The sequence below is a fragment of the Ambystoma mexicanum genome, chromosome 9, assembly GCF_040938575.1.
Source record: "Ambystoma mexicanum isolate Mex_15411 chromosome 9, UKY_AmexF1_1, whole genome shotgun sequence".
NCBI lineage: Eukaryota > Metazoa > Chordata > Amphibia > Caudata > Ambystomatidae > Ambystoma > Ambystoma mexicanum.
Window position 1 is genome coordinate 1,515,824,079 of NC_090931.1, and position 144,179 is coordinate 1,515,968,257.

Consider the following 144,179-nt stretch of genomic DNA (forward strand, 5'->3'; position numbering starts at 1 on the left):
TGAATGGTAGCATGTGCCACACTTAGATTGAATTGTGAATGGTAGCATGTGCCACACTTAGTTGGAATTGTGAATGGTAGCATGTCCCACTCTTAGATTGAATTGTGAATGGTAGCATGTGCCACACTTAGTTGGAATTGTGAATGGTAGCATGTGACACACTTAGTTGGAATTGTGAATGGTAGCATGTGCCACACTTAGTTGGAATTGTGAATGGAAGCATGTGCCACACTTAGATGGAATTGTGAATGGTAGCATGTCCCACACTTAGATTGAATTGTGAATGGTAGCATGTGCCACACTTAGTTGGAATTGTGAATGGTAGCATGTGCCACACTTAGTTGGAATTGTGAATGGTAGCATGTGCCACACTTAGTTGGAATTGTGAATGGTAGCATGTGCCACACTTAGATTGAATTGTGAATGGAAGCATGTGCCACACTTAGATTGAATTGTGAATGGTAGCATGTGCCACACTTAGTTGGAATTGTGAATGGTAGCATGTGCCACACTTAGTTGGAATTGTGAATGGAAGCATGTGCCACACTTGGAATTGTGAATGGTAGCATGTGCCACACTTAGTTGGAATTGTGAATGGAAGCATGTGCCACACTTAGTTGGAATTGTGAATGGAAGCATGTGCCACACTTAGTTGGAATTGTGAATGGTAGCATGTCCCACACTTAGATTGAATTGTGAATGGTAGCATGTGCCACACTTAGTTGGAATTGTGAATGGTAGCATGTGCCACACTTAGTTGGAATTGTGAATGGTAGCATGTGCCACACTTAGTTGGAATTGTGAATGGTAGCATGTGCCACACTTAGATTGAATTGTGAATGGAAGCATGTGCCACACTTAGATGGAATTGTGAATGGTAGCATGTCCCACACTTAGATTGAATTGTGAATGGTAGCATGTGCCATACTTAGTTGGATTTGTGAATGGTAGCATGTGCCACACTTAGTTGGAATTATGAATGGTAGCATGTGCCACACTTAGTTGGAATTGTGAATGGTAGCATGTGCCACACTTAGATTGAATTGTGAATGGAAGCATGTGCCACACTTAGATTGAATTGTGAATGGTAGCATGTGCCACACTTAGTTGGAATTGTGAATGGTAGCATGTGCCACACTTAGTTGGAATTGTGAATGGAAGCATGTGCCACACTTGGAATTGTGAATGGTAGCATGTGCCACACTTAGTTGGAATTGTGAATGGAAGCATGTTCCACACATAGTTGGAATTGTGAATGGTAGCATGTGCCACACTTAGTTGGAATTGTGAATGGTAGCATGTGCCACACTTAGTTGGAATTGTGAATGGTAGCATGTGCCACACTTAGTTGGAATTGTGAATGGAAGCATGTGCCACACTAAGTTGGAATTGTGAATGGTAGCATGTGCCACACTTAGATTGAATTGTGAATGGTAGCATGTGCCACACTTAGATGGAATTGTGAATGGTAACATGACCCACACTTAGATGGAATTGTGAATGGTAACATGACCCACACTTAGATTGAATTGTGAATGGTAACATGACCCACACTTAGATTGAATTGTGAATGGTAACATGACCCACACTTAGATGGAATTGTGAATGGTAGCATGTGCCACACTTAGTTGGAATTGTGAATGGTAGCATGTCCCACACTTAGATTGAATTGTGAACGGTAGCGTGTCCCACACTTAGATGGAATTGTGAATGGTAGCATGTGCCACACTTAGATGGAATTGTGAATGGTAACATGACCCACACTTAGATGGAATTGTGAATGGTAGCATGTGCCATACTTAGTTGGAATTGTGAATGGAAGCATGTGCCACACTTAGTTGGAATTGTGAATGGTAGCATGTGCCACACTTAGTTGGAATTGTGAATGGTAGCATGTCCCACACTTAGATTGAATTGTGAATGGTAACATGACCCACACTTAGATGGAATTGTGAATGGTAACATGACCCACACTTAGATGGAATTGTGAATGGTAGCATGTGCCACACTTAGATGGAATTGTGAATGGTAGCATGTGCCACACTTAGTTGGAATTGTGAATGGTAGCATGTCCCACACTTAGATGTAATTGTGAATGGTAGCATGTGCCACACTTAGATGGAATTGTGAATGGTAACATGACCCACACTTAGATGGAATTGTGAATGGTAGCATGTGCCATACTTAGTTGGAATTGTGAATGGAAGCATGTGCCATACTTAGTTGGAATTGTGAATGGAAGCATGTGCCACACTTAGTTGGAATTGTGAATGGTAGCATGTCCCACACTTAGATTGAATTGTGAATGGTAACATGACCCACACTTAGATGGAATTGTGAATGGTAACATGACCCACACTTAGATGGAATTGTGAATGGTAGCATGTGCCACACTTAGTTGGAATTGTGAATGGTAGCATGTCCCACACTTAGATTGAATTGTGAATGGTAACATGACCCACACTTAGATGGAATTGTGAATGGTAACATGACCCACACTTAGATGGAATTGTGAATGGTAACATGACCCACACTTAGATGGAATTGTGAATGGTATCATGTGCCACACTTAGTTGGAATTGTGAATGGTAGCATGTCCCACACTTAGATTGAATTGTGAATGGTAACATGACCCACACTTAGATGGAATTGTGAATGGTAACATGACCCACACTTAGATGGAATTGTGAATGGTTGCATGTGCCACACTTACTTGGAATTGTGAATGGTAGCATGTGCCACACTTAGATTGAATTGTGAATGGTAGCATGTGCCACACTTAGTTGGAATTGTGAATGGTAGCATGTCCCACACTTAGATTGAATTGTGAATGGTAGCATGTGCCACACTTAGAGGGAATTGTGAATGGTAGCATGCCCCACACTTAGATTGAATTGAGAATGGTAGCATGTGCCACAGTTAGTTGGAATTGTGAATGGAAGCATGTGCCACACTTAGTTGGAATTGTGAATGGTAGCATGTGCCACACTTAGTTGGAATTGTGAATGGTAGCATGTCCCACACTTAGATTGAATTGTGAATGGTAACATGACCCACACTTAGATGGAATTGTGAATGGTAACATGACCCACACTTAGATTGAATTGTGAATGGTAACATGACCCACACTTAGATTGAATTGTGAATGGTAACATGACCCACACTTAGATGGAATTGTGAATGGTAGCATGTGCCACACTTAGATTGAATTGTGAATGGTAGCATGTCCCACACTTAGATTGAATTGTGAATGGTAGCATGTGCCACACTTAGAGGGAATTGTGAATGGTAGCATGCCCCACACTTAGATTGAATTGAGAATGGTAGCATGTGCCACAGTTAGTTGGAATTGTGAATGGAAGCATGTGCCACACTTAGTTGGAATTGTGAATGGTAGCATGTGCCACACTTAGTTGGAATTGTGAATGGTAGCATGTCCCACACTTAGATTGAATTGTGAATGGTAACATGACCCACACTTAGATGGAATTGTGAATGGTAACATGACCCACACTTAGATTGAATTGTGAATGGTAACATGACCCACACTTAGATTGAATTGTGAATGGTAACATGACCCACACTTAGATGGAATTGTGAATGGTAGCATGTGCCACACTTAGATTGAATTGTGAATGGTAGCATGTGCCACACTTAGTTGGAATTGTGAATGGTAGCATGTCCCACACTTAGATTGAATTGTGAACGGTAGCCTGTCCCACACTTAGATGGAATTGTGAATGGTAGCATGTGCCACACTTAGATGGAATTGTGAATGGTAACATGACCCACACTTAGATGGAATTGTGAATGGTAGCATGTGCCATACTTAGTTGGAATTGTGAATGGAAGCATGTGCCACACTTAGTTGGAATTGTGAATGGTAGCATGTGCCACTCTTAGTTGGAATTGTGAATGGTAGCATGTCCCACACTTAGATTGAATTGTGAATGGTAACATGACCCACACTTAGATGGAATTGTGAATGGTAACATGACCCACACTTAGATGGAATTGTGAATGGTAGCATGTGCCACACTTAGATTGAATTGTGAATGGTAGCATGTGCCACACTTAGTTGGAATTGTGAATGGTAGCATGTGCCACACTTAGATTGAATTGTGAACGGTAGCGTGTCCCACACTTAGATGGAATTGTGAATGGTAGCATGTGCCACACTTAGATGGAATTGTGAATGGTAACATGACCCACACTTAGATTGAATTGTGAATGGTAGCATGTGCCACACTTAGTTGGAATTGTGAATGGTAGCATGTTCCACACTTAGATGAAAGCATGACCGTTAGCCCAAGTTGCATCTTGATATAAATGTGAACTTTAGCATGTCACACACTTAGTTTGAATTTCTATTGGTAGCATTTGCCACACCTAGATTGAATTGTGAATGGTAGCATGTCCCACACTTAGATTGAATTGAGAATGGTAGCATGTGCCACAGTTAGTTGGAATTGTGAATGGAAGCATGTGCCACACTTAGTTGGAATTGTGAATGGTAGCATGTGCCGCACTTAGTTGGAATTGTGAATGGTAGCAAGTCCCACACTTAGATTGAATTGTGAATGGTAACATGACCCACACTTAGATGGAATTGTGAATGGTAACATGACCCACACTTAGATTGAATTGTGAATGGTAACATGACCCACACTTAGATTGAATTGTGAATGGTAACATGTGCCACACTTAGATTGAATTGTGAATGGTAGCATGTGCCACACTTAGATTGAATTGTGAATGGTAACATGACCCACACTTAGATGGAATTGTGAATGGTAGCATGTGCCACACTTAGTTGGAATTGTGAATGGTAGCATGTCCCACACTTAGATTGAATTGTGAACGGTAGCGTGTCCCACACTTAGATGGAATTGAGAATGGTAGCATGTGCCACAGTTAGTTGGAATTGTGAATGGAAGCATGTGCCACACTTAGTTGGAATTGTGAATGGTAGCATGTGCCACACTTAGTTGGAATTGTGAATGGTAGCATGTCCCACACTTAGATTGAATTGTGAATGGTAACATGACCCACACTTAGATGGAATTGTGAATGGTAACATGACCCACACTTAGATTGAATTGTGAATGGTAACATGACCCACACTTAGATTGAATTGTGAATGGTAACATGACCCACACTTAGATGGAATTGTGAATGGTAGCATGTGCCACACTTAGATTGAATTGTGAATGGTAGCATGTGCCACACTTAGTTGGAATTGTGAATGGTAGCATGTCCCACACTTAGATTGAATTGTGAACGGTAGCGTGTCCCACACTTAGATGGAATTGTGAATGGTAGCATGTGCCACACTTAGATGGAATTGTGAATGGTAGCATGTGCCACACTTAGATGGAATTGTGAATGGTAGCATGTGCCACACTTAGATGGAATTGTGAATGGTAACATGACCCACACTTAGTTGGAATTGTGAATGGAAGCATGTGCCACACTTAGTTGGAATTGTGAATGGTAGCATGTGCCACACTTAGTTGGAATTGTGAATGGTAGCATGTCCCACACTTAGATTGAATTGTGAATGGTAACATGACCCACACTTAGATGGAATTGTGAATGGTAACATGACCCACACTTAGATGGAATTGTGAATGGTAGCATGTGCCACACTTAGATTGAATTGTGAATGGTAGCATGTGCCACACTTAGTTGGAATTGTGAATGGTAGCATGTTCCACACTTAGATGAAAGCATGACCGTTAGCCCAAGTTGCATCTTGATATAAATGTGAACTTTAGCATGTCACACACTTAGTTTGAATTTCTATTGGTAGCATTTGCCACGCCTAGATTGAATTGTGAATGGTAGCTTGTCCACTTAGATTGAATTGTGAATGGTAGCATGTCCCACACTTAGATTGAATTGTGAATGGTAGCATGTCCCACACTTAGATTGAATTGAGAATGGTAGCATGTGCCACAGTTAGTTGGAATTGTGAATGGAAGCATGTGCCACACTTAGTTGGAATTGTGAATGGTAGCATGTGCCACACTTAGTTGGAATTGTGAATGGTAGCATGTCCCACACTTAGATTGAATTGTGAATGGTAACATGACCCACACTTAGATGGAATTGTGAATGGTAACATGACCCACACTTAGATTGAATTGTGAATGGTAACATGACCCACACTTAGATTGAATTGTGAATGGTAACATGACCCACACTTAGATGGAATTGTGAATGGTAGCATGTGCCACACTTAGATTGAATTGTGAATGGTAGCATGTGCCACACTTAGTTGGAATTGTGAATGGTAGCATGTCCCACACTTAGATTGAATTGTGAACGGTAGCGTGTCCCACACTTAGATGGAATTGTGAATGGTAGCATGTGCCACACTTAGATGGAATTGTGAATGGTAACATGACCCACACTTAGATGGAATTGTGAACGGTAGCATGTGCCACACTTAGTTGGAATTGTGAATGGTAGCATGTCCCACACTTAGATTGAATTGTGAATGGTAACATGACCCACACTTAGATGGAATTGTGAATGGTAACATGACCCACACTTAGATTGAATTGTGAATGGTAACATGACCCACACTTAGATTGAATTGTGAATGGTAACATGACCCACACTTAGATGGAATTGTGAATGGTAGCATGTGCCACACTTAGATTGAATTGTGAATGGTAGCATGTGCCACACTTAGTTGGAATTGTGAATGGTAGCATGTCCCACACTTAGATTGAATTGTGAACGGTAGCGTGTCCCACACTTAGATGGAATTGTGAATGGTAGCATGTGCCACACTTAGATGGAATTGTGAATGGTAACATGACCCACACTTAGATGGAATTGTGAACGGTAGCATGTGCCACACTTAGTTGGAATTGTGAATGGAAGCATGTGCCACACTTAGTTGGAATTGTGAATGGTAGCATGTGCCACACTTAGTTGGAATTGTGAATGGTAGCATGTCCCACACTTAGATTGAATTGTGAATGGTAACATGACCCACACTTAGATGGAATTGTGAATGGTAACATGACCCACACTTAGATGGAATTGTGAATGGTAGCATGTGCCACACTTAGTTGGAATTGTGAATGGTAGCATGTCCCACACTTAGATTGAATTGTGAATGGTAACATGACCCACACTTAGATGGAATTGTGAATGGTAACATGACCCACACTTAGATGGAATTGTGAATGGTAGCATGTGCCACACTTAGTTGGAATTGTGAATGGTAGCATGTCCCACACTTAGATTGAATTGTGAATGGTAACATGACCCACACTTAGATGGAATTGTGAATGGTAACATGACCCACACTTAGATGGAATTGTGAATGGTTGCATGTGCCACACTTAGTTGGAATTGTGAATGGTAGCATGTGCCACACTTAGATTGAATTGTGAATGGTAGCATGTGCCACACTTAGTTGGAATTGTGAATGGTAGCATGTCCCACACTTAGATTGAATTGTGAATGGTAGCATGTGCCACACTTAGTTGGAATTGTGAATGGTAGCATGTGCCACACTTAGTTGGAATTGTGAATGGTAGCATGTCCCACACTTAGATTGAATTGTGAATGGTAGCATGTGCCACACTTAGAGGGAATTGTGAATGGTAGCATGCCCCACACTTAGATTGAATTGAGAATGGTAGCATGTGCCACAGTTAGTTGGAATTGTGAATGGAAGCATGCGCCACACTTAGTTGGAATTGTGAATGGTAGCATGTCCCACACTTAGATTGAATTGTGAATGGTAACATGACCCACACTTAGATGGAATTGTGAATGGTAACATGACCCACACTTAGTTGGAATTGTGAATGGTAGCATGTCCCACACTTAGATTGAATTGTGAATGGTAGCATGTGCCACACTTAGTTGGAATTGTGAATGGTAGCATGTGCCACACTTAGTTGGAATTGTGAATGGTAGCATGTGCCACACTTAGTTGGAATTGTGAATGGTAGCATGTGCCACACTTAGTTGGAATTGTGAATGGTAGCATGTCCCACACTTAGATTGAATTGTGAATGGTAACATGACCCACACTTAGATGGAATTGTGAATGGTAACATGACCCACACTTAGATGGAATTGTGAATGGTAGCATGTGCCACACTTAGTTGGAATTGTGAATGGTAGCATGTCCCACACTTAGATTGAATTGTGAATGGTAGCATGACCCACACTTAGATGGAATTGTGAATGGTAACATGACCCACACTTAGATGGAATTGTGAATGGTAGCATGTGCCACACTTAGATTGAATTGTGAATGGTAGCATGTCCCACACTTAGATTGAATTGTGAATGGTAGCATGTGCCACACTTAGTTGGAATTGTGAATGGTAGCATGTGCCACACTTAGTTGGAATTGTGAATGGTAGCATGTCCCACACTTAGATTGAATTGTGAATGGTAGCATGTGCCACACTTAGAGGGAATTGTGAATGGTAGCATGTCCCACACTTAGATTGAATTGAGAATGGTAGCATGTGCCACAGTTAGTTGGAATTGTGAATGGAAGCATGTGCCACACTTAGTTGGAATTGTGAATGGTAGCATGTGCCACACTTAGTTGGAATTGTGAATGGTAGCATGTCCCACACTTAGATTGAATTGTGAATGGTAACATGACCCACACTTAGATGGAATTGTGAATGGTAACATCACCCACACTTAGATTGAATTGTGAATGGTAGCATGTGCCACACTTAGATTGAATTGTGAATGGTAGCATGTGCCACACTTAGTTGGAATTGTGAATGGTAGCATGTCCCACACTTAGATTGAATTGTGAACGGTAGCGTGTCCCACACTTAGATGGAATTGTGAATGGTAGCATGTGCCACACTTAGATGGAATTGTGAACGGTAACATGACCCACACTTAGATGGAATTGTGAATGGTAGCATGTGCCACACTTAGTTGGAATTGTGAATGGAAGCATGTGCCACACTTAGTTGGAATTGTGAATGGTTGCATGTGCCACACTTAGTTGGAATTGTGAATGGTAGCATGTGCCACACTTAGATTGAATTGTGAATGGTAGCATGTGCCACACTTAGTTGGAATTGTGAATGGTAGCATGTCCCACACTTAGATTGAATTGTGAATGGTAGCATGTGCCACACTTAGTTGGAATTGTGAATGGTAGCATGTGCCACACTTAGTTGGAATTGTGAATGGTAGCATGTGCCACACTTAGTTGGAATTGTGAATGGTAGCATGTGCCACACTTAGATTGAATTGTGAATGGTAGCATGTGCCACACTTAGTTGGAATTGTGAATGGTAGCATGTCCCACTCTTAGATTGAATTGTGAATGGTAGCATGTGCCACACTTAGTTGGAATTGTGAATGGTAGCATGTGACACACTTAGTTGGAATTGTGAATGGTAGCATGTGCCACACTTAGTTGGAATTGTGAATGGAAGCATGTGCCACACTTAGATGGAATTGTGAATGGTAGCATGTCCCACACTTAGATTGAATTGTGAATGGTAGCATGTGCCACACTTAGTTGGAATTGTGAATGGTAGCATGTGCCACACTTAGTTGGAATTGTGAATGGTAGCATGTGCCACACTTAGTTGGAATTGTGAATGGTAGCATGTGCCACACTTAGATTGAATTGTGAATGGAAGCATGTGCCACACTTAGATTGAATTGTGAATGGTAGCATGTGCCACACTTAGTTGGAATTGTGAATGGTAGCATGTGCCACACTTAGTTGGAATTGTGAATGGAAGCATGTGCCACACTTGGAATTGTGAATGGTAGCATGTGCCACACTTAGTTGGAATTGTGAATGGAAGCATGTGCCACACTTAGTTGGAATTGTGAATGGAAGCATGTGCCACACTTAGTTGGAATTGTGAATGGTAGCATGTCCCACACTTAGATTGAATTGTGAATGGTAGCATGTGCCACACTTAGTTGGAATTGTGAATGGTAGCATGTGCCACACTTAGTTGGAATTGTGAATGGTAGCATGTGCCACACTTAGTTGGAATTGTGAATGGTAGCATGTGCCACACTTAGATTGAATTGTGAATGGAAGCATGTGCCACACTTAGATGGAATTGTGAATGGTAGCATGTCCCACACTTAGATTGAATTGTGAATGGTAGCATGTGCCATACTTAGTTGGATTTGTGAATGGTAGCATGTGCCACACTTAGTTGGAATTATGAATGGTAGCATGTGCCACACTTAGTTGGAATTGTGAATGGTAGCATGTGCCACACTTAGATTGAATTGTGAATGGAAGCATGTGCCACACTTAGATTGAATTGTGAATGGTAGCATGTGCCACACTTAGTTGGAATTGTGAATGGTAGCATGTGCCACACTTAGTTGGAATTGTGAATGGAAGCATGTGCCACACTTGGAATTGTGAATGGTAGCATGTGCCACACTTAGTTGGAATTGTGAATGGAAGCATGTTCCACACATAGTTGGAATTGTGAATGGTAGCATGTGCCACACTTAGTTGGAATTGTGAATGGTAGCATGTGCCACACTTAGTTGGAATTGTGAATGGTAGCATGTGCCACACTTAGTTGGAATTGTGAATGGAAGCATGTGCCACACTAAGTTGGAATTGTGAATGGTAGCATGTGCCACACTTAGATTGAATTGTGAATGGTAGCATGTGCCACACTTAGTTGGAATTGTGAATGGTAGCATGTGCCACACTTAGTTGGAATTGTGAATGGAAGCATGTGCCACACTTAGATGGAATTGTGAATGGTAGCATGTGCCACACTTAGTTGGAATTGTGAATGGTAGCATGTGCCACACTTAGTTGGAATTGTGAATGGAAGCATGTGCCACACTTAGATTGAATTGTGAATGGTAGCATGTGCCACACTTAGATTGAATTGTGAATGGTAGCATGTGCCACAGTTGGAGATGAAATCGTGAACATTCATTATATATTATGTCATCAAGATCAATACTGAAAACGGAACTGTGAATGTCGGCATGTCCCACAACTGGATGGAATTGTGAATAACGGCATGTGCAACACCTAGATGAAATGCAAACATTAGCCAAAGTCGTTTCTAGATAGAAATGCCCATCAGATTTGGTTCACGATGGAAGTGCGAATGTTAGCATGTCCCACACTTGGGCTGAGTTGTGAACATTAACCTGAATCGCATCTAGATAGAAATGCAAATGTATATGTTATCATGCCCTACATATGCATCACTGTGTCCCCTGATTTCCTGTTCCCCAGGCTGTTGCTATATATTCTGTCGCTGTAAACCCAGCCCCCTGTCTCTGTGTGTTGCTGTGTTCCCTGCCATCCTGTTCACGTCCCTGGTCTCGGGCGTTTTAAAATAACTATCATATCACATCACTATGCTTACTCTCTACTATACACCATCATACAACTAGAACACAGCTACACCCATGATTAATTTGGCCTAGCTGTTCACATACGATTACGACCCCATGAGCACCTCATCAACCTAATAAAACGCAGCTAGCCGAGCACATTCCGGCTTGGTTGCTCACATATGCGTCCTTCAGGCCTAACGCAGCCAGAACCCATTCTGGGTGTCCACCCACCAGACTGCACACATCCAACTGATATCTCCAGCACCACACCTAATGCTAGGATGCAGCTACCATCTGGCAATTACATCAGCTGCACGCATAACTGGTGCACCCATGCACCCTACGACAATCTCTCTCTCTACTGACTAGAACTACAGTCCCATAGGGCGTTCAACCTACCAGCGCTTTGAGGTCATGCCAATGATATATATAGAGCGCTATATAAATGCCAAGTAACATAACATAACTCTAGCTCTGGAGCTTTTATTTATGTACAGTTTATGTCTTCATTTTTTTTGGCCTTTGAAGTCCCTTTCCCACTCATGTCAACAAAAGTTCTATTTTACTTGTTCTGTTCTTTTCAGCATAGGACTCCGAAAGCATTCCCATTTTCTTTCCACCCGCTCACTCTGTAGTGTGGCTTTCTCCTTACGTTGGTGCATCTCCTCGTACCAATACTCAGGATCAAGTCACGTTGTGGTGTTGAATGCTCTCTTCTCTGTGCATCACTAGCTTGATATATCTGCAGGTTTTTGCTAGGTGCCCTGTTTTGCTACATTTGAAACATGTTCTTTACCACAGCAGCCATTCAGTGTCCCTTGTCCTGTATCCTTGACTGGTTCACCTGTGGCCCACCATGTTATCACACGTTGGCTTCTTCCTCCTGCTTCTCTAATGTTGTTCTATCCTGCTGTGCCCTTCACTGATTGTCTGTGGTCTGGGTTCTTTATTTCCTTCCCTCTCTGTACTCTTGCGCTGTCCCTTTTCTTCTGCTCCGTCTGCTATGTCATGGCTTCATCCGGGTTAGGATCTTACTTCTGGATAAGCTCCTCTCTGATTCCGTTGCTTCTCCGCATAGGCTTGCCGCCTAGTAATGCTTGGTTATGACTGCCTAGGGCGGGTATCAGGGATCTCCTTGCCAGTGGCGCATGATCCAATTCCAAGTACTCCAAGTACACCTTAAATGTTCATGCTCCCCCGGCCCCACAGGATTATTGGCAAGCCTGGACTGGACTTCTTGCTCTACATGGAAGTGGAGTCTCCCTGTTCTTCTGCTTCCCTCTCGGCCTCACTCTCCTTGACCTGCCGGGCAAGAGAGAGACACAGGGATGGAGAGATCCCTGGACAAAATGAAATACCTTTCTTCAGCCATGGCTGAGCAAGGGTAGGGCTAGGGCTTAGCATAATGTAAGCATTTGCTAAGCCCTACCCAGACAAGCCTGGGGCACAAAATAAAGTAACTTAGATAATGCTTAAATGCTGATTTAAAAACGTCATGTACATGCAAAGCTGCTTATTAACTGCGTATTAGCAAGTCCTATGCAAGGAATCATTTAATAAGACCGTATGGTTTTAGAATGTAATAAACATTTTGTAACTGTTCATTACATGCTAACGAATAAACAGTCAGGCAACATTGTTTAAGCAGCTTACTCATGATTAAAGAGTACATTAACTGCTTCTAGGAGGAAAATGCTTTCATCTGCTTGGGAACTGTTATTAAAACATTCCAACTGCCTGAGGAGTTACTGAGACATGTTAAGCAGCATTTCTCTTTCTGCAGGAGAGAGAGAGAATATTCCAAGTCTGCCCCAGATGCTCCAGCGCATTAAAGATGACATTTAAGAAGGGAAGGTAGACACATGTGCCCCGGATGAGCTGACCAATAGCCGGCCTGTAAAAGCAGCATTTAACCTATATCTGGCCAATGAGATTACTCTCACTCTTTCTCGGAGTGGTTCCTGAGGGGCTACAGGGGTTTGGGGTGCTTTGGGGCCGTTAACATGGGCTTGATGGACTTCAGTAGTGACAATCCCTGCGCATGCTCAGGAGAGTAGCGTCTTTTGGACTTGTGATTCGTGTCTCTTGTTCTTGGTGATTAGTGTCTCTTGTTCTGCGCAGCCTCAGTGCAGCCCTGGGACCCTCCACATCACCCAGTCTCCCAGGACGCTCCTCTCTTCCTTAGTGGGTTTGCTCTGAATCCTGCAAGAGGTCACTGCAGAATAAACCATTCAGGATCTCTAGGAAGGAATCCAACCAATATCACTGGAGAGGAATCCACCCAAGATCACTGGAGAGGAATCCACCCACGATCACTGGGGAGAAATCGATCCAAGATCACTGGAGAGGAATCCATCCAAGATCACTGGAGAGGAATCCACCCAAGATCACCAGAGAGGACACCATCCCAGATTACCGGGGAGAAATGGATGGGAAAGAGCCAGATGAGGTGAGATGCCTCCTCGTTTTTCATGTGTTATTTATGCCATGACATCGCTATGAAGACAGGAGTCATTGCTGCACACTGGACTCATGTCATGGGTCTGAAATTCAACCATCCCATGCCTTTTAGCCAACAATGCTTTGGATTCTGGGAGTTGTAGTTTCACGTGTGCCACTAAGTATGGTCCTTTAAGTATGGTGTTGCCTGAAAAAAAACAGGACTGGCTAAAGCTGTACTTTATGGCCTTCATGAAATTGGGCCTTTTCCAGGTGTGCAGAACTTATAATTGTATTTATGCGAGAGAAAGCTGAGTGCTTGTATCAGAAACAATGCGCATAAGTTATAAGGTTGGTGAGTGGACCAATGGCCTAACAGGGCACTTTACAATGGCAGTGAATAGTGAGCAGGAAATGATGGAGGTGGCAGAGGAGGAAAATACAAGTGAAAAACCTGGGCAAGGGACATTATAGATTGCCAGTACACCGTACACATTATTTATACCTATAATCCCCGGTATCAGGTAATAAAATCGTGGCAAAAATGTCGCTGGTAAAAAAAAGAAAACCGCAAGAATGCCGTGGTTTGACCCGGTAAAGGTATACCCCATGATACCATTTAAGGGGAGCAGGGGTTGTGGGGAGCTGGGGTTGCGGGGGTGTCTCCCGCTCCTCTTAGATGGTATAATGGGTCTGCGGGTTGCAGGGGTGTCCCCCGCATCCATCACATGATTGTGGCGGCAAAACCACATCATTTCTGCTGTAATATTTTGTATACACGCCCATTTTTGCCACGATTTTAAGACATGGAACCTAATTCCCTGTAAAGGAAGGTGAAGCTGGGGATTAATATGGAGGGATGATGGTACTATAGCAAACCTACAAGTCTCCTGCATCTAAGGCGAGTCTCCAGGAAAAGAACTCTGTCTCCCAGCCTCTGCTATTGGCTTTAATAATGAGAATAAATGCACTGGGGGTCATTACAACCCAGGCGCTAATTGCGCCAACTTTACCACCATGGTGTAAACTATGTTTACACCATGGTGGATGGCGGATTTACTGCCCCATTCCAAGGTGAGTGGGGCGGTAAATCCCCATTTCCCATTTTCCCTTCCCCATTCCCATTTTTGCCCCATAGGGCATAATGGGAGTGGGGAAGGCGCTAATTACGCCACCGTAAATTACGGTGGCGTAATTAGCATCATGGCAGGTTAGCGCCATGGATTTTAACGGCTGCTAAACGGCTGCTAGATGCCACCGCCAGTTACTATCAAAGCCAAACTCTGAGGCTGTCTGATTGAGAGGATATGGCTCATGGCTGCAAACCCCTAAATGCATGGGTGAGCATTTTGAAGAATTAAATAAGCACCATAATAATGTGCCTTATGTGCTTAGTGATTCAAGCATACAGCCCATCTATCACAAAGATAAAGCTCTGTAGTGCTTCGTGTTTTCTCGAAATGCTAATTTTATTTAATGCAGTAAAAAGACCTCATTAGTACTAATTATCCCATTACCCATTCTACGATGAGTATTTAGACTACAATAGAAGTGTACAGGATTGTGCTTCTTAGAGTAACAGTCTCATGTCAGAACATATTTTTTTACTGTGTTTTGGTTTGTCTCAAACCGTACACAAATTTCAAAAAGAAAGTTGACATACGATATACATAATTCACTGCAATCCATTAAAAAAAATATATAATTACTATTGATTTAGAAATATCTATCATTATAATTAAGAACCGTATTCAGAATATATTTCATGCATCTAATATCAGAAGATAACATATATGGTTATTCTAGGCTTTAAAAATGTACTTTACTTTGTAAGGTAAGTGTAACATTCGTATTATGGTTACAATATTTTCTGGAAGCAACCATAATACATGAATATTTTGAACTGCTTTTTAAAATGTAATAATGGTAGCACAATCAATGTAATTATTTTTTAATATCAACTTTTACAAACAATACACACCATTTTGTCTTTCAAAATGTCCTTACCTCCGGGAATGGGATGTGATCTGGTTAAAATCAATGATCTGCTTCTTCTGTGAGCCCCAAGGCAATGCTTCATTTTGCGTGCGGGCGACTGGTTGCTAGTGCTGCTAAACCAGCACCTTTATTACAGTCTGCAAAGACACTAAAAATTAACAAAGAATGGAACATACAAGCACATTTCCAGAGCCAGCAGCCTGGTCCTGCTTACGTGGTCTTTTAGAATCCCAGCACATCCTCTGCGGGTGCAGCATAGCCACGTCCCCTTCAAATCCTCCGTACGAACAATGCATCCTCAGTGTGATGCCAGGGATCTGTCATCCAGGTGGCCAGGACATGCCCATCTCTATTGGATCCAGTTCCTGGGGGTGGACCAGTGTGGCAGGATCACCTGGATGGGGGATCTTTGGGGGAGTGGGAGTGGGACACCGGATGGTGAGACCCGGTATCCGCTTCCCTGTAACACCTTTTCCCCATCCTACCAGGTAGGATACTTAGGAACTCAACACCTGCCCCTTTCCGACACAAACACTTTCTCACAGACAGCTCACTGTGAGTGAAAACGGACTAACACCAGAGCTGTATATCGGACATGGCCCAATACAATGGTCAGGCAAGGTCAGTCCATTACTGATCATTACACACACCTGACTTCATCACACTTCCCCACACGGATAAAAGGCGGTACACAAAAGCACACTCTGAGCATGGCAAAGCACACGAGGAAATACCAGTTCCAAGATGTTAGTTTAATACCAGGAGAAAGACGGCGAGACATGAAATGTTTGCAAGGAGGGAATAGCCCTTGACCTTTTCAGACCGTTACTTTTGTAAGAAACCTAAGTCCTGGGGCTAAAGCTGAAGAAAGTTTGGAATGCCTCACTATCTGCGCTCACAACCTGGATCAATGTGAATGATATGTAACAGAGCTAATAGTAATTCCAGGTAATGCAATTGAGTATGAACTTTAACAACTTGAGAATTACCAAATTGGTAAACATACAGTAACATAAATTGAGACTATCATACATCCAAAGGAGGTTCTAGATGAGATTATTGGAAATACACTTAGTCTACTCAGATATTCCAAGAAGTTGTTTTTAATGTTCCATAAGCTTATTCAGCAAAAACGCCAAACTTAATCATCAAAAACGCCAACACGTGTTTCAACCCTAAACTGGGCCGTCTTCAGGGCGTAAGGAATGTATCGCTACCAACAGAAATAACAGTTTGTACATGTTTCAACACATAAATCATCAACATAATTGTAGGTCAAAAACAACGGTTATGGAATTCCAATGAAGATATAAAGGCATGAATACAAAAGCGGGGTAGGGGAAAGGGAAGGGAAAACAAAAGCAAAAGAAATAGTCAGCAAAAAAAGTGCAGTCAAAAGTAGTAGGTGAGCATAACCACATCACAAAGAGAATAACAGTCTAAACAAGAGGGTTACCTGATAAATAGAGCACGTGGTGCTAGCGTGTGCCAAGAGTGCTGTGCGGTTAGGTAATTTTGTCATCTAATCTCTGCGAGAATTCCATGCATTATATTGGATCTGTAAAAGCAGACACGGCCTGCTGTTATAATACTGAGTCAGTAGTCCCGTTTTCCAATGCTAAATAGGAATGAATAGCGATCTGCAGTTTACCTGTAAGTCACAGGATTTATATGATAAATGACACAAAGTCATTGCAATGCAGCTAGATGTCCTATTTTAAACTTGCCAAATCATGTTGTGCGGTCTAGTTGCCAACTCGTATTCTAAATAATAGAATAAGACAAAGAGAGAAAGAGAGAAGACCATAGGTTGTGTAAGCCCGTATATCTTAAACATCAGGCAGGAAACGCCATGTAAAATGCGGTTTGGAGACAACGCTTCGGAAGCTTACCCATTAACTGCTTGAATGCGTACGTGACTGATGATTACTGCCATCTGGCCGGTAGCAGCCTTGTGGAATGTGGGTGTTGTCTGGGCTGTCCTTTCTTTCTTTCTTTAAATTAGAGTAGGCGTGGACGGACCCACGCAGGCGCTTCCCCATCCAATTGGATGATGTGCACCTATCCACCATTCAGCATTCAACCCACGTAAAACTCACAATTCCTCCCACCGCCCTGTCTGCCTCACAAAATCCAACATCACACTACTACTCCTTCTGCCACTCACCCCATCACCTCCCAACAAAGCCTTCCCACTCATCTCAGCCACACCCTGCGCAGTCAATCGAACCCTCATCAATTCTCTCTCTACAGCATGTCTCTCACACCTAAACAGAAAATGTTCCACAGTCTCAGGTACTCCACACACCGCACAATTCCTCGATTCTCGCTTCCCTACTCTAAACAGATATTCATTCAGTCCCACATGCCCTATTCTCAATCGATTCAGCATCACCTCTTCCCCCCTCCTCCATTCTAGACTTCCCGAATTCACCTTTACTGACACTTTCTCACGAATACCAAACATCCACCTACCTTTCACCCCACTCACCCACCTCTCCTGCCACTCATCCATGACCCGCCTCACCATCACTGCCTTCGTCTCATCCACACTCAAAGGTAATCTTACATCAACCGCTTCCCTTCTCATACCCTCTCCCGCCGCCAGATCCACTAACTCATTTCCCAGAATGCCGCTATGACTGGGGACCCACGCCAACTCCAGATCCATCCCTCCACGAACACACCGATCAATCTTTCTCCTGATATCCAAAATCACATCCTTCCTATCACCATCCCCTGCCACAATCGCCTGTAACCCACTCAATGAATCTGAAAATATCACTACTTTCTCAAACCTCAACTCGCATACCCTTTCAATCGCCATTGCTATCGCCATCAACTCAGCCGTACAAATTGACACATCATCCGTCAGACGCCCCACTTTATATTCCCCCGTGCTTGTCTGGGCTGTCCTATAACAGCTCAGCGAGTAGATATGGTCACTGGTCATGTGACCTGGTTGAGCACTGGTTGCCTAGCAACCCTGTGCTGTGCTCCCACATAACACCCTTTCAGAACTTCACTCGTCTGTTTGATGATTAACAAAGGAAGTTTTGCTGCCCCAAAGCATATAATTGTCCTGAAGTACAGAGCATTTTCACACACGTCTGTTTCCAAGTCGCATGGGTCGTAAAGCTGAAGTAATATGCAAAGTCGAGCTGTGGTTTCAAAACTCTGTAATATGTTTGGTAAATGCCTGAACTGTCGTTTGGCCGAACAATGTGCATAAACGAGCTGTAACCTGACGCCACTTAGCTATGTTGGGTTACCGCCAAAAATGTTATTAAGCGAGCAGGCAGTGAATTAATAGTTCAGCTGTAACCCGCGCTCGGATCGTGTGACTGGGTGCTGTTCTGATCGCAGCATACCCTCAGCAGTGTAACACATGTGCGTGTTAATAAGTGAATTCAAGTTAAAAGTGGTCCCCAATGTGCACAACTGTACTGATATTGTTAGAGAAGTATAATATCAGACGGAAACAAATATCCAATGAAAGTGTAATGGTTACACGCGCACCAACGCATATAGCTAGTATCCCTTATTTATGCATAGTTCATAATTCGTGTCATGAGGTGCCTGGAGATATATCAAAGTATGTGTGCCAGTAATAATTAGGCACTGAGTTAATATGCTCATATGAGAGGTATACAATGGTAATGGAGGTAATAAAGAAGGGCAGAGGTTGAAGTTTCATTAGAAGTTGGTCACTATCCAAAGCAAGGGGCTAACCTGCTATGGTGCACTAGGTGGTGGGAGTTACACACGGTCATTGGCCACATTACTAAGTCAGGTTAGTTCAAGTCCCCTTTCTTAGCTGCTCTGTCTATTGCGATCTGGTAGCATCACCAAGCCTCATAATTGCAAAATTATTCTTAAGTGAGCATTATCCAGTTTGATCATAGAAATACATTCAGTTCATGTTCTTGGTTTAGACCAAGCTGGACACATTGTAACCTACAAATCATACGTGCTTCTGCTTGTCGTAATTTCAATTGTCTGTCACCACCTCTTGTGTGTGGCTTGATGTGTTGTAAACCTACAAATCTTATGTCGCTTCGATGTGCCATTTCATGTTCCTTTGGCCAATGTGATGCGAAAGTTAGTTTGGCATCTTGACTATTTAAGTTGGCCAGATGTTTTCTTATCCTTATTCTCAGCTCCCGGATGGTACTGCCAATATCCACTTTCTTGCACACACATATTATTCCATATATAATGTATTTGGAGCGACAATTAATGAAGTCTGTGATATTAACTTTCAAATTTCCATGACAAGTGAATACTTTGGTGGGTGACAAGGCAAACTGGCAGAAATTGCATGTCCCACACTTATGAAAGCCAATAGGTTTGACGTTCGGAGTTAACCAGTTTTCCTGTCTGTTGGAATCAGATTTCAAGAAAGAGGGACAGAGTATGTTTCTAAGGGTCGGTGCTTTGGAAAATATTATCCTTGGTTTCTCTGTAATATAGGGTACCAAGTCTGGATCTAGTAGTAAAAGGTTCCAATGTTTGTTTAAGATGTGGTAAATGAATTTAGACTCTGTGGAAAATTTTGTGATAAAGTTCACAAATTTTGGAAGGTCATTAGAGCTTTTCGCTTGCGCACCCGAGGTCTGTGACAGGAGAGAGAGTTGCGGCATTGTTTTCACATCTGGTAATGCTTTGTTAATAATTGGAATAGTATAGCCTCTCTCTTTGAATCTTGTTCCTATTGACTTACATTCTGCTTCAAAGTGCTCATCTTCACTACAATTTCTCCTGGCTCTCAAGAATTCTCCACGCGGTATATTGTTAATAAAACATTTTCTATGACTGCTTTTTGCATGCAAGATGGAATTCACAGCAGTTTCTTTGCAAAACGTACAGGTTTGTATGGTATTGTCAATTATATAGATTTTTAGATCTAAAAAAATGATTTCTGTAGCATCAATATGCCCTGTAAATTCAATCCCAAATTGATTATGGTTCAGAAATTGCATGAATTAATTGAATTGAGTATGTGTGCCTGCCCAAATTGCAAAAACACTGTCAATGTATCTCCTCCAAATGGGAATAAACTTGCTGTAAGGGTTATTATGAAAGATATGGAGATCTTCAAAGTATGCCATAAATAGATTGGCTAAGGCTGGGGCATATTTAGCACCCATCGCAATTCCCTTGGTTTGGGTGTAGTATTTGTCATCAAATATAAACTGATTGTGGTTAAGAGTGAATTCCACAAAGTTTTTCAGCATTTGAACGTGTAATGTGTGGGATGCTGAGTGGGATCTAAATGAGTGATCTATTGTTTTGAGTGCGAGTGTATGTTCGATAGATGTATAAAGTGCAGTAACATCTAGGGTAACCAGATAGTAGTGCGATTGCCATGTGATTTTGTTAAGGATTTGTAAGGTATGAGTTGTATTTTTCAAGTACGCCGGTATTGTGGGTACTAGATCCTTGATACAAGAGTCAATATAGGTTGCAAGATTCTCAGTGGCTCCTCCTTGGCCACTCATAATGGGTCTCACAGATGGTAGGTTAGTAAAGGGTTTATGTACCTTGGGTAGTAAGTATAGAGTGTGCATAAGGGGTCTAGTATTGGTCAAAAAGTGTTTTTCATCGTCAGTCAGCATGCCTCATTGGTACCAATCTTGGATTAGTGTCTGGAGTTCATGTACAGTCTCTGTCGTGGGATTAGGAGTGAGTATTTGATAGCAGCCTGGTGTTGCTAGGTGTTCTCGGGCCATGCTGATGTAGTCAGATTTGTTCAGGATAACAATGTTTCCTCCTTTATCAGCCTCCTTTATAACAAGCGTATTATCCACAGCAAGTTCTTGGAGTGCCAGTTGTTCAGATTTAGATACATTTGGGTTCTTGCTAGTATAACCCCTATGTTGCCCATCCATATATTGATGGATTTCCCTGGTAATTGCTCTATAGAAGATTTCTATTGCATTATCTCCAATATTAGGCAGAGTGAATTTGGATCTATTTTTATGTTCCAAAATGTCCATACTGCGTTGGTGTACTCCTAGATCTCTTTGAATCTCAGATAAGGATTGGCTATTTTCCCCTGCAAGGTTTGCAAGGAGGTGTATATTTTCAATTTCCTGTATGCTTCTAGAACTTATCGGTGGTAGCATTGTATGCAGTTGGTAATATATAGATTTATTGTGAAAATATTTCTTCCGTTTCAGTTTTCTCGTAAATTTGTAGAGATCTATTTGGACCTCCGTCATATCGGATGTTACACTAGGTGCGAAGGAGAGGTCATAGTTGAGAACAGATATTTGTTGTGGTGATAGTTGTTTGCCTGAAAGATTTATAACTAAGTTTTGAGAATAGGCTTCGGCTTGGGTTGTGTAAGACTTGATCTCGTGAATCTTTTCCTTGTATCTCCAATTCCCTCTTCTCTTTGCCCCTCTTCCTCTTCTTCCTCTGAGGTTGTGGAAGTTGTTGGAGTATTTTGGCCTAAAGGGAATGTTTTTTGAAAGCGTACTTGCTTATAATTTGGGTTGAGGTTTGATATGTTGCCCTTTTTGTACCTCTTGATTTCCGCCAGGAAACCCCTACTTGTAAGTCATTTTTCCTCCATGATCGGTGCCCGATCTGTGTCATCTGTACCATCTTTACTCGTTGTCCCTGGTTCTGATTCAGAGTCTATATCCAATGTAACTGGTGATATGTTAGGGGTTTTGATATGGTTTTGGTCTCCATCAAATTTAGCCTGAAACGTGTACACTCTGTCATTAATATAATCTTTTTCATCTCTGTAAAACTTCCTAAACTTCCTTAATTTAATGTCATCCTGATATTCTTCTAGAATAGCATGCATTTTGTCATAGTTTTTATCTTTGGTTGTAGATGGGTTAGGCATTTCTGAGATTTCCTTCTGAATCTGGTCTATTTCTAAAGAAACTCTAGTATGTTCTCGCTCTGCATGTTTCACTAAAATTGTCATCATATTTTCAGAGCTAATAGTTAAATTTGCTTCCCAATCTGAAGCTAGATCTTGATCATCCTGATGGGTAAGATACGGAAATATTAATATTCTTAAACCTCTAGGAATGATATTTTGTTTGAGATCGTTCTTAAGTGAGACTTGTTCCCAGTATTTATTGATTTCCTTTTTACTGAGCCGTACTAGTTTAATGAATTTTTGTGCCAGTGTCTCGGTTTTGTGTAAGCGATTTTTGAATGGATTACTGTCAGTGCCCCGAGGAGCAAAAGCAAAAAGAGCAGCACTATCGTCATCTCGGTTTTGCAAATATTTGGCCATATTCAATTGCCGTTATCTTGCGGAAAGGGTATTGTGCAGCACTCCCGTAGGAAAAGCATACAATTGAGGTGTCTGAGAAATTGTCTGGTTGTTATGAATGTAAATGGAGTAAGAGTCACTAAACGAGAGGTATGCGTCAGTAGTGGGGGCCAGAAGAGTAATCTCTCAAAACCCCTTCATACAAATAGAAGTAAGAAGTTTGGAATGCCTCACTATCTGCCCTGCCAACCTGGATCAATGTGAATGATATGTAACAGAGCTAATAGTAATTCCAGGTAATAAAAATGGAGTATGAACTTTAACAACTTGAGAATTACCAAATTGGTAAACATGCAGTAACATAAATTAAGACTATCATACATCCAAAGGAGGTTCCAGATGAGATTATTGGAAATACACTTAGTCTACTCAGATATTCCAAGAAGTTGTTTTTAATGTTCCATAAGCTTATTCAGCACAAACGCCAAACTTAATCATCAAAAACGCCAACACATGTTTCAACCCTAAACTGGGCTGTCTTCAGGGCATAGGGAATGTATCGCTATCAACAGAAATAACAGTTTGTACATGTTTCAACACATAAATCGTCAACATCACCTCGGGTGCACAAGCAAAAAGATCTACTAACCTTCCAAAATTTGTGAACGTTATCACAAAATTTTCCACAGATTCTAAATTCATTTACCACATCTTAAACAAACATTGGAACCTTTTACTATTAGATCCAGACTTGGTACCCTATATTACAGAGAAACCAAGGATAATATTTTCCAAAGCACCGACCCTTAGAAACATACTCTGTCCCTCTTTCTTGAAATCTGATTCCAACAGACAGGAAAACTGGTTAACTCCGAACGTCAAACCTATTGGCTTTCATGAGTGTGGGACATGCAATTTCTGCCAGTTTGCCTTGTCACCCACCAAAGTATTCACTTGTCATGGAAATTTGAAAGTTAATATCACGGACTTCATTAATTGTCGCTCCAAATACATTATATATGGAATAATATGTGTGTGCAAGAAAGTGGATATTGGCAGTACCATCCGGGAGCTGAGAATAAGGATAAGAAAACATCTGGCCAACTTAAATAGTCAAGATGCCAAACTAACTTTCGCATCACATTGGCCAAAGGAACATGAAATGGCACATCGAAGCGACATAAGATTTGTAGGTTTACAACACATCAAGCCACACACAAGAGGTGGTGACAGACAATTGAAATTACGACAAGCAGAAGCACGTATGATTTGTAGGTTACAATGTGTCCAGCTTGGTCTAAACCAAGAACATGAACTGAATGTATTTCTATGATCAAACTGGATAATGCTCACTTAAGAATAATTTTGCAATTATGAGGCTTGGTGATGCTACCAGATCGCAATAGACAGAGCAGCTAAGAAAGGGGACTTGAACTAACCTGACTTAGTAATGTGGCCAATGACCGTGTGTAACTCCCACCACCTAGTGCACCATAGCAGGTTAGCCCCTTGCTTTGGATAGTGACCAACTTCTAATGAAACTTCAACCTCTGCCCTTCTTTATTACCTCCATTACCCTTGTATACCTCTCATATGAGCATATTAACTCAGTGCCTAATTATTACTGGCACACATACTTTGATATATCTCCAGGCACCTCATGACACGAATTATGAACTATGCATAAATAAGGGATACTAGCTATATGCGTTGGTGCGCATGTAACCATTACACTTTCATTGGATATTTGTTTCCGTCTGATATTATACTTCTCTAACAATATAAGTACAGTTGTGCACATTGGGGACCACTTTTAACTTGAATTCACTTATTAACACGCACATGTGTTACACTGCTGAGGGTATGCTGCGATCAGAACAGCACCCAGTCACACGATCCGAGCGCGGGTTACAGCTGAACTATTAATTCACTGCCTGCTCGCTTAATAACATTTTTGGCGGTAACCCAACATAGCTAAGTGGCGTCAGGGTACAGCTCGTTTATGCACATTGTTCGGCCAAACGACAGTTCAGGCATTTACCAAACATATTACAGAGTTTTGAAACCACAGCTCGACTTTGCATATTACTTCAGCTTTACGACCCATGCGACTTGGAAACAGACGTGTGTGAAAATGCTCTGTACTTCAGGACAATTATATGCTTTGGGGCAGCAAAACTTCCTTTGTTAATCATCAAACAGACGAGTGAAGTTCTGAAAGGGTGTTATGTGGGAGCACAGCACAGGGTTGCTAGGCAACCAGTGCTCAACCAGGTCACATGACCAGTGACCATATCTACTCGCTGAGCTGTTATAGGACAGCCCAGACAACACCCACATTCCACAAGGCTGCTACCGGCCAGATGGCAGTAATCATCAGTCACGTACGCATTCAAGCAGTTAATGGGTAAGCTTCCGAAGCGTTGTCTCCAAACCGCATTTTACATGGCGTTTCCTGCCTGATGTTTAAGATATACGGGCTTACACAACCTATGGTCTTCTCTCTTTCTCTCTTTGTCTTATTCTATTATTTAGAATACGAGTTGGCAACTAGACCGCACAACATGATTTGGCAAGTTTAAAATAGGACATCTAGCTGCATTGCAATGACTTTGTGTCATTTATCATATAAATCCTGTGACTTACAGGTAAACTGCAGATCGCTATTCATTCCTATTTAGCATTGGAAAACGGGACTACTGACTCAGTATTATAACAGCAGGCCGTGTCTGCTTTTACAGATCCAATATACCGCATGGAAGTCTTGCAGAGATTAGATGACAAAATTACCTAACCGCACAGCACTCTTGGCACACGCTAGCACCACGTGCTCTATTTATCAGGTACCCCTCTTGTTTAGACTGTTATTCTCTTTGTGATGTGGTTGTGCTCACCTACTACTTTTGACTGCACTTTTTTCGCTGACTATTTCTTTTGCTTTTGTTTTCCCTTCCCTTTCCCCTACCCCGCTTTTGTATTCATGCCTCTATATCTTCATTGGAATTCCATAACCGTTGTTTTTGACCTACAATTATGTTGAGGATTTATGTGTTGAAACATGTACAAACTGTTATTTCGGTTGGTAGTGATACATTCCTTACGCCCTGAAGATGGCCCAGTTTAGGGTTGAAACACGTGTTGGCGTTTTTGATGATTAGGTTTGGCGTTTTTGCTGAATAAGCTTATCGAACATAAAAACAACCTCTTGGAATATCTGAGTAGACTAAGTGTATTTCCAATAATCTCATCTGGAACCTCCTTTGGATGTATGATAGTCTCAATTTATGTTACTGTATGGTTACCAATTTGGTAATTCTCAAGTTGTTAAAGGTCATACTCAATTGCATTACCTGGAATTACTATTAGCTCTGTAACATAACGTTCACATTGATCCAGGTTGGCAGTGCAGATAGTATGAAGGGGTTTTGAGAGATTACCCGTCTGGCCCCTATACTGATGCATACCTCCGTCTGAACTCAGCTCAAACCTGCATCTGGGCCACTCTCAGCAACCTCGGTCCAGGGCCCAGCCACTCTCCACCTGCACTGCCTCCCCGGCTCCCCCTGCACTGTGGGACTGTCACTGTATCCCTACAGCCCCTTTCCCAGCACTTGCTCTGCACTTACCTCGCACTTGCCACCAGCTGGCCCTTTCTATTTATTATTTATTATTATTTTATTCTATTTTTTTTTTTTTTTACGCTACTTACCTTGTACTGCACTTCCCCCCCCACCTCCTCCCCCCTGCACTTCCTCCTTTTCCCCTTACCTCTGCACTTGCGCGATCTGAATGACACCTGGCCTAGTAGGATCGTTTGTCTGTTTTCCCCTTGTTTCCCTCCCTCCCTGCCTCGTCGCGCCTTGAAACACTTGTGTATAGGCGCGTTACAAATACCATATCATATCATATCATATCATACCTCTCGTTTAGTGACTCTTACTACATTTACATTCATAACAACCAGACTTACCCTTAGTGTTTGTGCGCAACTCCCCATCCAGGACAATTTCTCAGACACCTAAAGCTGAAGAAACCTGCATTGTGTGTCAGAGGTACCCGGGGCTCTCCCACATCGATGACCCAGGCGGGGAGCAGCATTTGCCGTTGTGATACTGTCCTTGGCTCCTACAACAAAGCAGCACCAGTAAAGACAGCACAGCCAGTGAGTCAGTCAGAGAGACTGATACCAGACCAGCCTGTGTTAAGAGCAAGGGTGCAAGCAGCAACAATGTATGAAGAAATCTAAAGAGAGCAGTGTATGAAAACGTATGTGATGAGCGACACAAATATAATTGAATACCAGAGGAGTGACTGATTTTTGGAGGCCAAGAAAGATACTGTAAACAGAGTGGTCCGGCACCACATGGGTGCTCATTCGAAAAAGTCTCTGTTAGGTATCCAACTGGTTGGCAACTGTGAAAAGGTAATTTTGAGATCAAAGTGGTCCTGCAACGCGTCAGTTAAACCCTGTGCACATTTGAAAGTCTTTGATAGTTCAAAGATGATACGTAATTACCTGTAGTTAGGTAAGTATCAGCTCAGACATTAAAAGTACTCATATTACTTCAAAAGGCTCGAATATGATTGATATCCACTGAATCACTTATCTTACATAGTGACATATTTGATCTAGGGGTCTCACACGATTTCTTTTGCTTTGTTTAGAAGCTGTAATTAGCAATCACAACAAACTGACTAATAGGGATTATCAAACCAGATTCTGAAAGTGTACCTACATGGTGGCAAGTTTAGGAATAAAGGTAATTTTTAACTACTAAGTATACTAAACCTGAATTCTACAAACTGGCAATGGGCATATCTTTTACATAAGCTTATTGTAGGTTCATAATGCTTCAGAAATGTTATATTGTGACTAGTCCATAGGTGAGGACTGGAACAGGTTGCTCATTGGGCAAGTAAGCCTTTGTAAGAGCTAGTATATCTGAATACAGTACAATAACAATGACCAGTATGGTTAGTAGAGCGTAGGATGTCCCTACTCTCTGGATGTGTGATGGTGGGGATGGCCTGGGGTATTTGTCCAAACCCAGATCCTTATGAACTAATGACAGTCTAAAGGTAGATCCTTTGCAGCAATATGCTTAATGATGCATCTTAATTTTTTGGCTTCTCCCACCCACACCCCTTTTCCATGTTCCTCCTTCTTCTCGCAGATCAGATACATGTCTGGATTATGCACTCAAATGCTAACATGAAATTGACTGTATAATAAGAAATGAGTGTTGTTAAACACCTAGACAAAGCCGGGAGGGCGAAACATTGGCATGTGCTGTCCAAAGAGTTATTGTTGGGTTTGCTTTACTAAGATAAATTTAATCTGTGGGTTTGCTTTATTCGCCACAAATGGCTTTGTGATCGTGTTGATTGGATTAATGTACATCCTAATCAGTCTTACTACAAGATTGTTGTACTGTAAGTGTATTTTATGAACACATCACCCAATAATTTATCAAAATAATGCACAGCGCATAAGAGACTGGGTTTTCTTTTGCTTAGTGATTTATACACAGGGTGGATTTAGTGTTCCAGCCTCCAGACCATTGCAGCTTTAGTGGAAAGTTTTTTTCTGAAATAGCCTTATATAAGGTACAAGATAATTAGGTTTAGGAGAGCGCAGTGTCCCATTTGTCTAAACACTTGCAAATTTCTGGTGGCTCATCTCAGCCACCAAAGGTGTCTCTTGAAGAGTACCTCAGCCCTGTGATCATCGTGTACCTCAGCCCTGTGATCATCGTGTACCTCAGCCCTGTGATCATCGTGTACCTCAGCCCTGTGATCATCGTGTACCTCAGCCCGGTGATCATCGTGTACCTCAGCCCGGTGATCATCGTGTACCTCAGCCCTGTGATCATCGTGTACCTCAGCCCTGTGATCAACATGTACGTCAGCCCCATGATCAAGCGAATTCTGTAAGAGGTTGCCATATCCTTGGCAAGGATTCCAGAGATTGGCAAAGCACATGAACTAATCGAAGAGAGAGGGTTGCGCTTGAACAAAACTCTCAAATCCATCAAACTGGAGGAAGTCTCTGTAATTAGAAAGGGGAAAGGAAAAGTGACAGGAGGAAGCCCTATGCCTGATGGCCTAACAACCCAATCAGATGGATGCTGCTATTATGGTGACACATGGCCTCATGCAGGGGCCTGTCCAGGAACATGTCACACATGTGGAAGATGCGTAGAGTGAATCACTTTCTGAGAGTGTTTCGCTTGCAATTCCCACAACTTCCTAGAATGCGACCGAACCCAAAGAAAGGAAAGGCAAATGTTGCACTTGTAGACATGTCACAGTAACCTCCTGAAGAAGAGGGTCACGAAGAGGAAGAGGAAGGGGATGTCTTCTTCATATCAAGTGTCCTAGGACCAGAAAGGAAACTTTGAAGACAGCCCCGCTGCACGGTGAACATTCAAGAAAAAGAGACAGAAGTTCAAATGGACCAAGGAGCTTCCATGAAGATTATGGCTCTGTCACATTTCTGCCAGCTAAGCAAAATAAAGACACTATAACTCACCATGGTGAGAATCTACATATTTAGAGGCTCTAAACCTATCCCTTTGTAAGGTACCTTTGTAGCCTGTGTGAAGCATGCACTGCCGCAAATAAAGACGAGATTCTATGTTACTAGAGTGAGTGAAGACCCGATGCTGGGATGCGACCCAGCCATTGCAGTGCAAGTGGTGAACTGTGCCTACGGGGTGTATCTCGAAGAGGTTTCGAGTCTGCTGGACCGGTACAAAACCCACTCCCAAGGAGATGGGTGTCTAAAACGAACACCCATGCCGCTACACATAGATGACACGTTCACTTGGAGGTACAAAGACAACATGAAGTCAGTGTAAGCAATCATCAGTCTCTGCAGGGATCTGGGGGTCCTGGCCAAAACCACACAGTCATCTGCTTATGATAAGACCCGGACTCCCTTACCCTCAAATATCAGAACATCTGCATTCAACCACTGAAGTTGGAGTGCCAAACCATATATATTACATGGACGCGGTAGCGTCCATGTAGTTATGGTTAAGTTGGTGTTTCCATAGGAAGAGCATTTTTTGGGTGGCTTATAACTTCGCTCCCTCTGGACGAATCCTCACCAAACTTTGCAAAAAAAGTGCTTGGCCCACTCTGAATTTTTTTTGCAAAGTTTGGAGTGGTTTGGTCCAGGGGGGGCAAAGTTATAGGGGGGGTCCCAAAACTTTTGTTTTTTCCTATAGACATAATGGGAAAAAACTTTGCGCACGGCTACAGCCCGAACCGCTGGACGGATTTATGCCAAATTTGCAGCAGGAGCGGCGGTCTGGTCCCAAAAGCGTGCTTTTGTAAATTTGGTGTAAATCCGTCCAGTAGTTTTTTTTAAAATGACCAAAACATAAGGAAAAAAAATTAGTGATATCTGTGTTCACTTCGCGGACAGACTTCCCTGTTCGCTTCGCGGACAGCACCCTGATTGGCCCAGCGGCTTGCGACATGCGACGTGTTCGCTGATTGGGCGGCGTGGTGCGTGATGCGTGTCAGATTTTCTGTCGCGCCCGCCATCTTGCATTCGCGGACGTCCACAGACAGCGCGGTAAATGTTTGTTCAAAATGTGTATTTAGTAGAGTGTGTTGGTGTGTAGAAGTCTTTGGGGAGGATTGGGGAGTATGACATAGGTTCAAAGTTGTATTTTTTTATGTGCAAGATGCTTTTGTTGTGTTCGATTTGTCTGCGGACAACACGGCTGTTCTGGAATGTTCGTAAATAAACAGAATGGATTGGGTGTGAAGTTGAAAGTGTTCAAAGAACACTCGTGGAGTCTTGGAATGTTAGCAGGGGGTGTCCTGGAGACGTTGTGTGTATTGGTCGTTGGCAAGCTGAAAGTGTTCTAAGAACAATCGCGGTGTCCTGAAAGGTTTGTACATAAAGAAAATGGGGGTGTCTTGAGGACGCTGTCCTTATTGTTCTCTGGCAAGTTGAATGTGTTCTAGGACCTTTCTTGTGTCCGTGGACATTAAAATGGTTGCAATGCTTGAATGTATGTGTGTAATATGCAGCGGTGGTTGTGGCCAGGTCATAGAGTGTTGGGTACATGGCCATTTGCCATGTCCCCAACACTCTATGGCCTGGCCACAACCACCGCTGCATATCACAGTCATATGCCATGCACCCAAGAGTCTATGCTCTGGCCACAAGTATAGCAGCATATCACACTCATAGTAGCTAAGAACACTCGTGGGGTGTTGGAATGTTTGCAAGGGGTGTCCTGGAGACGTTGTCTGTATTGTTCATTGGCAAGCTGAAAGTTTTCTAAGAACAGTCGCGGTGTCCTGAAATGTTCGTACACAAATAAAATGGGGGTGTCTTGAGGACGCTGTCCTTATTGTTCTCTGGCAAGTTGAATGTGTTCTAGGACCTTCTTTGTGTTCGCGGACATTAAAATGGTTGCACTGCATGAATCTATGGGTGTGACATAGTCATATGCCATGCAACCAAGAGTCTATGCCGTGGCCAGAAGCTATGCAGCATATCACAGTCATATGCCATGCACCCAAGAGTGTATGCCCTGGCCAGAAGCACCGCAGCATATCACATTCAGAGTGTCTTATAACTTTGGGTGAAAAACAAATTTATAAGGAACAATGTTATAAGCCAGTATGGGTGTGTTATGCTGCAATGGTTGTATTTATGATGTTATACTTACTATTTGGTTTAGTAACGGGAGTCCATGTTTTTCTTGTTCATTTCTGTGATAAAAGAAAATAGCATGTTAGTATTAGTATTTTATAAAGAGTTATTACATTGTACAATCAACATTTTTTCTTTTTTTTGTTACCCTCATATTTAGTCGATGACAAACGAGAGTACTGTGCAATTTGCTCAGTTTCTGTGTTTGTTGCTAAAATCATTGGGTCTGTGGGAGAAAAAAAATCCATGTTGGATTAAAAAAAAACCTTTTTCTGTTATGCTACAGTTTATTTGTTTGTTTGTTTTCAGTGTTTACTTGTTGTTTCTGGCTAATGCTTTATACATTGGGTTGTTCCAGTTTTTGGGAGCAGTAAGATATTAGGTATTTGTTTGGATTTTGTACAGTTTTGGAGCAGTTAGATACCAGTAGGCGTATTCTAACTGTTTATTTTTTGATAAAATTTCGTGTATTGATTTATCTGTTTGCATATTTGTCAATTTTGGGACAGTTAGATACCAATTGGCGTATTCTATTTGTCTATTTTTTGCTCTATTTGAGTGGTATTTATTTATCTGATTAGTTGTTGTAGAATCTTTGGGCAGTTAGATAGCTTTTGGAATTTTGTGACAGTTTATGTTTTTTTACTACAAGTGTACTTAAGGTGTAAGTACAGTTCAGTTATCAAATTTTGGTTTTAAGAACATTAAATACGCGTTTGTAAGATTTGCTGGTAATCTCTGCTTTAGAGTAACGGTACTATCATTACATTCAAACCATCCACATTTCTTTTGTATATATGCAGTGTAGTGCCCTGAGTTGGTTGTGGCTCCTGCGTGGTAGATTATACCTATTGTTGTGAAGGTTTTCCTACCAAGTGATATTTGACCATGTGTGAATCCAGTCAGCTTGCAGTTGTTTTTGGGACTATGTGCATTGTAACGTTGAAGCATTAGTATTACGTATTTACTATGTGTTTGTATTAGTAATGTGGAGCGATTATCCGAATTGCAGGTAGAACATAATCTACCGTGGTTTGCATTTTGTACAAGTTGCTGAAATGGAACGGATTCACAATTAGGTATTGATATATAGACAAAGCGCTCATTGGGGATTTGTTCTTGTGTCACATTGTTGCAGAGAGTGCATGTATATTTCCACATGTATGAAATCTGGAAGATTTCATTTATAGGTATGTTTTTGTTTTCCAGTACTAATAGTATGTACATTAGAAATTCTTGTGGATCTTCCTGTGAGTTTATAGTGAATTTCACCATTCCAGCACAGTAGTCCACTTCTTGTCTTATTCCATGAACAGTATAGGGGTGTCAGGATTGTTTTTTGCGTTTCTATGAAGTACTAACATTTGCATACACAATGGGTCTCTAAAGTGTAAGTAAATGTTGTCAACAATTGCTGGTATTTGAAATAGAATATTGATTGCTACATTTGCTTAGCAACTTACACCAATTTCATTTGTAAGTTTAAATGGACCAGGTAGTTCTGTATCTGAGTGATTTTTTTTTTAGTTTGTTTTCCTTCTTTGACGAAGTACTTGGTTTACTTTCCCTAATTGGTTCTTTTTTGATTGTGGTCCTTGATGAAGTTTTAGTTTCTTTTACTCTCTTTGGAGGATTTGCAGTGACATCCTGTTGCATTTCTGTTTGATTTAGTTTTCTTTTAGAACATTTTCCTTTTTGTGGAACAGGATATGTTTGTAGATGGGGTGTATAGTGAACAAAGTCTATTGTATTCTAAAATGCAAGGAATATCAGCGTTTACTTTACTTGCATCAAAGTTGATTAGAAATAGACCGTCAATTGTACGTAGGCGTGACAGTGCTATGTAGCTCATGCCTTCTTTAAAGACTGTGTTACCAATGTCTATCATTGCTTTGTCTAGAGTAAGACCTTGTGATTTATGAATGGTGACTGCGTGTGCAAGAGTTAGAGAAAATTGTTCTCTGCGTACATACATGTCTTTGAAGAGAAGGAATCGAGCTGTTGAGCGTCCTAATCTTTTTACTTCTGAAAGTTTGTCAAAGAGAATATTGACAAACTGAATTTTGTTGTCACGTGGGTATGTTTGAAAGCCAACAACTGTACCCAGTGCTCCATTAACTAGTCCTTGGTCCACGTCAAGGTTACGTTTAAGCATTACTCTGCAATTTAAGGATAATTTTAATATCTTTTCCAAGCCTGCTGTGTTTAAGATTAATTTTTCTAAACTATTTAGTCTTGTTGTGGCTTGGTCACACATGGGTAGTGTCATTCCATGTACATCTAATTTCTGTGGCGCTAATTTCCATGATTGGTTGCATTTCTTTGCTTAACATTATTTCATTAAATTTGAAACAGCTTGCAAGAGTTGGCATTAAGGCCATACAATTGACATTTTTGTGGGCTAATTGTTCCATAACATCTGTAGCACATGCATTATCACCATAAAGTGCATGAATGTGCCGGGTTTTCAATATTGCTTCTGCTCCTCTAGAAAGTATTCCAACTCTGATACTTTTTAAGATGTTGGCATAAGTGAGATCTGCAGATTGGTGCATGTTTTCTGTTAATTCTCTGTATTGGAAATGTTGCCAAAGGTTGACATTTCCAATGCTGCCAACAGTTTTACGGCAGAGTTTGTGTCCTAATGTTTTAAAAATAGGCTCACCTTTTACAGGTGTCAATTGAAGAAGATCTCCGAAAACAATGATGTATTTTCCTGCAAAGAGCTCTTCATAGTTTGTTTTGAGTACTTCTTGTAATCTGAGGTGAATCAAAGCCAACATTAGGTTGGACACCATGCTCACTTCATCTATTAGTAGCAATTTTCATTTGTTTCAATACTCTGCGTAGTTCCATTGCAGATTCTGCAGAAAGTTTGTAATAATCTAACTTGTTTTGGTGTTCTACTGGCAGGAGTAGTAATCGGTGTAAAGTCACACCACCTATGTTGTAGGCAGCTAAACCTGTGGGGGCAGTGACACCAGCTGACAGTTTGTTGTTTGTCAATTGTTGAAGGAACTTACTGATGATTTTGATTAGGAATGTTTTGCCAGAACTAGCTTCACCACTGACATACAATAGTATAGGTTTGTAATTTTGGCAGGTGCATTCTTTGTTTTCATGCTGTACACCATGTGCAATTTCTTTTGTTATTTCTTGAAAAATGTTACGTTGCTCTTTGTTTAGTTTTGATTGTAGTGTAGTTAAGTCTTCTTTATCTTCATAGTGACACATGCAGGCTAATTCATAGAATCCAGCGCACAAGTAGCGCACGCGGCTGGCGCACAGCGTGCGCCTGCGATAGTCTGCGCCAGGCACGTGCGCTAAAACAGATTTCCGCGCACAGCGTATTCATGGATTTCAAGCTCCCAAAACAGCCGTGGCGCAGAGAATCGCAGCGAGCCTGCAGCAGCGCCAGTAACGCCCCCAAGAACGCCCTCGCGCACGGAAAAGCCATCAAAAGCGCTAAATCATCGCTAAGGGCTGCGCTAACCCCGGACCACTTCACAGGGCAGGCAAACAAGGAAAGCAAAGCGGGCAATCTCCAATTCAGGAGTACGCGGGAAGTACTACACGCGACTAGGCAGGGAACGTGAATCACAGGGGTACGCGGGAATCATCACACGCGAACAGCCAGGGTGCGTGTATTACAGGGGTAGCGGGAAGTTCAACACGCGATGGGCCAGGGAACGTGTATTACAGGGGGACGCGTGAAGTAGAACACGCGATAGGCCAGGGAACGTGCATCACAGGGGTACGCGGGAATTATCACACGCGAACAGCCAGGGTGCGTGTATTACAGGGGTAGCGGGAAGTTCAACACGCGATGGGCCAGGGAACGTGTATCACAGGAGGACGCGTGAAGTAGAACACGCGATAGGCCAGGGAACGTGTATTACAGGGGTCCGCGGGAATCATCACACGCGAACAGGCAGGGTGCGTGTATTACAGGGGTAGCGGGAAGTTCAACACGCGATGGGCCAGGGAACGTGTATTACAGGGGGACGCGTGAAGTAGAACACGCGATAGGCCAGGGAACGTGCATCACAGGGGTACGCGGGAATTATCACACGCGAACAGCCAGGGTGCGTGTATTACAGGGGTAGCGGGAAGTTCAACACGCGATGGGCCAGGGAACGTGTATTACAGGAGGACGCGTGAAGTAGAACACGCGATAGGCCAGGGTACGTGTATCACAGGGGTGCGTGGGAATTATCACATGCGAATAGGCTGGGTGGGCCCCCACAGGTGTACCCTGTACACCCTCCCCGGCCCCTGCAGGCAGCCCACAAAACAGTGGACTACCCTGCACACCTGATCATGTCCCCCTGCACCCCCATCCACCAGGGGCACCCTCCACCAGGCCCCCACCCATGTCTCCCACCACCCCCACCCCCCAGCAGTGCAGGGGCACCTGCCATCAGGCCCCCATCCATGTCTCCCACCACCCCCAACCCCCATCCACCAGGGGCACCCTCCACCAGGCCCCCACCACCCCCACCCACCAGCACTGTGGGGCACGTGGCCAGCAGGCAGTCAGGCAGCAGCCGATGGCAGGTGGGAGCGTGCTCAGGGTTCTTGGGGACTTAAATTTGGCCTCCTGGCCAGGAGCGTGGTCTTTCGTGTTAGAACGCGTGGACAGCCTGATAGGGAGTGAATGTGCACCTGAAAACCCCCCACTCATCGCGCGAAAACCCGTCACCAGCATATGTGCGTCACGTGCAGTGTCAAAGCGTGTGATTGGTGAAAAGTGAGGGACACGCAGGAGTGTCGAAGCGCGTGATTGGTGAAAAAGGATCCACATGCAGGATTGACAAAGCGTGTGATTGGTGAAAAGTGAGCTACACGCTGGAGTGTCGAAGCGCGTGATTGGTGAAAAAGGATCCACATGCAGGAGTGACAAAGCGTGTGATTGGTGAAAAGATACCTACACGCAGGAGTGCCAAAGCGTGTGATTGGTGAAAATGGGCCAAGCACGTACACGCCGTAAGTGACGATGTACGTGTGGGCCTGTATAAAAGGTAGTGTTGAACACTATTTCCTTGTACGTGCTTTTCGTGGAGAGCGAGTGGGTGAATTCGGTACTTCTTGTCGTTTCACACGCGATTTACTTCACGGCGTTTCCAGTTCGTACTCCCTGTTACCTCTGACAGCTCTTTTCTCTTTTTCCTCTTGTACTGGTTTTCCTGGGCCTGTTCCCTCAAACAGTGTCCCCTTCTACAGTTGTCCTGTCTCCTCAGACAGCGTACACCTCTTCTTTTGGCGGGGGTGTTGCCAACCAAAAGTGCTATTTTTTCACGCTCTTTTACCTGGCAGACGGTGAGTCACGCACGTATCTAACATCTGTGCTTGCCCCGTGTGTAGCCTACCCCTTCAGAGGTCAATCTAGGCCGCGTGTGACACGCATACGTTCATTGTGTTACTGGATGCCACAGCGTAGTGCAGGGTTTTCCATCAGCACACGTGGTCTAGGAGGGGTATTGTGCACTTTCCTTAACTTTTCTGGGGTGCCTGTGCGTTGCGTGACCCGTCATCTTTCCCCAGGGGTGTCATATAGCCTTGCCACTGCACTAGGGTACGAATACCATCTGGTACCCAACCCCTTTGACACCCAATTGCCCAGGACAATTGTGCACACCCACTCCCATACGCACAATACCATCAGTGCCATGGTTGGGAGGCGTGCAAGCCGTAAGGGTGGCAAAGGTGGCCGAGCCACACGTGGTGGCCGTGGAGGATCCAACAGGGGACGTGGTTGTGACTTGCAGGGCGCCCCTGTTCCCCCCAGTCTGGAGGAACAGTCAGGGACACCCATGCCCCCCCCCCCCCCCCCCCCCCCGTTGAGAGTCATGTGGCTGATACCAACCCTGATCAGCCCATGTCGGACCAGGCCATTGTGGCACCAGACCTGTCCGAGGGTGATTCCATCGCTGACATCCAGGTCAGCAGGTCCACTGTACGTGCACCGGTGCACATTGGTGTCATCAGGGCACGCGCATCTATGCCAGATAGGTCATCTGCTGGCCCCCGTAGCCAGGGTGTGGCTCAATCCACCCCACCTCTCATACACCCTGCCAAGACTGTGTCGGTCCTAGTTCATGCACCTCAGATCAGGCCTGACCCCATCCCACTACCCCCAATGCCTGCACCTACTCCCATGCTGAGTGGGCAATCACACACACCCAGTACAGAGTCCACCACGGCTCCTGCCCCTAGTGTCCACAGCGGCGTAGGACACTCTGGATCCCCACCCCCTTCCAAGCGCAAGAGGAAGAGTGCACGTCCGGCACAGGCTGATGCCCCAGACACGGCTGCACAGTCCGGCCCATCAAGGAAGCCAAGCTTCACAGACGCCGAACTTAATGCACTTGTTCAGTATGTGTCAGATCATGATAGGGAAATGGTCATCGTTGCAGGGTCCAAGACCACACATGCCAGACGCCAGGCACACTGGCAGACCATTGCTGACAGAATAAGTGCCCTTGGAGTAGTGAGGCGCACAGCTAGTGATTGCCAGAAGCGCTGGAATGACCTTAAGCGCAGGGCAAAGGATAAGCTGGCCTCAAGTCATGCCGCAACCTTGGTGACTGGAGGTGGGTCCCCAGCACAGGAAATAGAACTCACACCACACGAGTCCGTAGCTGGATCCTACGTCACCGAGGGACAACTCCAAGGTGTGGGAGACCTCCCTGATTACGAGGCATCATCCGGTGAGTGCACATGCATGTGTGTATCATCCCTGTGCATGTTGTGTGTGTGAAGCATTCATGTTGGGTGCCTGTCAAGGGGGTGTGTGGCAGAGTTGATAGTGGCACCCATGTGCCTCATCCAGTATGTTCAGTGCAACACCATCTGGCCACAGCACTATCCCTACTGGCAACAGTGCACATATGGGCCAACACCATGGAAGTTGCCCTTGATTAGTAATTTTGTCACTACATTGTTGCTCATACTCCCCTGTCTATTCATCTGATGTCTTACATACCATTCCTCTCCTTTCCCCCAGCCATTCAAGTTTCATCTTCACATGCCTGACATGCAATGATACCACATGCTAATGCGTCCTCTGTATATAAATGCCTACCAACATGCAGTCATAATGTGGATGTAGCCTTGAGATCCACCTCCTTCCTGGGTCCTTTGGTACCGTCTGGTTTCGAGCCCCATTCCCTCACACTCCATGCTGCTCTTCATGGTCTATCTTCCATGACTTCTACAGTTCAGACCATCGTGCCCTACGCACGACACCTGCTTGCCAAAAGTCAAATGAGGGCAGCCTGCCCTCCAATGCGACCCACCCTATTGCTGACCAGTGCATCTGAGCCTACTCTAAGCTAACTCTCACTGACATCTGCTCATACATGCCTTTGCCTGTCCCATAGACCCTTCACATGGTCCCTGTCCTCTCTCCTTGCTCCTCTTCCACCATCATAGGTGGGACCCGTTGGGGTGTACTCCTGGCCTCCTTCCAATCCTCAGATACCACTAATGATGTGCATGGTAATGGGAGCGTCTCAGTCCAAGGCCCTTAGGCCAACCTCAATCTCCTTGAGAAATGCTACCCACATCTCATCAACTTCCTTACCTCTCCTGCTGTCCCCCCTCCTCTCTCCTCATCAATCCTGCACTGCCTCCCTGCACCCTCCCATGAACCTTCTCCGCCTCCCACTCCAACTCCTACACATGCGGCACCTCTGATCTCTAGCACTCCCCGTAAGTCCTACAAGGCTGTCAACCTCCTCCACAATTACACTCCTTTCACTGCGGCTGCATCAGGCATTCCTCCGATAACTGTCACTTACATGAGGTTATGCACCTTGACATCCTTGGTCTCATGGAAACATGTCAGACGGCCAGCTCTGTCTGCATCCTTGACCCTCTCCTTGGCCCGCCACCACTGTGCAGGGGGGGTGTGCCCCCGGCTTCCCTGAGGGTATTCCTGCCACTGTCACACCTACTTAGACCTACTCCACTCTGGAATGGCTTGTGTGAGGTTACTGTCCACCACACCTTGACATTCCAAACAGTGCGTACTGTGTCTGGGAAAACTGGTCAAATGTACTACTTCCTTTCTGAGTGTCCTCACCTCTCCTCCTCACTCATGTCCCCAGACACAGAATTCCTCATCCTTGGTGCGGTACGCATCCACCTGCATGCCTGTTGACGCCCCCACCTGACCTTTCTGTGACCTCAGCAACTCCCTCTCACCCTCTAGACTCCCGTCTGTCCCTACTCATTCTGCAGGGCACACTCTTGATGCTCTGATCTCATCTGACTTTCCCCTCTCCGTCCATCTCTGCACTCCTCTCTCCTGGAGTGATCACATTCTCCTCTCCTCCCAGCTCACCCTCAACACCCCACAGGCAAAGCCACCCTCACCACTGTCACACACCTTCTTTGTATTCCGACCCATGAAGTGTGTGTCAGTCGAGGCTCATGCTGCCAAAATGTCCCCCCCATCCAGCTCCCCCTTAGGCTCACTCCCATCCTGACAGGGCCCACTCCATGCTCCACTCCATGTCAGGTACACTGGATGTCTTAGCCACGGTCATGACCACCTGTCAGAAGCCCCATGCCAATGCAGAGTCCTGGCATGACTCGGATCTTGGGAACCCAAACCACAGGTGCCGGGTGGCAGAGAGGGAATGTCCTGCATCATGGCCATCCTCTGGCAAACTGGCCTGCCACATGCTCCAAAGGCAATAGCGCCTCACCCTTCTCACCAAGATGAGATCCCCAATCCAAGGGCACATATCTGCGGCATGTGACAACTCTGCAGGACACATAGAAATCTGAAAGGACCTTGCCGAGCCAGAGGCAGTGTGTACCTCCCCTGTCCCCTCCGAGCCCACAGCACAGCATGATTGTCTCTGTACCCCTATAGGCCACCCCCCCCAGCACTTGTCTGCGCCTAACACCATCTGCCCTTGACGTCAAGTCCTACTTACCTTGTACAGCACTTCCAGCCGCCACTCCCCCTTGCACTTCATTGTGCCACCCACCCCTGCACTTGCGTGACATGAATGACACCAGCACCAGTAGTATTGTTGACTGGCATCCCCTTCTGCCCCACCACCCCTCAGTGCTCCGCTGCACCTACAAACATTACTTGACCGGTGCTTCACGAATGCAAAATTATTCCGTTACAGGTGTTGGGGAGGTGGAATCACAATGTTTACTGCATTATGTTGATCTAGACAAGGCACTGTGCATCGTTGCCAATTTGGACTAGCAGATCCATGTACAACATGTATACTAATTGATGTGACGATGCAATGTCAGGACCAGAGTGGTTGAAATCCAAAAAAGTAGCCCTCCTCTCCCTCCTCACTTGGTGGCTATGTCACATGCCATGTGTGTGATGGCATGTGCCTTTGACATGGCAATCACCGCCCAATGTGTGATGGCAGTGCTAGGCATCAAGGTGAGCAGGCGTTGCTCTCCAATCAGTACATAGTATGCCCTGAGCCTCCCCTACAGACCCAGTGATGGTGAATGCATAGGACGACTCCCAGTCATGTAGGACATGTGTCGTAGGACTACTGCCTATGTTGTTCATCAGCCCTTGTTGCATGCCATGGTGCTAATGCCTGTTTCCATTTTTCTCTTTCATGTCTTTGCAGGGGACGAAGCACTTGTTGATGCTGGGGATGTGGTGGTGGAGCCGTCCCAGGAGGGCAACCCGGGCCGACCTACCACAAGTGAGGGACGTGGTGTGTTTGTGGGTGAAAACCCACAAGTGCTGCAGGCCGTGCTGTCGAGGGGTGTCTCTGGGGGTTCCTCCCCCGAGCAGTATTCAGGTGTAGACTCGGAGGATGACACCTATGTGCAGTCGCAGGTGAGTGTTCTTGGGAGAGAATCTCCTCTGTCCGACCCACCTGCAGCCAGGCCATTGGCCTCAATGGGGATGTCAGTGTCGGCAGATCAGCCTCTTGGGCCACACCACCCAATCTCTGATCCTGTTCCTGGGGCTGCAGATCAGAGAGGGAATGCAGTCCTGCAGCCTGAGGCCTTGCCGGCACAGCAAGGCGCAGTCCGCCTTGCCCCAGGCAGGTGTGGTGCCCGTCAACGTGGTGGCCGTATGCCACCTGGCAATACCGTATGGGAGCAATCCATCTACGGTATGGCCACCCAACAGGCAGCATCATCCGAGATGATTGCACAGGCCATGGATAGGGTGGCCACTTCCATTGTCCCCCCAGAAAGGCTGATGGAGCGACTGGAGCAGGCTACAGAGTCCATCTGCCAGGCACACAGGGAGGATATGTTGGCGTCCAACATGGACAGGCGGGCGGCACTGGCGACTCTGGGGGAATCACTTTCCATGGAGTCCCAGCGCCACAGGGAAGCCCTGAGGGAAGAACTCCGTCACCTCAGGTCGACCCTGTTAGAGCTTGAGGCTTCATCCCATAGAAGGACAGAGGAGCAGCTGGAGCGTCTGACACGGACGCTCTCGGCCGAGATGCAGGCAACTCGTGCGGAGGTCAGGTCATCCCGGGAGTTACTGCATGGGGACCTCCGCATGATTATAACCCAGAACCAGAACTACCAGACCCGCCTGCTTGCAGCCATGGAGGAGCAAACTCGTGCTTTGCGTGGGCTGCCTCCCATTGTCACACCATCTTCTGAGGCAGCTCCCCCACCTCCAGAGTCAGCTGCAGGGTCTGGGCAGAGCCATAGCGACTCATCTCCCACAACAGAGTAGCCGTGTGGGCCACGAGCCTATGGGGTGTTTTCCTTTCCCATGATCCACACAGGTGGATTGTGGCGTGCATCCTGTCCTCGGACCTCATAGGTGGCCCCCCCCCCCCCGCCGGCCCTTTCATGGCCATTTTTTCTCTTTTTCATTTTTATTTTGCAAGAGTGTTGCCTTGTGTGGGTACCTGGGCATACACTGTATTGTGGCTGGGCACATGCAGGCTTGTCCTGAGTTTGGTTTCGATGCTTGGGTAGCAGACATCCACACCCCTCCTGCTTCCCTTTCCATGGGCTTGCAAAGGGTGTGCCCAAGTGACAGCAAATTACACGGTGACATTGGACTCCCATGAGCTGTTGGCCAGTCCATAGTCAATACTGTGTAGACATTCATAGTGTTCATTGTTGTTGCACCTAACTATGCATGATGGTATGATATGTGCCTCTACTTACATATGTTGCTCATGTTTTGCAGGTATTTCACACAGATCTTCACAAGGGCATACTCTCTGGAGTCACACTACATGTCGGTAGATGTGCACTGACACTTTTGCATGGCGCCATCACTGTACACCTGGACGGTGAGGACATACCAGCAGATTCAGGTAATGAGACTACCATTGATTACATGCAATGTGTCTTGTTTGGGTGGGCTTCAGGGTGGGTTGGTGTGTAATTTGATAGAAATTACTCTTACACAGGTGTGTAGTAGTGGCCCCAGGGCGGTTAGCTGCTCAAGTGCGGCTATGTTCCATTTTGGGCACTGCTATTTGTGACACTGGTGTCATGTTGTGATGGCCAGTTTGTTTGCTGTCACATACCATGACATGGTGTCCTCAGTGGCGGGACTGTGAAGGGAGTGGGTGACATGGCAATGTTGTCATGTAGTGAATCGCCTGTGGCAATGCATTTTAGATTGATGGAGTTGTGTCTTTGCATTGTGATGCATAGCTGGTGTATGTGTAGCTAGGGGTGCACACATATTGACACTTCCATGTTAACAATCTCAGGCTGATGTGTATCTGACAGTTCATTGTCAAGTAATTTTCAGACATTGTCAGGTAGAGTCATCATTGATTGTCAGATGGTATGTGCCAGAGCAGTGTGCACTAGCCAGCACTGTGATTCCTAGGTGAAGAAGTTGGCCACCAGTTGCGTACGGGCTGCCTCCCCCCGTGCCCTTTCCCCTCCCATGCGCAGCGGGCGTGCATGTGGTTGTGGATGTGGGGGCACCACCATGTCCACGGGCAGGCCCCGGCGTGTTGCAACGTTGTGCAGGACACATGCTGCCACTATGATCCTGCACACTATTCGGGGAGCATATAACAGCTGCCCGCCAGAACGGTCAAGGGAGCGAAAGCGTGACTTCAGCACTCCGAATGTGCGCTCCACTATGCCCCGTGTAGCAATGTGGGCTGTGTTGTACCTTACCTGGGGTGGCGTGGTGGGGTTCCGGATTGGGGTCATCATGTGGGGGCTGATAGGGTAGGCACTGTCCCCTGCGGAGGTGGTGATGGGTATCATTAGTGGTGTTGTGTCATGACCCAGTATCTGACATGCATGCATGTGGAGTGGCATTCATGCTCACCAAGCAGCCATGTATCTCCATGCTGGCCAGCCTCTAGGTCCCGGCATAGGGTAGACATTCTGTAGATGAAGCTGTCGTGGGTGGACCCTGGATAGTTGGCATATACTGATGTGATGATTCCCTTGCCATTGCATACAACTTGGACGTTGATGGAATGCCAGTGCTTGCGGTTTCTATAGATGTGCTCTGTTGCCCTGGGAGGACGTAGAGCCACATGTGTGCAGTCAATAGCACCAAGCACCTTGGGGATTTGAGCCACACCATAGAATTCCTGGATGCACGTCCGCCTTTCTGCATGAGTCCTGGGGAGATATATGTGCCTGCGGACTGAGGGCCGTGCAGTGATGATGTTCAAGACCTGGTGTAGGCAGCGTGACTGCGTGGCCTGTGACACACCACCCACTATGGCACTTGTCCGCTGAAAGGATCCAGTGGCCAAGAAGTGCAGTACATTCAGGACCTTCTGCAGGGGGCTGAGTGCTTGGGAGCACAGGGTGGGTGATGTGAGGTCATCCTCCCACTCACTGACCAGGTCCAGTATGATGTGTGCTGGAAACCTGTACCTCCCATACACCTGGTCATCAGGCATCCCGAATAGGCTGGTTCTGGGTGTGAATATTCTGGCCCTGACTCTCCTCCTCATCCTCCTTTGGTAGCCCACTGCCACTGCTGCTAGGAACGGTATGTTCATCCTGGCATCTGGCTTGTTTATTGAAAAGTGCGCAAATTAATGCCTTGCGCGTGTAGTAGGCAGCGTGTGAGCCTCGCACCCCTGGAATCGAGTTCCCACTCCAATCGCGTGTATATATTCCCACGCTGCAGGCATACAGGTGCGCTGACGTACTTGCCTGTGTAAGGGGCCGCGCGGCCCTGAAATACACGTACATAGGCCAATGGCGTGTACGCGCACTTTTGGCCAATTACACGCGATGAAATACACGTACATAGGCCAATGGCGTGTACGCGCACTTTTGGCCAATTACACGCGATGAAATACACGTACATAGGCCAATGGCGTGTACGCGCACTTTTGGCCAATTACACGCGATTACACTCAGACGTGCAGGATTTCCACGTGTGCTCCGTCTTCACGTGCTGAGTGGGGAACGCCCGTGCGGATCACGTCAGACGCGCTCACGCGATGAGGGACTCTGGTCCAATAGAATCGCGTATGCGTGCTGACGCACTTACGCGCTAAGGGCCTTTCCTCGGATTTCACGCTGACGTGCAGGAATTTCACGTGCCAAATCACTCCGTATCAAGCTGGCCACCCGAAAACACACGGAACACCACGCTCCTGCCCCGAAGGCCGAGTTACTGCCCCCCAAGTGCCCTGAGCAGCCTCCCACGTGCTATCTGCTGCTGCCTGCCTGCCTGCCTGCCTGCTGCCACCGTGCCCTGCCATTTGGTGCCTGCACATCAGCCATCTGCAGGGGTCCAGTTGCTGTGTCCACTCCTGCTGGAACTGAAGACTCCCAACTGGGATTACATCGCTCCACAGCCCAGCCCCAGGACCCAGTTGCCCACCCACACCTGCCTCTGGGGTTGCCATGTCGGGCACTTCTACATCTGGCACCAGTGGCAACCCCAGGCCAGAGGGGCAGAGGGGCACCAGCTTCACTGCCACCGAAGTTGGTGTCCTGGTGGAGCATGTCCTGGGGCAGTATGATGCCCTCTTTGGATCGTCCCGCGCCAGCAAGGAAGGACGGGAGAGGATCTGGGCCGACTGTGTGGTTGCCATCAACGCGGAGGGGGTGGCAACCCGCAACGTCTTGAAGATCAAGAAGCGCTGGGAGGACTTGAGGTCCAGGACCCTTGTGAAGGCCCGGCGCCTCGTGGAGGGGGGCCGGGGCCACATGAGTACCATCCAGAAGAGGGTCCTGGAACGCGTACGCCCAGCGCTCCACGCCCAGATCCTTGAGAGGGAGACCCGTCTGGAGTTGAGCGGTAAGTGTCCAAGCATCACTGTGTGAGACAGGGCATGTTGCGGTGTGCTGGTTCTATGATACTTGCCTGTATGTGTGCCATGTGCCATATATGCATGTATGTGTGCTGGGACATCATGGTACTGCCTGTGCGACCAGTGATGTGTGACCCACATGGTTGTTGCATGTGTAGAAATGCGGCATGGGGAGCACTATGCAGATTTGGGACATGAGAGCATGGCAGTCTCTGTACCTGGACATGGATGGGGGTGAGGATGGGTGCTGATGCCAGGTACATATATGGTAGCCATGTCTGTGTGCCTGACCTGCATGTCTGTGACTTGTGCATGCCATGGATGCATGACTCATGTGTGTGACAATGCACAGATTCAGTGACGCACCCACCTTACCCTTGTTTTGCCTGTGTTTGGTGTGATTGTGGCCAGATGGATGTGACTGAGGTGTAGTGTGTGCATGTGATATGCATGAGCCATGATGCATGTGAGTTACATTTCATTGAATGTTTCAATAGTCATTTGGACATGCATGGAAATGTGCATGGCATGCACCATGCCTGTTACTGTGTGTGTTTCGCCTGCACTGACCCATGTGTTGTGGAGGGACATGATGGAAGTGTACTTTGACAGGGGTGCTCATCTGCTATTGCTTCCTGTCTAGGGGACCATTGTACAGTAGCCTGATGCTTGTGTTCTTTGTCTCCCTCTACACAGCGGCTAGTGAAGAAGAGGGCGGAGACGGCGCTGTGGAGCAAGGCGGCGGGGATGCCCCCACGGCTGCAGCGGAAGGGGTGGGTGAGCCCCCACAGGGGCCTGCTACGGCGGGAGACGGTGAGGAGCCATCCAGGTTGGTGGTTTGCACAGAGGAGGAGGAGGCCGACACTGGTGCACACATGGGCCCTGGTGGGAGCATCCCTGCTGGTGCAAGTGGTGCAGTCCAGGGCCAGGGGCAGGAGGCAGCACAGGTCACCGTGGAGGGGCCTGTGCATGTCGCTGTCCCTGACCCTGTGAGTGCACCACCATGCACCAGCAGGGATGCCCCGTCCCAGGCCCGTCCGCAGGTAGAGGGGATGTCCATGTCAACTGACTCCCCTCCACCTGCGGCCGTGGGAACCCCTGGCCGCGTGGAGCAGGTCCTGATTGGGGTCGCGATGCGCACGGCTGTGATTCGTGATGCCGTGCGTGCTTCCCGGGAGGAGCACGCACGTCATCACGAAGTGCACCGTGCCGACGTGGCCCAATTGGGATCGGCCATGTTCGGGGGGTTCCTGCATGTGTTGGCCAATCTGACGGCCCTCTCCTCCTCTGTGCAGGCTATCCACCAGTCGTTCTCCTTGCCGTCTTCCGGCCCAGATGCCACCATGGCCCCCTGTGGACCTGCCCCAACCAATGCAGCCAGCTCGGTGGGGATCCCATCCCTGCCGCAGTTGGGAGTCGGAGGTCCAGCAGGGGTGGACGACACAGCAAGTGGACCCCAGCAGATGGAAGATGTGCCGGCATCATCGGGCAGGGCACGTGCACGACGGCGTCGGTGGTTACCATCAGCCTGGATGCCGTCGTGCTGGCAGAGGCAGTGGCGTCGCAGGCAGCAGCGGGCTCGACGTGGGAGGCATCATGGCTCAGGGCCATCAAGATCGGAGGGGCAGGCATCGGCCGGAGGGCAGGGCAACCCTGGCATGGCGGTGTGTTCCGTGTGGGAGGAGTTTGGCCAGCGGATAGATGCGGAGCGGCAGCGGGCGGAAGAGGAGCGGCTCGCCATGGCCAGGGCGGAGATCTCCATGCATCAGGCATTGAGGCGGGCTGCGTGCCTCGAGGAGGCTCGCAGGGAATTTGGAGAGCACATGGGGTTGTCCCTGCGAGACCTCGGGGCCAGGACTGAGTCCCGCCTCCAGGACATAGACATGGAGTTCGAGGATGCCCTGGCCAACATCACCAAGTGAGCCGCAGGACTAGCCCGCTGCCTCTGTATATAGTTTTTTAGTTAGTTAGTGCTAGGTTTCCTTTATTTGAAATTTTTTTTTGGACCGCTTGGACAATGGCCACTTCTTTGTACATATTTTTTTAGATAGTTAGTATTAGGTTTAATTAGTGGTGTTGGGCTCATGGACCCTTGAACAATCCTGTAAATATAGTTATTTTTTTTGTGAGATAATTTATTTTTACTTTCATATTGGTCACACCATGTCGTAATGGTTTATGTTTCATTTCATTCTACTTGTGTTTACTTTGGACAAAATCGATTTTTTTTTCTATCCTTTTTTTTTTGGTTTCTCATTTTTGTTCCCGGACATGGACCTTTTATTTGCTTTCCCAGATAGTTGTCAGAGTTTACTTTATTTTTATTTTTTAATACATTTTTATATTATCTTACACTTGTGTCATTTTTTCTTTGATTTCTTACATGCCATGATATGGGTTTTGACATTGACTTGCACCCATTGTGTATGTGTGTGTGGCGGACATGTGTTCTTTTGCTTAGTTGCCTTTGGGGTTGTGTCATGTGATTGCATTCACTATGTGGGTGCATGCAATCCTTGCCTGGGTGTTTGTGCTGGGTATGCTGGTCATTACTGCCATTATTGTGTTTCGTCAGGACCAGGGGCCAGGGGGACATGGGTGGGGGCCTGGTGGAGGGTGCCCCAGGTGGATGGGGGGTTGGGGGTGGTGGGAGACATGGCTTGCCCATGGGTGGGGGCCTGCTGGCAGGTTGGCCACAGTGCTGGGGGTGGGGGTGGTGGGAGACATGGGTTGCCCATGGGTGGGGGCCTGCTGGCAGGTTGCCCACAGTGCTGGGGGTGGGGGTGGTGGGAGACATGGGTTGCCCATGGGTGGGGGCCTGCTGGCAGGTTGGCCACAGTGCTGGGGGTGGGGGTGGTGGGAGACATGGGTTGCCCATGGGTGGGGGCCTGCTGGCAGGTTGCCCACAGTGCTGGGGGTGGGGGTGGTGGGAGACATGGGTTGCCCATGGGTGGGGGCCTGCTGGCAGGTTGCCCACAGTGCTGGGGGTGGGGGTGGTGGGAGACATGGGTTGCCCGTGGGTGGGGGCCTGCTGGCAGGTTGCCCACAGTGCTGGGGGTGGGGGTGGTGGGAGACATGGGTTGCCCGTGGGTGGGGGCCTGCTGGCAGGTTGCCCACAGTGCTGGGGGTGGGGGTGGTGGGAGACATGGGTTGCCCATGGGTGGGGGCCTGCTGGCAGGTTGCCCACAGTGCTGGGGGTGGGGGTGGTGGGAGACATGAGCAGGTGTGCAGGGTAGTTCCCTGTGGTGTGTGCTGCCTGCAGGGGCCGTGGAGGGTGTACAGCTAATGCCTGGGAGCACACAGCCAAATCGCGTGTGCAACTTCCCGCGCGCCCCTGAAATCCACGTACCCGGCCATTTCGCGTGTGCAACTTCCCGCGCACCCCTCGATTCCACGTTCCCTGCCATATCGCGTGTGGGACTTCCCGCGCGCCCCTGAAATCCACGTACCCGGCCATATCGCGTGTGCAACTTCCCGCGCGCCCCTGAAATCCACGTACCCGGCCATTTCGCGTGTGGGACTTCCCGCGCACCCCTCGAATCCACGTTCCCTGCCATATCGCGTGTGCAACTTCCCGCGCACCCCTCGATTCCACGTTCCCTGCCATATCGCGTGTGGGACTTCCCGCGCGCCCCTGAAATCCACGTACCCGGCCATTTCGCGTGTGCAACTTCCCGCGCACCCCTCGAATCCACGTTCCCTGCCATATCGCGTGTGGGACTTCCCGCGCGCCCCTGAAATCCACGTACCCGGCCATTTCGCGTGTGCAACTTCCCGCGCACCCCTCGATTCCACGTACCCGGCCATTTCGCGTGTGCAACTTCCCGCGCACCCCTCGATTCCACGTTCCCTGCCATATCGCGTGTGGGACTTCCCGCGCGCCCCTGGAATCCACGTACCCGGCCATTTCGCGTGTGCAACTTCCCGCGCACCCCTCGATTCCACGTTCCCTGCCATATCGCGTGTGGGACTTCCCGCGCGCCCCTGAAATCCACGTACCCGGCCATATCGCGTGTGCAACTTCCCGCGCGCCCCTGAAATCCACGTACCCGGCCATTTCGCGTGTGGGACTTCCCGCGCACCCCTCGAATCCACGTTCCCTGCCATATCGCGTGTGCAACTTCCCGCGCACCCCTCGATTCCACGTTCCCTGCCATATCGCGTGTGGGACTTCCCGCGCGCCCCTGAAATCCACGTACCCGGCCATTTCGCGTGTGCAACTTCCCGCGCACCCCTCGAATCCACGTTCCCTGCCATATCGCGTGTGGGACTTCCCGCGCGCCCCTGAAATCCACGTACCCGGCCATTTCGCGTGTGCAACTTCCCGCGCACCCCTCGATTCCACGTACCCGGCCATTTCGCGTGTGCAACTTCCCGCGCACCCCTCGATTCCACGATCCCTGCCATATCGCGTGTGGGACTTCCCGCGCGCCCCTGGAATCCACGTACCCGGCCATTTCGCGTGTGCAACTTCCCGCGCACCCCTCGATTCCACGTTCCCTGCCATATCGCGTGTGGGACTTCCCGCGCGCCCCTGAAATCCACGTACCCGGCCATATCGCGTGTGCAACTTCCCGCGCGCCCCTGAAATCCACGTACCCGGCCATTTCGCGTGTGGGACTTCCCGCGCACCCCTCGAATCCACGTTCCCTGCCATATCGCGTGTGCAACTTCCCGCGCACCCCTCGAATCCACGATCCCTGCCATATCGCGTGTGGGACTTCCCGCGCGCCCCTGAAATCCACGTACCCGGCCATTTCGCGTGTGCAACTTCCCGCGCACCCCTCGAATCCACGTTCCCTGCCATATCGCGTGTGGGACTTCCCGCGCGCCCCTGAAATCCACGTACCCGGCCATTTCGCGTGTGCAACTTCCCGCGCACCCCTCGATTCCACGTACCCGGCCATTTCGCGTGTGCAACTTCCCGCGCACCCCTCGATTCCACGTTCCCTGCCATATCGCGTGTGGGACTTCCCGCGCGCCCCTGGAATCCACGTACCCGGCCATTTCGCGTGTGCAACTTCCCGCGCACCCCTCGATTCCACGTTCCCTGCCATATCGCGTGTGGGACTTCCCGCGCGCCCCTGAAATCCACGTACCCGGCCATATCGCGTGTGCAACTTCCCGCGCGCCCCTGAAATCCACGTACCCGGCCATTTCGCGTGTGCAACTTCCCGCGCACCCCTCGAATCCACGTACCCGGCCATATCGCGTGTGCAACTTCCCGCGCACCCCTCGAATCCACGTTCCTTGCCATATCGCGTGTGCAACTTCCCGCGCACCCCTCGAATCCACGTTCCCTGCCATATCGCGTGTGGGACTTCCCGCGCGCCCCTGAAATCCACGTACCCGGCCATTTCGCGTGTGCAACTTCCCGCGCACCCCTCGATTCCACGTTCCCTGCCATATCGCGTGTGCAACTTCCCGCGCACCCCTCGATTCCACGTTCCCTGCCATATCGCGTGTGGGACTTCCCGCGCGCCCCTGAAATCCACGTACCCGGCCATTTCGCGTGTGCAACTTCCCGCGCACCCCTCGAATCCACGTTCCCTGCCATATCGCGTGTGGGACTTCCCGCGCGCCCCTGAAATCCACGTACCCGGCCATTTCGCGTGTGCAACTTCCCGCGCACCCCTCGATTCCACGTTCCCTGCCATATCGCGTGTGGGACTTACCGCGCACCCCGGTATGCACGCACACGTTTATTTTTTCTCTCTGCGCGTGTCTGTGTTTGTGGGTACCCCTTTGTACGTCATTTGTCCAGGAGGGCAACAGTATTGTACATTGGTTATGTCTGTATATAGGTGCTATTTGTTGGCGCGCCTTTTAGCGCACATTTCTTGCAGGCGCAGACACGCTACCGCCTGCTTTCTTGTGGCGGTCGTGTTTGTGCCTGTTTGTGCCTGTGCGCTGCTTTGAGCGTGCGCTTTTTTGCCCTATTCTATTCCATGAATACGTGTTGTATGCGAGCGTGTGGGCGTTCCGCGCACTTGCCTCCTGAACTTTCCCCGTGCCGCCCACATTCTTCCCCATTCCGAGTGTTGTGCCCCATTTTATTCCCCATTCCGAGTGTCCCGCCCTGTGTTCCGCCTACTTTAGAGCTGTGCGCTGCGCTCGGAGTGATGGCGCAGTGGCCGTGGCGCACGACGTTGGTTGACCTGTGCGCCGGCCTGCGCCGCGCGCTTTTTCGGCGCACGTCCTCTGCTTTTCTTGCGCACGGACTTCCATGAATCGACGTGCGCTGGTTTCCCTGCGCTTTGCGCTGATTTTCGGCGCAGCGCACGTATTGGCCCCTCTGCGCCGGGATTTTCGGCGCACATTTATTCCATGAATCGGCCTGTTGGTGTTTTCTACTTCTATCATAGCTAATTCTGCCTCATTTGTTATTAGTGGTTCTCCCAGTGGTTCTTGGCTTCCTGTGACAGAAGATTGACTACTGTCAGGAGTGTCCTTATCTAGTTGGGCCTGGAGTTCCTCTTCGTGTTGCTGTTCATTGTGCAACATTGTTTTGTACTGTGCAAAGTTTACATCAGTTATCATTGGCTTTGAAAGCGTCTTCATATGAGTCATAGGTATCTAGTATTTCTTCTTCTTTTCTCCATGGTTTGAAGAGTTGTAGCAGGGACATGTAATATATTTCTTTATGTTGAGGAGTCTTTAATGACAATTTGATATGATTAATTAAATTTGGTTTGGTGAGTTTTACTAAGCTGCCATCACAGTTTGTCACTTTGCATTTACGGTTTTGCTCATCAGGCTTTATATTATTTTTGTATGTGTAGTTTTGGGCTATGTGGTATAGACACATGCAGGCCGATTCATTGAATAATTAGCGCGGCGCAAGTGGGCAAAAACGTGCGAATCGCAGTGGAATAGCGAAAATCGCAGTGCAAGTGCGAAAATCGCACAAAAAGCAGCGCACATCGATTCATGGAAGTCCGTGCGCGAGAAAACCAGTGGATGTGCGATAAAAAAGTGCGCGGCGCACGTTGGCGCACAGGCCATCTAACAGCGTGCGCCAGGTCACAGCGAAAATCGCACAGGCCACAGCGAAAATCGCACATAGCGCGGCGCACGCAACAAAAGTAGGTGGAACACGGGCATAACACTCGGAAGGGTGAACAACTTGCCAAAACGTGGGCGTCACGGGGGAAGTACAGGACACAAGTGCGCGGAACGCCCACACGCTAGCCTACAACACGTATTCATGGAATAGAATAGGGCAAAAAAGCGCACGCTCAAACCAGCGCACAGGCACAAACACGACCGCCACAAGAAAGCAGGCGGTAGCGTCTCTGCGGCTGTAAGAAATGTGCGCCAAAAGGTGCGCCAACAAATAGCACCTATATACTGCCATGATGAATGTCCTATACTGTGGCCCTCCAGGACAAATGACGTGCAAAGGGGTACCCACAAACACGGACCCGCTGACAAAAAATACGTGTGCGTGTATACCGGGGTGCGTGGGAAGTCTCACACGCGATTTGGCCGGGTACGTGGATTTCAGGGGTGCGCGGGAAGTTCCACACGCGAATGGGCCAGTGCGAGCAGGGTACATGTATTTCAGGGGTGCGCGGGAAGTTCCACACGCAAATTCTGCAGGGTACGTGCATTTCAGGGGTGCGCGGGAAGTTCCACACGCGAATGGGCCAGTGCGAGCAGGGTACGTGTATTTCAGGGGTGCGCGGGAAGTTCCACACACAAATTCTGCAGGGTACGTGCATTTCAGGGGTGCGCGGGAAGTTCCACACGCGAACGGGCCAGTGCGAGCAGGGTACGTGTATTTCAGGGGTGCGCGGGAAGTTCCACACGCGAATTCTGCAGGGTACGTGCATTTCAGGGGTGCGCGGGAGGTTCCACACGCGAATGGCCCAGTGCGAGCAGGGTACGTGTATTTCAGGGGTGCGCGGGAAGTTCCACACGCGATTGGCCCAGTGCGAGCAGGGTACATGTATTTCAGGGGTGCACGGGAAGTTCCACACGCGAATTCTGCAGGGTACGTGCATTTCAGGGGTGCGCGGGAAGTTCCACACGCGAATGGGCCAGTGCGAGCAGGGTACGTGTATTACATGGGTGCGCGGGAAGTTGCACACGCTATTCCATCAGGGTACGTGTATTTCAGGGGTTCTGGGGAGTACTACACGTGAATTGGCCTTGTGGGTCCTCCCAGGTGTACGCTCCACAACCTCCACGGCCCCTGCAGGCAGCCCACACCACGGGGGACTACCCGTCCCTCCGATGTCGAAAGCCCCGAGCCTTCATGGCTCCCAACATGTTGCTGCTGCTGCTGCTCTGCCTCTGCCCGTGCACTGCCTCCTGCTGCCTGCACATCCTCCACCAGCCTGGCCGCACTGTCAGAGGCAGCTCCACAGGGCACCCAGGTGACTGATGGGTGGGAAGATGGCACAGAGGACGACTGGCGCGTAGGGGGTCCAGTTGAGGAGGGGGTCGGAGCAAGCCCCATCAGATGGAGGAATCTGGCCTGGGTGACCTGTCCCAGCAGGCTGACGTGGTCAACGAGCCATTCGAGATGACGTGCAGTCTCTCCATGAAAAGACTGCAGGTCACCTCGCATGGCCCGTTGATGCAACGCCACACCAGCCAGGACAGGCTCAACCTGGACCTGGATGGCCACGTTCGCAGGCAGAGGAAGGCCAGTTGACGTCAGCTCATCCCCTGCCTGAAAACGGGTCTGGACGTAGGCATCCCTGCTGGTGCAAGATGATGCAGGGACAGGATCGGGGACAGGATTGCACACAGGCACCTCCGCGGCCGCCTGTGCTGCCTCCTGTCCCTGGTCCTGCACTGCACCACTAGCACCAGTGGGATCCCCACCTCCAGACCCCGTCTCTGGTGCTTGCGCGGCCCCCTCCTCCACCAAACCCCCCACCAACCTGGATGACTCCGTGCCATCTTCCCCTGTTGGGCCCTGTGGGGTCCCAGCTGCCCCTTCTGCTGCCGAGGAGTCCAACTGCAACCTCCGCCTCTTGGACCTCCCACCGGCAGCTGCGGCCTGGGACGCGGCACCGGACTCCTCACTCCCCGACGAGATGACAACACGGGAGGGGAGCCGGGCCTTGCATCTCCGGCTGGCGGTCGGATCCCCGCCGCTGTGCTCCACAGCACCTTCTCCGCCCTCTTCATCAGTTGACGCTGCAGACAGGGAGAAACAAAACACAGGCATCAGGGCACTGTACAATGGACACATACACGCATGACAGTTGCACATGAGTGGCATTGGCAAACCTCAGACATGTCATCACAATCCCCAACACACATGTCATTGCAACTGGCACACATGAGCCATACCACAGCCATTTTGCAACTGCCACCCCCATCCCTACACATACAACAGCATCAGCAGCCAAAGGGGAGCCAGACATCACATGCAACACAGGAAGTGCACCACACATGTACACACACCACCACACTTGCATGCATGTCTACACCTCTGCCAAGTGTCGCACTGTTCAGACGGGCATCCATGTGACATCTGCCAATCAGGCTTCCACATACCGCTGTCACATGCATCCATGTAGCATCACTGTTGCACCCTTGACAAATACACACACATGCACATGTACACAGTGCTCATACATGCAGCCGAAAACAACATACATGCCTGACATCACGGACATGTCTACTTACATACACATTCATCCAAACATGTGTGCACGCTCAACTGCATTTGCCATGCAAGCCCACACACACAAGCACCATCCATGTCTCACACATTACAGCCCTCGCATGTGTCAGCCCCACGGCCCTGTACACCCCCACCCATGCTCCACCCCATACAAACAGATCTGCCTCCGGCACAATGGCGAATGATCACCACACGCCCTGCTCACAACCAGGATGCATGTACACTCACCGCTCGACTCCAGACAGCTCTGCTTCTCTAGGACCTGGACGTGGAGCGCTGGGGATATGCGTTCCAGGACCCCCATCTGTTCTTCCGACAAGTGGCCCCGGCGCCCCTTGGCATCCGCTGCCTTCAAGAGGCGCCGGGCCTTGTTCAGGGTCCTGGACCTGAAGTCCTCCCAGCGCTTCCTGACATGTTGTAAGTCCCGGACTGCCACCCCCTCCGCGTTGATGGCAGTCACGATGTCAGTCCAGATCCGAGTCCGTCCTTCCTTGTCGGCGCAGGAACTTCCAAAGAGGGCATCATACTGCCCCAGGACTTGCTCCACCAGGACACCAACTTCGGTGGCACTGAAGCTGGTGCCCCTCTGCCTCTCTGGCCGGGGGTTGTCAGTGGTCACAGATGGTGTATGCCCCGACATGACAACCCCAGAGGCAGGAGTGGGTGGGCAACTGGGTCCTGGGGCTGGGCTGTGGAGCGATGGAATTCCAGTCGGGAGTCTTCGGTTCCAGCAGGGGTGGTCACAGCAACAGCACCCCTGGCTGATGTGCAGGCAGCAAATGGCAGTGCACGTGGGCAGCAGGCAGTCATGCAGCAGCAGATGGCAGGTGGGAGCGTGCGCGGGGCTCTGGGGGGCAGTAGTTCGGCCTTCTGGGCAGGCGCGTGGTCTTCCGTGTGCTTACGCGTGGCCAGCTTGGTACGGAGTGATTTGGCACGTGAAAATCCTGCACGTCAGCGTGAAAACCGAGGAAAGGCCCTTAGCGTGTAAGCGCGTCAGCACGCATACGCGAATACATTGGACCAAAGGCCCTCGGCGCGTAAGCGCGTCTGTGACGTAACCCGCACGGGTGTTTCCCATACACCACGTGATGACAGAGCACACGTGTAAAGACTGCACGTCAGAGTCTCATCGCGTGTAATTGGACAGCACGTCAGAGTCTCATCGCGTGTAATTGGACAGCACGTCAGAGTCTCATCACGTGTAATTGGACAGCACGTCAGAGTCTCATCGCGTGTAATTGGACAAAAGTGCGTGTACACGCGATTGGCCTATGTACGTGTATATCAGGTGTGCGCGGACACTTACCCACGCAAGTACGTCAGCGCACCTGTATCCCGGTGTGCGCGCCAATTTCCACACGCTATTGTACTGGGCACTGGATTGGAGGGGTGCGCGGGTCACACGCTCACCTACAACACGCGCCACGCATTAATTTGCGCGCTAACAAAATAAACTAGCTCAGACCCAGGATGAACATACCGTTCCTAGCAGCAGTGGGCGTGGCCTACCAAAGGAGGAGGAGGAGGATAGTCAGGGCCAGAATATTCACACCCAGAACCAGCCTTTTCGGGATGCCTGATGACCAGGTGCATGGGAGGTACAGGTTTCCACCACACATCATACTGGACCTGGTGAGTGAGTGGGAGGACGACCTCACATCACCCACCCTGTGCTCCCAAGCCCTCAGCCCCCTGGAGAAGGTCCTCAATGTACTGCACTTCTTAGCCACTGGATCATTTCAGCGGACAAGTGCCATTGTGGGTGGTGTATCACAGGCCACCCAGTCACGGTGCCTACACCAGGTCTTGAACATCATCACTGCACGCCCATCAGTCCGCAGGCACATATACCTGCCCAGAACACCTGCATAAAGGCATGCTGCCGGCCTGGATTTCTACGCTGTGGCACGATTCCCCAAAGTGCTAGGTGCCATTGACTGCACCCATGTGGCTCTACGTCCCCCCAGGGCATCTGAGCACATCTATAGGAACCGCAAGCACTGGCATTCCATCAACGTGCAGGAAGTATGTAATGCCAAGGGAATCATCACCTCACTATATGCCAACTATCCTGGGTCAACCCACGACAGCTTCATTTACCGAATGTCCACCCTAAGCCGGGACCTAGAAGCTGGCCGGCATGGGGATACATGGCTGCTTGGTGAGTATGAATGCCACTGCACATGCATGCATGTCAGATACTGAGCAAGGTCACAACCCCACCAATGATACCAATCACCACCTCCACAGGGGACAGTGCCTACCCTCTCAGCCCCCACATGATGACGCCAATTCGGAACCCCACCACGCCACCCTAGGTAAGATATAACGCAGCCCACATTACAACCCGGGGCATAGTGGAGCGCACATTTGGAGTGCTGAAGTCACGCTTTCGCTCCCTTGACCGTTCTGGCGGGCAGCTGTTGTACGCTCCCCCAGTAGTGTGCAGGATCATAGTGGCAGCATGTGTCCTGCACAACGTTGCAACACGCCGGGGCCTGGCCGTGGACATGGTGGTGCCCCCCCATCCCCAACCACATGCACAGCCGCTGCGCATGGGAGGGGAAAGGGCACGGGGGGAGGCAGCCCGTACACAGCTAGTGGCTAATTACTTCACATAGAAATCACACCCCTGTGGAGTGCACACTGCCCTGGCACATTCCATCTGACAATCAATGATGACTCAACCTGACACTGATCCTGAATGTCTGGAGAAAGAACCGTGAAAACCATATCAGCCTGAGATTGTTCACCTGGAAGTGTCACAATGTGTGCATCCCTACCCACACTGACACCACCAATGCAGTTTTGTGAAGTTACAAATTCAAGCAGCTGAAATGAATACCCACTTGCAAAATGCAACAAGAGGACAGTGCCATGTCAGCCAACCCAACCCCGGCACCGCCACACGACACACCGTGCCATGTCATGCTATTTGCACGTAAACAAAGTAATCCCCACAACATGACACTAGTGTCACAATGTACGGTGTCCCTATTAGAAACTTGCAACACCTGAAATGCTCACAGTAATACCGGACCAACAACAAACTTGAGCACATACTACCATTAACATGACATCACTAATGTATAATATTAGGAGTCTCACCACCTGGAAATGCCTGCACTCCCACCACTACCAACTGTGCAGTCTTGGCGCCTGTAGAGTTGTAGGTGCACTGCTGCCAACATGGACCACATCTCCAGACTAGAGGTCCTTGTGTAGACATGAGGAAGGGACCTGCAAATTTGGAGGTAGACACAGAAGATGAGTTACACATCAATGCAACATGCAGTGTACAACACAACAGCAGTATGCACTAGGAATGTATACACAGTATTGACTACAGACTGCCCACACAGCTCATGGGAGTCCAACGTCACTGTGTAATTCACTGTCACTTGGGCACACCCTTTGCAAGCCCATGGAAACGGGAAGCAGGAGGGGTGTGTGTGACTCAAACCCAAGCATCTGAACCAAATACATGACAAGCCTGCATGTGCCCAGCCACAATGCAGCGTATGCCCACAGGAACCACGGAAGCCAACAAATTGTCCCAAAAAAATAGGGAATAAAAGAAATTTAAAAAAAAAAAAAGAAATCAAAAATGGCCATTGAAGGGCCCGGGGGGGTTGGGGAGGCCACCCAGGAGGTCCGAGGACAGGATGCACACCAGAACCCTCCTGCGTGGATCCTGGGAAAAAAAAACACCTCCGTGGGCTCATGGCCCACACGGCTACCCTATTGTGGGAGTATCACTGCTGTCGCTATTATCACCCTGTGCAGCTGCATCCGGAGGTGGTTGCACTATGGGAGGCAGCCCACGCAAGGCCCTAGTCTGCTCCTCCATGGCTGCAAGCATGCGGGTGTGGTAGGTCTGGTTCTGGAGGATGAGTGTGCGGAGGTCCCCATGCAACAACTCACGGGATGCCCAGACCTCCGCCCTTGTTGCCTGCATCTCAGCTGAGAGCGTACGGGTGAGACGCTCCAGCTGCTGTTCTGTCCTTTGGTGTGTAGAAGCCTCAAGCTCAACAAGAGTCGTCCTGAGGTGAAGGAGCTCCTGCCTCAGGGCTTCCCTGTGGCCCTGGGACTCAATGGAGATGGCCTCCTGCAGAGTCGCCAGTGCCGCCGCCTGTCCCTGTTGGACCCCAACATGTCCTCCCTGTGTGACTGGCAGATGGTGTCGGTTGCCTGCTCTAGTCGCTCCATCAGCCTTTCAGGGGGGACAATGGAAGTGGCCACCCTATCCATGGCCTGAGCCCTCATCTCGGATGATGCTGCCTGTTGGGTTGCCATACCGTAAATGGATTGCTCCCATGCAGTATTGCCAGGTGCCGTACGGCCACCACGTCGGCGGGCACCACACCTGTCTGGGGCAAGGCGAACTGCGCCTTGCTGTGCCGACACTGCCTGAGGCTGCAGGACTGCATTCCCCCTCTGATCTGCTGGCCCAGGAACAGGATCAGATGTCGCGGAGTGTGACCCTGCATCCGTAACCACCAAAGGCGTAGCTGCCAACACTGACATCCCCATTGAGGGTTCTGACCCTGGTGCAGGTGGGTGAGACAGAACAGAATCCCTCCCTGGAACACTCACCTGCGACGGCACGTAGGTCTCATCCGAATCAACACCTGAGTACAGCTCGGGGGAGGTGCAGCCAGAGACACCCCTTGAGAGCAGGACCTGCAGCACTTGTGGGTTCTCACCCACCACCACACCACGTCCCTCACTGGTGGTTGGTCGGCCCTCGGGCCCCTCCTGGGTCAGCACCATCTCCACAACCCCAGCAGTATCAGGTGCGTCTTGCCCTGCAAAGACATAAAAACAAAGAAATGGAAACAGGCATTAGCACCATGGCACACAATGAGGGCTGAGAAGCAAGAGAAACAGTACTTGTTTGACACATGTCCCACATGACTTAAACCCTCCCATGCATGCAGCCTCACTGCGTATGAAGGGCAGGCAAATGGCACACACTGATGACACCAAGATTGAAGATGAACACATTTTCTGCATGCTGCCTGGCAGTGGCATCACACATTGGCCTGTGATTGGCAGGTGAAACACACATGCCATCACACAGATGGCATGTACCATTGCTATTGAGTCAAGATGGAGAGGAGGGCAGCACCTATGCATACTGTCCAGTTCCCGCATGTAACAGCTTTTCTAATTCTAACAGGTCAGATTCTTCACCTGGAGCTGCCAGTCCGAAATGGTGCAATTGCACAGGGACATGTTTGAACAAATGATATCCAGGTAACTAAGTCACTCAACTTTACAATAGCCATGTCAGACATGTGACTAGAGGACTGCGACATGCCTAGTAAAAGTGGTGGAATGGTAAATATCTGACTAAATGAGCAGTGCTAAATTTTGCAGCAATGTTGTGGCAAGGTGACACTTCAAGGGCAACTGGCGTGCAGTCGGACTACATGTCTACTGTTGGCAGAAGGGATACAGCTATGGCCAAATGCAGCTGCGCAGGATGTATTGCATGAAGCACATGGCTGACCCATACGACTCAGGCGCACACACTCTCACCTGGCACACAAACAGAAGCCCTCACACACACCATGCACATGGATGACACACACATGCATGTGCACTCACCGGACAATGCCTCGTAATCAGGGAGATCTCCCACGCCTTGGATCTGTTCCTCCGTGACGTAGCTCCCAGCGACTGACTCATGTGGAGTGAGTTCCATGTCTACTACTGGAGACCCACCTCCAGTCACTAGAGTTGCGGCATGACTTGAGGCCAGCTTACTCTTTGCCCTGCGCTTTAGGTCATTCCAGCGCTTATAGCAATCATTGGCTGTGCGCCTCACGATTCCAAGGGCACTTACGATGTCCGCAACGGTCTGCCAGTGTGCCTGGCGTTGTGCAGGTGTGGTCTTGGATCCTGCAACAATGACCATCTCGTTGTCATGTGCGGACACATACTGGACAAGTGCATTCAGTTCGTCATCCGTGAAGCTGGGCTTCCTGGACGGGCCGGACTGTGTAGCCGTGTCTGGGGCATCAGCCTGTGCCGGACGAGCACTCTTCCTCTTCCGTTTGGAAGGTGGTGGTGATCCTGAGTGTCCTGTGCCGCTCTGGACACTAGGGGCAGGAGCCCTGGTGGACTCTGTATCAGGAGTGTGGGATTGCACACTCAGCATGGGAGTTGGTGCAGGCATTGGCTCTAGTGTGATGGTGTCAGGGGGAATATCAGCAGCATGGACTAGGACCGACACTGTCCTGGCTGGGTGTGTGAGGGCTGGGGTGGATGGAGCCGCAGCTGCCCCTGCAGCCTTTCCGCCCTGCCTACTTGGTGCAGCAGATGACCTTGCTGCCCCAGATGCACGTGGCATGGTGACATCAACGTGCACCAGCGCACGTGTCATAGGCCTGCTGACCTGGAAGTCAGCCATGGAGTCAGCCAGGTCTGGTGCCACAATGGGCTGGTCCAACAAGGGCTGAGCATGGATGGTGTCAGCCACATCAGCCTCAACGGGAGGGGGGGGATTATGGGTGCCCTTGACTGGTCCTCCACACATGGGGGGACAGGCTCACCCTGCAAGTAACGACCACGTCCCCTACCGGATCCACCACGGCCACCACTTGTGGCTCTTCCACCTTTGCCACCCTTACGGAATCCGCGCCTCCCAACCATGGCACTGATGTTGATGTGCGTATGGGAGTGGCTGTCAAATATTGTCCTGGGCAATTGGGGGTCAAAGGGGTTGGGTACCAGATGGTAATTGTACCCTAGTGCTCTTGCAAGGCTGATTGTAACCCCTGGGGAAAGATGACGGGTCACGCTACGCACAGGAGCCCCAAAAAAGGGAGATGACGTGCACGCAACCCCTCCTAGACCACGTGTGTAGAAAGAAAAACCTGCACTACGCTGTGGCACCCAGTAACACAAGAATGAACGTATGCGTGTCCCACGCAGCCTAGAATGACCTCTGAAGGGGTAGGCTACACACGGGGCAAGCACAGATGTTAGATCCGTGCGTGACTCACCGTCTGCCAGGTAAAAGAGCGTGAAAAAGGAGCGCGTTTGGTTGGCAACACCCCCGCCAAAAGAAGATTTGTACGCTGTCTGAGGAGACAGGACAACAATAGAAGGGAACACTGTTTGAGGGAACAGGCCCAGGTAAACCAGTAAAAGAGAAAAAAGAGAAAAATCTGTCAGAGGTAACAGGGAATACGAACTTGAAACGCCATGAAGTAAATCGCGTGTGAACCGACAAGAAGTACAGAATTCACCCACTCGCTCTCCACGAAAAGCATGTACAAGGAAATGGTGTTCTACGCGTACCTTTTATACAGGCCCACACGTTCAACGTCACTTACGCGGCGTGTACGCGCTAGGGCCATTTCCACCAATTACACGCTTTGTGACTTATGCGTGTACGGCCATTTCCACCAATTACACGCTTTGTGACTTATGCGTGTACGGCCATTTCCACCAATCACACGCGATGAGACTCTGACGTGCAGTCTTTCCACGTGTGCTCTGTCATCACGTGCTGTGTGGGAAACACCCGTGCGGGTCACGTCACAGACGCGCTTACGCGCTGAGGGCCTTTGGTCCAATAGAATCGCGTATGCGTGCTGACGCGCTTACGCGCTAAGGGCCTTTCCTCGGTTTTCACGCTGACGTGCAGGATTTTCACGTGCCAAATCACTCCGTACCAAGCTGGCCACGCGTAAGCACACGGAAGACCACGCTCCTGCCCAGAAGGCCGAACTACTGCCCCCCAGAGCCCCGAGCACGCTCCCACCTGCTATCTGCTGCTGCCTGACTGCCTGCTGCCCACGTGCACTGCCATTTGCTGCCTGCACATCAGCCAGGGGTGCTGTTGCTGTGACCACCCCTGCTGGAACAGAAGACTCCCGACTGGAATTCCATCGCTCCACAGCCCAGCCCCAGGACCCAGTTGCCCACCCACTCCTGCCTCTGGGGTTGTCATGTCGGGGCAAACACCATCTGTGACCACTGACAACCCCCGGCCAGAGAGGCAGAGGGGCACCAGCTTCAGTGCCACCGAAGTTGGTGTCCTGGTGGAGCAAGTCCTGGGGCAGTATGATGCCCTCTTTGGAAGTTCCTGCGCCGACAAGGAAGGACGGACTCGGATCTGGACTGACATCGTGACTGCCATCAACGCGGAGGGGGTGGCAGTCCGGGACTTACAACATGTCAGGAAGCGCTGGGAGGACTTCAGGTCCAGGACCCTGAACAAGGCCCGGCGCCTCTTGAAGGCAGCAGATGCCAAGGGGCGCCGGGGCCACTTGTCGGAAGAACAGATGGGGGTCCTGGAACGCATATCCCCAGCGCTCCACGTCCAGGTCCTAGAGAAGCAGAGCCGTCTGGAGTCGAGCGGTGAGTGTACATGCATCCTGGTTGTGAGCAGGGCGTGTGGTGATCATTCGCCATTGTGCCGGTTGCAGATCTGTTTGTATGGGGTGGAGTATGGGTGGGGGTGTACAGGGCCGTGGGGCTGACACATGCGAGGGCTGTAATGTGTGAGACATGGATGGTGCTTGTGTGTGTGGGCTTGCATGGCAAATGCAGTTGTGCGTGCACACATGTTTGGATGATTGTGTATGTAAGTAGACATGTCCGTGATGTCAGGCATGTATGTTGTTTTCGACTGCATGTATGAGCACTGTGTACATGTGCATGTGTGTGTATTTGACAAGGGTGCAACAGTGATGCAACATGGATGCATGTGACAGCGGTATGTGGAAGCCTGATTGGCAGATGTGACATGGATGCCCGTCTGAACAGTGCGACACTTGGCAGAGGTGTAGACATGCATGCAAGTGTGGTGGTGTGTGTACACGTGTGGTGCACTTCCTGTGTTGCATGTGATGTCTGGCTCCCCTTTGGCTGCTGATGCTGTTGTATGTGTAGGGATGGTGCTGGCAGTTGCGATATGGCTGTGGTATGGCTCATGTGTGCCAGTTGCAATGACATGTGTGTTGGGGATTGTGATGACATGTCTGAGGTTTGCCAATGCCACTCATGTGCAACTGTCATGCGTGTATGTGTCCATTGTACAGTGCCCTGATGCCTGTGTTTTGTTTCTCCCTGTCTGCAGCGTCAACTGATGAAGAGGGCGGAGAAGGTGCCGTGGAGCACAGCGGCGGGGATCCGACCGCCAGCCGGAGACGCAAGGCCCGGCTCCCCTCCCGTGTTGTCATCTCGTCGGGGAGTGAGGAGTCCGGTGCCGCGTCCCAGGCCGCGGCTGCCGGGGGGAGGTCCAAGAGACGGAGGTTTCAATTGGACTCCTCGGCAGCAGAAGGGGCAGCTGGGACCCCACAGGGCCCAACAGCGGAAGATGGCACGGAGTCATCCAGGTTGGTGGGGGGTTTGGTGGAGGAGGGGGCCGCGCAAGCACCAGAGACAGGGTCTGGAGGTGGGGATCCCACTGGTGCTAGTGGTGCAGTGCAGGACCAGGGACAGGAGGCAGCACAGGCGGCCGCGGAGGTGCCTGTGTGCAATCCTGTCCCCGATCCTGCCCCTGCATCATCTTGCACCAGCAGGGATGCCTACGTCCAGACCCGTTTTCAGGCAGGGGATGAGCTGACGTCAACTGGCCTTCCTCTGCCTGCGGACGTGGCCATCCAGGTCCGGGTTGAGCCTGTCCTGGCTGGTGTGGCGTTGCATCAACGGGCCATGCGAGGTGACCTGCAGTCTTTTCATGGAGAGACTGCACGTCATCTCGAATGGCTCGTTGACCACGTTAGCCTGCTGGGACAGGTCACCCAGGCCGGATTCCGCTGTCTGATGGGGCTTGCTCCGAACCCCTCCTCAACTGGACCCCCTACGCGCCAGTCGTCCTCTGTGCCATCTTCCCACCCATCAGTCACCTGGGTGCCCTGTTGAGCTGCCTCTGACGGTGCGGCCAGGCTGGTGGAGGAGGCATCCCTGCCACAGTCGGGAGTCGGAGGTCCAGCAGGGGTGGCCACATCAACAAGTGCACCCCAGCCGGCGGAGGATGTGCAGGCAGCAGGAGGCAGTGCACGGGCAGAGGCAGAGCAGCAGCAACATGGTGGGAGACATGAAGGCTCGGGGCTTTCGACATCGGAGGGGCAGGCATCGGCCGGAGGGCAGGGGGACCCAGGACAGAGAGTGTCTTCCGTGTGGCAGCGGTTGGGCCACGCCATAGGTGCGGAGCGGCGGCGGGCGGAAGAGGCGCAGCTCACAATGGTCAGGGCGGAGAACTCCATGCGGAGGGCCCTGAGGCGGGCCGAGTGCCTCGAGGCAATCCGCAGGGGGTTGGAGGAGGACACAGCGTCGTCCCTGCGGACCCTCGGGGCCATGGAACTGGACCGCCTCCGGGACATCGAACAGGAGTTCGATGATGCCCTGGCCCGGGACACCACAGAGTGAGCCGCTGGACTTGCCCGCCACCTTTGTATATAGTTATTTAGTTTTAGGTTTCCTTTCGTTCTTATTATGATTTGGAGACGACGGACACTGCTCCACTTTTTGTATATAGTTGATATTTAGGTAGGTTTTTTAGGAGGTTTCCTTAGTTCAGTTGGGATCATGGACCCTTGTTATTTTTGTACATAGTTCTTTGTTGCATGGAGAGTTTTTTACATTTCACTTTGGACAAAATTTTTTAGGATTTGGATTTCCAGTTTTGTGTTTTTATGCGGACATGCAGCTTATTTTTTCACATTTACGTTGCAGTTAGTTTTCTTTCTTTAGCATTCTTAATTTTTTTCAATACATTTTTGTTGCCATTGTTCACTGTGTGGTTTCATCTCATTGGTTTCATGCATGTCATGTTGTGTGTTTTCCCATTCAATTGCAAAAAATGTGTGTGACGGACATGGGTTCATTAGCTTCATGAACATTGGGGGTGTAACATGTGATTTCCATTTCCATGTGGGTGAATGGGTTACTTGGTAGGGCTTTTTGGCTGTGGAGGCTGACCATTACGCACATGATTGGGGATTGTGAGGACCTGGTGGGGGCTGCACATGGTGGCAGGGGGGTGGGGGTGGTGGGAGACATGAGTGGGGGCCTGGTGGAGGGTGACCCTGCACTGCCGGGGGGTGGGGGTGCAGGGGGACATGAGTGGGGGCCTGGTGGAGGGTGACCCTGCACTGCCAGGGGGTGGGGGTGGTGGGAGACATGAGTGAGGGCCTGGTGGAGGGTGACCCTGGATGCTGGGGGGTGGGGGTGCAGGGGGACATGAGTGGGGGCCTGGTGGAGGGTGACCCTGCACTGCCGGGGGGTGGGGGTGGTGGGAGACATGAGTGGGGGCCTGGTGGAGGGTAACCCTGGATGCTGGGGGGTGGGGGTGGTGGGAGACATGAGTGGGGGCCTGGTGGAGGGTGACCCTGCACTGCCGGGGGGTGGGGGTGGTGGGAGACATGAGTGGGGGCCTGGTGGAGGGTGACCCTGCACTGCCGGGGGGTGGGGGTGGTGGGAGACATGAGTGGGGGCCTGGTGGAGGGTGACCCTGCACTGCTGGGGGGTGGGGGTGGTGGGAGACATGAGTGGGGGCCTGGTGGAGGCTGCCCCTGCACTGCTGGGGGGTGGGGGTGGTGGGAGACATGAGTGGGGGCCTGCTGGAGGCTGCCCCTGGTGGCTGGGGGGTGGGGGTGGTGGGAGACATGAGTGGGGGCCTGGTGGAGGGTGACCCTGCACTGCCGGGGGGTGGGGGTGGTGAGAGACATGAGTGGGGGCCTGGTGGAGGGTGACCCTGGATGCTGGGGGGTGGGGGTGCAGGGGGACATGAGTGGGGGCCTGGTGGAGGGTGACCCTGCACTGCCAGGGGGTGGGGGTGGTGGGAGACATGAGTGGGGGCCTGGTGGAGGGTGACCCTGGATGCTGGGGGGTGGGGGTGCAGGGGGACATGAGTGGGGGCCTGGTGGAGGGTGACCCTGCACTGCCGGGGGTTGGGGGTGGTGGGAGACATGAGTGGGGGCCTGGTGGAGGATGACCCTGCACTGCCGGGGGGTGGGGGTGGTGGGAGACATGAGTGGGGGCCTGCTGGAGGCTGCCCCTGGTGGCTGGGGGGTGGGGGTGGTGGGAGACATGAGTGGGGGCCTGGTGGAGGCTGCCCCTGGTGGCTGGGGGGTGGGGGTGGTAGGAGACATGCATTGTTGATCAGTAGTGCAAGGTGACATGTGGGTTGGCTGGGGGGCATGCCCATGGTGAATGGGCTGCCTGCGGGACATGAGCAGGGGTGCAGGGTAGTCCCCCGTGGTGTGGGCTGCCTGCAGGGGCCATGGAGGTTGTGGAGCGTACACCTGGGAGGACCCACACGGCCAATTCACGTGTGGTACTCCCCAGAACCCCTGAAATACACATTCCCTGCTGGTATCGCGTGTGGAACTTCCCGCGCACCCCTGAAATACACGTACCCTGCTCGCACTGGGACTATCGCGTGTGGTACTTCCCGCGCACCCATGAGATACACGTACCCTGCTCGCACTGGGACTATCGCGTGTGGAACTTCCCGCGCACCCCTGAAATACACGTACCCTGCTCGCACTGGGACTATCGCATGTGGAACTTCCCGCGCACCCCTGAAATACACGTACCCTGCTCGCACTGGGACTATCGCGTGTGGAACTTCCCGCGCACCCCTGAAATGCACGTACCCTGCTCGCACTGGGACTATCGCGTGTGGAACTTCCCGCGCACCCCTGAAATACACGTACCCTGCTCGCACTGGGACTATCGCGTGTGGAACTTCCCGCGCACCCCTGAAATACACGTACCCTGCTCGCACTGGGACTATCGCGTGTGGAACTTCCCGCGCACCCCTGAAATACACGTACCCTGCTCGCACTGGGACTATCGCGTGTGGAACTTCCCGCGCACCCCTGAAATACACGTACCCTGCTCGCACTGGGACAATCGCGTGTGCAACTTCACGCGAGCCCCTGTAATACACGTAGCCCGCTCCCCCAGGCCCGATCGCGTGAGAAAGTTCACGCGAACCCCTGAAATACACGTAGCCCGCTCCCCCAGGCCCGATCGCGTGAGAAAGTTCACGCGAACCCCTGAAATACACGTAGCCCGCTCCCCCAGGCCCGATCGCGTGAGGAAGTTCACGCGAACCCCTGTAATACACATAGCCCGCTCCCCCAGGCCCGATCGCGTGAATAAATTCACGCGAACCCCTGAAATACACGTAGCCCGCTCCCCCAGGCCCGATCGCGTGAGTAAGTTCACGCGAACCCCTGTAACACACATAGCACGCTCCCCCAGGCCCGATCGCGTGAGAAACTTCACGCGAACCCCTGAAATACACGTTTCCCGCTTGGCGTTTGCTGTTTGCCAGCCCGGTGAACTGGTCCAGGGTTAGCGCAGCCCTTTGCGATGATTTAGCGATTTTGATGGCTTTTCCTTGCGCGAGGGCGTTCTTCGGGGCGTTACTGGCGCTGCTGCAGGGTCGCTGCGAATCTCTGCGCCACGGCTGGTTTGGGAGCCTAAAATCCATGAATACGCTGTGCGCGGAAATCGGTTTTAGCGCACGTGCCTGGCGCAGACAATTGCACGCGGACACTCTGCGCCAGCCGCTTGCGACACTTTTATGCGAAATTCTATGAATTACCCTCATGGTTTCCAAAGTGGTACTCCTGTTTGGGTAGTATGTGTCCAATAAATTGTTTTTTAAAATGTCTTGGCTGTTGGGATCATGTTTGGCTATTGTTTCTATATCTTCGTATGATTTTAGAACTCTTTTTCTAGATTTAGCTGGACCAATACTTAGCCATACTATATTGGCAGATTTACCATACAATGCAGTACCAGTTAATCGATCAGCTGCTTCATAGGATCCACATTCTCTATGGGACAGCATTTTTATGGCCAAGCTGCATCATTTCTGAGACACTGTTTTATCTGATGACAGGTCATTCCAGAGGTCTTGGAGCTCTGTCTTTTCTGGTTTGGTTAAGTATGCTGTGACATATCGTGCAACTGCAGTAGAATTGTCTGCAATGTACTGTACATCTATGTTTGCATTCCACAAGTGGGCAATGATTGCATTGTAATCATTGATATATTTTTTTTCTTCTTTTCTTTTTATGCAATATGTATTTTTAGGTGACTTACCTTTAACACTATGTCTAACTGAAGTCATGAGGTTGTTCACTTGACCTGTATTTGTAACTGGTCTAGGGAAACCAAATCGGCATTTGGTGTAGTATTCCCCTTTGTTTTTGTATTTGCGACGACCATATTTGCCACATTTGTGTCTTTGAAATTGTAAGATTTTTGCATGAAGATCACTATTTGTGGATTCTGACGGAATTTCACAAGTGACATATTTTTCAATAAACTGTAAAACAGTGGCATCACTGTCTTGACCAAATTTAGGAGCATCTTTAATCCATAAAAGCATGTGGACATGAGGTGCTCCTCTGGCTTGGTATTCTTTTCTCCAAAAGAAGTGTTGCACTTCTCCAAGGGGAGGAACAGTTTTATTACAAATAAAATGTAGCATAGCAATGAAGCGATGGTGAAAATATCTAGAAACATTAACAGGATCCTGAGAACAAAGTTCTCCAGGTGTTAGTATATCTATGTTTGTTTTGTTTTCGTTTGATATGCGTAGGAAAGCATGTAAATCTTCCCATGCATATTCTGCCCAACTCAATGTAACAAACCAAGTGGGTGGGCCAAGGTTTCTGATCATACAACGTACGTCTCCATGGTGTCGAAACCAGTATTCTTTAGTACCTCGCATATTTGTTAATAGATTTGTAAGATTTGCCTGTAAAACCTCATCTTTTTGTTGAACTTTTTCTAATAATTGTGTGGCTGTCATATTTTGAAAGTGTGATCCTGATTTTAATATGTGTGCAACTCTGTAACATAAAGTTGCTAGTTCACTTTCAAAGAGTAGGTGCAATATGTATTCCACATTTTGTCGAAATCTGGGATCTTCAGAATACATTCGTAATGAGCGATATTCTGATGCTGATATTTGAACAGGTCTATCATTGTATCTTCCTCCTTTGCCAGTAGGAAAGAGTAGAGGAAAAGCACGTGCTTCTATACTTTTTTCCCATATACTGATTGGTGATCCTTTTGTTTGACGCATTTGGTACGTTTCCAGTGCCTCTTCTATGGTGTCATTAGAGTGCAATGGATGAATTGTATAATGGTCTAAAGTGTTTGATATTGTAGCAGGATCTAGGAGCTCAAATTGACCAGTTTCTTCTGTCTCTTGAATTATTTCAGTTGTATCTTTCAAGTTTTCTTTAATATTAATTTCTTTGTAATAATCATTATTCTCTTTGAGATATTGCAGGGCTTCTCTAACTTTATGTAAATCTACCAGTTGTTGCCAAAATGTTTTGTCTTTTGTAGGTACTCCATTTACCAAGATAATTAAAGATTGTTGCATTGGGCGTTGCACTCCTAGAGTGTGCACATTTTCTTTTAGATCTAATGGTAAATACACTACTTTTCCACGAATACCTTTCACTAATTCAGAGGGAGGTAATTTTGCAGTTTTTGGTTGAAGGCGTATTATTGCTTGAAATGGATGAACTGTTTGAATTATGATGCTCTCATATAAATTAAGTTGTTGAAGGGGTTTTGGTAGTGGATATAATTCCAAGTTATTTGTGATAGCACGTGAAGGAGTTTGGTTGTTGTCAAGTTTGGTAGTGCAGTAACTGCAAAGTATTATGGGGTCAGTTATTTCGTATTTGTTTTCTGCTATAAGGTAGAGAGCTAATTCAAACAATTTAGAATCTTCATTGTCTTCTATTTTGTATGAAAGTCTATAGTTTTGTGTTACTTTTATAACACGTTCTGCGGCAACATACACACACTTGGTTTGGTACTTCAGCTGAAGTGCTTTGAAATTTTAGTATTTCTTTTTTGTATGTGTGTAGTGAAAGGTTGCCATGTGCAAATTTGTTACGAAGTTGGTTGACAGCTAATTCATCTTGTAAGTGGGTTTCATTTCCAAAATATTTTTTCTGTATATACTCGCTTTCTTCTAGTAGGTCTTTTGGTGTACCATGTAGAAGAATGTTATTTAAATTGGCTAGTGCTAAAGCAGGACTTTTTGCATAATAGAGTTTATAAACTAGATTTCTTATACTTGCATGATGTGTTGATATCCTTTTGATATCATGGAAGGTTGTTTTGCAAGTAGGTCCTAATATGCAGGCCAACGAATGTCCTTGCAGTCCTGTGTGCTTGCGTACTGGACAAGCATCCATATTTTGCAGTATTTTAATTCTGATTTTGTCTTTGCTTATCACATATTGATTGAGGAATCGGCGTAAAGATTGTAACATTTTTTTCGGAATGTTACACATTGACGTGCATGGCCATGTGTAAATTAGATGTTGTGATTCAGTCGAATGGAGGGATAAATCTAAGTTTTCAGGGCATATTTTTGTAAGGAGTACTTCTTGTTCCATTATGGTATTATTAACTTTTTCATAACCTCGACCACTGCTATGTATGGCAATTGTATTTGTTTGTTTTTGTATGTACGCTTCTTCATTAAAGTATGGTTCTGTGCTTGTAGTGTGACTCCATTCACCTCCACAGATATTTAAGAAGTTATTTCTGTTCACATTTCGTTTATTGAGAAGTCTTTTTTGAAATTTAGTTATTAGTTTTGTTAGTGGTTTCATTCTGTTTAACACAACAATAAATACGTTTCTTTTGAGAAGAATTGCACTGTCTATCAACGCTTCTAAGATTACTTTCCTACGATAGGTTTGAAGTGTTGAACCTGGTTTCTCTCCTGTCTTTATCAGATTTTGAAGGACTTTGTGATGGAACATTTTGGCTAATATACTTTTCTTGGTATGCTTACTTTGTACTATATCAAGATTTATAGAAGATGTTTTATTTGTAGTGATAGTTGATTTTCTGTTAATAGTTTTTGGGGTCGTTTTAGTTTTGTATAGAGGAGGCAATGTTTTTCCAGTAGAAACTTCTTCTGTTTCACAACATGACTGTATTAGCTGTTGTGTTTCAACGTTTTTTACAAATTCTGCTATAGATGGATGTTTATGTTGGAGACTTTTCTTTTCATTTGCTCTACTTCTGCGTCCCTTTCTACGGAGTTGCTTTTTGGTGGGCATTCTTTAGCGTCTGTTGAAAAAAATACAGAAGGTATGGGTTGGGGTATTCTGCAATGCATGTGTGTTGTGTGCATGATTGTTTGAGTAAGATGATAAAGATGTATGTAATGGTGTGTGATTGTGCATTGGGAAGTTCAAGTACTAGGGATGGGTATTCTTCAATTAATGTGTTACTAAAGTGGGGTTCAGATGACAGAAAAAAGTAAGCCAGTGGTGTGGAGAAGAATAAATAATATAGGTAAAGCTATACAATTAAAAAAGTTGTTTGTTCTACAACATCTACATTCTAGCGGCTGAGTTGGATAATTTGTGTGCCGAAAAATAGGAATTTGAGGACAATTCTGACAGGAGATCACTGTTTAAGATGGGGGGATTTTTGGTCAGAATGGTGCAGAATCTCTATTTTTAGGCACAGAAATACCATGAATGCACTGTACAGTGCGTGTGAGTTATAAATCAAATATTATGGTGACAATCTACTTACTTTTTTTTCTAACATGAGTAGTTTGCTTCTTAGTTGTTCTTTGTGAATCAAAATCGGCTGCTTCTATTCAGGAGAATGGGCTTCACTGCAATTGTAAAAGAAAGAAATTAGTAATTTGGTTGCTATATAGCACTGTTTTCATTTTAGACATAGATTTTTTAAATTGAAATGCTCAGCGCCTTCCTCAAAACCATTAAAACTATCTTATGACTAAGAGTAGGAAAGAAAATATCTTTACTATGGCTTGTGGAATTCATAATCTATCAACATATACCAATATTCTTGTAACTAAGCTTTTCCACGTAATAGTGAGTCATTGTCATAGCCTGCTTTTGCACGTAACAGTGAGTCAATGTCATAGTCTGCTTGTCCTATATAAATGTATGTAACTGACTTATATAACGAAAAAAATTAAAACCAATTATGTGTATTTACTAATATTATTGTTTGAGATTTGATCATAGAGTGTGTATGTTATTTTGTCTGATTATATGTCGTGTATATATTTTATTTCAAAAATGTTACTTTAATAGTATTTGCATGTGTGTGTATGAAGGAATTAAACGATAGAAAGGTTTGTAAGTGACAGGTCATTTTAGGACAAATAAACAATGATCGTACATTTATTTTTCAGATTATAGAAGGTAAAAGTCGGTTAGAAAATGTGTTCATGTACTGTGTAGGAAATCTGCATACCTGTACTTTCTGTTCATGTATATGGATATGGAGCAGGCTGCAAGTAGAAATCTTGGATACTTGTATCGTATTTCTCGTAGATCGTGGTTGCCAATGGTATGAGACTTGTACTCCGAGAGATACACCGTACATTTGCAGTGCTGCTCTATGATGATGCAGTTACATGTAGAGTTATTGGATTTGATTGGTGGATTGTCATGTGATTGCTTAGCTACATCCAATGAGGGAATGGCACAGAGAGTGAAATCGAAATGGTAGAATGGATGTCCATGTTACTATACGTTCGCGGACATGGCGGTAGTTCTAGGACACCGCGTATTACATCCGGGGAATGTGGGGAGGGGAGGTATGGAAATGAGATTGGATGAAGCAAGGGATTGGTCACTAAAGTTTAGTGAGTGTGTTGTGCTAGGAGAGGTTTTCTCAGATATTGTTTTTGCAGAGAGAAGAACAGATAGCTATGGCTGATTGTTTCAAAACACAGATTGTATGGATTTTGGGAGACTCGTGGATTCATTGGTTGAAGGTGCATGCAGAAAGCTGTGCAGTATCTATAGATCTTGGATTCCCACATGTGGAAGTGCACTGGCATGGAGTGCGTGGAATGAAGTGGTTGGACTTGCTACCTCTCTGTGCAACTTTGAAGATAGAGGAACATCCAGACATATTTGTAATTCATTGTGGAGGGAACAGTTTAGGACATGTGTCTGGAATTTCTTTGCAATTTGCAATGAAAGAAGGACTTCGAAAGATAATGGACATGTTTCCAAATTCTAAAATAATTTGTTCACGGATTGCACAGAGACAAATGTGGCTTCGTTCTTTGTCATGTGGTCCACAAATGGAGAAAGCAAGGCGTAATGTTAATAAGGCTGTTTGTGCCTTCCTAAGAGATTTTGGCATGTCCTCTTTTAACAATGAAAATATTTTGTTTCGTAGTACATATATTTTTCGCAAAGATGGAGTCCATCTTACTTATGCTGGCAATCAGATTTTTCTGAGAAATGTACAAAATGCATTGCAACCTTTTTTAGAAATACAGCATTCGTTTTGAAGTACATCTTACGTAGTTAAAATGTTTTACATTGAAACACCTCCCAAAGGCTCTTTTCAGAGTCACCACTTCCTGTTAGAGAAAAATGCATTGGTTTCAATAGGGTAGCAAAAAAAAAACAAAACAAACAAGCAATGCAATTGTTTTTCTGTTCGCGGACTGTCCGCGGACTTTCACGAAATGGAAATGGCTATGCTTTATGTATCTTCACTTCTATATTTTAACTGTGAAAGCGGCTCTGAAAAGAGCCTTATTTGTTTTTGATTTTTGTAATTTTGTATTTTTTTGGGTTTTTCAGACACGACACACTAGGAAAGGGGGGGAAAGGAGGGTAAAGGGGGGGACACCAACCACAGGGATAAGAAAGGGCGAGCTGAGAGAGGAAGATGTAGAGTGGGTTTTATTTGGGTAGTGAGCAGGTCTTCCCGTGCTCTGAGACGATAGTCTCAAAAGCACTCCGAAGTCGCTCCCCCCTACAGAATACTGTGTCACAGTACATACATGCAACTGTGACCCTCGAAAGTTAAGGGTCATCAGAATTCTGTAAGGCCTGTGAGGCAACTTGAGGAAGACGCTGTCCCACAGAGGTGTTCCTTGTGGTGACAGGATCAGAAACGGAGGATGAAGTAGAGGCAATCAACCTACTGCGCTCTTCGCAAGGTACAACCTTGCGAATGGCCCCAGTGTGGAATGAGTTCAGGTGTTGCTTCATGGTCGTAGTCCCAAAGCTATATGCACCGTGCTTCCCGCGACTGAGTACCATTTTGCACTCATTGCAGGTGACACGGTTCGTACAAGCCTTTAGGAACATTACCATGAATGGTAAACAACCGCCACACCCAAGAATCACGCCGCGGGCGGCTAGTAGGGATTTCCTCTACCTCATTCTCGTCATTCTCTTCTTCCTCCTCTGTATCCTCACTCTTGTTCCCCTCTTCAGGCCCTTGGGGAAATGGTGGTGGTGGAGGGGGCGGGGGTGGTGCTGAGGCAGATGTAGCACCATGTGGTAATAGTCGAGCCATGGATGTCATAGGCTTGGAGATGGAAATCTCAAAATCTGCAAAGTATGCAGCAAAATGCAGTGTGCTCTGTGGAATAGTCAGAAACACAATGAGAATGCGCTCTAGTGCGTGGTCTTATATAGGGGTGCTTGAGCGCGGGTCGCGGACATGCGCGCCGTCCGCAAGACAGATCGAACATCAAAAAAGTCACAAAAACTATGTGGGAAGTTAGGATCAGTATGTGGGATTTGTGGTATGGTCATTTTTTAATGAGAAATATTGTGGATTACTTGGAAATGTACTTTTAAACTGGTCGGGGACACGACAGTGTCCGCATTTAGAGCACGAGATGAGCGTGGGCGCGGTCACATGATTGTTTTGTGAGCATGTTCGCTAAGGTAGCGGCCGTCCGCAGGACACCCAATGTACGGACATTGTATTGCGCATGCGTGTTGATGTTCTACGGACAGTGTTCGTGTCTTGAACTAATTAAAAGTGCGTCACATGTAAAAGGAACAGTTACGGACAGCAGTTTGTTCTTAGCACAGTTTAATTTATTTGCTAACAATACGGTCAGACATAGCGTTTCAAGCACACCTCCATTTTCGTTTATTTACAAACAATTCAGGACACCACGAGTGTTTTTAGAACAGTTTCTGCTTGCTAGCGAACAGTACGAACAGGCATAGTGTTCTTAAGGACACCTCCATTTTCGTTTATTTACTAACATTTCAGGACACTACGAGTGTTCTTAGAACATTTTCAACTTGCATGAGAACATTACGGACAGATGTAGTGTCCTCAGGACAGTTATATTTTCGTTTCTTTACGAACATTTCCGAACAACCACGCTGTCCATGGACACCTAAATTGGTTTTCTCATAAAGAACTGAAAGTAATTACAACACAATATAAGAAAATTAACTTTATTTCATATATATATATACAATTATGACTGGGAAGGTGGGACAGAAACGTAAACAAAAACAGGAGAATTAGGGTTTTCAATATAAGTGGGATCAGGTGAAGAAGGGATGGAAATTTCATCAAAACGTTTTGGTACATGGAGAGAGTTTGGGGTTAAATGAATGGGATATGGTGAGGGGGGACAAGTACAGGTGGGACAATGGTATGCTGTTGGTGGTTTTAGGTGATCTTCCACAAAGTTCTTTAAATCCGTAAAATTTGCCATAAGTTGGTCCATTTTGTGGGTAATGTGTTCAAGAGTGTTATCCACCGCTTCTTTTTCTTTGGAAGTTGCAATTTTTGAATGGTCTGTAAAGAAAAAAAAATGTATATGTTGAATGTATACAAAATAATATTTATTAATTGGTTTATATAGTAAAGTGTGTACCATTAGGTGGACTATCTTCTGACATTTCGTCTTGTAGGAAAATGCTCCTCTAGCCACTCCAGAGTACTACACATTTCTGTGAGAAAACAAAAAAGTAATATTTTTTTTTTGTAATATAGAAAGTTTATAAAAAGAACTGCACTTACTATGCACTTACTATGTCTGGTGAGATATGCAATCAGCAGTCTATACCTCTGGTCTTGCTGTTGGTTGTGGAGCGTCTGTGAGGTAATTATGGTGGAAGCCACTTTATCTTCTTTTGGTATATTCCATTTTAAAACATATTGTATTTAAATGAATGGTTAGTGTGTTACATATATGGGTTACATTTTTTAAGTATTAATACATATACTTTGTATGTGTGCTGCTTTCTGAATTTGTTAAATGTTCATATGTTATATCTATTACACATACCCCCCCCAGAGTTTTTAGGTGGTGGTACTGTTGTCCGACCATGTCTGCGGACCGTCAAATTCAGTAGAAAGGGTTCAGTATGTTCCATATTATATGTACATAAAGTCAAAGTTATTATTGTTAAGTTGTGCTACTAAAAAACTATGAAATTCAGTAAATAAACTTTGTTAAAGGGACATTATGGTTAAGTTGCGCTACTAAAAACCTATGAAATTCAGTAAAAAAACTTTGTTAAAGGGACGTTATGGTTCAAAGTAAAACCGAAATAACCCTGAAATTCGGCAGTTATAGCAAGCTAAGCAACCATAACTCGCGCCACCACCGTGCACTGCTAACACTAACACCCAGGACATCAAAGATGACATCACAAATGTCATTGATGACATCACATGTCTGGCTCACTCTTTTTTCCTTTACTGATATATCTAGGCCAGTAACAGTCAGGAACTAAAAATTCACTATACTATAGTACAAAGTACTATATTTTTAGACATATATGTCAAATATGTTCTTACAGTAATTCACTTAGGGTCCACTCAAAGCATATGAAACATATACAAAGGGAAAAACACAGACTTGGAAGACAGCAATGCTTTCTATGTATGAAGATAATTAGTAAGGTTATCAACACTGTCTTATAGTTCTGTTGTTTTTTTATTACTGTACTTTCCCTGTTTATGCTCATATTTGTATACATTGTACTCACTCTCCTTTCCTTACGGTGCAGTCACATCATGTGATACACATAAATATGGTAAGTAGCAGCTTTGAAACAGAACAATAATTTCTCTGCATAAAAACAGCCAGTTAGGTTATGAACTCTTTCTGCTACTACTTCTGCTTTTTTGTTTACTTCACTGTCCCTGTATATACTCATATTTGTATGTGTTGTTGTCTCTTTGTGTTTTGTCTGTAATAATTATGTATTAAGTGAGTTTTATTATCTACTTATTACATGTTTCACAGTACGCAAAACTCTAATAAGAAAGCAGTTATCATTTCAGTATTCAACATGGCAAGATTATGAATATGGCACCTTCATCATGTATTCTGCACACACTGCCTATGTTTCTGCATGAGTAGCTTAGTATACTGGATAGAACTTCATAATAGAATGCTATTTATATCAATGCATTGCTTAATGCACTAATTAGCTCATGATATTTATCCCAATGATCCTTGACAGTTGTTGGTCACCATTATAAGAATCCCTTGTACAGAGTTTTCATGAAAAGTAAATGCACATGTGATGTCATCAGTGATGTCATCAATGACATTTGTGATGTCATCTTTGATGTCCTGGGTGTTAGTGTTAGCAGTGCACGGTGGTGGCGCGAGTTATGGTTGCTTAGCTTACCATAACTGCCGAATTTCAGGGGTTTTTCGGTTTTACTTTGAACCATAACGGCCCTTTAACAAAGTTTTTTTACTGAATTTCATAGGTTTTTTGTAGCGCAACTTAACCATAACGTCCCTTTAACAAAGTTTTTTTACTGAATATATATATAAAGGAAGAATCATGATGAAAGAACGGACATGCTCAGGTTAAAGGTTTCAAATAAGGAAACCACACAATCTGTTTAAATAAAATAAAATAAAAAAATATATATAAAGGAATACCTGCCAAAACTCGGCCCTACAAGTGTGACGTATTTTGTCAATGTTGCCTGGCCTTCTCTTCCTTTTGAGGATCAACACTGAGATAAAAGCAGGGCCCTCACAACATGTTTGCGATGTTCATCTAATCTCAGAAATAAAATGCCGAACTGCTTATTTTAAAGTGTATTTATCTTCCTGTTTTGACTTAATTTGTGCAAATCTATTCATGTAATGTATTTAATGATGCCTAACATCAATTCAAATGGCGACTAGTGATTTAATGTATTGACTGAAATTGGATAATGATGATTTTAATTTCTGTGTAAGTTGTTTATTGAGAGTTGTGTTGTATGCACCTTTATGGGATATACTTATGAAATAAAGTTTGTTGTTGTGTCTAAAGCTGTTTCTGCCATGCTCCTGTTAAGGAAGCATTAACTGGCATATCTGCTTCCCCTGGAAATCTCCCTCCTTCCAGTCTTCCTCACCCCAGGAATCTCCCCTTGTGTTAAGGAAGCATCAATGGGCACATCTGCTTCCTCTGGGATTCTCCCTCCTTCCAGTCTTCCTCACCCCAGGAATCTCCCCTTGTGTTAAGGAAGCATCAACTGGCACATCTGCTTCCTCTGGGATTCTCCCTCCTTCCAGTCTTCCTCACCCCAGGAATCTCCCCTTGTGTTAAGGAAGCATTAACTGGCACATCTGCTTCCCCTGGGAATCTCCCTCCTTCCAGTCTTCCTCACCCCAGGAATCTCCCCTTGTGTTAAGGAAGCATTAACTGGCACATCTGCTTCCTCTGGGATTCTCGCTCCTTCCAGTCTTCCTCACCCCAGGAATCTCCCCTTGTGTTAAGGAAGCATCAACGGGCACATCTGTTTCCTCTGGGATTCTCCCTCCTTCCAGTCTTCCTCACCCCAGGAATCTCCCCTTGTGTTAAGGAAGCATTAACTGGCACATCTGCTTCCCCTGGGAATCTCCCTCCTTCCAGTCTTCCTCACCCCAGGAATCTCCCCTTGTGTTAAGGAAGCATCAATGGGCACATCTGCTTCCTCTGGGATTCTCCCTCCTTCCAGTCTTCCTCACCCCAGGAATCTCCCCTTGTGTTAAGGAAGCATCAACTGGCACATCTGCTTCCTCTGGGATTCTCCCTCCTTCCAGTCTTCCTCACCCCAGGAATCTCCCCTTGTGTTAAGGAAGCATTAACTGGCACATCTGCTTCCCCTGGGAATCTCCCTCCTTCCAGTCTTCCTCACCCCAGGAATCTCCCCTTGTGTTAAGGAAGCATCAATGGGCACATCTGCTTCCTCTGGGATTCTCCCTCCTTCCAGTCTTCCTCACCCCAGGAATCTCCCCTTGTGTTAAGGAAGCATCAACTGGCACATCTGCTTCCTCTGGGATTCTCCCTCCTTCCAGTCTTCCTCACCCCAGGAATCTCCCCTTGTGTTAAGGAAGCATCAACTGGCACATCTGCTTCCTCTGGGATCCTCCCTCCTTCCAGTCTTCCTCACCCCAGGAATCTCCCCTTGTGTTAAGGAAGCATTAACTGGCACATCTGCTTCCTCTGGGATTCTCGCTCCTTCCAGTCTTCCTCACCCCAGGAATCTCCCCTTGTGTTAAGGAAGCATCAACGGGCACATCTGTTTCCTCTGGGATTCTCCCTCCTTCCAGTCTTCCTCACCCCAGGAATCTCCCCTTGTGTTAAGGAAGCATTAACTGGCACATCTGCTTCCCCTGGGAATCTCCCTCCTTCCAGTCTTCCTAACCCCAGGAATCTCCCCTTGTGTTAAGGAAGCATCAATGGGCACATCTGCTTCCTCTGGGATTCTCCCTCCTTCCAGTCTTCCTCACCCCAGGAATCTCCCCTTGTGTTAAGGAAGCATCAACGGGCACATCTGTTTCCTCTGGGATTCTCCCTCCTTCCAGTCTTCCTCACCCCAGGAATCTCCCCTTGTGTTAAGGAAGCATCAACAGGCACATCTGCTTCCTCTGGGATTCTCCCTCCTTCTGCACATTCCCAGCCCACCCCTTTTATAGTCCTTCGTGTCCGAGGCTGTTTCTGATAGGTTTGTTTGACTCTTTTTTTTCCTTGGTTCCTCTCATTTTGCATTGGGTGATGGCCAGATGATCTCTGTTCCTGTTAATGATGTCCCACAAGGTTTTAAAGGCACCTGCAGCGTTGTGCAGTGTCATCTTGGAATTACTGGTAGCATAGTGAGTGACTCTGCAGTGTCCCCCTGTCTATGCTGCTAGCATGGTTGGTGACTCTGCAGTGTCCCCCTAACTATGCTGCTAGCATGGTGGGTGACTCTGCAGTGTACCGCTGCCTCTGCTACTAGCATGGTGGGTGACTCTGCAGTGTTCCCCTGTCTATGCTGGTAGCATGGTAGGTGACTCTGCAGTGCCCCCTGTCTCTGCTGGTAGCATGGTGGGTGACTCTGCATTGTCCTCCTGTCTATGCTGGTAGCATGGTAGGTGACTCTGCAGTGCTACCTGTCTCTGCTGGTAGCATGGTGGGTGACTCTGCAGTGCCCCCCTGTCTCTGCTGGTAGCATGGTGGGTGACTCTGCAGTGCCCCCCTGTCTCTGCTGGTAGCATGGTAGCTGACTGCAGTGTCCCCCTGCCTCTGCTGCTAGCATGGTTGGTGACTCTGCAGTGTCCCACTGCCTCTGCTGCTAGCATGATGGGTGACTCTGCAGTGTCCCCCTGTCTATGCTGCTAGCATGGTTGGTGACTCTGCAGTGTCCCCCTGCCTCTGCTACTAGCATGGTGGGTGACTCTGCAGTGTCCCCCTGCCTCTGCTACTAGCATGGTGGGTGACCCTGCAGTGTCCCCCTGTCTCTGCTGGTAGCATGGTAGCTGAATGCAGTGTCCCTCTGCTGCTAGCATGGTGGGTGACTCTGCATTGTCCCCCTGTCTATGCTGGTAGCATGGTAGGTGACTCTGCTGTGCCCCCCTGTCTCTGCTGGTAGCATGGTGGGTGACTCTGCAGTGTCCCCCTGTCTATGCTGCTAGCATGGTGGGCGACTCTGCAGTGTCCCCCTGTCTATGATGGTAGCATGGTAGGTGACTCTGCAGTGTCCCCCTGCCTATGCTGCTAGCATGGTGGGTTACTCTGCAGTGTCCCCCTGTCTATGCTGGTAGCATGGTAGGTGACTCTGCAGTGCCCCCTGTCTCTGCTGGTAGCATGGTAGCAGACTGCACTGTCCCCTGCCTCTGCTGCTAGCATGGTGGGTGACTCTGCAGTGTCCCCCTGCCTCTGTTGCTAGCATGGTGGGTGACTCTGCAGTGTCCCCCTGTCTATGCTGCAAGCATGGTTGGTGACTCTGCAGTGTCCCCCTGCCTCTGCTACTAGCATGGTGGGTGACTCTGCAGTGTCCCCCTGTCTCTGCTGGTAGCATGGTAGCTGAATGCAGTGTCCCCCTGCCTCTGCTGCTAGCATGGTGGGTGACTCTGCATTGTCCCCCTGTCTATGCTGGTAGCATGGTAGGTGACTCTGCAGTGCCCCCTGTCTCTGCTGGTAGCATGGTAGGTGACTCTGCAGTGCCCCCCTTTCTCTGCTGGTAGCATGGTAGCTGACTGCAGTGTCCCCCTGCCTCTCCTGCTTGCATGGTTGGTGACTCTGCAGTGTCCCCCTACCTCTGCTGCTAGCATGGTGGGTGACTCTGCAGTGTCTCCCTGCCTCTGCTGCTAGCATGGTGGGTGACTCTGCATTGTCCCCATGTCTATGCTGGTAGCATGGTAGGTGACTCTGCAGTGCCCCCTGTCTCTACTGGTAGCATGGTAGGTGACTCTGCAGTGCCCCCCCTTTCTCTGCTGGTAGCATGGTAGCTGACTGCAGTGTCCCCCTGCCTCTCCTGCTAGCATGGTTGGTGACTCTGCAGTGTCCCCCTGCCTCTGCTGCTAGCATGGTGGGTGACTCTGCAGTGTCCCCCTGTCTATGCTGCTAGCATGGTTGGTGACTCTGCAGTGTCCCCCTGCCTCTGCTACTAGCATGGTGGGCGACTCTGCAGTGTCCCCCTCCCTCTGCTGCTAGCATGGTGGGTGACTCTGCAGTGTCCCCCTGTCTCTGCTGGTAGCATGGTAGCTGAATGCAGTGTCCGCCTGCCTCTGCTGCTAGCATGGTGGGTGACTCTGCATTGTCCCCCTGTCTCTGCTGGTAGCATGGTAGGTGACTCTGCTGTGCCCCCCTATATCTGCTGGTAGCATGGTAGGTGACTCTGCTGTGCCCCCCTGTATCTGCTGGTAGCATGGTGGGTGACTCTGCAGTGTCCCCCTGGCTCTGCTGGTAGTATGGTTGGTGACTCTGTAGTGTCCCCCTGCCTCTGCTACTAGCATGGTGGGTGACTCTGCAGTGTCCCCCTGCCTCTGCTACTAGCCTGGTGGGTGACTCTGCATTGTCCCCCTGTCTATGCTGGTAGCATGGTGGGTGACTCTGCAGCGTCCCCCTGCCTCTGCTGCTAGCATGGTTGGTGACTCTGCAGTGTCCCCCTGCCTCTGCTGCTAGCATGGTGGGTGACTCTGCAGTGTCCCCCTGCCTCTGCTGCTAGCATGGTGGGTGACTCTGCAGTGTCCCCCTGTCTATGCTGCTAGCATGGTTGGTGACTCTGCAGTGTCCCCCTGCCTCTGCTACTAGCATGGTGGGCGACTCTGCAGTGTCCCCCTACCTCTGCTGCTAGCATGGTGGGTGACTCTGCAGTGTCCCCCTGTCTCTGCTGGTAGCATGGTAGCTGAATGCAGTGTCCCCTGCCTCTGCTGCTAGCATGGTGGGTGACTCTGCATTGTCCCCCTGTCTATGCTGGTAGCATGGTAGGTGACTCTGCTGTGCCCCCCTGTAACTGCTACTAGCATGGTGGGTGACTCTGCAGTGCCCCCCTGCCTCTGCTACCAGCATGGTGGGTGACTCTGCATTGTCCCCCTGTCTATGCTGGTAGCATGGTAGGTGACTCTGCAGTGTCCCCCTGCCTCTGCTGCTAGCATAGTTGGTGACTCTGCAGTGTCCCCTGCCTCTCCTGAGTTCTGAAGGTCGTGCTGCAGTATCATCTTGGAATTGCTGGTTGCATGGTAGGTGACTCTGCAGTGTCCCCCTGCCTCTGCTGCTAGCATAGTTGGTGACTCTGCAGTGTCCCCTGCCTCTCCTGAGTTCTGAAGGACGTGCTGCAGTATCATCTTGGAATTGCTGGTTGCATGGTAGGTGACTCTGCAGTGTCCCCCTGCCTCTGCTGCTAGCATAGTTGGTGACTCTGCAGTGTCCCCCTGTATCTGCTACTAGCATGGTGGGTGACTCTGCAGTGTCCCCCTGCCTCTGCTGCTAGCATGGTTGGTGACTCTGCAGTGTCCCCCTGCCTCTGCTGCTAGCATGGTGGGTCACTCTGCAGTGTCCCCCTGTATCTGCTGCTAGCATGGTGGGTGACTCTGCAGTGCCCCCTGCCTCTGCTACTAGCATGGTTGGTGACTCTGCATTGTCCCCCTGTCTATGCTGGTAGCATGGTAGGTGACTCTGCAGTGTCCCCCTGCCTCTGCTGCTAGCATAGTTGGTGACTCTGCAGTGTCCCCTGCCTCTGCTGGTAGCATGGTAGGTGACTCTGCAGTGTCCCCCTGTCTCTGCTGGTAGCATGGTAGGTGACTCTGCAGTGCCCCCCTGCCTCTGCTGCTAGCATAGTTGGTGACTCTGCAGTGTCCCCCTGCCTCTGCTGCTAGCATAGTTGGTGACTCTGCAGTGTCCTCTGCTGGTAGCATGGCAGGTGGCTCTGCAGTGTCCCCCTGTCTCTGCTGGTAGCATGGTAGGTGACTCTGCAGTGCCCCCCTGCCTCTGCTGCTAGCATAGTTGGTGACTCTGCAGTGTCCCCCTGTCTCTGCTGGTAGCATGGTCGGTCACTCTACATTGTCCCCCTGTCTCTGCTGGTAGCATGGTAGGTCACTCTGCATTGTCCCCCTGTCTCTGCTGGTAGCATGGTAGGTGACTCTGCAGTGTCCCCCTGCCTCTGCTGCTAGCATAGTTGGTGACTCTGCAGTGTCCCCCTGCCTCTCCTGAGTTCTGAAGGTCGTGCTGCAGCATAAGCAGTGACATACAGGGAGCGCACCCCTTCCTTCCCTTGCTCTCACTCATGTAGCTCTGTGTACTCTTCACTTGTAACTTGAGAATACGACAGGTTTGCAGACAGTACTTCCGGTGGGATTCCTCCTCCCCTCCCTCTTGGAGGCGTATCAGGTAGCGACTGGACCTGCAAAGTCCCCCCTAGTGCAGATGGTGGGCAAGCTGTCCTTCGCTTGCTCGCTCTCACTTAGGCTCTGAATATTCTTTATTGTTTTGTGAACAAGCGGGGTCCCTCCTCATCCACTCTCTGGGGGTCATATGGGGTAGCGCCCGGACCCTGTTGGCTCACTTCCTCCACATGCCAAGGTGAGGAGTTCAGTTGGCACACCACACCTGCCCTTAGGACCCATCCCTCTCACATGCAGGTGAGGGGTTAGAATCTGACCTGCGTTCACAGAAGAGGTTCCTGGATGGATCTGCACCACACGGCATCTACCAGAGAAGAGAGGAATGCAATCAGATGTCTTTCAAATGCGTTAGCCAATCAGTGGCAAGGAGGACATATAGTCACTCTTGCAGTAACATGTGTGCTAATCTATTCATATCACAATATTCTCCTTTGGCAGAATATTGTTTAGTATTTAGCTCTGCCCACCGTCCAGTTTGAGGATGACTAGACTTTGGAGAAGCCGATGAAAGCTACTGTGAGGGGTTTATAGTGATAGCATTGAAAATAAACTGTCGACATGTAAAGCATCTAATACAAACCATCGTCTGCCAAAGCATCGATAACCTATATTTTACTTGTAAAAGTGCAATTCCATCTAAACCAGTCCATCGACAATATGCATGGACTGGTTTCAATGGATATGCGCTATTACATGTAAAAAGTAGCATTTACATGCCTTATTTGTAACTTTAAAATGGTACATGGCGCCATCTAGTGCTGAAATGTCAGCACTGGCCCGTTCCTTGTAACGTTTTTAAGTATTGGGGGTGGGTTCCCCCGCCAGCCCCCCAACCCTAAACCTAATGTAACCTTTATGCTAACCCTACCCCCAACCCTAACCCTAATGTAACCCTTAAACTAATCCTAACCCTAATGTAACCTTTAATCTAACCCTAGCCCCAACCCTAACCATAATGTAACCCTAAACTAACCCTAGCCCCAACCCTAACCCTAATGTAACCCTTAATCTAACCCTAGCCCCAACCCTAACCCTATTGTAACCCTACCCTAACCCTAGCCCCAACCCTAACCCTAATGTAACCCTTAAGATAACCCTAACCCTAATGTAACCCTTAATCTAACCCTAGCCCCAACCCTAACCCTAATGTAACCCTAAACTAACCCTAGCTCCAACCCTAACCCTAATGTAACCCTAAACTAACCCTAGCCCCAACCCTAACCCTAATGTAACCCTTAATCTAACCCTAGCCCCAACCCTAACCCTAATGTAACCCTAAACTAACCCTAGCCCCAACCCTAACCCTAACCCTAATGTAACCCTTAAGATAACCCTAACCCTAATGTAACCCTTAATCTAACCCTAGCCCCAACCCTAACCCTAATGTAACCCTAAACTAACCCTAGCCCCAACCCTAACCCTAATGTAACCCTTAATCTAACCCTAGCCCCAACCCTAACCCTAATGTAACCCTAAACTAACCCTAGCCCCAACCCTAACCCTAATGTAACCCTTAAGATAACCCTAACCCTAATGTAACCCTTAATCTAACCCTAGCCCCAACCCTAACCCTAATGTAACCCTTAAGATAACCCTAACCCTAATGTAACCCTAAACTAACCCTAGCCCCAACCCTAACCCTAATGTAACCCTTAATCTAACCCTAGCCCCAACCCTAACCCTAATGTAACCCTTAAGATAACCCTAACCCTAATGTAACCCTTAATCTAACCCTAGCCCCAACCCTAACCCTAATGTAACCCTAAACTAACCCTAGCCCCAACCCTAACCCTAATGTAACCCTTAAGATAACCCTAACCCTAATGTAACCCTTAATCTAACCCTAGCCCCAACCCTAACCCTAATGTAACCCTAATCTAACCCTAGCCCCACTCCTAACCCCAATGTAACCCTTAATCTAACCCTAGCCCCAACCCTAACCCTAATGTAACCCTTAAGATAACCCTAGCCCCAACCCCAACCCTAACACAACCCTAACCCTAATCTAACCCCTAATCATACCATTACATATCGATGGATCCATCGAATTTTATTCAACGAAATGGCCATTCTATGGAATGGTATTACGATGAAAATCTTTGAATGTTTGCTGTTAGATGCATTGTCATTCGATGCAATGACTGGATACCACTGTGAGGTTATATGCAAGTGGAATATAGCCACTCATCTGCCAAATACATTGACTGCCCGATTCATGGAATTATTTGCACGTAAAACACACATTTGCACGCCATTCTTCCCGAAAATCCCCATACCTCAAACAGGGAATTTCGGGCAGAATGGCGCGCAAATGTGCGTTTTACGCACAAATAATTCCATGAATCAGGGAGTTAGGCTTTAGCAGACTATATTGAATGATGTGAACCTTTTCTCCAACTCTAATCATTTTGCAATTATTTACTTGGAGGTGCCAATGGACATCTGCATAGTATAAGCCTCTCTCCCCAGTGCCTCTAGGCTTTTTAAATGGAGTTAACACGAGAAAGTGCTTCTGTTTTCCATTTTCCATTTGAAGTTGAATGGAACTTTCTAATCAGAAAAGTGACCTTACAGCTGCCGGATTGTCTTTGGACTGGGCACAACAGACATATATATGCATTTATTTTATCAACAGCTGTGATTAGCTTAAGCATGCTCTGTGCTTTATAGCAGCACTGGGGTAAGGTATTACTTTTTAGCAATGTGGAAAGTGTTTGTGTTTATCAGAACATTCTTTGCAGAGAAACCAGCTTCACTTTGCATTGCAAAAATCCAAACAGCTCAGGAGACACACACAGAACCACCATTATCACCCACCCATCATCCCTTCAGTCCCCTGCCACCCACACAGATCAGTGGTACCACGGGTATTCGGGGTACCAGCAGAGCAGCCCCACAGGAAGATGCTGTAATATTATTCCTTCCAAATACTCCCAACACACAGGAGCCTGCTCCCTGCTTCCACCCACACAGACCAGGGGTACCAGCAGAGCAGCACCACAGGAATATGCTGTGATATTATTCCTTCCAAATGCACCCAACACACAGGAGCCTGCTCCCTGCTTCCACCCACACAGACCAGGGGTACCAGCAGAGCAACACCACAGGAAGATGCTGTAATATTATTCCTTCCAAATACTCCCAGCACACAGGAGCCTGCTCCCTGCTTCCACCCACACAGACCAGGGGTACCAGCAGAGCAGCACCACAGGAAGATGCTGTAATATTATTCCTTCCAAATACTCCCAACACACAGGAGCCTGCTCCCTGCTTCCACCCACACAGACCAGGGTACCAGCAGAGCAGCACCACAGGAAGATGCTGTAATATTATTCCTTCCAAATGCACCCAACACACAGGAGCCTGCTCCCTGCTTCCACCCACACAGACCAGGGGTACCAGCAGAGCAGCACCACAGGAAGATGCTGTAATATTATTCCTTCCAAATACTCATAGCACACAGGAGCCTGCTTCCACCCACACAGACCAGGGGTACCAGCAGAGCAGCACCACAGGAAGATGCTGTAATATTATTCCTTCCAAATACTCCCAACACACAGGAGCCTGCTCCCTGCTTCCACCCACACAGACCAGGAGTACCAGCAGAGCAGCACCACAGGAAGATGCTGTAATATGATTCCTTCCAAATACTCCCAACACACAGGAGCCTGCTCCTTGCTTCCACCCACACAGTACAGGGGTAGCAGCAGAGCAGCACCACAGGAAGAGGTAATATTATTCCTTCAAAATACTCCCAACACACAGGAGCCTGCTCCCTGCTTCCACCCACACAGACCAGGGGTACCAGCAGAGCAACATCGCAGGAAGATGCTGTAATATTATTCCTTCCAAATACTCCCAACACACAGGAGCCTGCTTCCACCCACACAGACCAGGGGTACCAGCAGAGCAGCACCACAGGAAGATGTTGTAATATTATTCCTTCCAAATACTCCCAACACACAGGAGCCTGCTCCCTGCTTCCACCCACACAGACCAGGAGTACCAGCAGAGCAGCACCACAGGAAGATGCTGTAATATGATTCCTTCCAAATACTTCCAACACACAGGAGCCTGCTCCTTGCTTCCACCCACACAGTACAGGGGTAGCGGCAGAGCAGCACCACAGGAAGAGGTAATATTATTCCTTCAAAATACTCCCAACACACAGGAGCCTGCTCCCTGCTTCCACCCACACAGACCAGGGGTACCAGCAGAGCAACATCGCAGGAAGATGCTGTAATATTATTCCTTCCAAATACTCCCAACACACAGGAGCCTGCTCCCTGCTTCCACCCACACAGACCAGGGGTACCAGCAGAGCAGCACCACAGGAAGATGCTGTAATAATATTCCTTCCAGAAACTCCCAACACACAGGAGCCTGCTCCCTGCTTCCACCCGCACAGACCAGGGCTACCAGCAGAGCAGCACCACAGGAAGATGATGTAATCTTATTCCTTCCAAATACTCCCAACACACAGGAGCCTGCTCCCTGCTTCCACTCACACAGACCAGGGGTACCAGCAGAGCAGCACCACAGGAAGATGCTGTAATATTATTCCTTCCAAATACCCCAACACACAGGAGCCTGCTCCCTGCTTCCACCCACACAGATCAGGGGATCCAGCAGAGCAGCACCACAGGAAGATGCTGTAATATTATTCCTTCCAAATACTCCCATCCCACAGGAGCCTGCTCCCTGCTTCCACTCACACAGACCAGGGGTACCAGCAGAGCAGCACCACAGGAAGATGCTGTAATATTATTCCTTCCAAATACCCCAACACACAGGAGCCTGCTCCCTGCTTCCACCCACACAGATCAGGGGATCCAGCAGAGTAGCACCACAGGAAGATGCTGTAATATTATTCCTTCCAAATACCCCCACCACACAGGAGCCTGCTTCCACCCACATAAATCACGGGTACCAGCAGAGCAGCACCACAGGAAGACACTGTAATATTATTCCTTCCAAATACTCCCAGCACACAGGAGCCTGCTCCCTGCTTCCACCAACAAAGACCAGGGGTGTCAGAGGTACCAGCAGAGCATACTCCAAACAAACAGGAGCCTGCTCCCTGCTTCCACCCACACAGACCAGGAGTACCAGCAGAGCAGCATCGCAGGAAGATGCTGTAATATTATTCCTTCCAAATGCTCCAAACACACAGGAGCCTGCTCACTGCTTCCACCCACACAGACCAGGAGTACCAGCAGATCAGCACCACAGGAGGATGCTGTAATATTATTCCTTCCAAATACTCCCAGCACACAGGAGCCTGCTCCCTGCTTCCACCCACACAGACCAGGGGTACCAGCAGAGCAGCATCGCAGGAAGATGCTGTAATATTATTCCTTCCAAATGCTCCCAACACACAGGAGCCTGCTCCCTGCTTCCACCCACACAGACCAGGGGTACCAGCAGAGCAGCACCACAGGAAGATGCTGTAATATCATTCCTTCCAAATACTCCCAACACACAGGAGCCTGCTCCCTGCTTCCACCCACACAGATCAGGGTACCAGCAGAGCAAAACCACAGGAAGATGCTGTAATATTATTCCTTCAAAATACTCCCAACACACATGGGCCTGCTCCCTGCTTCCACCCACACAGATCAGGGGTACCAACAGAGCAGCACCACAGGAAGATGCTGTAATATTATTCCTTCCAAATACTCCCAACACCCAGGTGCCTGCTCCCTGCTTCCACCCACACAGACCAGGGGTACCAGCAGAGCAGCACCACAGGAAGATGCTGTAATATTATTCCTTCCAAATACTCCCAACACACAGGAGCCTGCTCCCTGCTTCCACCCACACAGATCAGGGTACCAGCAGAGCAAAACCACAGGAAGATGCTGTAATATTATTCCTTCAAAATACTCCCAACACACATGGGCCTGCTCCCTGCTTCCACCCACACAGATCCGGGGTACCAGCAGAGCAGCACCACAGGAAGATGCTGTAATATTATTCCTTCCAAATACTCCCAACACACAGGAGCCTGCTCCCTGCTTCCACCCACACAGATCAGGGTACCAGCAGAGCAGTACCACAGGAAGATGTAATATGATTACTTCCAAATACTCCCATCCCACAGGAGCCTGCTCCCTGCTTCCACCCACACAGACCTGGGGTACCAGCAGAGCAGCACCACAGGAAGATGCTGTAATATTATTCCTATTAAATACTCCCAACACACAGGAGCCTGCACCCTGCTTCCACCCACACAGATCAGGGGTAACAGCAAAGATGCTGTAATATTATTCCTTCCAAATACTCCCAACACACAGGAGCCTGCTCCCTGCTTCCACCCACACAGATCAGGGGATCCAGCAGAGCAGCACCACAGGAAGATGCTGTAATATTATTCCTTCCAAATACTCCCATCCCACAGGAGCCTGCTCCCTGCTTCCACCCACACGGATCAAAGGTACCAGCAGAGCAGCACCACAGGAAGATGCTGTAATATTATTCCTTCCAAATACTCCCATCCCACAGGAGCCTGCTCCCTGCTTCCACCCACATAGATCAAGGGTACCAGCAGAGCAGCGCCACAGGAAGATGCTGTAATTTTATTCCTTTCAAAAACCCGAAGACAAGCATTTATGTAAAAATACATCTTTTAGCTTCCTTGAGTTACGAGGTACAATGAATACCGATTTCAAAAGGTTATCATTTCTAAGGTTAAAATATATGCGTTCTTGTCTTCTAAAAATGATTCTTCATTAATGGAGATTCCTATTTAACTCTCAACTTTACAAACGTGGCTAATCTACTCCAACTTGAGGATCTTTCCTTGGGCCCTTATAGCCATTCTCAATGTTTTGGTATGTTTGTCTACAGCCGTGTTAGATAAATCTGTTTGCATTGGATTACTAATAAGACCGACCTCACAGGTCAGAGCGTTCATCTAAATTTCTCTGATACAATAGGTAAGTATGTAGTGTGCTATAAGCATCTTCTCAGAATTCTTTCTCTATCTTTTCCTTTTCTTTTCTTTTTATCTTTTTGTCTGTTCCATTTGCTCTTCCTTGGTCTTGGGAACACATGTTATATTTCCTTATCAAAGACCACTGTGTGAAACATGTATTGGTCTTAGTTGTCTTTGTTGGAGTGTATAGCTGCCGGAACAGTATTTGGTGAATCATGCTAATTGTAACATGTATGTGCGGGTTTATATCCACTAAGATTCAAACATCAGAGCAAGCCTTCACATATTAGGCTGAAGAGCAACTTCTCAAGATTTACTTTTTATTGGGCTCTTATTATATAAGACTGGCTGGTGTGTCTCTTATATTTCAATGCTTCATTAGACTAAATATATTACTTAAAAAGTACTAAATCAGAGACCGCTAGGGGGTGCGGGAGAAGATGGCTGCATAAGCTCGCAGCTCCCCTCCATTCAGTAACATGGCGATGAGATAGTGCATTTCCACCCGGAGAAGATGAAAACAGTGGCATAGGGAAGTGAGCGGAAGTCCGCAGGACGCGAGCCGCAGCAGTGGACACGGGGAAATCGAGCCATTAGACACAAAAACTGGCGAGAGGTGAAGAAGAGACCCGCTGGCAGCTGGAGAGGAGACCCAGCCCACGTCCGAAACTGACATAACAGCGGGCAAGTGCAGCGTGTCACCCTGCAAGCCTAGTGTGAGGAGCGGCGGCAAGGACAGGAACAGACCACCCCAACAAACACCTGAAGGAGGGCAGGCGACTGCTTTGGAATATGAACCGCAAGAAGAAGAGCCGGAGAAGAAACCCTGATGAGCGCGTCGCCCTGAGTGGAGGATCGAGTAACACAGTGGCCCAGAGAGGAAGAGGACCAGAGCCGCAACCACACCCCAGGCGGGAGAGCGGACTGGTGATGGGAGGTGATAGCTGCCCTAGTCTGCAGGAGAAGATCCCCCTCTTGGAGGTGACCGTAAGGTCGGGGGAGCAAGGGATACCGGTCCAGGAGGGAGGAGAAACTGCCAGACAGGGGAGGAAGGTCAGGTGAACCTGTGGCGGGCCTGGGTCGCCCACATTGAACCAGCCCCCCCCGGCCGAAGCAGAGATGCGGGGGCACAGCTGAAGAGAATGGCAGAAGAACAGGGAAGCAGTGGTGAGCGACGGACACAGCCGGGACCCCAGGCAGTGCAGTGCAACCACCCCAGAGCGACATAGCAAACATATATTCGTGGGACTGAACCACTCTTAGGGGGATTAGCCACGCACAAATAGGAAAGAAGGCATACACAGCCTTCGGCTCTACCCCCACTGTGGCCTAAGAAGGGAGAATAGTAAGGGGGAACATAACCACCCAGGTACAAAGCAGCAGGCAGCGGCACAGCGGACGATAAGGAAGTGAAGTAAGCAGAATTAGTCACACACCGGAGTGCTCAGGAATGTGGGAAAATGCGTCTAATGAAAAAACGTATAGTGCAGAACTCCCCCTGGCACCCTCAGGCTCTGTGGTGAGCTCTTGCCTATTCAACACCCAGCGGAAGGCGAGAGAAGCGCAAAAGAAGCAGTGGGGGGGCACTGCGAAGAGCGGTGCCCAGTGGACCAGCCAGAAGGGAGCACTAGCCTGACCTCTATGAGCTGAGGAGTGCAGAGAATTAGGGTGGTGGGCAAAGGGAGAGCTGAAGCTACCCCAGGGGTGTCAGTGCCCATAGTATAGGCAAGCTATGGATATGGCAGAGGGGAGTAGAAGTGCGTGCAGCACCCAGAACCACCCCACAGCTCTTGCAACCATACAAGAAGGAGAGGGACCCGGCAGAGGAGGGCACAGGTGGAGAATAAGCAACGGAGAGGTATAAGAAGAACCAGAAGAATAACAGAGTGGACTCCTGGAATAGTAACGAGGCAAGGATGAAAGGTAAGGTGCCACAATCAGTGAAACCAGGAGAGACAAAAAAAAGGCTCCGGAGATGAAAGTAATGACAGAGATGGACATGTCCCTATTCTCGATGAAGGAGGACTCAGGCCATATTCTGGCTGGAATCAAGGCCCTCAGGGGAGATATGCAGGCCTCGTTGACCAATTTAACTACCAGATGACAACGGTAGAGGGCAAAGTGGAAGGCCTCGAGCACAACCAACTGAATGCAGATATGGTCGAAATGAGGCCTGACGCTAGACTGAGGGAACTGGAACTTTGAGAAGAAGAAGTTATGTTGACAATGAATGATTTAGAAAACAGAGTAAGATGGAACAACATAAGGATATTAGGCTTGAAGGAAACGCGAGAGAGACCCTGTGGCAAGTGGAGGAAAAGGTACAGGCCCTGGTGCATCACCTGTCCGAGGCAGATGGGGGGGGAGCAAGTGCAACTTGAAAGGGCTCACAGAGGAGGTAAACTGCTACTATGGAGCAGGGACCACTCCCGTACAAAGTTCCTGAACTACACGGACAAGACGAAGATACTGAACAGGGCAAAACAACAAAAGGATCTTGATTTCGAAGGCTCCAAGGTGACCATATATCAGGATCTATCCAACCTCACGCTCTCAAGGTGCAGAGACTGTAGGCCCCTCACAAAGTGGCTGCAAGAGAAGGGCATCAGATACAGCGTGGGATATCCATTCTCACTGCAATTTGAGGTAGAAGCAGTGGACTACCGCATAACCTCAGCGGAAGAGGCAGAGCAAGCCCTGTGTCACCTAACCGCAGAAAATACATGAGGCTGAATAGACCGTTGCTGCACAAGATGCCCACAATGCCAGAGCAGCCGCAGGAGAATAACTTTAGAGAAAAGACAGTCTGACAGCTTATGTGTCACTTGCAAACCGGGTGGAAAGTGCTGGTAAGAATATGGACTGCTAGAGGTAGGTAAATGTCTCTGCTCCAAAGTGGCCCTCTGTGCGAGAGAGGGCATCTCAATGACTCTTATTGAACTCAAGTTAAAATTACAAACAGTTATGCTAAGGGATTTTTGGTATTGGCACAGCCCTGGGGAGGTGGACAACGGTCACGAGGGAAATAGCCCCCAAGGCAAGGGAGAGGTAGAAAGGATAAAGTCACAAGTTCGGCAAATAAGTACAGGTGGGCGAAGAGGAACATTCGCAATGGGTAGAGGTGAAGCCACAAGGGGCCTGGTTGTGGGCACGCTTAATGAAAAGGGCCTCAATTCCCAGACGAAGAGATCTCTGGACGTGAGAAAATTCCACAAAGCCTCCCTTGATGTGCTTTTTCTACAAGAAACGCACTTGACCCAAGGGTAAGAGCGGGCACTAAGAGGGGCAGTGATAGGACAGGTTCACCGGGCAGCAGGGAACTCCAAAAAGGGTGGGGTTGCGATTGTATTACACAAACAATGCAAATTACAGGAGTGTGAGGCCACTAACCTGTTGGAAGGTAGGTTGCTGATACTACAGGGTACTATGGAAGGTGCGAAGGTGCTATTGGCAGCGTTCTACACGCCCAACCAGGGGCAAGCTCAGTTTATACTCTGTGCGCTTAATGCGATACAGGGGTGGGAAGCTGACTTGTACATCATAGGGGGGACTTTACCTCCTTGGCGGATGAGATCAGGGATAGAAGGGCGGGGGGACAGGATGGTCAGAAGATAGGAGAGGACAGAAGGGGGCACTTAGGGAGGGAAATAGAGACACGTGGCCTGGTAGACGTGTGGAGATGCCAGAACCCGCAGGAGGAAGGATACACCTTTTTCTCTGCTCCACACAAAACATACTCCAGGATTGATTACTTGCTATTAAACAGGGACCAGGGAACAAGGGTGGTTGGTACCGAAATCAGACCGGTGGGGTGGACCGACCACGACATGGTGCTCATGACCTTAGATATAGGGCTGTATAGGGACCCCCTCTACGCAGATCAACTGGCCAAAGCAATTGTTGAATACTTAGAGTTAAATAACACCTAGGAAGTATGCACAGAAGTGGTCTGGGATTCTGGGAAGGCAAGCTGGAGAGGGCTGCTGATCAGAGAGGGGGCGAGGTGAAAAAGGGAAAGAAATCTGAGGGAGGAGAAGTTGAGGAAGGAGATAGTGGAGGGGGAGGAAAGGATGAGTGCTACAGAGGGGAATACAGAGGAGATGAGGGAAGAGCCACTCACAAAAAGAGCAGAGCTGAAAGCGCTCAGGATGGGAGAGACCATGCAAAAATGGAGGTACCCCAAACAGACATATTATGAAAAAGGGGATAAGGCAGACGTTGGGAGACCCTGATGGGGAAACACAGGTTGCACCAAAAGATATAGCAGAAGGATTTTCCCAGTATTATGAAACGTTTTATGCATCTGAAGCCCCCAGCGGGGAGGCCACAGTGGGAGAATATCTAAGGGAAATATTCATGATTAAGCTCACAGGCCCAGATCTTAGAGAACCCAATAACACCTGAAGAAGTACAGGGAGCGATAGTGCGACCTCCGGAATGGAAAGGCGCCAGGAGAGGATGGATATGCCATTGGGTTTTATAAGAGGTTTGCAGGGGTCCTGTCGCAACAAATGGTGAATCTTGGGAGGATAGCTCAGGGGCAACATGCTCTCCTTGGCAGCAAGATGACACGGAGCAAAACAGGTTTGATCCCCGGTTCAGCGCTTAGAAACCTCTGGGTATTAAGCGCGTTATAAATAACCTATCATATCATATTATAACTATATAACCATATCCTGGAAACGGGGAGGCTCCACCCACGTTCAGCAAGGCACTCATATCAGTAATTCCAAAGGAAGGAAGGATCCCACCCAATGTTCATCATACTGCTCCATCTCACTCTTGAATGTGGACGAGAAAATATGTATGCAGATCTTAGCCACTCTCTTTCAAGAGAAACTGCCCTGAATAGTCCATCTGGATCAAATGTGGTACATAGCAGGCAGGCAGGGCCCTGATGCAATCATGAAGACCCTGGATCTTATGGAGCATGTCGGCGGGAACTCAGGGGACCATGCACTATTGAGTTTAGATGTGTAAAAAGCCTTCGACAGGGTCGAATGGGGGTTGCTATTTGCAGTACTGCGTAAAATAGGGTCGGGGAAAGAATGTGTAGAGCTATCAGGGCAATCTATTCAGGACCCACGGCGAGGGTGGTTGTAAATGGGAAGAAGTCCAGGGAATTTGGTCTATGTAGAGGCATTAGACACGGATGTCCCCTGTCTCCCCTCCTCTTTGCCCTGACAATGGAGCCACCGGGGGAGAAGATACATAGAGATGACCAGATAGGAGCTATTAGAGTGGGAGACACAAACTATGAATTAAGCATGTATGTGGATGACATATTGTTATATCTCTCAGGGGTAAGTGGGACTGTCCCGAGGCTACTCTGGATATTGGAAGAGTATGGAAAAGTATCAGGTTTTTAGGTGAATTTGAATAAGTCGGTACTCCTCCCCTTGAGAGGGGTGACTGAGGAGCACAGTAGAGTGTGGGATGGGCTAGGGATTACAGTGGAGGAGGACAGCATGAAGTATGGGGGTGAGGATACCCAGGGAATTAGACAACTTGTACGAGAGGAACTTTCCCTCACTAGTGCACCAGCTCTTTAGTGAACTGGACACCTGGTCAAAGTGCACCATCTCGTGGTTAGGGCGACTGAATGCGCTGAAAATGGTGCTCCTCCCCAGGGTGTTATACTTATAGCAGGTGTTACCAATAGGGCTGCCGGACTTACATTTCGCGGAATTAAAAAAGAGAATAGTGTGGTTTCTTTGGCAAGGAGAAAAACAAAGAGTAGCCTACACAGTACTAATACATCCCAAACAAAAGGGAGGAGTGGGCTTTCTGGATATGTGCACTTACTACAGGGCAGCTCAATTCAGAGCCCTAATCCCCCACTTGCGAGGGGACAAACAGAAGCAATGGGAGGGCATCAAAAATCACCTATTTAGACCAGTCACGCTAGGAGTGTGGCTCTGGACGTTGCAGGAATCAATTCCGAGAAGGGTACAGACATATAAGATACTGGGCCTGTAATGGAGTCTGTGGAGGATCAAAAGGGAAATGGCGGGAGTCGCAACATGGCCCTCACCCCTGAGTCATATATGGGCCCCACCGATACAAGATCACATCACAGACCACAAGAGGTTCCAAGATTGGTTTAAAGCAGGGGCAGAGAGAGTGGGGCAAGTCCTAAACAAGGATGTGTTCATAGACTTGGGTGAACTGGAAGAAACCCTGGGAGGAGGCACGATCTCTGTATTCAAATGTCTGATGCTTAAAGAAGTGTTATTGTCAGAGGGGTGGAAGAAAGAGTTGCAGAGGGAATTGACAGGTATGGAGAGGATACTAGACACGGAGAAGGGGTTGAGAGGACTAATAGACAAATTGTACCAAGCTCTACTAGAGGTGCAGGGAAGGGAGATTAAGGTGTTTAAGAAGAGATGGGAAAGGGACATGGGAATGGAAATGGAGATAGACCAGTGGTGTAAGCTATGTGAAAACGCACACCTTACCTCAGTGGCCTGTCAACATAAGCTGCATGGGCGCAAACTGCATTATAGGTGCCAATTGGGAGCAGATCCCCACTGTTGGAGGAGATGTGGGCAAGTGGCAGATTACTGGCATATGTAGTGGGCTTGCAAGAAGGTGCAGAGGTACTGGGAGGAGATCCTGGGATGGTTAAGGAACCTAGATAAGATAGACAGGTGTCTGGCTCCCCTTCTGGTGTTATTTGGGGTGGAGGTAGTGTAGGGGGACTGGGTCAGACTCCCACATATGCCACACTATTTGCTGCTAGCAGAAAGGGCCTGTCTCCCGGGGGATGGAAGAGAGAGGAACTCCTGGGTGAAAGACAATGGGCCTCAAAGGGCCTACATATGTATAGAATGGAGCAACTGACCAGGCAATTGCATGAACAGACCCCGTCCAAGGAAATGGAGTGGGTAGCCTTCCAGAGAGGCCACACTTAGAAGACAGAAACGGGAGTACATCGCCTATGAAGAGAGGTGGGAAATGGAGTGGAGAGGCGACTAGAGCCGGAGACAGGGAGAAGGGAGAGGGGATACAGCTGAAGGGCCCCAACTCGGGCCCCAGAAGACATGTTGCCGAAGCTACCGGCGAATGCGAACGAAAGACTCAAACTTAAAGGTGGGGCAAGTGATGGAAAGAGCCCGACAAAGCAGGCTCCGATGGGACAGAAACCGCGGCCACCCCGGGGCCAAGTTAGAATGGAGGTGGGGAGAGATAAGGGATAGGAGTAAGGGGGGAAGTTGGGGTAGAACGTAATAAGTTGCTGTTGAGAAGGGGGAGATTAATACATTTAAAAAACTTTTAAGGTTAATCTCGTAATATGTGATTAAGAACATGTACTGTTTTAGTTCCGCTTGTGCCAATTCACCAATAAAGCTTATTTGAAAAAAAAGTACTAAATCGAAAAAAAAGATGTGTTGGATATATTTGGCGAGAGATGAGGCAATGACATCTATTTGGCAGCAGCAAGTATTGGACGACCGCTGAATGATTTTGGTGAGTTGAGTGAAAAGTTATTCCCCAAATGTTGGTGACAGTGAAGAGGAAAGGGGGGATATATAATACCCCAAATGCAACATGCACAGCCATCAATTGACAAATGTGCAGCCAAGAGGAGGACTGTATGTAGCGTTAGATGAGCTATAGTATGCTACTGCAATTTAGCTTATTATAAAGTAATAAATGAGTCTCCATCGGTTGCTGTCACTCCCATCTTCTATGCGCTGCACCCACCTCACCTTAGAGGCACACAGTCCCCTGTATCTGCCGTCCTACTTGGTCCGTACCATTGACCCGTTTATGCCTTCTGAGATAACACATGAACCAGCACTTGTGTAATATCTACTTGTGGTTTCATGAATTTAGCAGGATGTACACAGTTTACAATGAGTGGTAGCAGAGGGAAGAGGCCACGCCTTCAGCACACGTCGTTGAGCCAACGCGAGGGACGCCGACGGGCGCGACACACAGGGATCGGATCCTTTAAATTGGTACACATACAACGACGATTATTACTGTGACAACGCAGCAAAGCCCTGATTTCAGAAAGGCATCCAGTGGCCGAAACACGTGTCATCACTATACGGCATGGAATAAAAACTTGAGTAACGCAATCAAAAGAGTCTGGCACAGTTTCTATACTCTGAGTTTGTGGATTAAACATGCAAAGCCATCGATTGGCAAATGTGAAGCCAAGAGGAGGATTGTCTGTAGTGTTAGGTGAGCTATTGTATGTTACCGCAATTTTGATTACTAGAAATTAATAATTGAGCCTCCATCGGTTGCTGCCACTCCCACCTTCTATGTATCGTGGACCTGTTTATGCCATCTGAGATAACACATGAAACAGCACTTGTGTAATATCCACGTGTCGGTTAATGAATTTAGAACGATGTACATAGTTTAACATGAGTGATAGCAGAGAGGAGAGGACACGCATTGAGCACACCATCTTTCCAAGGCATCATTATTAATAGTGTTGTTGAGTATAGCAATGGCAATTTCTCCTGTTCCCACTGTAACATCACAGCAGAGGATTATGGAATTCATAATCAATAGCTGTGATATCATAGGCAGGGGTTCAGCATTTTCTCTACCTCCCCCGTGTCCTATAAGAATTAACAGAAGTAGGAAAAGACCAGAACCTGGAACACATACAAAAATAGCAACATTCTACAATAGCTTCCCTTCCAGTGCAGAAGCTGTGATTCTGGCTGCTTGTAAAAGCTTTGGCTCTGGTGCTGCCACCGGCCACACTGCATTTGACCGCTCGGGAGCTGTGATTCTCGCTGTCTTTCAGATTTCACTCAGAACCTCTGGATGGACTATAGCCCCATAGTCAATAGCTACTTATTGATAATTCCATTTCCCCAATGAATTTCCTGCTTTAGAAAAATACTGCATCAAACTGTGAAAGTGAAATTCATGCCCAGGTCTCATCTATTCAGGGATGGGGGGCAAACCAATAGATTTGTACTGAATATTGTACATGTAGGATTCTTCCAAAAGCACATTTTTTCCATGTTTCCTGATTGGCGAAGGCTCACAAGTGTGGCTTCTGACAGGATCACCCAGTGAGTTTGTGAGCGGGGTGTAAAATGAGGATTAACAGCTCTGTGCTAGATCTTTTGATTTTTAGGCTGTACGATGACATAAAATAATAATGGGTACTTCTGCTTCTTTCAACAGAGAGCAAGCAGCCATCAAATGATGCATGCTGGGGAGAAGTCCTACGCGTGCACAGAATGTGATAAGCACTTTAATCAGACATCAAAGCTGAGAATGCATCAGAGTTCCCACACATGGGTAAGACCATTCAAGTGCTCCGAGTGTGAGAAATGCTTCACTCAGAGCTCACATCTAACCCGGCATCAGCAGAGCCATACTGGGGAGCGACCATACCAGTGTACAGAGTGTGAGCAAAGCTTCATTTGTAGCTCGGATCTGGTCAAGCATCAGAGGATTCATACTGGGGATCGACCATACCAGTGTACAGAGTGTGAGAAAAGCTTCACTCTTAAGTCACTCTTGTACAGGCATCACAAGATCCATACTGGGGAGCGACCATACCAGTGTACAGAATGTGAGAAAAGCTTCACTCATAGCTCACATCTGCAGCAGCATCAGAAGGTCCATACTGGGGAGCGACCCTACCAGTGTACAGAGTGTGTGAAAAGCTTCACTTATAGCTGGGATCTGGTCAAGCATCAGAGGATTCATAGTGGGGAGCGACCATACCAGTGTCCGGAATGTGAGAAAAGCTTCACTCGTAGCTCACATCTGCAGCAGCATGAGAAAGTCCATACTGGGGAGCGACCCTACCAGTGTACAGAGTGTGAGAAAAGCTTCACTCAGAGCTCACATCTGCAGCAGCATCAGAAGATCCATACTGGGGAGCAACCATACCAGTGCTCAGAGTGTGATAAAAGCTTCACTCGAGGCTCGCATCTGCAGAGACATCAGATGATCCACACTGGGGAGCGACCATACCAGTGTACAGAGTGTGAGAAAAGCTTCACTTACAGCACAGATCTGGTCAAGCATCAGAGGATCCATACTGGGGAGCGACCCTACCAGTGTACAGAGTGTGAGAAAAGCTTCACTCAGAGCTCACATCTGCAGCAGCATCAGAGGATCCATACTGGGGTGCGGCCATACCAGTGTACAGAGTGTGATAAAAGCTTCACTTGAGGCTTGCATCTGCAGAGACATCAGATGATCCACACTGGGGAGCGACCATACCAGTGTACAGAGTGTGAGAAAAGCTTCACTTACAGCACAGATCTGGTCAAGCATCAGAGGATCCATACTGGGGGGCGGCCATAACAGTGCTCAGAGTGTGAGAAAAGCTTCATTCAGAGATCAGATCTGCAGCTGCATCAGAGGATCCATACTGGAGTGAAGCCCTATGTGTGTACAGAATGTGTTAAGAACTTAAATCGTACATCACATCTGATGACTCATAAGAGATCCCACACTGGAGGGAAACCCTACCAGTGTACGGAGTGTGATAAAAACTTCACTCAGAGATCACATCTGCACCTGCGTCAAAGGATCCATACAGGAGAGAATCCCTATCAGTGCACAGAATGTAAGAAAAGCTTCAGTGACCCCTCCGCCCTGAGCAGTCATCAAAGGATCCTTCCAGGGGGCAAGCCATATGTGTGCAGGAAATACAAGAAATGCGTCACTATCTGATCAACTCTGACTAGCCATAAAAAAGATACATATTGGGAAGCAGCCATACCAGTGCTCAGTGTGCGACGAACTTCACTTGTAGATCAAGTTCAATATATCATTAGAGTGTCATAAGAGTTTCAGTCAGAGAGCATGGGCCTCATTATGAGGTGGGCGGTAAGGGATTACCCGTACCGGTAAGGGCACCGGTACCAGTAATCCCTTACCGCCCTATTACGAGTTCCCTTTGCGGGTCCTCCCTTAACGCCTGGTTTTACCAGGCATTAAGGATGGGGCTCGCAAAGGGACTTTGGTGCTAATAACGGTACTGCAATTTGCGGTACCATTATTAGCACCTTCCCCATTCCCATTGGGCCCTCTGGGGGCTCAAATGGGAATGGGGAAGGGCCCTGGTGAATGGGGAATTACCGCCCCCGCCAACCTTGGAATGGGGCGGTAATAGCTCCATTCACCAGGGCGGAGTCGGTAAGGATTTGGAGACAGCCATGGTGCTAATAGCGCCATGGTTATCTCCAAACTCCTAATGAGGCCCCATGTCTTTACAGGCATCAGAGGTGCCATACTGGAGAGGTACCACACTGGTGTACAGAGTGTGAGAAAAGCTTTGCTCAGAGAGCATGTCTTTATAGCCATTGAATGCGCAAAACCAGAGACTGGTAAAACTAGTGTACATAGTGAGAGAAGCTTCATATAAGTAAAAGCCATGTATATGTTGGATAAGAACTTCCATAACAACGCTGCATTATTTATTGTAAAAAAAAATCAAGAGATATTTTGCAAAGAGAAACGTGTATATCTCTAACAGGTCCACAAGTGCTCAACCCGAAGGCAAGCAGTGATATAGGGGCCCAGAAATCAAATACCCTTCCAACCACTGTTCCATTTCCTAGGCATAATGTGATCTTTTGGGAATTTTGGAAGTCCTGAATATGCCAAAATCAGCAGCTCTGCTGCCCTCCACTGTAGTCCAAGCACTCAGCGGCAGGATATCTTTTGGGTGAATATTGCATGTTATAAATATGTTAAATACAAACAGTCCATAGATTGTACACCCACAGCAAATATCTACTTATAACCTGCATGGCTCATGCACCATTCCCACTATGATAATTAAGAGGCTGGATATCGAGCCCTTGCCGAAGCCCGAGGTTCTGTTCAGTTGGCCAAGCTCACCGTGCTCAAAAAGATGCTGGATATCCCACCCTTGGCGAAGCCCGCGGACTAGGGTAAGGCAGTCTGCCAACTTCACAGGATCCTGTCCTGCCACTTTTCTGTTCTGTTAGCCTGGCCCAACCGGCTCCAAAAGAAGCTGAATGTCAAACCCTCAGTGAAGCCTGAGCACAAGGGCGAGGCAGTCGATGGCACTCTCTGAAGGGGTCCAAGCCTATGAGCCTGCGAGGCTCTATGTTTTTCTCTATGAAATCTTTTCATTTTGTAAAGCTTTTTTCTTGCTATATTGACCCAGCTACAGATTTATAGTGGGATCTGAGACCTGCTTCATCAATCACAACTGGAATTTAAATTGTAATACATCTGTGAATTTGCAGTAGAATCACTTTATCATATCTTTCCCATCTCTACTTGAGTGGGACTGGCCAATGGTGTGCATCTGCTTTCATTTAAAACATTGACATCATTCAGGGTAGCACAAGTGGGTAGACAGACTAAAGCTGCCCCTTGAGCCAGTCGAGCATACACTACTGAATTGGTTCCATATTCTGTGACATTCTTTAAATAAATTATACTTCAAAGATGATGTTGAAGCATCAAGCTATGCCACACATTTCACCTGTCAATGGCTCACAGAAAGTGGCCTGCCTGGTTGCACTCTTAACAGAGGTAAACACATTACTAAACGAGATTGAGGGTGTCTTAGACAATATTAATGGACCAGCTAGAGCACCTGTGTCAGACCTCCCTGCTTCAGATAAGCCACGAGAAGCACCAAAGGGGACAACATGCAAGAACTCTGTGAAAACCCACCAAACACAATGATCTTTTTATAAATCTAAACCATGTAAATATACCACCAAATGACATAAATCTTTGACTGCAATCCTATTGTGACCCTGAGACTGTCTAACCAAATGGGTAATGCAAAAATGTCCTTCCAATTGAGATGTATTGCACCAGGCTGGGTCTACTGTCTTCCTTCAAGTGACCAATTTTCCAGTAATCAACCATCAACTGGCGGTTCAGAAGCAGAAGACTCCTTGTTATCTCTGAAGGAATCGAAATTTCCAGTTGCTTTTATCCACTAACTAATTTGGTCAAGGAGCGGTGAACTGGTATAGCGGACCCTAATCCAGATAATACTGTTGCCACCCCTATGTTGAACCATGATCAGCAAAATGGGAGTCAAGTCCCAGACCCCTCTCACGTTGCGCACACATTGGGGGATTTCTCCAATTGCTTTTTGTTACTGGTTGAAATTAGAAGTTTGTAAAAATCTATTGTTGATTTAAAAAAAGGAGTTTGGCATAGCTAAGCAAGGTCTGAAAAACCTAACTACCTTTGTGAATCCATCTGTGGGTCGGCAACCACCTAGGATTGCTGTGTCTGCTCATTTACCGCTGACTAATCAAATGCCTGCTAACCAAATTCGATTCTGTCAGGTGTTTGAAGATCATATTAAACACCACCCATCCCGAAACATGGAGCATATTCCACCTTGAAATTATTTGGTAAAAGGCCCCAAAACCTCAGATGATGCGCCTCATACTATTGTGGGGAATTGCTATCAGCCCAGGGGAGATTATATACCAAATAGACATAATTTTGAAAAGACATACACCACTATTCATGATTATAACCATAGAGGAGATGTGTTATACATGACTAATGTATCAAAATTAATATCAGGAAAACAGGAGGGGAAAGACAGTCTTATCAATATATATTGTCATGTAACATGGATATGTTATCAATATATGTATTTTTATTGGGTATTTATTTATTTATTATTCATTTATAAAGCGCTCAAAGCCCATAGGCAACTAGGCACTGAAAACAAACTTATGAAGATGGTACCAGGTATTTGAAGCTAAGCGTCAGAATTACAGAATTATACTTTTGCAAAATTGCTCTTTTACACATTACGCAATATACATTTATGTACACAAGTCGTACCCCAAGTAGAACCCTTTTACTCATTGCACAAGATACATTTACATTCATATGCACAGGTAGAATCGGAGTTCAGCCAATACCCAGGAACTACTGCGGTAAATCTGTCCTAAAGAGAAGTGTTTTTACATTTTAACTAAAGGACCAGTAGGAGGTGTCATTTCTGATGTGAGTGGGGAGAGCATTCCACAATTTAGGCGCTATAGTGGGGAAGCTTTATCCCCCTGCTTTCTGTCTTCTGTACTTGGGGGAGATGAGAAGATTAGTATATGGAGAGCGGGTTGGTCTGTTGGATTGGGCTTTGTGGATGAGGTTACTGAGATATAAGGGTGCCTTGTTTGCAATACATTTGTGAGTGAGAGTGAGGATTTTGAAATTGATTCTGTCCTGGACAGGGAGCCAGTGGATCTTCCTCCTGATGGTAGAAATGTATTAGTGTCTAGGAATGTTTAAGGCAGTCTGATGGTGTTGTTTTGCACAACTTGTAATTTGTTGATATTTCTTGAGCTAGTTCCTGCCAGTAGAGAATTGAAGTAGTCGATCCTGGATACTATCGGGGCTCTGGCCAGGGTGATTGAGTTCTCAGCTGAGAGGAACTGTCTGCTGGCTCTTATCAGTTTGGTGGTGTAGGCTGCTGAGGAGATGACAGCATTGACCTGTCTATTTAGTGTAAGAGAGGAGTCGATATATACCCCCAAGGTTTTTATTTCGCTAGTGACTAAGATGGTGTTACCATCAATATTGAACGTTTAGTAAGTCTGGGGGAGGTTGCTGTGTTTAGTTTTGTTTCCAATAAGGATTAACTCAGTCTTGTCATCATTGAGACATAATTCATTAAGTGTCATCCAAGCCTGGATGGCCAAATACATTTTGTTTAGGTTTTTGGAGTCGGTGTCGTGACATCCAGTAATGGGTATGAGTATTTGCGTATCAACCGCGTTGTTTGTATACTTTATACCCATATTGTCAAGTTTATCAAATAGTAGCTTGGTAAAGGCATTATAAAGTGTTGTTGACACACAGGAGCATTGCAGTATGCTGCAGGTCACAGGGACTGGAGAGGCTGCTCAGTTGTCTGAGAAGACTCTCATGGTCCGATTGGTAAGAAATTATTTAATCCATTTGATGGAGTTAGCTGAAAACTTGGGAAGCGGTCTTAAGGTGTTGGCAAAGAATTTCGTGATTGACCAGATCAAATGTGACGGAGAGATCTAGCAGAAGGAGGATGCACAGTTCCCCTTTTTCTTTGTATTGGTCCATTTGAGTTTTCAAATCCAATAGGGCGGTCTCTGTGCCGTGACCTGGTCTGAAGCCTGATTGTCTTAGACCCAGGAGGTTATTATCTTCCAAGTGTTTTTGGATCTGCAGATAGGCTGCATGATCAAGTATTTTTAATAAGAAAGGAACAGTAGTGATGGGACTGTAGTTAGTAGGCATATTAGGGTGTAATGTTGTTTTTTTGAGTAGGGCTGTTTTTAGGTCGCTCAGTGCTGTATTAGAGGCAAATGAGCTGTTGATGAGGCTGGAGATAAAGGGGGCACATTCTGATGCACATTCTTTTATCAGTGTTGCCGGACAGGTGTCACCTTTGCATCCAGATGGTTTTAAACTATTGATGATATTAATAGTATCAGAGATGGATAGTGGTGAGAATGAACATGTATTAGCCTCTTCTGAAGGAGGTGAAATTGACTGTGTTTGGTAAAGGCAAAGTTTTTATTTTTTTTGTTCTAGTTTCCGTTGAAGTGAGGAGATTTTATCTGCTAAGGCATTTTGAATATCAGACCACCAGGTATTTGAAGCTAAGCGTCAGAATTACAGAATTATACTTTTGCAAAATTGCTCTTTTACACATTACGCAATATACATTTATGTACACAAGTCGTACCCCAAGTAGAACCCTTTTACTCATTGCACAAGATACATTTACATTCATATGCACAGGTAGAATCGGAGTTCAGCCAATACCCAGGAACTACTGCGGTAAATCTGTCCTAAAGAGAAGTGTTTTTACATTTTAACTAAAGGACCAGTAGGAGGTGTCATTTCTGATGTGAGTGGGGAGAGCATTCCACAATTTAGGCGCTATAGTGGGGAAGCTTTATCCCCCTGCTTTCTGTCTTCTGTACTTGGGGGAGATGAGAAGATTAGTATATGGAGAGCGGGTTGGTCTGTTGGATTGGGCTTTGTGGATGAGGTTACTGAGATATAAGGGTGCCTTGTTTGCAATACATTTGTGAGTGAGAGTGAGGATTTTGAAATTGATTCTGTCCTGGACAGGGAGCCAGTGGATCTTCCTCCTGATGGTAGAAATGTATTAGTGTCTAGGAATGTTTAAGGCAGTCTGATGGTGTTGTTTTGCACAACTTGTAATTTGTTGATATTTCTTGAGCTAGTTCCTGCCAGTAGAGAATTGAAGTAGTCGATCCTGGATACTATCGGGGCTCTGGCCAGGGTGATTGAGTTCTCAGCTGAGAGGAACTGTCTGCTGGCTCTTATCAGTTTGGTGGTGTAGGCTGCTGAGGAGATGACAGCATTGACCTGTCTATTTAGTGTAAGAGAGGAGTCGATATATACCCCCAAGGTTTTTATTTCGCTAGTGACTAAGATGGTGTTACCATCAATATTGAACGTTTAGTAAGTCTGGGGGAGGTTGCTGTGTTTAGTTTTGTTTCCAATAAGGATTAACTCAGTCTTGTCATCATTGAGACATAATTCATTAAGTGTCATCCAAGCCTGGATGGCCAAATACATTTTGTTTAGGTTTTTGGAGTCGGTGTCGTGACATCCAGTAATGGGTATGAGTATTTGCGTATCAACCGCGTTGTTTGTATACTTTATACCCATATTGTCAAGTTTATCAAATAGTAGCTTGGTAAAGGCATTATAAAGTGTTGTTGACACACAGGAGCATTGCAGTATGCTGCAGGTCACAGGGACTGGAGAGGCTGCTCAGTTGTCTGAGAAGACTCTCATGGTCCGATTGGTAAGAAATTATTTAATCCATTTGATGGAGTTAGCTGAAAACTTGGGAAGCGGTCTTAAGGTGTTGGCAAAGAATTTCGTGATTGACCAGATCAAATGTGACGGAGAGATCTAGCAGAAGGAGGATGCACAGTTCCCCTTTTTCTTTGTATTGGTCCATTTGAGTTTTCAAATCCAATAGGGCGGTCTCTGTGCCGTGACCTGGTCTGAAGCCTGATTGTCTTAGACCCAGGAGGTTATTATCTTCCAAGTGTTTTTGGATCTGCAGATAGGCTGCATGATCAAGTATTTTTAATAAGAAAGGAACAGTAGTGATGGGACTGTAGTTAGTAGGCATATTAGGGTGTAATGTTGTTTTTTTGAGTAGGGCTGTTTTTAGGTCGCTCAGTGCTGTATTAGAGGCAAATGAGCTGTTGATGAGGCTGGAGATAAAGGGGGCACATTCTGATGCACATTCTTTTATCAGTGTTGCCGGACAGGTGTCACCTTTGCATCCAGATGGTTTTAAACTATTGATGATATTAATAGTATCAGAGATGGATAGTGGTGAGAATGAACATGTATTAGCCTCTTCTGAAGGAGGTGAAATTGACTGTGTTTGGTAAAGGCAAAGTTTTTATTTTTTTTGTTCTAGTTTCCGTTGAAGTGAGGAGATTTTATCTGCTAAGGCATTTTGAATATCAGACCACCATTGTTCATCTCTGACAGTGTGATCCGGGGTAGGTGCTGGAGATTCTAATTCACAGAGAATGGTGAATAATTCTCTAGTGTTAGATTGAGCATTGGATTTTCTCGGTTTATAGACCTCACTTTTAGCTGAAAGAATGTATTTTTTATAGTTCTTAGCTGCAGCCTGAAAGAGGCATGAGTTTGCTATGGTTGGCGATTTGCGGCAATTATTTTCTGCAGATCTTTTTGACGCACGCATTGTTTTGAGTCACGGGGTGAACCAAGTGTTGATGTGTGCTGAGCGTTTCGATTTTTTATTCTATGGGGTGCAACTTTATCAATAACTTCTGCCATGATTTCATTGTATTGACATGTCAGGATTGAAGGATCATTGTCTTGATGCTTTGAGTCTAGGAAGGGAGTTAGGAGGGGTTGCATGTTGTCTTTATTCATATTCTTAAAGCTTCTGGAGAGTGCTGTAAGTGATAAGATATGATATGATAGGTTATTTATAACACGCTTAATACCCAGAGGTTTCTAAGCGCGGACCCAGGTATCAAACCCATGTTGCTGTGTGTTGTCTAGCTTCCAAGGAAAGCACGTTGCTGCTGAGCTATCCTCCCGAGACGATATTAGCCTCTGCTGAAGGAGGCTGGTGCTGGGTGGTTCTGGTGTTTGCTGATAATGGTAGTGGTAACGATTATGGTGTTGTGGTCCGACCAAGGTGTGGGGATATTGGATTGTATGTTAGTGGTACAGTTAGTGTCTGCTAACCAGTCAAGGGTACATCCTTTTTCGTGGGTAGGGGCCTGGAACCCTTGGGCTTCCATAGATTTGGCTAAGAGGTCTGCATGGATGTCTAAGGGGTCATTCAAGCCTAAATTAAAATCGCCCATGATGATTGCTTTGGACTGAGGTTTCATGTCGTGAGTCAAGAGTGTTGTGATGTCGTCTTCGAAAGAGGAGATAGCCCCAGGGGACCTGTAGACGATTTGAAGCGTGAGTGAGGGTGTAAGGGATATTTTCAAGGTGATGACTTCATCTGCGCTGAAGGGGAGATCGCGGGATACCCTTGTGTTTAAAGTGTCTTTAGCTAGTACGGCTGCGCCGCCTACTCTATCCTTTCTAAAGATGGTGTACCCCTCTGGGATGGCTAGGGAGAGCCGTGGGCCTGAACCTGAGTGTAGCCAGGTTTCTGTAACTGCTAGAATATCAAGGTCATTCGATGTGATAACGTCTGCAATATCCAGAGCGTGCGCCGTGATGGATCTGGCATTGATGAGTGCCCCTTTTATTGTGGTTGCATTCATGCTATCAGAGGCCTTACTGGAGGCAGTTTTGTGAAGTTTAGAGACATTGGGCCTCATTACAACCTTGGTGCTAAGTGCACCAACTTTACCACCATGGTGTAAACTCCGTTTACACCATGGTGGATGGCGGATTTCCCGCCCCATTCCAAGGTGAGTGGGGCAGTAAATCCCCATTTCCCATTTTCCCTTCCCCATTCCCATTTTTGCCCCATAGGGCATAATGGGAGTGGGGAAGGCGCTAATTACGCCGCCGTAAATTACGGCGGCGTAATTAGCACCATGGCAGGTTAGCGCCATGGATTTTAACGCCTGCTAAAAGCAGGCGTTAAAATCAGAATCAGGCGTTAAGGGTTAACGGTGGCGTTAACCCTTAATGCCTGAGTTGTAATGAGGCCCATTGGGTGTGTGTGGGAGTGGTGTGATGTGGTTGGTGGCTGTGTGGATGGGGAATTTTTGTGATCGTGGGTGTGTGTGTGTGAACTCATCAGTCCCATGATGGGACGTACATGCAGAGTAGGAGTGGCTGGTGGGTCTGTGAGCAGAGATTTCTGCAAATAGCGAGTTGAGGCATCATAAGCGTAGCTCTGCCCTGTTCTAGCAGAAAGACTGTTGAATCTTGTATGTTTTTCTGGGGGCAGTGTAGTTAGTGGGAGGTCATTGGTGTAGGGTTGTGGTCTAGTCAGACCATTGGGAGGAGAGCAGTTTGTAGGCAGTGGGATTGGGAAAAGCGCAATTTTGTTAAGGAAAGGCATAGGGCAAGGGGTAGGGTGTGACGGTGCAATGTAGGCGGACTAGGCCCTTTTCTAATTGAATATAGGCACCTGCATTGTAGCAAAGGGGTGTGGGGATTTCTTTGGATGGTGATTAGCATCTAGTAACAATATTAAGAGAGTGGGCAGCAAAAAGGTGGCTGACATGGCACTCAATTTGGGGTAGCTGTGTTGGGCGGCAAGTTTAATAGCACAGTGGGGTGTGCAGGTAGTGAACAACACAGTGGGCCTCCTTAGGACCCTGGTGGCTGCAGAATGAACGGTGCCAGTAAGGGACCGACACCGTTCATTCCGTGCCACCCTATTACAAGGTCTGCAGCGGGTCCCGCTCTGGAACGCCTGCTCAGACCAGGCGTCCTTAGCAGGACCCGCTAGCAGACTAGGATGCTAACAACGGGCCCATCATTAACGGGCCCGTTGTTAGTATCCTCCCCACTCCCATTGAGCCCTATGGGGACAAATGGGAATGGGGATGTACCGGGTCCCGCGAAAGGGATTTACCAGGCCATCCAAGGTCGGAATGGCCCGGTAAGTCCCCTTTTGTGGGACCCAGAACCCGGCATGGGGGTAGCCATGCCGCTAAAAGATACATGGCTACCTCCATACTCGTAAAGAAGCCCAGTGACTAGCAGCGGTTCATGTGACTGTAGGCTAATAGCACAATAGCTAACAGTGCAGATCAGGTAGCAGAGGCTAGCAGTGGCTAGGAACACAATAAGCTGCGCAGGACAGTGTCTAGGATTAGCTAGGATAATGGTAGGCAAGTAGCATAGCAGCAAATAGTGAAGGGCATGTAACAGTGGCAGACAATGGCCCTCATTACGACCCCGGCGTTAACCAATGGCGCTATTAGTGCCATGGTTAACGCCGGTAACTTACCGACTCCGCCATGGTGAAATGGGGAATTAACACCCCATTCCAAGGTTGGCGGGGCGGTAATTCCCCATTCACCATGGCCCTTCCCCATTCCCATTTTTGCCCCATAGGGCTTAATGGGAATGGGGAAGGCGGTAATTACGGTACCACAAAATGCGGTACCGTAATTGGCCCCAAGGTCCCTTTGCGGGTCCCTACCTTAACGGCTGGTCCAGACCAGCCGTTAAGGTCGGGACCCACAAAGGGACCTCGTAATCAGGCGTCAAGGGATTACCGGTACCGGTACCCTTACCGGTAATCCCTTAACGCCAGGGTCGTAATGAGGGCCAATGGCTGAAGGCTGAATAAACTGGTGGTACACAGTACAGTGCATAGCATTTGTTAATATGGCAGATAGTGCACAGCGTGTAACAGTGGCAGACAATTGCTGAAGGCTCAATAACCTGGTTGTACACAGTACAGTGCATAGCATTTGTTAATATAGCAGATAGTGCAAGACATGTAACAGTGGCAGGCAATGGCTGAAGGATCAATAAACTAGTGGTACACAGTACAGTGCATAGCATTCGTTAATATGGCAGATAGTGCAGGGCATGTAACAGTGGAAGACAATGGCTGAAGGCTCAATAAACTGGTGGTACACAGTACAGTGCATAGCATTCGTTAATATGGCAGATTGTGCACAGCATGTAAGAGTGGCAGACAATGGCTGAAGGCTCAATAAACTGGTGGTACACAGTACAGTGCATAGCATTCGTTAATATAGCAGATAGTGCAGGGCATGTAACAGTGGCAGACAATGGCAGAAGGTTCAATAAACTAATGGTACACAGTACAGTGCATAGCATTCGTTAATATGGAAGATAGTGCACAGCGTGTAACAGTGGCAGACAATGGCTGAAGGCTCAATAAACTGGTGGTACACAGTACAGTGCATAGCATTCGTTAATATGGCAGATAGTGCACAGCATGTAACAGTGGCAGACGATGGCTGAAAGCTCAATAAACTGGTGGTACACAGTACAGTGCATAGCATTCGTTAATATAGCAGAGAGCGCAGGGCATGTAACAGTGGCAGACAATGGCGGAAGGTTCAATAAACTGGTGTTACACAGTACAGTGCATAGCATTCGTTACTATGGCAGTACCAGAGTAATTAGTAGTGCGAGGGAGGCTAAACTAGGCTAAGAGCACAATAGACTAGTAGCGCACGGTGCAATGGGAGGCAGTGGTGCATATAGTAATGGGCTAGTATCACTGTGGACGAGGTTATGCTAGGCTAGTAATGCAGTAGCTAGAAATCACATGTCATGGTAGGCAATGTTGTAATAGAATACATAACAGCGATATGAGATAATAGTAATCAGCATTGTGCCACGAGCAATGAATTTAGCGTGCTAGCATCAAGTATTAGTGTCACAACGTCACGGTGTGTGGGGCGTGGCCTGGAGCTCATGGCAAGCAGGGGCTGAGACATCGAGCTCCGGCAGAGGTGCCGCATCTCGATCCTTTTCGCCTAATTTAACATATACCAGCGTGGACTAAAAGCAGGCACGAGGGTAGAGTAAGCGATCCCCAACAAGATTCTGCTATCATGTTGGAAAATCGGACCCGCTGAGCCTGTGGGGTCCCACTCGAACTGATCCTCCCCCACCTCTGACTGGATCCAAGATGGCGGCGGGCCTGCGCCTCCGGCGCCGTTCATGACCCGGCGCCTCCTGCAGCCACACTGTTACGCGCACACAAGGCGGAGAACCAGGCGCAAACCGCAGCGACGGAGAGTCCCGTCCTCCCGCCCTCCCGTCCAAACTCATCCAGTTGTGGAGCGGCAATCGACCCGAAGACCGCACTGCACCGTGGATCGGTGCGGAGCGATACCCCCGCCGAGAAGTGGAGGATCCAGTCCCGTGAAGCTGGAGACAGGCAGCCGCGACCGCATCCCATCGCTGCTGAGACGCTGCTAGGATGGTGAAACCACATGCTGGAGCCTAACTGTGGACGGCGGGGAGGAGCGACACGCGGGCCCGAGGAGAAGGGGAGAGCCCTCCCTCCTAATCGACCCGAAACCTCCCGGCATAAGAGGGACCGGATTCAAGCACCCAGAGGTGAGGAGAACCGTGGGAGGGCACACTGACAACAAGGCCGCGAAAAGCCTCCAATAAACTGCATCACGAACGCACGCCACCAGCGCAACAGCTGCACAACGGCAGGCCCCCCCAAGCGTTGACCCGCAGGTCTGAAACACTGGACTCATGAGCCCACAAATGAACACCGACCCACAACAATGGGACCTCAACACGTTGCGAAGAGGCATTAAATAATACCCTAGAGAACCATGAAATCATCCCCTTCCCGCCCCTTCCCATGGCAACCCAAGCTCAACACACCATCTCGATCTTGAGAACCCCAGCACCAGGGTGCCACAGTGAATCCATCCCCGGGGCGGACCGGGAAGCACACCGACCCGGACCTCAACATGTCTGCCAGAAGCAAAGTGAAAGCATCCACTATGGACACATATGTCTCTGCCAAAGCAAAGACCCCTGTGCAACCTCCCCTCTCCACCCCTGAACCTGTGCACACGAAAGAGGGGGAACCCGCTGACAGTCAATCCCAAGTACTGGAAGCCATTGCATCATTACGGACTTTCATAGATACCAGAATTGACGAATTTAAGTCTGAAATCCAATTTATGAGGCAAGATGCCCGAAACTTGACCGAGAGGGTGGCCAATGCCGAGACAACCATAAGGGAAACATCAGACGAAACTACAGAGCTGAAAGCTAAGGTTGTGGACCTAGAGAAGAAGGTAGCTGCGCTTGAGTCAAGATCCGAAGAGGCCGAGGGACGGCTAGACGGGGCAATGTAAGAATACTAGGAGTGCCGGAAGGCACCGAGGGCTCGAACCCAACGGCCTACATTGAATCCCTGCTGCAATAAGAGATAGGTGCTGGGAGACTAACACAAGGATTCACAGTCAAAAGGGCCCAAAGAACACTACAAAAGAGACCCCCACTGGGCTCACACCATAGCCCCATGATTGCTAAAATACTTAACTTCCAGGACAGGGACACCATCTTGAAGTACTCCAGAGAAGAAGGACCCATAGAATGTGATAACTCCAAAATAGCTATTTACCCTGACTACACCCAGAAAGTACAGCGGGAGAGGAATTCATTCGTACCAGTCAAAGCAAGGCTAAGACAGTTAAACCTGAAATACATGCTGCTCTACCCTTCCCGATTGAAGGTAATCTACAAGGGCCGTGCGATCTTTTTGGAGACCCCTGCAGCCGCCAACATGTGGTTGGAGGATAATAACCTGGTAGAAGGCAGGGACACCCACCCTATGGAAGAATTAAATGAACCCTAAAGAAACACGTAAGAAGCAGAACCTCCCACAAACCCATACTCCCAACGAAGACACGGGTGAACAGAAACTAGGAAGGTAAACCACACAACAGTTAGCTACATAGATGCGGCCCTCGCTCAGCCTCTCGCCAGGCGCAAAGCATAACCCCCGCGAACAGTCCAGGCCAGGTCAGTTGCCTGACCGAACCCACTCGTGCCCGATACCCGGATGGGTTCAGAAGGCGCGAGAGCGCCCGAGCACCACAGGAAAAATGTAGTCGCTGGGCGCACCAGTTACAGTTATGTTAATCGTTTTATTAGTTACACAGTCTTCGTATCACCAAGGAAGAAGGGGCAGGGGACAAGGCAAACTCAGGAATCAGTGGAAGGAGGACCCTGGAACTCAAACGAGAGTCCTCACAACCTGGGACGGGGTCCACCCCAGGGTCCCTGGGGTGCCCATGAAGAAAGAACTACACCACCAAATCAATGGCTCCACAACTTAGAGTGATGACATGGAACGTGAGAGGGATGGGCTCATATCTAAGAAGGAACCGGATCCAATCTTATTTGCGCAGAAAGGAGATCTCGATTGTGATGCTTCAAGAGACTCACCTCACTGAAGAATCCATGTCCAAGCTATCTGACCGTTGGCGCGGTGAGGAGTGGCCAGCCGGGCTTGAAATATTGATCCAATGGCATCACAACTCAAAGTGATGACGTGGAATTTGAGAGGGATGAGCTCATACCTGAGACAGAACCAAATACAGTCTTACCTCCGAAGGAAAAAAGTTTCGATTGCAATGTTGCAGGAGACGCATCTTACGGAAGATACCATGTCCAAATTAGCGGATCGATGGGCTGGGACCAGGAGGGGATCCCCCTACTCCAAATACTCAAGGGGAGTGTTCACATGGGTGCATCCGAGTGTGCCTTTCCAATTGCAAGGGTTCGAGTCTGACAGAGAAGGAAGGTACATAATAATGTGGGGCACTATGGAGCAGAGACCGATTTGCTTAGTCAATTCGTACTTCCCGCAACATGGAATACCATCACACCTCAGAACAATATGCGCACGGATGGCACATCATCGAAATAGGACCTTCATATGGGGGGGGGACTTCAACTGTGTCATTGAAGGCACTAAGGACAGGTCAGTGCCGCCCCCCCATCCAAGCAACCCCGCAACATGCGCCCTGACAGACACGCTGGAAAAACTCAACTTGGTGGATATTTGGAGGGAACAACATCCCGATGAAAGGAACTATTCCTATTATTCAGCCCCGCACAAGGTCCACACAAGAATCGATTATTTGTTCATCGACAGAGAACAAATATCATTGGCAGAAACCACGGCTTATTTAGGAAGCTCAATCTCTGACCACTCCCCACCGATCATGCAATGGCAATTTATTGGGCCTAGACCACCAATCCCCATGTGGAGGATGCCTACTGCGGCCCTTGCTGACCCTGAATTCAGAGAGGACCTCGCTGAAAAATTAGAGGAATACATCAATATTAATAAAGGCTCGGTATCTACCTGGAGCACATTGTGGGAAGCCATGAAGGTGGTGGCTAGAGGTGAAATAATATCGAAAGCTGGAGGTACTCGCAGGCAATTGAGGACTGAACTTGAAGCACAAGAAGGAGAGATCTCTCGTCTAGAATCCGCCTCAAGCATTACACCAGAGGTTGAAAGGAAGTTGAAGGAAGCCCGCGAGAAATGCCAATCTTCCTGGGATAGATTAGAGAAGTTTGACTTCGCAACATACACTACCAGATCTCACAGGGAGTCCGACAAACCCGGCAGACTGCTGGCTTGGCTGTGCAAGCGTGAACGCCCCAGGCACCTCCCAAAGGAGATACTGGACGAAAATGGGATAAGACACAAGACACAACTAGGAATTAATGAAGCGTTTGCCAAATTCTACTCCAAACTGTACTCCCATGACACACAAATAGCCAGAGATGAAATTAAAGAAACACTGGAAGAGATAGGCCTCCCCAAAATATCCAGTGAACAGAGAGAGGCACTGGAGATGGAAATCACAGCAGAAGATGTGACAGGAGCAATCAGAGCACTGGCCACCTGTAAGGCTCCCTGCAGTGATGGCCTCCCGCCTGAATTTTACAAAACATATGAAACTATCCTCACCCCAATTCTCCACGAGGTCTACCAAGAGGCCTACGAAAATGGGGTCCTACCTAACACTATGAAAGAAACGATAATTATTCCCATGCTCAAACCAAACAAACCGCCCACTGATTGTGACTCTTATCGCCCTGTGGCCATGTTAAATTATGACAGCAAGATTCTTACCACTATACTGGCCAATAGACTTGCTATGGTGGTAGGGTGCCTAATCCACGAAGACCAGAACGGTTTTGTTCCAGAACGCAATACCACAGCCAACCTGAGAAGGCTTCAACACATTATGGCCGAAACTTACGCGAGAGAAGAAGACCTAGCAGTACTATCACTTGATGCCATTAAGGCCTTCGATTATATCTTCTGGGAGTGGCTTGTCGAGGTGCTGCGGGGGTTCGGATTTGGCAAAGGCTTTGTCAGATGGATCACAGTACTCCTGTTGCAAGAGTAAAGACCGGCAGAATAGTGTCTGAATCCTGGAAAATACAAAGGGGCACCAGACAAGGGTGCCCACTTTCGCCCATGCTATACATATTGGGCCTGGAGCCGATTGCCATATATTTTAGGAAACAGTTCTTTGACGCTGGCATTATGGTGTGCAACGAACACAACATAATATCACTATAGTTGGACGATGTCCTTTTATACTTGAAAGACCCCCAGGTCAACACACCAATCACATTAGATATACTGGACAACTATGCGAAATACTCTGGGATCAAATTCAGCAGACTGAAATGCTCTGCTTTCCCCTTAGCTAGCCTGAGAGGCCTAGAAGAAGCTGATCTCCCGGACATAGGGAAAAAAGTGGCAACTTGACACGTTCCGGTACCTAGGAATTAATGTGAGTCACACCCCGAAGCTCACACACGAGTACAACACGGAAGTAGCAATAACCGGCCTTCGCAAGTCCATGAAATTTTGGTCGAAACTCCCACTTGCAATGGTAGGCAGAGCAGCAATCGTTAAGATGATAGTTCTTCCTCGATTTCTATATGTTTTTGTCAACAAATGCCACTACGTCAGACCGCCCTTCTTTAAGAAATTAGGGGCACTCATCAAGGACTTCCTATGGGGTCCTACCAAAAACAAATTGACTCTGGCTACCCTATCCCTGCCACACAAGGAAGGAGGAATACAACTCCCAGACCTCCAGTTGTATTATCTTGCGGCACAGCTCAGCCACGTGACGAAGTGGCTCTCAGACGATCCGTCAGCCGAGCTGGGACTACTGCGACAATCTCCCTCCAAAATACTCCCCAGAGAAACTCTTTGGAACCCTCTTCAACAATCTCCAGATGCCCCCCTGATTGTCGAACTTGGTAGGCAGATTTGGACTAGAACCTGCTACATTAGTCAAGTGAAACATCCTTACTCTCCAGACAACCCCATTCTGGTTGACGTGTGTGTAAAACAGAATCGAATCTCTCCATAGCTAGGAGATAGGAGGGCGCCGGAATTTATACATGGGGAGATATGTTTGAGGAGGGCGAATTCAGGGATTTTGAGTCACTGCAGGCTATTGAAGGGCTATCGAACGGCCAGTTTCTCTGGTATCATCGGCTCAAACAAACTGCTAGGAGGAACTGGTGCAGCTGGCCGGAGGAACCCACCCCAGACCCATTGTTACAAGAGATGCACGACCTTACGGATGGCTGGAAACCGGTCTCTCGACTCTATAAGAGGCTCAACGACAAACCCAACCCCAAAAGTGCGGCACTGAAGGCGAAATGGGAAACAGACCTTGAAACTACACTCACAGACAAGGAGTGGGAAAGATCATTACTATATACCAAGAAGTTGTTGAGAAACTCCAGATTCGGTCAGATTCAACTAAACGTCCTATATCAGACATATATGACCCCACACAGGGTGGCTTCCTTCAACAAACAGGCCTCTCCTGCATGCCCATGGTGTGGGAACGACAAAGCCGATCTGATCCACATGTTCTGGACTTGCACCAGGACAATGGTGCTGTGGTCCAGAGTTAAACAGACCTGCATAGATGCTGGAATAAGCAGATATGAATGGACACCCGGGGAATGCTTATTAGGGACATACCCTAGACCAAGCAAATATAAACATGTTGTCAAGTTGATGGATATTGCATGTATACTTGCAAAGAGAACTATAGCCATGGCATGGAAGACACCAGAAGGCCCGAGACATGAACGCTGGTTGAAAGAACTTGAGAGATGGACTGCAGCCAAAACCAGAGCCTGGCAAGACGGAATCAACTCTAGCGGAGATATCGCGAGTGGCACTCTTTACTCTTGGAAGGCCCTCTTGCGAGACATACACTTCAGTGCAGACCATAAACCTCCTTGATAAACCCCATTACTTTGCCATAAATGATCCCACGCTCTCGTCCAGAGACGGCGGTACTCTTGACGGAGATCCCTTCCACCTCCTGAGATATCGGAACCCCCACTTGCTACCATCCCCACCTGAGAAAGATGAACTGATTCACAAGAAGACTATTGTTGTTTATGTTTTGTGTTTCAGTTAATTTTGTTGAACTTGTATACATCTAATACAAATGCCAATAAACTGCGTTTTAAAAAAAAAGAGTCACGGTGTGCAGTGTATCACTGCGGGCAAGAGTAATGAGGCGTGCTGAGGCGGGGTGTCTAGTTTGCCAAATAAATGATGGCCAGGTCTTGCGAGCTCTTGCCAGGTGCAGGTCGCTGTGCGATCAGAACCACTGCTTGTCAATCGTGAGAGATGATACCCCCCAGGGAAGGTGGCCAAGATTATAACAAAATGCCCTTCTGCAATGAGGAACTTGCATAGGGTCTTCTATCAGTTGACTACCACACTATATATATATATTTTTTATTTGTATACCTAGTTTCTTACAAACTTTTATCAAATTCCTTAAAAACTCATCAGTCAGAACAAGACGAAAATACATCCATATAATTGCATTTCAACTAAAAACAATTGATCCAGCACCTCCTTCAGAAATTGTAGCGAGGTGAAAATTAGACCGTAGTCTTCTCCACCCAAAAGACGAGACCAGTAAAGGTCTGCGTCTTCGCAGTGTTTTGAGACTAGACATTCACCCAAAAACTTGGTTCGACACTTGGTCAACCCCCTGCATTCACCCAGCCCAGGGCACAACGTTTTAACCTGTTCATCCTGATTGCAGAAACTGCACATTTTGGATTTGGATTTTCCCTATTTCTTCAAAACCTTGTTGGTAGGGAGCAGGTTAAAGCACAACCTCATAAACTGGGCTCTATACCACGGTGACAGAAAAAGCCTTAGGAATTGGGGTATTTTGCCAAAGGTCTTTCCTTCATTCCACAATCCCTGTTGCCACCTGTGGGAATTTCTGTCCACAAGAGAATCAAGCCAATCTTGCTCCCAAATCTTTCACGTAACTTTGCTTGGGTTAGCCAGTAAGTTTTCGCTACACGAGCCCAACGAGTTAGTAGTGCCCGGCTTTTGTTTTTCCATTGACTTAATATGCTAGGTTTATTTTCGCCTGTAAGTTGGGCGAGGATTTCGAAGTTGAGGGCAGACGGCACTAAGAGGCAGTTCCAGAACAGTGAAAGTACCTTCCAGGCAGTTTTCGCATAGAGAGAAATGAGGCCAAGTTCGTACCTTATTATGGACGTAGGCACGCAGCTTGGCAGCTTTAGAAGCTTTCTCCAAGAAGTCCCCACCAGAGATGCCCATAACTTATAGGATGTAGAGAAGAAACCTTCCGCTCTGAAGATCAAGGATGGAGCGACCTTCTCCTCGTAGAAGTCAATCCGCGGATCCAAAGAAAATGTGCCAAACTTCCTGTGAAGCAATATAGCTTGCTACGTCAGCATGGAACACTTCTTCTTTAGGGAGTGACACCTGGGACCATCACCTAGTTTGTTGTTGACTAAAGTGCCCAGCTAGATCACAGGCTAAACTTCCACTAAGGGAGTGTCGTCCAGAAACCATTTGTACCCCGAGGTACCCCTCTTGCTTCTACACCCAATGGTCAGGATCTTAGTTTTTAGCGGTTTAACTTCTAGTCCGTTCTCCCTCATGTATTCGCTCAACGCCTTTAGTGACCATTGTAGTCCGATGAGAGTCTGATCTACAAGGGCCAGGTCATCGGCGAAGAACAATCTGCCGATCTTAGACAAGCCTAATCTGGGGGGAAGGCGTTCACCCTATCCAGTGCGATTGGGACGTCTGATAAGAACAGATTGAAAAGGGTTTGGGCGAGGGGACACTCTTGTTTCAGTCCCCTTTCCATAGGAATGGAGTCTGATAACAGACCTTCGACTTTGGGCCTGATTTTAATGTTGGTGTCCTGATATAGTTCTCGGATAGCTGATAGCAGGTTCACGGGACAGCTCCACTCCTCCATTTTATTCCACAGCCGCTCCCTGTCTATGCTATCAAGTCTTTTTGATGTCAATGAAAGCAATATATATTCTGGTCCCCCTTTCCAGAGCTATGCCCTTAAAGATGTTCAAAAGGAACAGATTCAGGTCAGTCCCTCTGGCCCAACTGAAACCCGTTTGTCTAGGGTTCGCTCCACCCGTTGAAGCTATACAATTCTGTAGATGAGACAGCAGCATTCCCCCAGAGATCTTTCCCATCACATCCAATAGGGCTATAGGGCAGTCATTCCCTGGATCTGCCCTATCGCCTCCCTTGTGGTTTGGAACGATTACTGCAGATTTCCAAGAGTCAGGAATAGTCTCTGACCTCAAAATGTTATTAAATAGTGAGTACATGATAGATGCCCATTCTTCCTGTGTTTCCTTTAGGGTCATGTTGGAAAGGCCATCCGGGCCGGGGGCCCTAGACCAACTAGCTTTCTTGATGAGCATGATCAAGTAATCCTCATCATAATGAAGCGACCACCCACCCCCCTTCTGTTCAAGCTTGGCCATCGGCAGACTATCTTTCGGCCCCTGTTGGTTTAGCAGTTCCCAGGTTGCTCTCCTGTCCTTTCTCAATATTGTATTGAGAATGGCCACCGAGTCCACCTGCAATAGCTTGGCTTTATGGGCTGCTGTCCAGTTGCTGTATTTGTGTTTTCTCCATGCGATTAATCCACTGATTGCTACCCCTTTCATTTGTTTGAGCGCTCTTGAATCACTTGCCAATCTATGTTGACCTCTGAGCTTCAACCAGTTGCTCAAAGGGAAACATGTTTGGTAGCAACATCTTCTAGCTTCTGAAACTAGAACATCAATTCGTATCACCAGCAACAGGTCCCACGAGAAGCAAAAACCCTTGTAACGATCCTGTGACAGTGGAAGAGGTTCAGCTGCGTTATCTAGCGAGAGAGAGACCATTAGCAATGTCACAAGGTGCAGGATCCCCTTGACCTGCCAGCCCCACCATACTACCCCATGGGATTCCAGGTTCTCTGTTCTCTTGAACCCATGAATGCTCGGTCATCCACCACTTGGGAGTGGGAGCACATATCATGACATATATGCCAACCCGAATTTGTTAGCAAAAATGTTGCTATTTTTTACTGCCTCCCTCCTAAAATAATTCTAACCCAATGCACTAGAATAGGGAAACTCGTCCTCCCAGGTCCTGGAAAATGTTGGCCTGTATGTTATGAGTGTGTGTCTCTGAATGAAGTAAATTGCAGTTCAGTTTCAGAACAGTTTGCTGCCTTAGCCCTAAAATGAAAGAATGGTACCAGGAAAACCAAGCACGGTCTAGGACAGGGGGAAGCCATAAGCACCACTTCAAAATCACAACCCACAGAGAAACCACCAATGTCTACATCACCATGCAAAGACTAAGTTATACCACCATCACCATCAAACTGCTCTGGGCAGTCTTATTAGAGGCTATAAGCTAAACACCAGATAGGTCAGAGAACTACATGTCAGATTGGTGGGACGCCTCCTTCAGTACCCATGCCAGTGTAAGGGAGAGATACCCAAAGGCTTATTCTATAGTGGGTAGCAGGCCATTACCAACTATGAGTCCCTCCAACCACTGCAGACATCGGATTGGGGTGATACTCTCTCAGTGTGGAGGGGCTGTTTGCCAGCACCAGGGCTACATCAACATATAACAGTGGGAAAGAACTCTGGGCCTCATTCCAAGTCCGACGGTAACCCTGCCGGTGCAACCAGCGGGTTGCGGCCAGACTCAGAATAATTTACAGGCTCCTGACCTCCCCGTGCCCCTGGCTCATTCCGAGTCCGGCGGCCGGGAAGTCAGGCGCCGGTATATTTGTTAATTCCCGTTCCCATGGGACTCTATGGGAGTAGGAGCATGGGAGCACTGGCACCGTTGCTTATGGTGCCGTTGCTCCTGTGAAATGTCTGCCTACTGTGACCGCTGCGCCTGGCAGGGTCAGACCTGTCGGGCATAGCGGCCCCGGCAGGCAGACTTGTAGTTTGCCAGTCCGGAAACAAGGCTGCCGGTGAGCTTACCGGCACCCTTGTTTCCGGACCGGCAAACTTATACAGAGGCCCTATGTCTTCACCAAGGATGCCAGAAAGTGGATGCAGAAAGAATGGCCACATATGGAAAGTGGCTGGACTAGCAGAGTTCTCCCACTGGTCTGGGGGTGGTGGGGATGGCATCAATGCAAGATATAATGTGCATGTCATGTCATGTCATTGCAGGGATTGGATTAGAGGGGTCGGCTTTTCCTTATTCTGACCTGGATGTGCATTACGCATAGGGGCTCATTTTTTAAGTCTGCTTAAGTTACGCGGAGGGGACCGGTTACGTTTGCACTTTGGTGTAAACGGGTCCACACTGCGCAATTCTCAACATTTGCATGTCTGCGTGTAAATGGGGATTGTAAAATGGGGGCTCTCTCTTTTACACCAAGCTTATGCACATTGACGTGCAAATTGATTAAACACCACCTGCCATTTACGCATCGCAGGCCGCAGTTACGATGTATTCCTATGGAATCTGCCTGCTTTTTGTTAGTGTGTAAAGCAGGGCAAGTTCTCTTGGAATCCACAGCATTTACGCTGGAGTATTTGCAGTGCTGCCAAATGAACCACAATTTGTGGGTCTGTCCTGCACCAACTGAGGCAAGCCACCAACAGACCAACAAAGCCTGCCAGCAACGCGGGCTAGCCCTCAATGTCATGACAATAGTGATGATGTTGCACAACACCAGTTCCTAGAGCACACCGTGAGCAGCTTTTGAGTTACCGGCCTGGCTCTCCTTGTAGTGACACACCCTCTTTCATCTGGATATTAGATTTAATTGTGTCTCCAAGAGACCACCACTCCCCCCCACCACTACAGACATCCCCCTACTGTACTTCAGGGTGAGGCGAAAGCAAAGTTTCTGGTCTGGATGTTGGATTACTGTGACTCCCGCCACCCAGAGGGTGTAACTCAGAAGGCACTGCTGGAGCACAGAGGCACCCGAATGGGAACAGTGTCGACCCCCATATGAATTCGGAAGGCCCAATTGGAGCTCAGAGGCACCTGAATGGGAACAGTGTCGACCCCCATATGAATTCGGAAGGCCCGATTGGAGCTCAGAGGCACCCGAATGGGAACAGCGTCCACCCCCATCTGAATCCGGAAGGCCCGACTGGAGATCACAGACACCTAAATGGGAACAGCGTTGACCCCAATCTGAATTTGGAAGGCCCGATTGGAGCTCAGAGGCACCCGAATGGGAACAGCTTCGACCCCCATCTGAATTCGGAAGGCCCTGCTGGAGCTCAGAGGCACCCGAATGGGAACAGCTTCGACCCCCATCTGAATTCGGAAGGCCCTGCTGGAGCTCAGAGGCACCTGAATGGGAACAGCTTCGACCCCCATCTGAATTCGGAAGGCCCTGCTGGAGCTCAGAGGCACCCGAATGGGAACAGCTTCGACCCCCATCTGAATTCGGAAGGCCCTGCTGGAGCTCAGAGGCACCTGAATGGGAACAGCGTCGACCCCCATCTGAATTCGGAAGGCCCTGCTGGAGCTCAGAGGCACCCGTATGGGAACAGCGTCGACCCCCTTCTGAATCCGGAAGGCCCGATTGGAGCTCAGAGGCACCCGAATGGGAGCAGCTTCGACCCCCATCTGAATCCGGAAGGCCCGATTGGAGCTCAGAGGCACCGTATGGGAACAGCGTCGACCTCCATCTGAATTACGAAGGCCCGATTGGAGCCCAGAGGCACCCGAATGGGAACAGCTTTGACCCCCATCGGCATTCAGAAGGCCCTGCTGGAGCTCAGAGGCACCTGAATGGGAACAGCGTCGACCCCCATCTGAATTACGAAGGCCCGATTGGAGCTCAGAGGCACCTGAATGGGAACAGCGTCGACCCCCATCTGAATTACGAAGGCCCGATTGGAGCTCAGAGGCACCTGAATGGGAACAGCGTCGACCCGCATCTGAATTCGGAAGACTCTGCTGGAGCTCAGAGGCACCCGAATGGGAACAGCGTCCACCCCCATCTGAATTCGGAAGACCCTGCTGGAGCTCAGAGGCACCCGAATGGGAACAGCGTCCACCCCCATCTGAATTCGGAAGACCCTGCTGGAGCTCAGAGGCACCCGAATGGGAACAGCGTCCACCCCCATCTGAATTCGGAAGACCCTGCTGGAGCTCAGAGGCACCCGAATGGGAACAGCGTCCACCCCCATCTGAATTCGGAAGACCCTGCTGGAGCTCAGAGGCACCCGAATGGGAACAGCGTCCACCCCCATCTGAATTCGGAAGACCCTGCTGGAGCTCAGAGGCACCTGAATGGGAACAGCGTCCACCCCCATCTGCATTCAGAAGGCCCTGCTGGAGCTCAGAGGCACCTGAATGGGAACAGCGTCCACCCCCATCTGAATTCGGAAGGCCCTGCTGGAGCTCAGAGGCACCTGAATGGGAACAGCGTCCACCCCCATCTGCATTCGGAAGACCCTGCTGGAGCTCAGAGGCACCTGAATGGGAACAGCGTCCACCCCCATCTGCATTCAGAAGGCCCTGCTGGAGCTCAGAGGCACCTGAATGGGAACAGCGTCCACCCCCATCTGCATTCAGAAGGCCCTGCTGGAGGTCAGAGGCACCGTATGGGAACAGCGTCCACCCCCATCTGCATTCAGAAGGCCCTGCTGGAGCTCAGAGGCACCTGAATGGGAACAGCGTCCACCCCCATCTGCATTCAGAAGGCCCTGCTGGAGCTCAGAGGCACCCGAATGGGAACAGCGTCCACCCCCATCTGCATTCAGAAGGCCCTGCTGGAGGTCAGAGGCACCGTATGGGAACAGCGTCCACCCCCATCTGCATTCAGAAGGCCCTGCTGGAGCTCAGAGGCACCTGAATGGGAACAGCGTCCACCCCCATCGGCATTCAGAAGGCCCTGCTGGAGGTCAGAGGCACCGTATGGGAACAGCGTCCACCCCCATCTGAATTCGGAAGGCCCTGCTGGAGCTCAGAGGCACCCGAATGGGAACAGCGTCCACCCCCATCGGCATTCAGAAGGCCCTGCTGGAGCTCAGAGGCACCGTATGGGAACAGCGTCCACCCCCATCTGAATTCGGAAGCCCCAATTGGAGCTCAGAGGCACCTGAATGGGAACAGCGTCCACCCCCATCGGCATTCAGAAGGCCCTGCTGGAGCTCAGAGGCACCGTATGGGAACAGCGTCCACCCCCATCTGAATTCGGAAGCCCCAATTGGAGCTCAGAGGCACCTGAATGGGAACAGCGTCCACCCCCATCTGCATTCAGAAGGCCCTGCTGGAGGTCAGAGGCACCGTATGGGAACAGCGTCCACCCCCATCTGAATTCAGAAGGCCCTGCTGGAGCTCAGAGGCACCCGAATGGGAACAGCGTCCACCCCCATCGGCATTCAGAAGGCCCGGTATCGGAGATGTTGGTCTCCCAGGCTGTATCGCTGTGTCTCTGTAAAGGTGCAGGAAGCCCTGGGAACCAATTCCTTTCTATGGTCCATTCTGAGAAGGGCTGAGGGGGCTGGGAGGCGACTGTCTGCAGACTCGCACCACAGATGTTTTGCATAAGAGATGCTTTCTGCATTTTGGTGAAACATGTTTGTGTTAACCGCTTCCAGTGCCTTGACTTTTCTCCTTTGCCACATCATCCACTAAGATATTATTGCACTTTTATATTCTGTTTAGAAAAAATGCATACAATGCTTACAATAAAATGCTGCAAAATCACTTTTTTGTCCCAAGCTACAAATTGAAAACTACATTTATTGTCGAACATAGAACAAGTTCAGCAAAGTTAAACGTATCACTCTCCAGTTCACTAACAGCGCATATTAATTCTTGATGTCTTAAATCTGCAAACACATACATGTATAGTATATACAAGAACTCTGAGCAGTGTTGCCCAAGATCACACATGCTGCAGGTAAAACAACAAATAGGCATTTGTAGACGGATCTTGCCAGCAACATTTTATTTTCCTTCTTTGAGCACTGAAAGAGTAGTAGAAGAGACCTTCTTTTGTCTCCATTCAAAATGTTCACAAGTGGGAATGCCACTTTTGTGTCCTTAGTCCCGCCCTGTTTTGATATGGATTTGATATAAAGTGGATATAAATGTAATATAAAAAAGATATCATGTTTGATATCAATGGTATATCAAATGTATTTTTTTATAGAATGTGTTTTCTAATTTTATATCAAAAAGGATATAAAGTGAATATACATTTTATATTAAAATGCTATAAAGTGAATATAAAATGTACATAAAAATATGGCTGGGAGCATACGGCTGCCTGTTTAAGGGTTGAGGGTGAAGTGAGTTGGGAAGAGAGAGGCTGTGAATCTGAGGGCTTGGAATTGTAACGCGTTGATGGCACTGGAGTGGGTTTGGCCTTTTAGGCGCCAGGAGCCGGGTATGCATTTTGTATTGATAAGAACTTTAAAATATTTGATATTAAATGTAATACATTTTTATAATTTTATATTTTTTGTATCTCAAGTTTGCCTACATTTGATAAGATCTCGGATAATTTGTATATAAATTTGATATAGTTTAAGAATAAGTGTGTTTATGAATTAATTGATGATACATCGAAATTTGTATCTGAGAAGATTATTGTGCAACATTTGATAATTGTAGTTATTTAATGTAAATACATTTTTTTTTGAGTATTTAATCAAAAATTTGATTTTTACAACATCATTGTTTTTCTCTTTCTTTTGCTCGAGTTTAGTCATCATTTCACTCTTTGGTTTGAGATTTGTGTTCATTTCTGGTCGCTTTGAGAGGAGAGTCTTAGTTTTCGTTTCGTTTCGCAGTGAGTTTTTCTGTTAAGGCGTCAAGAATTTTATATGTCGCTAGTTGCCACGATGTGCGATCACCACCTATCATCCTTTTCCACCATGTATCTTCATCAGTTGCTGCAGAGTGTTGGCAGATATATTTCATATAGGGGCGACGGATGTCTGGCAAACTTGGACAGGACAGTATAAGGTGTTGAATGGTCTCCATCTTGTTGCCACAAAATCTACAGATGTTAGTCAGTGATTGCTTCCTTATGTGGCGAATTTCATTGGTGTCCACAAGATTCAGTCTTGCTCTCATTATGAGGTTACGTGCCGCTCGACTAGGGAATTTTTTGATGTAGTTCTGTAGATCATCACGTTTTTTCCATAGCGAGGGTAAATGAGAGACAAGCTTGTATTCTGAGGCTGCATCTAAGGTGCGAATCCAGTCCATGGCCCTCATTACGACCCTGGCGGAATCCGAAAAACGATGGCGGAAATGCAATCCCGACATCGAATACCGGCCGTTGCGATTATGACCCGTCACCGTAAAGTACGATGCCATCAGCGACACCGTAGTGAACGCCAACGCTAACTGCACCAAGGACGCGCACGCGCGCCCTGCAAAACCGTAATTACCGCCATGGCGCAACGGTACGCGAATGCCGACCCCAGCGGACATCCACATAACGCCATCAAGCATGGCGGAAAGTACCATTCCGCCATGGCGAGAACTACGGCATCGCGAACCAACCGTAAATGGCCCTACTGAGTGCCTGTACCCCACTACCTGGCCACATAGCACAACTCCCCGTAGGCGCAATGTAGTCACACCATGCAACCAGTGAAATGAACAAGTCCCCCATCGCATGCCACCAGTGTAAACCATCATGCAAAGCAGCAACCTGAGGGAGACCGCACCAGCCCTGTACACTTGCCAGTCGCCAAACCAACCATCAGCACAAGCACGTACCACACAACAGTACCCAGAAGCCGGAACCCAATGCAGATCACCTCACAATACATCGCGCCACCAATCGGAACATGCCACATTACCAGCAAAGAATAACGCCACACGGGCAACATCTGAATATAGATTTAATGCACATCAAAATCACCAAGCCCATACAGCCATCCGAACATAAACTCCCAACTGATCATCATTACTGTGGGCTGCATCCGCAATAAATGACCAGCTGCCCCTTGTGTGACGCCCTGTACCCTCATGGCACACAGGGGCTACATCAACGTCCAAAAAGGCAACACGGAAGCGCCCAGGACCGCAGGGCCGTCCCATGAAGTAGGCACTAGTCCAGCTGGAAGGTAGGTATGCTGCTCCTAGCCACTAGTACTGCGTAAGGACATGTGGCCCATTGGCGATCGTCCCATAAGATCGTAATGGTGCTCCACTGATTAACCCGTAGCTGCAGGTGTCGAGTGAAGAAGCCATCTGCAGGAGTGGCGTACAGATGGCAGCGGCAGAAGGGGAGGAGAAACCTGTCACCCGAATGAAAAAGGAAATGGCATGGGCATCCGAACTCCATACGAATAACTCACTACATGCAACACACTAAACCTACAACCATATGCATGCTAGCCCACCCAAAAGGACCAATTCCACCCGAAAATCACTTGCGAAACATAACGACACCAATCGAGGTGAATACACTATCACAAACGAGTGTCTGTGTGCATGCGCCTGTCAGAACAGGATCCATCAGATGGGATTATCAACGTGCATAGACACAAGTGACTGAAGGCGCGTCGAGACAGGGAGGGCTCAACAAGGGCAGACAGACGATGGTCCCACTATGGCAGCCTTGCATCACATAGCGCAGGGGAAGGGGATAGATTCCAAATAGCCATGTACATGGCAGACTCCCAATTAAATCATCTGTCCATGCATCCATCCATCCATCATTCCCTCATCCCGGTATGTAAACGCCAGAATATCTACTCACATGACATTAGTAATTTCCATTGAGTCTGTGCGTAATGCAGCCTGCAAAATCCACTGTGCTCCTGCCCGGATTCCAAGTGTAGTGAAGTTACATGTATCTGGGAACGTCCTGCCTAATCGTCCACTACGCTATTGCGCATCCCATACAATTCATATCTATCATTGCATACCCGTCATGGGCCCTGTCCCAAGGACATTCAACAATGGAACGTTATATTCCCAGTCAGACCTGTGGGCGTCTCCACGCCGCTAGTTGAAACCCGAAAGCGCTGTCCTTCGAATTCCTAATTTGCAACATCACGTCGATTAGGCATCTGTGTACGCTCATATTCACAAATTCATCTATGTAGTGCGGCTGTGTTTGTAAATGGCAACTGGCCTCAATCAGTAATGGGACTCCCCGCCCGTCGGTGAAGGTCGGTACAGTGCAGCATGAGGGTCCACCGTTGATCGAGCACTACATTCCACTGACCCTTCACAAGTCTGCTCGCGAATGCTAATATAGTATGTGGAACAATGGGACCATAGCAGAATCAACAAATAAACCAATATGCCACTGCCATCTGGATTGAAAACATGAATGCAAATGCAAGATGCCATGCGTCAGATTGCAGCGTTGTGTGCGGGACGTGCTCGCACGAAAGGCATCGCAGCTGACACAGGTGGAATGAATCACCACAGGTGAAGGCAATACAGCCTGAACACACATAAATTGCACACCCAACCCCCTCCCCCAACCACTCCCACTCCAGAATGCTACCGGCAGGACTAGCGATGTTGGGCCTGGGGGACCTAATTGCACTGCAAGTACTCCAACTGCAGGAAGAAGACGAACGCCAACTACTCCAACAACCGGCCGCACAGAGGAGACGCAGGAGGAGGAGGAGGCGGAGGAGGGCAAGGCAGGGCCAGCAAGCCCCACCAGCACAGCCACCACCACCACCACGCAGACAGCCCGCAATCCCACGCCTCCGAGCCAATCCGTTCAACCTCACAGCTGAGCAGATCCACACCCTCTACCGCTTGGACCGGGACACCATAGCCGCCATTGTCAACATGACACACGCCGACCTTGTCAGCATGATAGATAGCCCAACCGCCATCCCACCCCTACTGAAGGTGGTGTCTGTACTCCACTTCCTGGCCACAGGCACCTACCAGCACACAGTCGGACAGTTGCATGGCATTTCACAGCCACTATTTTCACGGACACTATTCCAAGTGCTTGATGCCCTCCTGAAGCACTCAGACGACTACATCACTTTGCCACGCTCGGAGCAGGAGATTACAAATGCCAAAGTGGGATTCCATGCACTTGGCGGCATACCGGGTTGCATTGGTGCCATCGACTGCACCCATGTGGAATTGGTTGTCCCACATGCCATGGAGGTCCAGTACCGCAACCGGAAACAATATCATTCTATCAATGTACAAATGGTGTGTGACTCCAACAGGATCTTTACACATTGTTGTGCACGATTTCCAGGATCAACCCATGATTCTATGGTCTTGCGGAACTCTAGGATACCACGCTACATGGAGCGACACGCAGGGCGCCGATCCTGGCTACTCGGTGAGTCTCGTTTAATGCATGTGAATGTGGGGTGGGTGATGCGTGAATGACCTGGCAGGAAGGGGGGGGGAAGCGTACGTAGCAATGACATACCACAAACATCCTTTATTGTCCACATACAGGTGATGCCGGGTATCCACTGAAGAGATGGCTCCTTACACCAATCCGGAACCCACAGAACCAGCATGAGGAGGACTACAACCATGCCCACTCACGTACCCGTGTGGTCATAGAACAGGCATTCGGCCTACTGAAGGCTCGCTTCCGCTGCCTCAGCAGGTCTGGCGGGGCACTCCTGTACCGCCATGAGAAGGTTGCAAAGATGGTCATGGCATGTGTCATGCTACACAACATGTGCGTACGTAGGAATGTGGCCATGCCCCCCGACGCAGAACTGCAAGCACCTGAAGATGGTCATGATGAGGACGGGGATGTGGCAGCACCTCAAGCAGGCCGCGAGGCACAGGAGGCCCGTGAGATTCGTCAGAGTATCATAGATGCATGCTTCTAGCACTCACGCCTGGTGGCTGTTACATGGACACGGGACTTGTGGCACTGTGTGTGTCTGGGACATGCACAATGTGGACTGTACGCCAAGAAAGGCCTCGTACACAGAGATCAATGTCCACACATCTCATTGGATAATTGTGAATAATTGTATTGCATATGTGAAATGACATTACACACCCAATCGACCCGCCACCCAATGAAGCCCAACACACCCCCTCCACCCTCCTACCTCCCCCCCGAACACCAGTGTCCAAAGATGCTCATTGACAGTGGGCAGACGCTATTGCAAGCCCCCTCTCCGGGTATCAGGGGCACCCCTGCCTGTGGAGCGCCGGGTCCTCCCAGATCTACGTTGGGGGCTGCCCTGGACGGAACTTGCAACGGATGATGTCTCTGCCTGCTCACGTCCATGCATGTCCCTGAGGGTTTGTGAGAGCTCAGTGAGCACACGGCGCACAGCGGCAAGTTCACCACATACGTCTTTGGACGTCGCATGCAGTTCCCCCCTCAGGCTCTCGGTGCTTTTCTCCATTTGTCCCCTCAGGCTCTCGGTGCTTCTCTCCATTTGTCCCCTCAGGCTCTCGGTGCTTCTCTCCATTTGTTCCCTCAGGCCCTCGGTACTTCGCTCCATTTCTGCCCTGAGTGTCTCAGTTGATGTTTCAATGGCTGCCTTCGAACCCCCACATTCGGCAGCATGCTCCTTGAGGAGCGTGGCCAGTTGCTGCTGTTGCACGATCATGTGCTCGAGGGACTGTTGCCTCTGCTGGGCCATGCCCATTTGCGGTGGTGTCACAGAGGGGCTGGACGCCTCATGTTGCCTTGCCACAGGCCTTGTGGGGGTTTTCCAGTCGTCGTCTTGTGGGTGCCCCTGCGTGGTTTCCTCATGGTGTACGGGATGGTACAAACAGGGGGATTGTGACAGGTCATGGATGGGTCCTACGTCGACAGCACCGTTTTCTGTGTCGGAGCATGCTGGCATGAATGCGGTGTCACCTATGGTGCTGCTGCCACCAGAAGCAGTGCCTTCTGTGGCATCCGTTGGGGGGACCTGTGGTGCTGGTGTTGTGGACGTGCTGGCTGCTGGGGTGCCTGTTGGAGTCCCCTCCAGTGTGCTGCCACTTGATTTGTGCTGCTGCCGTGTCTTGATCCGTGCAGCTGAGGTGGAGGGTCTTTGGCCGTTGGTCTTGGCCCTCTTTGCAGGTGTGCTGGTAGGGGTATCCTGGAGCTCGTCGTTAGAATCGGACCCTGTGGTGGAGTAGAGGAGGGAGAGCGTTATTCATGGGTCTGTGGTAATTGTGATGGCATTGTATCACATGCATTGGGGTGGTACCTGAGGGTGATTTGGGTCAGGGCCTTGGGGGTGGTCTCATTTTAGTGTGGATTGGGGATGCAGTTGTTTAGCAGTCTGCAGTTCGGGTGTGCATGCTGCACATGTGGAGTGTATATTTTGGGTTTTTAATTATTTATGTATTTATTCTGACTTTTAAAGGGCGCTGTCATGGCGATGTATGTGGTCGTTCTCCTGGACATGTGTTCCTATTGCGCTATGGGGACACAGGTACTTCACATGGTTGGTGATTGTGGATTTGGCATTGTTTCATTTGGGCCACCTACCTGATTCTTCGGATGTCTGCACTCCTTTCTCCATCCCTCCGACTCCCTCTATGCTCTCCATTCCAATGGTGGAGGCACAGATTTCTTCCCAGGGGGTCAACTTGATGGGTGATTCCGATCCTCCCCCGGTAGCTGTGGCAATGTTCCGGTTGGCGGAGAGTATGCTCCGGACGCGTATCCGTAGGTCGTCCCATCGCTTTCGGCATTGCTGTGGGTTGCGGGGCCCGGTCCCCACCGCACTTACCCGCTGTGCCACCAGGGCCCATATTGCCTTCTTGTTCGCAAGTGCCGTCCTCGTCATTTGCGTGGAGAAGACGACGGCGGCATGCTCCTGGAGGGTCTCCGTGAGCACGGTGAGTTCCTCATGGGAGAAGTGGACCTGCCGCTTGCGGTCGCACGCTTTTTTAGCTACTTTTCCCATTATTTATTATTTTAACTGGGGTGGCTGACGGGTTGGGATGTGTCTCAGGGTCGGAGTTTTAATGGTTGTGTGGGGGTTCTGTTTTATAGGTGTACGGTGTGCTGTTTCCCGTTCCGGCCCCGTGTTTGTGCTTCCGTTTCCGTATATTTACGGTGGCCGTAGTTTGCGCCGGCCGCTCATTACGGTGACCGCTAAGATGGGTGGCGGACTTGCACCTAGGGCGGCGTACGACGGCGGTAAGGGCCGTTTTGGGGTCATTTCCGCCGTCGCGGACTTTGCACTTCCGCCATGGCGTGATGCTCGTGCCCGATGGGTCGGAATCAGCCGCACTTTACTACATCGTGCAATGGCGGAAACGCTGTTTGCGCTATGGCGGTCTTGTCAGTTACTTTCCGCCAGGGTCGTAATGAGGGCCCATATCTTTTGTTTTTTTTTGTTATTCTTGTAGGGTTGTTAATCAGATCCTCTTCTGTGCATTCGATGGTTTTTAGTAGAGCTTGGTTTTCATTTTTCCATTGGGTAGCATAGTGCAGCTTCCCCCTGAAATTTCTTTAGACACCAGGCCATGGAGGAATGAGCAATTTGGAAGAATGCATTTCCAATATAGCATCAGAGTGTTGCAATCTACAGTGCCTTGGAGGGAGAGCAGACTGAGTTCTCGGCGGATCAGTGTAATTGGAGTTGAGTCCGGCAGGGTGAGGGTCGTCCTCCAAAAGTAGGCTTCCAATTTAGGCCAGAGAGTCTTTGGTAAGCACGGCATTGCTTCTGATCCATATGTTACAATGGGAACCACCTTTTGCTTGTAAAAGTTCAGTAGTGGGATGGTGGAGAATTAACCACATTTTCTGTCTATTGCTTTGCCTTTTGTTGCCAGGCTTCGAATTTTGTCGAGCAGGGATTCTTGCATAGACGTTTCTTTTGCTGAGTTGTCCAGAGTTATGCCAAGGTATTTGAAGCTCTTTACTCTTTCAATTTAAATTTAAAATGTAAATACATTTTGAATACATGTTTTAAATATCAATAAACAAATCTGTTATTCATAAAACCTGGTGTGTCTTTATGCTCAATGGCTATGTGTGTACATGTTCAGACATGAAGCTGTTGAAAATATATCATGACAAAAAGGTATCAAGAGCTTGTAGCATCATCTGTGAAAATAAAAAAGCCAACATTTGTAGTGTGATTACAAACATAGAAACAGTTTCTGTAACCCAAAGCGAATTGGTGACCCCATGACAGCATAGTGTTGCACTTCTGAATAAAATAACATGTTTTTAAATCATAGGACCACGTCATAAAGAACCAGCCCAATTTATGAATTGTAAAAATGTGTTATTTAAAAAAGATATATTTAATACAGAAAGGAATAAATATGAGTCTAAAAACAATATGATTCAACGGAGAGTCAAACATGTACATTTAAATACTCGGCTCTCAGACACTCAGCTATGAGGACTGTATCGCATGTGTGACCTAGATGATTCAAAGGTCGAGAGATGGCAGGTACGTTGCAGAATAGTGAAGGAGCTGTTAAAGATTATTATGAACTACTTAATAGCCATAGGGCTGCGTCATGCCTCCCGGTGCCAGGGTCCTTTTATCAAACACATCAATTAGCATCTTTTGTAGAGTGACAGTGCTAATTTTCCACTGTTTTTTATCAAGAACTATACCCGGATGTGTAAGGACGATGGAGTGTGAGAGGTTATACTTGTCTTTTTGTATGAGATCAGTACTAGATCCTTTAAACTGTCTTTGTTTATTTCAGCGCTGTTGTTAACATTTAGTGATATACCGTTTACCTTCATATTGACGCTTCCTAGAGATGTGTGATGGGCGTTTTGGGGCCTGTGGATACAAAATCTACTATGTATTCGCCAGGTACTAACTCTGAAGTTAGATCCCCTAGATAATTGCCGGTGGCGGCGTTGACATTTCCGGGGTGGCTAACAAAGATAACGCTATCCGTGTCGTGGTACAGAACACGCTCTTGTAATTGTTCCATCACAGCAAATAGTTTTAAACATGCATGAGTGGTTGTGAAGGTGGCTATGAATATGTTTGTGTTATCTGAAGCTGTTGGCTATTCCAAAGCGTAGCGCCAGCACAGACAAGCCGTTTCATCGTCTATGAACACGCAGCTGGTCAAGTCATAAGAATGATCAAATAGATAGGCATGAAGCACATGAGGGTCTGTGATGATGGTTGTGTTGGGCAAATTAGCTCTTTGTGCAAACTTACCCTGCAAGAAGTTAAGGCATCGTTTTGGCAAAAACTGCTAACAACTGCCAAGCAGGGTTGTCCTCGATTGAACCACGCGCAAACGTATACCCTGATGTTTATAATAATCATCTATGTAGGACTGTTTAGCGGCACCATCCACACATCCGATAGGAAAGACAGAGGCTTCTTGTTTCTGTTGTAAGAACATGCACATGTAATCACAGAAGAGATTGATGGTGACTGTTTTAAAATGCCATATTTTCTGTATGCAGCGCAGGCAATACACCCGTTTTAAGGCCGCCTGTAGCTCGATCGTACACCCGGTCCCTGTTATCCGTCTCCCCTTATGTGTGTGATTGCAATGGGCTTGTTTTGTTTCAGTACATGTACGACAAAGTGTAAACATTAGTTTATTGCTGCAACTACAGGGTAACACAGGTATGTAAAGACCTATGGGTGGGTAGACCTTGCATCTGATAAAACCGAAATATTGGTCTATATCGCCAAAATGATTAAAGATGATTTCTGAAAGTCCCACCGGATAGGGTTTGTCATTATTTACAGAGGGTTATTGACTGATAAGCATTTGTGTGGCCACTGTATAATGCATCTCAGGCCTTTATGGGGGTTGGGCAGATTTCTCTTTTTAAGAAAACGACACACATCAGAATTGTTCTCTGCCATTGCACGCCACTCATGTTCCCAGATACTGATGACGTGAACCCCTTGACTGACTAGAAATGACTACTTCAAGAGGGTGCATCTATACAGCTGTTCATAAGTAGCACCCATTAAAGTATTGAAGCTCCCGGCGGGATAACAATTGGGACAGCCATGATAAAAGCAGCCGTTGAATTCGTAGGCTATTTCCATCCCCTGAATCACTGCATAGCCGTCCAACCAGTATTGTATGTGGCGTTTCTCAACACCGCCAGTTAGATGTCTGGCATAGATATAGTTGGGTTGATGGGTTATATTCTCATGACGGGCCTCCATGTCTTATACTATTTAGTTCCCTGTTTTATCTCGAGGTCTACCGGCCGTCATGTAGCACATGTGTTCATCTGTGCTAACAACCAAAACATTACACGCCTTACAGATTATGCTGTTACAGTTATGACTCTCGGGAAGACATTTTTCACATGTGGGACAATCAATGGCCAGCTCACACATGACTGCCACCCTGGTTTTTGAATGTGTGTGTCTAGACAGGGCGGAGACCTCGTGAGCATGTGAGACCGAGGACATTTTGCAGGTTTGACATTCTTCTCTTAAACATAAGCGACAGTGACACTGGCAATTGTGTTTATGCTTGCTTCTGGAAATGTGGTGGAAGTGCTGACAGCCCCCAGGAAACCTTTACAGATTGATTATACCATAGAAATGTAAAACATACAAAGTGTGTCTAAGCGTTTTAGCCATTAGTGGGAAATATCGCCATACCCTGTTGTTAAAGTAGAGTATCTTGATAGGTCTATCAAAATACTCCTCAAAAACAGCCAGCTGTCGCTAGTACAAGCGTGTTGTGTACTTGCAAAGCTTTTGCATGTATATTGTTGTCTGTTATGCTTCTCGGTTCGATTAAACCTATGAGACTAGACGCATGACAGAGATTTAGGGGGTCGTGATCGAAATTTAGCAACCATCAGGCTTTGAATTTTATAATGAGGCTGTGCAGAATTTTGCTTTAAGGTTTATACGCACTGCCATAACGAGGTCTGAAGCTAGAACCACAAATCTTAGTGGCACAAAACACATGATCTCATTTTTTCTTTGCAGCAGCCTCTGAAAATTCTCCAGAAATTGAAAAACACTCCCAAGGGGATTGCTTTGTAAACAAGTGTCTGTTTAAGCCTTCAACTTTAATTCTCATCTGCACAAAATCTTTGGGAGCAACAGTTTCCAGTATATGTCGAAACAGTATTTCCACAGCCTCAGTTATAACCGTTAACCTGTGGTCCAAAAGCGCAATTGGTCCATATTCATGAATCTGAACTCACAATGCTTCACGGCTGAGAATGTTTTATAAGTTCTTTGATAGGTCAGCACCCTCTCCAAATAAATAGGGTGATCCGGTGTCTGGGGTTTTGAAGTCTGTGCTGTCCTAGCCCAATCACGTCTGAATATAACCAAGTGGGCCTTTTTAAGATTTTAAATGGTCGACACCTCCGAGCCCTGGCCCTTTCTCATTTTAATCCTTGCCCCCTGTTTTTAGGGCCTCGCCAAAATGAATATCCACATTCGCTATGGACAATTAGCGTGTCTGGAACAATGTCTGTGACAGTGGCTGTGTTTTTAAATTGACGTGCACTCCCGAAACACTGGGGAATTTGTGTTTGTTCTTGATTTGTTTTCTGTTTTTCCAATAAGGGTTTTCTGAAGGGAGTCATTAGTTGCTAGTCATAGGTCTTTGCACCCGTCATGTACGATTAATATTTGCGATATTTCCAGAGTGAGTGTTGACAGTGTTCTGGTTATACTAGAAACCGCAAATATCTGTGAAATATCGGCTGTGCCCTGATTTTCCAAATTTCTAAAAATTTCAAGGGCTAGTGTGCTGTGTTGAACAACTGAGGCCTTGTCTAGCATGGTAGCGGGCTGCACCTCTGTGAATGTTTCACAAGATGCATCATAAATCCCCATTTAACTGATTTGTTTTGTTAAACAACCGGACCACTGGCTAGCGCAATATCGGACTCCATGGCTAACTCACAAGCCTCTGCCGCTAAGGCCTTAGTATTACCCCTCAAATGTTTTATTAGCATCAAAAACACCCCTTGCACATTTTCAAAAGCTCTTCCAACCATATATTGTAAAATCTTCTTCTTTTTGCACTACGGCTTTAAAGTTTTAACAAGGGCAAGCATTTTCTTGTAACTTTGTTTCAAAGTGAGACTCCCAGCCAATTTGTACGACTCTTTTGCACTCTGTTATGGTCGTTTCTGTTTTTGTTCTTTTCAATAACTTTAACACGCATCATGTAACCGTGGTGATATCATTAGGGTTGAGAAAGATTGAAGTGTTAATGACCCCAACATTGTCCCCTGCTTTCACACGTGACCACCTCCATTCTGAGCGGTTAGTGTATGATGTTGATGCAAGCTCAGGGGGAGCATCGGCCTGAGGTTCAGCACTTTTCAACCGGGCATTTGAAATATTATAGATACCAGAATTATATTCCTCTCCGTCGTTATTCATACTATCCTCTTGAGTACCAACAGCAGAATTGTTAATAACCACAGCACGCATTCATCCCCATTCCTGTGCACACTAACGTCATAGTTACTGGTGATCAATCTTCTGCATGAACCAGCCCTGCAACTCTTGTTCGATACTTTTCTTCTTGACCTTGACCTTACTCAGCTGGTTGTTGTACCTACTCATCAGCAAGGTGGTATTTTGGATCTGTTATTCACATCAGATCCTAATATTTCAGTCTTACCTGTTCAACAGGTTCTTTGGTCCGATCAATATCTTGTGCCATTTTTGTCAGCCAGGGCTTCCAGTTTGAACAATTTGCATTCTGCTACGGTACTCAAGAGGAACTGGTTGTCTGTTGTCCCAGCCCTCATGATGTCTGTGGTTAAATCTAACTTTCCCACTGACATTCATATTGATTTTTTGATTTGAATGTCTTATCCCATGCATTGCTGGTGGCTTCTAATAGTCTTGCTCCATTTAAGTATTTTCGAGCACATAAGCATCCCTCTCAGCTGTGATTTTCAGAAGAACTCAGGTGTGTTAGACTAGAGCTACGGCAAGCAGAACGCAAGTGATGTGTGTCCTATGGCATCAGTGAAAAACTAATTTATACCACTTTTTCTAGGAAATAACATGCGACGATTCCGATGGCTAAACAGAACTTTTTTACTCATATGGTTATGATGCTCCCAACTGTTCCAAAGAACTCTTTGCCGTGGTAAAATTGTTTTTTTCCACGGCTCATTTTTTCCCACTGCAGCCCCTTCCCAGCTTCAATGTAATGCAATGGCCAAATTTTTTGTACTAAGATTGAGGGCATCCAACATCGTATCTTGCTTGAACAGACTGCTCCTGCTCAGATAGTCGATCAGCCCATGCAACGTTCTGTAGCTAACTGGTCCAATTTCCCTGTTTTCTAGGGGTACAGAGAGTGTCCTGGTTTCGGTGGTGGACGATCTAGCCAGGCTGGTCGATGGAGGCAGTGTGGCGGCCCTGATATTGTTAGCAGCCGTTGACATTGTGGGCCACTTCATCCTCCTTAACCGCATGGTCTCCACCGGCCACTCGGGTACCGTGCTGGTCTGGTTTACGTCATTCCTGATGGGTGAGGGCCAATCGCTGTCATTGCCCCCCATTTTGTCTTCAGTTTCTCCTCATTCTGTGGTGTTCCTCAGGGATCAGCCCTGTCCGCTATGCTGTTTAACATCTGTGTTCAGTCTCTTGTTGAGCTCATCCACTCTCACAGCTTCAGGTGCTACTCATATGCGGATGACACACAGATGCTGGTGTAGTTAGATCTCGACCGGACTGAGGTGTTAGCCAGCTTGTGTGGCTACCTTGCAGCCGTGAGAGGTTGGATAGGCAACAATTGGCTGAAACGAAATGGGGACAAGACAGAGGTCCTCGTGGTGGGTGTTTCTTCTTCTGTGCTTGCCTCTGAATCTTGGCCCTCTTCCTTTTGGAAACACAAGAGGGGTTCTGGGAGTCTCTCTGCCGGCCATTAGTCCTGGTTGTTTGAGAGTCTTACACAGATTGTTTAGCTCACTATCTCTTTCACAGAGGAGACATATCCATAACATATCAGTCTTTGTCCTGTCCTGGGGCAGTCCAGCAACGAAATGCTAGGCAATTATCCTCTGAACAAGAGTACCAACAGCAGTCCCAGACACGTGTTTCGGCCTTTGTGGGCCTCATCAGTAGGGTGGTAGCTGTGCCTCTCTAAGAGAAGTGAGCAAGGGGTCCACATCTGGATTACCCTAGTAACTCAGGGTGAGGTACTTTAATTATGCAAACACAAGGGGGGGTTCTGGGAGCCCCTCTGCTGGCCATTAGTCCTGGTTTTGAGAGTCTTAGCCAGATTCTTTAGCTCACTATCTCTTTCACAGATGAGAAATATCTTCTTCCCTTTGGCCCTCTTCACTGGATGATTCTCCGGCTCCAGTAACGGTCGTTAAAAACTTGGGGGTCTGTTTATCATCATCTCCTTCTATGGCCTCGCAGGTTAGTGAAGTTTGAAAATCAAGGCACTTTTATACTGAAGTGCTTCAAAGAGTTTTGCCTTTTCTGCCCACTCACCTCCACCCTGCAGTTGTCTCCTGTTTTGAAAACAGTCATTTAGACAATTGCAATGGACTGTATTTAGCTCAACCAAAAGGTCTTACTCGTCGTTTATAGCTACTTCAAAACCTGGCAGCTAGGCTATCCGCGACTACCCTTTATGGTTCCCATATCAGTCCGGTTCTGAGATCACTTCATTGGCTCCCAGTGGAAAAGATAATACTGTTTAAATCTCTTTGTCTTGTCCAACAGGCCTACTACAAGATCGGGGCTGTTTTTCTCCAGGGCTAGTTTCTGCCATATGTTCCGGGTAGGGCCCTCCATTCTCTGGAAATTACTGTTTGGTTATAGTTCCCAAATTTCATCTGAGCAGGGTTGGTGGTCGGGCCTTCTCTGTAGTGGTGGGTAAACTCTGGAACACCCTTCCTGTGAGCTTAAGACACACTTGCGACTATCTTCAATTCTGTCACCTTCTTAAAATGACTCTATTTTAGTTCTGGTGGTTGTTTACCTTGTTATGTTGCATCCTTGCGCCAAGATGTCTTTCTAGGCCAACGTGCGCGCTACAAATACGACTAACATAACTTAGCATAACTCTTCTCTTGAGTACCAACAGCAGACATGTTAACAAGCCCAACACTGTATTCATCCCCATGCATACTCTTCTCTTGAGCATCATCAAGCCATGTACAGATATCTACGCGCAAGCTCCTTGGGTGAGGTTAAATTACAGCAGGTGGTTAGCCTTTCAATCTTCTAGGGGTTGGTAAAACAAACACAGCTGTATTTGTGCATCTATATCTGGCGTTTAAGCGCTATGTGAAAACCTACATATTTGCATGTTGTTCCAAAATGGTTGGATTTAGCAAAAGCAAATATTTGGCAGAGGATTCTGGGGGTGCCCAATTCTGTCCCTCTTGCGGCTATGAGATGTGAACTAGGCCTTGTGTCTATTGAAGCACAAGTAGAGCGGAATGTTTTGTCTTTATACAGAAAACTGCTTGCCCCACCTTCTACCTCATTATATGTTGACTTGAATACATGTATGAATTTTTATCCCGGAGGAAAGTCTATCAACTTC

The 144,179-nt window shown here is 48.0% G+C and overlaps 1 protein-coding gene across 1 annotated transcript; it reads left to right on the forward strand.

Annotated features, from left to right (window-relative positions):
- Positions 1–13,510: 13,510 nt before the first annotated feature.
- Positions 13,511–105,785, forward strand: LOC138489392 (zinc finger protein 436-like). Its single transcript, XM_069617114.1, has 2 exons — positions 13,511–13,810; positions 101,624–105,785. The coding sequence occupies exons 1-2, from the start codon at positions 13,787–13,789 to the stop codon at positions 102,623–102,625; spliced, it is 1,026 nt and encodes a 341-aa protein (XP_069473215.1). The 5' UTR covers positions 13,511–13,786; the 3' UTR covers positions 102,626–105,785.
- The last annotated feature ends 38,394 nt before the right edge of the window (positions 105,786–144,179 follow it).

Excerpts from the sequence above, each read along its gene's own strand:
- LOC138489392 (XM_069617114.1), top strand. The coding sequence starts at position 13,787 with ATGGATGGGAAAGAGCCAGATGAG. Across the intron at positions 13,811-101,623 it reads ATGGGAAAGAGCCAGATGAG|AGAGCAAGCAGCCATCAAAT; the intron begins GTGAGATGCCTC and ends TTCTTTCAACAG.